This window comes from Bradysia coprophila, chromosome IV, assembly GCF_014529535.1.
Source record: "Bradysia coprophila strain Holo2 chromosome IV, BU_Bcop_v1, whole genome shotgun sequence".
NCBI classification, from domain to species: Eukaryota; Metazoa; Arthropoda; class Insecta; order Diptera; family Sciaridae; genus Bradysia; species Bradysia coprophila.
Genome location: NC_050738.1, coordinates 8,188,462 through 8,332,640, shown reverse-complemented (window position 1 = coordinate 8,332,640; position 144,179 = coordinate 8,188,462). Strand labels below are relative to the sequence as shown.

At 32.9% G+C, this 144,179-nt stretch overlaps 4 protein-coding genes and 2 long non-coding RNA genes across 21 annotated transcripts; 2 read left to right on the top strand and 4 right to left on the bottom strand.

The window, feature by feature from the left end:
• Nucleotides 1-7,346: 7,346 nt before the first annotated feature.
• On the bottom strand, nucleotides 7,347-8,465 carry LOC119066878. The gene is made up of 3 exons (XR_005085821.1): nucleotides 8,405-8,465; nucleotides 7,870-8,018; nucleotides 7,347-7,794 (listed from the first exon to the last, which is right to left on the bottom strand). It is a non-coding gene; the product is annotated as an uncharacterized LOC119066878 (long non-coding RNA).
• Nucleotides 8,466-30,857: 22,392 nt separating this feature from the next.
• On the bottom strand, nucleotides 30,858-52,533 carry LOC119066876 (long-chain-fatty-acid--CoA ligase 1). Of its 14 annotated transcripts, XR_005085820.1 has the most exons (13): nucleotides 52,104-52,533; nucleotides 49,176-49,245; nucleotides 46,529-46,680; nucleotides 38,356-38,529; nucleotides 37,758-38,295; nucleotides 37,613-37,682; nucleotides 37,258-37,541; nucleotides 37,146-37,192; nucleotides 36,929-37,084; nucleotides 36,557-36,868; nucleotides 36,304-36,477; nucleotides 31,794-33,955; nucleotides 30,858-31,566 (listed from the first exon to the last, which is right to left on the bottom strand). XR_005085820.1 is itself a non-coding variant. In XM_037169551.1 (12 exons), the coding sequence occupies exons 2-12, from the start codon at nucleotides 49,201-49,203 to the stop codon at nucleotides 33,818-33,820; spliced, it is 2,073 nt and encodes a 690-aa protein (XP_037025446.1). In that variant the 5' UTR covers nucleotides 49,204-49,245; nucleotides 51,808-52,533; the 3' UTR covers nucleotides 30,858-33,817. The 14 variants fall into 14 exon arrangements, 13 of the variants coding, with proteins under 13 accessions (XP_037025446.1, XP_037025445.1, XP_037025447.1 ...); XM_037169551.1 differs by having other exon boundaries at nucleotides 30,858-33,955; nucleotides 51,808-52,533; XM_037169550.1 differs by having other exon boundaries at nucleotides 30,858-33,955.
• A 3,971-nt stretch (nucleotides 52,534-56,504) lies between these two features.
• On the bottom strand, nucleotides 56,505-58,853 carry LOC119066875 (ninjurin-2-like). The gene is made up of 4 exons (XM_037169549.1): nucleotides 58,504-58,853; nucleotides 58,317-58,424; nucleotides 56,791-56,945; nucleotides 56,505-56,724 (listed from the first exon to the last, which is right to left on the bottom strand). The coding sequence occupies exons 1-4, from the start codon at nucleotides 58,616-58,618 to the stop codon at nucleotides 56,590-56,592; spliced, it is 513 nt and encodes a 170-aa protein (XP_037025444.1). The 5' UTR covers nucleotides 58,619-58,853; the 3' UTR covers nucleotides 56,505-56,589.
• A 5,088-nt stretch (nucleotides 58,854-63,941) lies between these two features.
• Nucleotides 63,942-65,495, top strand: LOC119066874 (C-type lectin BfL-2-like). The gene is made up of 5 exons (XM_037169548.1): nucleotides 63,942-64,052; nucleotides 64,735-64,840; nucleotides 64,892-64,962; nucleotides 65,014-65,122; nucleotides 65,188-65,495. Exons 2-5 carry the CDS (start codon nucleotides 64,741-64,743, stop codon nucleotides 65,415-65,417), a joined length of 510 nt encoding a protein of 169 aa, XP_037025443.1. The 5' UTR covers nucleotides 63,942-64,052; nucleotides 64,735-64,740; the 3' UTR covers nucleotides 65,418-65,495.
• Nucleotides 65,496-76,212: 10,717 nt separating this feature from the next.
• On the top strand, nucleotides 76,213-111,707 carry LOC119066871 (MOXD1 homolog 2-like). 3 transcript variants are annotated; one of them, XM_037169544.1, is made up of 10 exons: nucleotides 76,213-77,128; nucleotides 93,797-94,235; nucleotides 103,402-103,557; nucleotides 104,444-104,728; nucleotides 104,798-104,983; nucleotides 105,103-105,304; nucleotides 105,864-106,036; nucleotides 106,182-106,480; nucleotides 106,550-106,718; nucleotides 110,730-111,707. In XM_037169544.1, exons 2-10 carry the CDS (start codon nucleotides 93,984-93,986, stop codon nucleotides 111,006-111,008), a joined length of 2,001 nt encoding a protein of 666 aa, XP_037025439.1. In that variant the 5' UTR covers nucleotides 76,213-77,128; nucleotides 93,797-93,983; the 3' UTR covers nucleotides 111,009-111,707. The 3 variants fall into 3 exon arrangements, with proteins under 3 accessions (XP_037025439.1, XP_037025438.1, XP_037025440.1); XM_037169543.1 differs by having other exon boundaries at nucleotides 106,182-106,718; XM_037169545.1 differs by lacking the exon at nucleotides 93,797-94,235 and having other exon boundaries at nucleotides 106,182-106,718.
• LOC119066873 lies at nucleotides 98,852-112,162 on the bottom strand. The gene is made up of 3 exons (XR_005085819.1): nucleotides 112,111-112,162; nucleotides 104,314-104,318; nucleotides 98,852-98,862 (listed from the first exon to the last, which is right to left on the bottom strand). It is a non-coding gene; the product is annotated as an uncharacterized LOC119066873 (long non-coding RNA).
• Nucleotides 112,163-144,179: the final 32,017 nt, after the last annotated feature.

Here is a 144,179-nt window from a genome sequence, read left to right as displayed (position 1 = left end):
GTTCAAAGTGTTCCCGAAATTTTGATAGAAAGTGATCTAAAAATGTAAAACCACGTATTCCAATTATTACCCAATGAATAGGCAATATGTAGCAATATGTCTGCCGTTTCGGAAAGATTAAAAAATGAATTGAAATATTTTCTGTTTCCCTGCAGAAAAATCGTACAAAGAGTGTGAAATAGTAGATGACTAGCTGTAGTCGGTGAAAAGTAGTTGCAATGTCGAAAACGAGTCCATGTAAACTAAAAAGAATACGTCTGGGAACCCTAGATAGTATCCAGTGGATACAAATAGGACAACTACTACTGAGGACTCAGCTGAGAAATGATCTAATTTTTCACAACTTACAGTAAATCATTTCGCAATCAAGATATAAGTGTAGAACACTCGTAAATTCGTAAAAGGAGAACGTAAGTGAATGTTATGAACAAAATAGGAAACATACATCTATCTCCATCTCTATCCATATAGCAGACTACCAATTTCAGGATAAAATTGCTAAAGCCATAGATATAGATTATGTCTAGATTCTGTTTAAGATTCCTTGTTTTATGGAAAAAGTTTCAGGTAATGTTGTACGGGGTCTACGAAAACGGATATCCCTTACAATCGTCCCAGCTACACAATAAATCAAGCATGACACCAAAAATCCATATATATTTACGTGTGCAATAAAACATTGTAAAAAATCATGCACGCCTAATAAAAGTGTACAACCATTTGAACATTCTGGAACGGAGTAGACTCTTATTTAGGAAAATATTTCACAGACAGACGTCATCCTTATTAACTTTAAATACCTACTTTACGATAAGTTGCTTTAGTACCTGCAGTTGAGGTTTGTACCTGATCAAATTCAATTTTTTTTCTTCATTTTTTCACTTATCTCAGGACAACGTAGAAGATGATGAAACAGCAGCAGACGTTACATATTGCACGTAGCAGGTCAATACATGATGCAATACTTGTAGTAGTATTGAAGGATGACTAGTATGTGAGTTGTGAGTAGATATTTCGTGTATTATGTCTAGGCTTTCACAGCTTGTTGATAGAGCGAAAAATCTTTCTGTTTTTTTTTGTGTTCGTCGGTTTGGTCATAAATGATAACTTACCCGAAATTGTTGTTTTTTACAATTCAACGCATTCTACTACTAATTTCTTTTCATTTATAAATATTGCTTTCCAAATTTTACAATATTACTAAACAATTTATGGGCGCCGCTCGCCCGTGCCATGCTGTTAGCGTATACTTATCTGGAAAATGGTAGAAATTTTCGTTTTAAATTGCATCATTAATTGGTGACCTTAATTTCGGCGTGTTATTTGAATTATATATACGGAAGGGACTGGCGAAACGTGTATATGTTCGAAACCCAGAATAAGACGAACAAACAACAAGAGAAAAGTCGTTCAAGAAAAAAAAAACCATCTGCATTTCAATACCCATATTAGCATAAAACGATAAGTGGATTATAGGTAAACTAATAAATGGTATTACCACCTTTTCGTATAAATTATATCCAAAACATCATATCGGACAGGTGATATGACGAAACGATAAAACCGAATAATGTTTCAAATTGTGAGTCAATTTCGAATGGAAGATAAGCGACACGGTTAGTAACAACGTCATGGTTTTTTTTTTCGTGTGTAAACTATAAGCACATCATCTTATTTCTAAAAATAAAGAAAGAAAAGAATGATTAACATCACAGGAATATTTTACACGCGAAAGTGGGTAATTGTTTGCATGAAGTGATGCAATATATAAGAAATTGAATAATTCATTTCAAAATTGTGAGGAAATGCGAGGAAATGGTGCTAATATCATCGATTCTGTGATTGTGAATATTCATTAAGTTTATTCAATTTATAAACACAGTCGAGTCGAGAATATAATTACCGAGTCCATTAAATCGGAATAATAACAAGTAATCTACGTTGCTGAATCGACATAAGCCCTGTCTTACGAAATAAATTATGTCTATCATGCCATTTTCGACTCCAATGTCGATATGCTTTTTCTTCAAAAACAATGTCTGTTTCTCGTAAAGGTTTTTTTTTTTCTTTGTCGTGAAAAGCTGTGACCGGATTATATATTCAAAAAACGTTTTCATATATAAATTCCGTGTTGTGTCTCACGATATTTCTTTTCCATGTATTCGTTTGGAACGCGTCTCCTTACAACTGTTCGCCACGTTATCTAAATTCATGCAATTAGGTTTCCTAATTGAAAGAAATTTTTTCCGAAGAAAGGAAAAGAAAGGAATGAAAATCACTACTAGAAGAACCCCTCGTCTAAATTAAATAACGTGATAGGAATTTATATTAGAAATCTGATATCCCCTTTTTCTAATGTCAATAAATGGTTCAAGACACGCTCAAATACGGCACAGAAGAAGAAAAAAAAACACCATAAACACATTCATTCTCATCGCTAACACTTATTCAATATAATAAATACAAGTAATGAAAATAAAAGCACGCTAATTTCGGAGATTTTTTCTTAACATTTGAACCATTCTGGCCGGGGCACACATAATTGAATGAAGAACAATATATCATCATCTTTGAATTGAGCTATTGACATGTACGCCTTTCCACTTTATCATTGTGGTATCTTTTCGAGTATAACTAATGCCCCCAATTTTTTTTATTGTTCTCTGTGCATTGATAGAACGGTTAAATGAAGAAATGGACTTGAAAGTTTTATTCCTGATTGATCGGATTATAATGAAAGAATTGAATCGGGAATTACATTCGACTGATTTTAGTTCCTCGGTCGAGCACTATATGTTTCCAGATTCAATACTCGTTGAAATCTCACTAGTCAAATTTATGCAATTCAGTTGATAATCTTTCAGGTACAGGAACCATGATACTGGTATCATTATCGGATCTATTACTTCTTTTGTATAACGAATTTTCGATATATTAGTACGAAATCGTTTACTTCATTGGCTTTAACATATATTTTACTATAAAAGACTTCAACATCCTGAGCTCTTGTCTGTAACAGATGACATGTTTAAAATGTTATTTTAAATGGTGGCTGATTGAAAGCTTGACGCTTTTTATATTCAATGCTGTCGATAACAGATGATATAAAATGTTAAATCATCTTTTGATGCTTAATTTGTTTGTTTAGACAATCGAATGCAATATAGCACGATAACTAATCATTTACCGCTTCAAAATCTTAATTATATTCAATGAAATTGTGCTTTTTTTCGTCTGGGGAAGATAATGTCTGGAGTTGATAACGCCAGTATCTTTCGAACAGTAATAATTAATGCTAAATAATTTTATGTTAATGTGTAGCAGCACGTGTAACCGATCACAATTTGCGGATATTTACTATTAGTGAATGGAGATATCAAATACACACATGTTACACGAGACAATTTGATAAAAGAACTTTGTTACCTGTAAGAAGTGTGCAACGGTTTAAAGGTGAGTGAACAGGAATTTTACTTTTACTTTATCACGATCAGGAAAATATTATGTGCATATATAACGAGCACGTTTTTGCATGGAATAGTTTCTTCTAATTTCGAAAAGGGAACGAGTAGGAAACCAATGGAAAAGGTCGTATTGCTCTTTCCGAAAGCTATTATTTATTTTTTGTTGAATTTACAGTCAAAGGCTGTGAAATTTCAGCATAAATTTGCATCAGCTGATTTTCGACTGATCCACACCAAAACTCAAAAATTTTTATACTTTTTTTTATTCTGAATGTTGTATTGCTTCAGTGGTGTTCCGAACTTTATATGGTTGAAGCCACTACACGCAGCCTGTATAGACCGTTAAGACATGTTTAAACAGTTTTGATTGTTAGTTTGGATCAGCTGAAGATTCACTAACTCTAACTTTAAAAACTGTACGTCACACCTGACTAATATTACTCCCTAATTAGACTTTTGAAAATTGTCATAAGCGTCGGACTGGCTACCAAAAGCCCGATCGAGGAAAGACCACTGAAATCTACGAAAAGTCCATAAAATAAAATTTTTCATAAAACAGCAACAGGTCATTCGGGAAACGCCGAATTCCCAGTATGGCCACTCAGGCAGTCGCAGTCCGGCCACTGTATGTCGTGATCGGAAAAGGCATCGAAAAAGTAACGAATGCTCATCTCTTCAATAAATTCACGAAAGTCAACTACTCCGATTTAATCTGTCAAGAGTTCAGTGTTAAACAACCCAATTACTTATAAAAAAAATGAAAGATAAGAGCAATGGTCAGAGATCAAATTCTTTGCAATTATAGAATTTAAGCTTAACCTTAATCGCAATTAGCAATTTAAAAAAATTCCAAATCAAGAGACGCTAAATGTGGAAAAGTAGATTCGATTCCGCAATATTTAAATAATTTCCGGTGCACTCATCAACGAAAAAATATTTTCGCAAAATGTGTAAGGCTTTAACCTTGAACCAAATAGACACGTCTTATCATGTTTTTCACGATAAAATGATTCAAAAATTCTTTATCTGTACTTGTTTACAACGTTCACATACCTATATTTAAGATAGGGATTAAGCTTCGCAAAACAAAATTGTGAAAAAACGTTTATTGAATTAGCTGCAATAACAAAACAATCGAATTAAACATACAAAAAGCAGAAAAAATACAAAAAAAGTGAATTACTCATCGAATCGAACTGGTAGCGTATACATTATAACTAGTATTTATGCAGGTGTAGTGTAGATAATGACAACGTTTTTTAAACGACTAGATTAATCATTGGTTGAATGTTTTTTTCAACCCAACTCAAGTCATACAACTTTGAAGTCGACGAAATGTCTCGAAAAGATAATTAATTTTTCATGCGATTGTTTGAAGTATTTACAGGAACTGATCGGCGTATCTTATCTAATTATTTTGAGCATGGTGATATATTCAATTAGCGAGGAAAAAACGTTTGTAAATTGGTATAAGCTATCTCTAGGCGATTCTAGAAGGACGGCACATAATTACGTAGTGGATAATGTAATTAAATAGTCTCGCTTCAATATCGAATTTAGTAATCGAATTCATTCATAACTATAGTTTTAAGGAAGACTATAGTTTTAAGTTAAGGCGACAGTTTCTTTGACTTTTCAGTTTCATGCTTTGAATGAATACATGTATACAAATCTGTCTTGGTCCAAACAGATCTGACTTCATGAGTGCCTGAAAGGTGTGATTACACATAATCGGCCCGACGAGGCATGACAACAATTACTAACTGTAACACTGATACACTGATAAAAAAGATTTTGGCGGTGTACTTCGGATATGTATGATATACTTCTGTTATGCATAGTATGCGTCGGGTATGTAAGGCAAACCTGTCGTATGTAAGTTTACGTACGATATGTGTGCCATACATCTCACGCGTGTAGTCGACGTAGGACATGTGTAAAATTTTGGTATGTGTAACTTCATCGCAAAATTACCTCATACGCCCAACACGTTTGAGAAAAGCACACGTTTAGGATGTTTGTATACGCATGGTAAGTATGATGTCAAAAGATCGTACTTGTTGTGCGTTAACATTCGTACACTGTGCATTTTATATTAATAGCAACTATGTCAAGTCCTTTACGTACATGAGATGAATGTATCTGTATCAGGATTTTAGGATTCACTTAAAAACAGAAATATTAAATTCAGTCATTTAAATTTCAAAACGTTTTATTCCCTGAGTTTCAATCTCATACTGTTGAAATATCGAAATATTACGCAAAAAGAAGAAGAAGGAATTACGATTACGATTCTCGATATTAGGTCATTGTCATATACCATAGTTCTAATTAGAATTAAAAAAAATATTTTCAAAGTTTCATATGTGTGTCATGTAAGTAAATAAACGTATAGCATGTATAAGTACTTTGTGTGCAAACGTGCTCCACGTTTACCTACTTCTACCAACGCTTCACAATACAACTATCGATGTAGTATGTCTTAATTGCAACATTGGTTGAAGCGCCGCTTTGAGATCAAGAGGTCCCCAGTTCAAACCCAGCACCAAACATTTAGAAAATTTTTATCTAAGAAAAAGTTACGATATAAATGAATAAAAACACGAAAAATATAAAAATTAAAATTAAAAAGAACGAAATTTGACGAAATAATGTACATCAAAATTTCATTTTATTTCGGATACCAGAGCAAACGTACTGGACGTTTACTGACGCAGTGCACGTGTACTAAACGTTCCCGAAGTTCGATCCAAAAATAGCTGTCTGCCAGCCAATTTACACGTCCACTACGTACAGTACACGTCCAGCGCGTTAACTTTTCTATCAGTGTATTGTTGCTAGTAACAATAGATTCTTTTGGTTCTGACCCTTTTATATTGCAAAACGTATGTTAAATCAAATGAAATAAAAGAGTCGACTTCGTCTCGAACCATTTACCATTCCTCGAACGTAAAACACCCTTTACAGTGATTGTATTATAAATAACTATTACTATACAGGCTTGATCACATCCAGTTTGAAAACATTTAAATATAATAGATTGTGGATTTGAGCACTATTTCACAGTACTCTCAATGATTGACGCTGTCGGCAAGTCGGTCACTTATGTCACTTCATCGAACAATATTTTTATGGACAATGTGATCGAAAATTTGATTTCCTAATGATTTTGATTTTTGAATTTCGTATCTCAAAAGACCAACTCAAAGTCAGTGCCATCGCTGATTTTTGCGGTAGTGACGATAACAATTTCTAGAATCTATTTAATGAAGAAAATCGTCTTAAAGATCTAGTATCGTAACCATAGATAAATGCCTTCTCCATGGATATGCTGGATGTAACCTGACACGGCTGTTCATCTGTTATCGATAATGAGTACAAAAATAATGACAAACTCTGGGTAATATGGCCCATTATATAGTAAAATGCATGTTAAAAATTGAGGCACAAGATTTGAAATTTACCAATCAAAAATACTTTTATCGATGGAAGTAATAATACTGGTTAATACAGATTAAGTAGTCTGATCGGTGAAACGAAAATAAACTGTGTGGTTCGTCGTGTTGTTTGCGAAGTTTACACACATAAGTCAGTCCTGTAAACAAGCAACAATATGTTTGTTTGGTGGGATATAAAGTGCGAAAGAGAGGCGGTAGATTTAAAAAAAATCGTTTTGAATGAAACGATTTTATTTAAATGCCTGAAGTTTCCGATAAAATAAATTAGTACTAAGACAACCACTTTCGAGAGCTTTAAAGTGACATCAGGGATCCCTATTTATACAGACCAAAAAAGTGCATTTCACTTCGACTGTGTTACATAGTCAATATAACTACGTTTTCTGTTTATAGCTGATATGATAACAAAAAAAGACACATTTTTCATTTGTGGCCCTATTTTCATGTGTATTTCAGCTGCGTGAACATTTTTATCCTCGAAATATTGTACACAAAAGAACGAGGTTTGTACGGCATTATGCATTCAAAAAACGAAACGTCTATTGTATACAGTTCAATTTTGGGAGTTTTTTTTATCAAAATAAAAATTTTTCTCTGCCTCCACCTGAAAGCTATACAACTCTAGACACATAGCAATCATATTCCCTTTCTTTCCGTTGGTAAAAAAAACCGAGTACTTTTGATAATGGATTAGCCTTGCGGGCGTGTATTTATTGTAAACAGGTTGAGAATCATTGACACAATTGACACAATTGACACAATGAACCGATTTGGACAAGTCATCGAAATTTATGTTGTTATTTTCGTACTAATTTTCATTTTATTTTTCTAGAGATGTTGTACACAGATATTGTTTGTACACTGATTTAATGCTGAAAAATAAATATATTAAACTTTTACAACCGCTTTAAACTATTATAATGAAAGAGATTGAAAAAAAAACGTACAAAATCGTACACTTGTAAATTAACTGGCATTTGTTTTGCATTTGTACGTTATAATCTTATTGATTTTATTAATCCTCCGATAACAAGGCAGGAAAAAAAAAGATGATGAAAAACGTAACAGGTATAAACGGTATAAGCCTCAATATAAACTACAAAGTAAAAAAAAATCAGGGCGCTGCAGGTTATTATTTAAGAATGTATTTGTTCAACGAGAAATGGGGTGTTATAAGAGTAATACAATCGATCCTACATCAATTGTTCTGATTTAAAGTAATCATCTCATCCCACAATACCTTTGTAAAGATTAAAATTGAATAGAAACTGGGAAGATAATACGACTTTGTTGCGTATTATTACGTGATATATTATGTGACCCTTAAACATTATTATTAATTAAAAATGTGTAATGCCTCTAACCCAGTCGGATTACCTAGAAAATTAATTTCGTAGTACACGCATTTTACATGGTTATGAAGCATCCGAACTTATTACTCTTGGGTATTAAATAGTAGCTAATGGAAGCTTAATTTCTTACCTCAGTTACTTATCTTTTTATCACTTTTCAGCGTTTCTCTTTACATTGTGTTATATTCAGCTGTAATCTGGAATTATTTATAAGTCACGATTTTATTTCTACATTTCAATACAATGCCATACACCAAAGAGTATTTTACAAATACGTGCGGAGAAGAATATTTAATTTTATTTTTCTGTATGTTTGTATGGGACTCATACTATGAGTTACATTGGGTTATATATAAAATGCAATAAACCTACCGATTGCATTAAATTATGAAGTAGCAGCGAAACTAAAATGCGTTTGATCTTGTGTATGTGTTGCACAAAATGTTGTATTAGTAGGGTGTAGCGGATTTTAGGAAATTTTTCCTCTCGTGTCTAGCATTTCCTCGGCGATTTTTTTTTACAAGCCAATGTCAAGCATATCGGGATAAATTTGTTGAATCTTGAATCTATTTCTTCTTTTGTCCAAAACATCGCCTAGGGTATGTTAGAAAATCTTTTACTTCAATGGTCTTAACGAACTATTTACTAAAAAGGACACATTTGTGGAGACCTTCGCTTATTTTGGTCGTTGCAGTCCATAACAGATGATTGGCTCTTTCTGAAATTGAGATTGGCGTGGCGTAGAGAAAAATTTGAGGGTCATATTTTTCCAAATTTTAATTGCTATAATAGGGGTAAACCATTATGGTTCGTAAAGTTCGTAAGTATGGCAATTTCGTGAACTCTTGACCTTTATCCCATATTTTATGTCAAAAGTCTACGAAATACCCATGCTCACGAACTCTACGAACCATATGGTTTACCCCTAAATGTTTAACTTGCTAATAAGAATAATAAATCAATGCTGAAGAAATCATGATCAAATTAAATTTTTAGAAGAAAAAAATTCCGCTACACCCTATTGCATCAGTACCTACATTTAATTTGTCTTTCGCGTTCTGCCTGCGCTCGTTTCTAGTTTGAACCTAACATTACACTTATAATGCCAAGATGTTATGATAAACTTTAGCTTTATAATTATATTTGCATTCACTTTTCTTGCATTCATTTATTCGCCAATGAGCACACATATGCAAAAAAATAATTGTATTAGTAAACAAGTTTCTGTAAAGCTTTGTAAATATGAAATTGCTGAAGTTTAGTAGACTACGTGACGCTAATGATCAGAATATAGAAAAAGAACTTTGCCAAAAATTGTTTTATTTTGTTGACTTACGTAATTTTCATAACAAGTCAGGCATAATTGACAGCTGGCACTGTTACAATAAAGTATTTTAATTATGAGGAAAAAAACACAAATATGAAAATAATTTGGGAAAAAATGTCTAATTTAGAGGAAGTCAACAGCAGTTAAATTACCCATGAAGTAGAAAGAAATGCAAATGTATAAAATACCCGAATGAACGCCGACAATTTTCAAGTGTGCTGTATATAGAGGAGATATTCATAAATATGACTTCCACAAAAAATAAATCAAATCTCTTTTATTATCCTCTTTCGCCTCAGAAATCGTACTTGAATGCGGTGTGGTGTTCAAAACCTTTCAAAGCGTGTCCGTTGGCAGAGAGAAAACCCTTTACAAAGTTGTATGGTAGTTTCAAAATTACGTTATATCCGGTGAGTAAAACAAATGAAGTAAATCATTATCTAGCCCATTCATTAACCGTATCTCAGTTCAAAGTCAAAGTGATTAAAGCAAATAATGAGATTCTCAGAAACAAATTAAATTATTTAGATCGAAATTAGCAGTAATTTTAAGTGCTACATGAGTGCTTAACTCTGCGTTTCGTTACAATGAAAGTAGCAAAATTCGAACTTTACTTCCTTATTGAAGCAAACATAAGGAAAATAGTTATTTGTTAACCTTGAGAAGAAAATAGGAAATTTCAACAATATCGAAGTTTTGCTGTCAGAGCGAATCGCTCGAGTTGGAATTTCCTGGTTTCTCATCAAGGTTAACATAACCGTTTGTCCTTTTACTCCACGAAACGAACTCATCATTTTCACACCATTTTCGAAAACAAAAACAAAGCTGACAGTAAGGGAGAGAAAATTTCTAATCTCTACCCAAAATGTCATGAGACAAAACGTCAACAAAACGTAATTTTCTCATGGCCTTGAGAATGGAGAAAATAAGGTTTTTTATGTCTCAAGTATGACAAAAAAAATTTCAGCTAAAATCTTACACAGACTGCGAGCTTAACACTTATAGAATCTGTTACTTCTTTTCATTTTCGTATTTCAGCAAAATTGAAACTGAATCTGGTTCTTCAATAGTATAAACTTGCTTTGTGATATAAAAGAGTACATTTGCAAAGATCCATTGCTCAATTTTTGTTGTAACTGTCGTTAACAGACGAATTTCTCTACTTGGTTTTTATTGAGTGAGCGTGTTATTTGTTAAAATTTTACAAACGCTGATCGTAGTCATCAATAAATATATTTCTGTTGTTGCTTCAACTACTTCCTGGTTTTTGGTACAAAATCTTTTACTTCACTTATTTAAACATACATGTTTCTCACTGCTTATTTTTCTAGTCGTTGTCGACAACAGATGACTAGCAGTTTCTACGAGGTTAACTAATGCTACAATGACATCTTAGAAACTGCTAGTCATCTGTTGTCGACAACGACTAGAAAAATAAGCGGTGAGAAACATGTATGTTTAAATAAGTGAAGTAAAAGATTTTGTACCAAAAACCAGGAAGTATTTGAAGCAACCAAGTAGAGAAATTCGTCTGTTAACGACAGTTACAACAAAAATTGAGCAATGTATCTTTGCTCATTTTAACTGTTGTTTATACTCGCAGTGCACTGTGGACAGCAAGTTTGAATATAATCGACCCGAAATCGACATATATGATGTCTTCACATAGGTACACACTTGTATATTTATCATTTAACTCGCATATTAATACAATAGGGAAAGTACTATAAACAAATATACATACGTTACGTACCAACCAACATTCAATATCCGCATCTGTGTGGCTAACAAGAAGAAGAAGAGACAAAGAAAATTGTTTCCATGAGAAATTTAGAATCAAATAAATTGCATATCAAATGTATTATGTATTTTCCCGATAACGTATCCAACGAATAAGATCCAAGCAATAAACTCTACGAATATTAAAAAGAAGAAGGAACAATAATCTATGCATTGATGTAAGCAAGCTGAAACCATTACCAAACCTTTATTCTGTTAAATAACATCCATAGAACATTAAATGAACCATTCACTAAAAATTGGTTTTTTTCCTCCATTCGCACAACCACATCAAACAAAAAAGAAAATATATTTGATGAAGCCAGCACTTTACTCAATACATACAATGCGAACTCAACTCCCCTCTGATGTTAATGATAGTTAGGTTCGGAAAAATTTATTGTTGAATTGTTGCCACATTTATGCCACAGGAATCTATGCATGTTTGAGTGTGTAGATTGCGATTCCTTTTGTACCACAAAAAAACACACACTCCCTTTGTTTCCACGAAACTCTACTACGTAATTTAACCAATATACTGAATTGAGCCACCAACTTTGGTTCGATTTACTGAATGTCAATTGTGCTTCGGCATTATGACATCATAAAACCTTTAGACGAAAAACACATTGGTGTGATTTCGTACAAGGGGATGTGCAAAAAAATAAAACGTAGTTTTTGCGAAATGTAAGGATTCAGAACAGTGTAAACGAAATTTCAATTAACTTAACCCCAATATGTTACTTTTGCAAACTGTCGTTTCACATACAATAGTCTTAGATTTATCAGCTAAGTCAACAGTGTTGGACAAAAAAAAACGAACAAATGACTAAAGTTTTGTGTAACTTACTTTTCAAAAGTTACTTATGACCATGAACCGCACTTGGATCTTGTTATAAGCTGTACTATCAATATTCTCTCGGTTAAAATAGGATAGACCAGTTGCTTCTTTTCGTTATGTCTTATGTCATGAAAATGGAAATAAATATTTGCCATACTATCCATTAGTCATTTTCAGTACTTTCATGTTCTCTAAATACTTTTTTTTCCACTAAGATGACTTATGAAGTGAAATGTTTTTTTTTCTTAAAATTAAAAGTTCGCGTAATTTGCGAATTATTTTTAGGCAGTTTTTTAAGTATGAGTCAAGTAAAAATTGAGTTAGAATGATGGAAATTTTGGTGAAAAATCTTGTCACATACAGAGGTTTCACTATAGCATTCACTTGGAGTACATTAAGCTTAGAAGAGGTAATAACCATGAAATGATTTTCTTTTTCGAATTTTCCGAGCGCTCGATATGGAATTTCTTTTTCTTTTACGAGGTGTTATATACCGGTTTTCTTCTCGAAACAAAAAACATGAATTCTATTTCTGAAAAGAAAACAAAACTGACAGTTCAAGTGAGAAAAGTTCTATTTTCTTCCCACGGTAGAGAAGTCCTGTACTTCTCTCACTAGAAATGTCATCCGACCAATCGTCAACAAAACGCAATTTCATCGTGGCATATTGAGGAAAGAAAATAAGGTAAATAACACCGCATATACGAAATAGTTATTTGTTCAACGAGGGAAGAAAAGTTGCAAATTGCATTTTGAGGATAGCGATGGCAACAAGTCACTCGAGAAAATTCAATTTCCAACTTTTTCTATAGGTAAACACTTCGTTCTTCACAAGAGAGGCTTACGAAGATTCTGTGCAAAGGAGAAAATGACTATTTTCTCGCCGTTGTTGTGACACTATACACATTAAAAAACATCTATTCATCTGTTGTCGACAACGATGACTGACAAATACAATCGATTAGCTCCGGGCAGCTTTCTCTTATATAAATGAAAAAGTACAGTAAAACTAAAGAAGTAAAAGATTCGATATATAAAACACTAAGCTCAACTTGAAACAGAGTAAGAAACAGATTTAGTCACTGTATATGTTGGTGGATACGCTTTTGCTGTGTATGTTTAAATTTAATGTTACAGACAAATCTACCATCCAAACTCATAAGAGCTTCGGACGTGCAAAATATTATTTGAATAAGCGAAAACAATATTTTTTTCAGAACAACAAAATCTCCTACGGCAGTATTGGGGGCGTTTCCAATTTGAAAAAAATAAATAATTATTTTGAAATTTACCTCGTCATCTTCTCAATCATCTTTTTTATATGTACCTCATCATGTTGTTAATTTTGTTAATTTTCGTATCACAAATATTCTATACCCAGAAAACGTTGAATTAAAATTTTCAAATTTTAACTGAAATCTAATAAAGAAACTTTCCAAATTATGATTTTTCTGGCATTACTATCCCTTTTTCTAGTGACAATATTTTTTTTTCATTGCTCAGTATTTGTCAACTTTAATGTTAGCCTCTTTTAATATTAATCATGGACGAAAAATATAATAATAATTTACATTACAAATGGTGATATTTGCAAACCATTTCCTTTTTGATTGCTGTAAATCGTTTTATTATATTAGAATCGTAAATTTGCATAACTGACTCAATAAAACTCAGCCGTTCGTTTTTTGCATTTGAGTGTTACAATGTTGTAGAAGACAAATTAAATCTCTACATGTGGCGCTCTGTCCTCTGTATCAACTTCAAAATGAAAAATAAAATGAAGAAAGCAAATCTACACTTTAATATACATCGTCGTATAATCCAAGGGATACCAATTTTAAAATGCAAATTTTTATGCAGATTTGTACCGCTTGCAAGCCGAAATATTAAATTCTATGTCTACGGTGAACTGTTTGGCAAATATTTTACTATACGGTCATCTATGGAGCGAAAATAGACAAGAGAAAAATTCAACAGTTTAACAGCCAATCGCAAGTTACTTTTAGAAATGTAAAGAGGAGAAATTTTACACAATTCCTACACAATGGTGAAATCGACTTTCATATACATTTTGCAACCCTAGGGTCGTAAAGTATTTTTCGAAATGCGGGTGAGAAAATGGCCTTTTTCTTCACTCCTATCAAACTTCGGAAGCCCTCGTTGTGAAAAACATTGTGTTTATCTAGGGAAAATGGGGAAAAAGGTTGGAAATTGCATTTTAAAATTACCAAACTTACTATTTGATAATTTTATTGGGTAACAACACCTTCGAAATGCAGTTTCCAACTTTTCTTCCCTCTGTGAACAACTAACAATTTCATTAATGCGGTATAATTTACCTTAATTTATCCCGAATCATGTTGGTCGATTGGTCGAATGACATTTCTAGTGAGAAAAATGTAGCATTTTCTCTCTTGCGGGAAGAAAATACAACGTTTCTCACTTGAACTGTCAATATGTCAACGTTTTCGAAAATGGAACAGTAAATTAATGTTTTGCTTCGCAAATGGAACATATGAAAAACGTTGACTTCATCTCTGGCAGAAACCTTGCTCTTGTTTGTATTTCCTATTTTCTATCCTTCGGCAAACAAATAAATAAGGGCAGACGAGAAAATAGATATTTTCTCATTTCGGAATACAAAGTTCGGATAAAACGTCAGGTGTCTTTTTGAAAAGTGAGTTTTACAATATTTCGCCCCTAGTCACTATAGAATTACTAAGAACTATTACTTAAGGAAAAATCGATGATAATGTACTTAAACAAAGGCCTTGCATATCTTCCAATTGATTCCTAATTCAAATATCCATAGACATACCTCTCGTTACAAGTCTAATAATAAAACAGTATTTACAATAAATATATATATATATACGTAAGATGAGAGCGTTAACGAAATTGTTAACATCGAAAACGTGATTATTAATTTAATCCCAGATTAGTGTAAGGTAAACCATTTCGTGTTTATTGAAATAAAACAGCAACACATCCAATACACATTTGTACGAATAAAAAAATCACTGCTCGTTAAAATTAATGCAGGTCAGGTTATTGTTTATTTTTAGAATAAATAATAAATATTATATTATTATATGGGTGAGATATATACAGAGAGAAACTTTTTTTTTTAAGTTTCAACGACTCTGCTAGCAAACGACGAGCCAATAATATATATACTGTATGGGTCTTTCGTATAGCTCAGCTAGAAAAGCACATATGAATCGAATGTTCATTATGCAATTTTTCAATGTTTGCATATTCGATTTTAAAGTTGAATAAACTTTGCTATGTAAGAAAACGTGTTTATTTTGTGTCAGCAGTTTAATCTGTTTAATGAATGTATAATAATTCATTTTCTATATATACAAACGCATATACCCAGTCAAGTGTATGGGTGTCAGTTACACTCATGCAGTTAGTAGAAAATTAAATGAAGTTAAAATCGGTCTCGAAAAACAAAATAAAATAAAGAAAAATTTGTTGATAAATGTATATAAATAAACACTTTTAAGCGTTTCATATATATATATAGATATGAAGTAAAGAGACTCTAATTTAAATCTAATATTTACATTGAATTTGTTTCAAACGTTTTAACAGGTAAACGTGATAAAACTACATGTTCATTAAGTGATCCATCCAGAAAATGCATTCAGGGACAGTTGATTCTTTATTGAGATAATGGGTTTTAAAGCAGTCTAATGCAGAGTAATTAAACTATGAAATTAAATGGAACCCTTTAAGGGATTTATTTCAGTTTTTTATTACCCCAACTCCAGTTTGCAACGAAATGGACACCCTAAAAAAAACGAAATTTAATTGTTCCTGTTATTCATTTTGTGACACATAGCTGATCCACAATCCAAATTGATCACCAAAAGTTCAATGTGAATCAAAATGTATAACACAATTGTTTAATCTTTAACAGACGGCACGTTACCATAATTAACAAGTCTGCTACTTTTTTCGGTCAAAGCACTTTCCGGCAGGTTTGATACGTAACCTATGTATACTTCATACACGCGTTTCTTTAATAAAGGGCTACAAAGGCCATGTTTGTAAAAGGTCATTACCATCCGTGGGGAATGACTTTTCATCTTTTTGTGGTTTTTGGGGATTTCCTTATTTACCCTATCTGAACTTGTTAAAAAAACTTATAAAGAAAATAAGAACAACTTCATATTAGTCTCAAATAATGTGAAAAGTAATTATTCCCTTGTTCCAAGCAAATCAGAGTTGAGAGTGAGTTATTAAAAATTCAGAAGTTATGATACATTTGTGAGCCACCAGGAAACGCTTCATTCCAAAAGAATTTTTTCATGGAGATATTTCTTAGTTAATAAAGTGTTATTCTTCGTTGTCTTAAAAACAAAAATGAAATTTTAATGAGATCATACAAAATATTCATTTAATTTCTGACTATTGACTGTCGGCTAATGGGTTCACAGCAGTAAGAATTCCGTATATTGTCCGAATATAACTGGTGTAAATCTGAGTTTATGCTTAAAAACGTGTCGCTTTGGAGATGTCTTCAACATATTTGTTTCATATAAAATAATAAGCCACAAATATTAAAACCTTTCCGTAACGACTAATCATCTGTTATCCACAATAACGAAAGAAAGAATCGATGACCCACGATCAATGTTGTCTTATATCGTAAGATAATTTTTTTGAAATGAAGTACAAGATTTTACCTCATATACTAAGCGATCCTTTGAACAACAGAAGTAGAATATGTTAGATTTTACAGCAATACCTTTTCCATTTCACAACAACGAGGTGGCTCACCAAAGAGTTGCTGCTTATATTGTCTCTTAAGTTTCATTTGTTGTTTCATAGTTTAATGAGGAGAATTTGATTGATTGATCGTAAAGTATGGAAGGAAAACATTTATTAAAACAGGAAGTGAAAAGTATTGAAGAGGAAAAATCACGAAAAAGGAAGGTTATAGAAATTGGTTCACTGGATCAATAGCTGGAGTCCTTAGAACGAAAGTAACTTGTCCTCGCAGAATAATGTTGGTAAAGATAAATAAAAACTGAAAAGTAATCAATTAAATTAAAAGTAATTTTGTGGTTTTAGCTTTATCTCACAAAGTGTGATACGTATCGCACTTGTTTCACGTACGCAATAGGTATACGGGCTCGTACGGGGCTAACATTGAAGCGACGTTCGTAACTGGTTTTTTTTTTGTATTTCTCATCAGTCAATGCTGCCATGTATGTTTACTTCAATGATTAAAACAAGAAAAAAAAATGTCTACGAAAAGTCATCCATTAAGTCATATAGATATTGTACTATTAATAAGCAAGATAACTCTGTAGTTCACTTTACGATCGCCCAACCTTCATCATTACACACAAAGTTGGAGACAAAGTTATTAAATAAATATAAATATGTTGACATATAACAATTTGAAGGGTGTTAAAAAACCGAACAACGACAACAATGATATTTACCACTATTTATCGTTTCGAAATTTTTTCTGTCCAAAAACACCAATTTGTTCTTACATTGTGTGTATCTTCTGAATATTATATACATGGCATATACATTGAATGACAAAATATGCTTTTGCTTATACCCACATAATTAAAACAAATTAAAATGTGGTTTCAATAAAAAAAAACTCATTTTGATTACTATTTGTTAAACAAAATACATTATTCATAAAGTGCTTGTGCTAGTACAATCATACGTATATATATACGTACGAATATATACACATGAATTAGGTCTAAAAATGACGGTTATTTTACCGGTGGGTTTCATACGGTTCGTGTCTCATTTCATTATCATTGAGGAAAACATCGTCAATCAGAAGCTCATGTTTTCTTTTTTCGTGTATGAATATATTGTCCATAAATAATCTGCATAAATGCATAGTTTTCAGTTGCAGATGCATATACATACATATAGCAGAAGACCCTGTTAAATATTGTTATTATTGCAGTGCGGATAGAAATATAGCTTCTTTAAAAAAAAAGTGATAGCGCATATGCAGTTAAGAGGGCTACCAAATATATACATGAAAATGAGAAACATAAAAAAAATCGATTGCATATGCTTCGGTTTACAAAATACTGATAATATTCAAGAAAGTGTGCCTTGTAAAAGCTTATGAACGATAACGAATCCGATTTCAAATTATTGAAATTCAGAGAGAGAAAAAAAATTTGAACAGTCGGAAGTAGAACGGTTGTAAATTGAACCTTTCTTTAACACCTGTATTTTCAACGAACATATTGTATACATAATAGCTATTTTCGTAACTGGTTAGTAAATGTGGTTGTTTTGTGCAAAAAATGTGATGCGAGCGAAGCGAGTTCGGCGACACATCGTGTGCGTAAAACTCCCATTTATTAACGTGATAGCAGCAAGATTTCATCTACTGTTAGTTAAAATATTCATTTGTATGACTTTGTGTTGCTGGTCGCAAGAGTTTAACTTCTAGTTAAAATATTCATAATTTTCATGCAACCCGTAACTAGCACAGAATCCTACTAGGCTTATATTGGCTATATGCAGAGGACATATAACCAAAAATATCAATATTTGCGCACGGACAGCTTCGTATGTAAATCGACAACTTTTTCTAACTACATTGATGCTGAAGATTATGAATATTTTCAACTTACAGTAGATAAAATGTTTTCCAGTTATATATCGATAGACCCGGACGAATATTTTTTTTTTTGTGAAAAGTTTTCCGGTCTTTTTCATAGCAGGCAATTACGGCTTGTTTACTTTACGTATACATTGCTATTTTCTAAAATGTTCTAGAATGATGCTTAAACAGCATCAGGTATCATCGGACACCCTTCACGAAGAGCCAACGAATATACACACTGTGAACACATTCGTACTCATCTGTAAAAAGTACATTAGAGCAAAAAAGAAGGACGCTTTCAATAAGGCATCGTTTTAAAGGGCGAAAAAGGTCAACTGTTTGCGAGAAATATTAATCAAAAGTTTATGAACTGATGTGTCTCTGACAAATCTAAAAAGACAACTTTTTTTTTCTTCTCGGTTATTATTATAAAATTACGATCATCAATCATTCTGGTATAATGTAGTTGGGTAGTTGTTTGTGAATTATTAGCTGAATATTATTGAAAAACTATTTTTTAACTATCTGGGGTTAACTTTAATTGTGTGTGCCCTGCGACAATAACAAAAGCCTTTCACACCTTACCTGATTCAATAATATATTTGATTCTTAAACATTTTTTCGGATCTGTTTTTCGAATTTCATTTTTGTCAGGTAAGTTTTTTTTTGTTTATTGTAACAAAAGGTTTCAATATCAATTCGTATAAGCAGTTTTTTTTTATTGAAATTTAATATGAAACACTGCGAATGGACAAAATTTGTTACCGGTTAAAATATGACACTAAAGCACTAAAATGCTATCGAAAAGACCGCATATGAAATTAAATAATATGAGGCCCGTCTAACATTACAGATGATTTTCAAACATTAAAATCTCTGAATATTAAATATTAAACGCACCTAAAGCATACCCACAATGTATTCTCTTTTACGATTTTATTTCAGAATTGAATTAAATAGAATTTTCGCAATTTTCTTTATTCCTGGTATTCTACCGTATCTATATATACACAATTCATGAAAATAATTATTTTAATAACAATAATCAGAAACACAATCATATCTACAACGATCCCGGCATGGCAGCCAGGCAGGCATAGGCAAACGATTTAATATTTTATGTGTTATAAATTATATCACACAAAGAAAAAGTGTTTTTCACATCAGCTGATATTATTTTTATGCTCTTTATACCAAACAGCCGTATAATGCATGCAGCAGTGGAACAAAGAGGCATAGAGGGAAGCAACATGAGTATACCAATTTTCATCATGACAAATCCATATGTTGCATGGCAACAATAAAATGTTCACGATATTCAGTGCACGTATTCAAATTTATGGTGAAAAAGGTGAGATTACGTCAAGAACGAACACATATTTCCACACAAATGCTTCAAAATGATGAATTACATCCAAATTGTCGATTTTATTTTCTTTGTTTGCGGCGATTATAGCCATCTATCCGTAAAAAGGCTATAGTTCGTAAAAATTGGCCTTAGCAACAAACTCAGCTGGGGGCATTAAATGTACGGATGCATTTATGCTTGTTCACTGTTTGAATGTAAAATCCATATACATATCAGATGGATATAAGTATGGATATACATACAGAGTGATCTGTGTATATAGTTGGGTACATTTAGTACAAACAAGCGAAGAGCTATGAAACATATATATGTATATATATAATCACGGACGTACGGTCAATAAATTACATTCTGTTTTCTAAAAAAAAAATTTAAGTAATTTGTTTTGTATATTTTTTGAGATAAAACCGAATAAAATGGAAGAGAAAATATTGAGAAAATCTACATAATTCCCTCGTCAATATAATAGTATTTACTTTGAAGGTTTACTAATACCAGCATAACCAGCTGGTATTAAAAATAAAATCGATGTTGAACTTGTTATGCTGTTTTTTTCAACATAGACACACAAGCATACTTTTCGTTGGTGTGTGTGTACGCGTATTAGAGTGGTTCATTTCCAAAAAAATTTAAAAATTAGAATTGAATTTTATTCATGAAAAATACGTGAGCTGTCGTTCACATCTTATATTTCAAGAGTATAACTGACGTCAGTGAAATTTAGACGTAATGTTACATCAGCTGTTCTTCTGCATAGAAATAAAACTGCTTGAAACGTCTTTTATAGGGTTTTACTACTACCATACAGGATAAAACCATATAAAAGACGTATAAGATCCGTAGTTGCCCATGCTACATTTTCAAGTTTGCATCTTTTTCGATATATTTACATCAACCATAACGAATTGAGACAAAAAATGCTGTTTGTATAAGCAGTTTTGTTAGAGGTGAACCAGCTGAAAAACAACTGAAGCAAATTCATGTCTCAATTTCACTGACGTCAACTGTAATCGAAATAACTTAGAATGAAAATGCAATAAAGCATGAACATCCTCCGCAACGAATCGTTTGAATAAATCAAACTGAAAAGCTAAGTAATTCACTTAGACGTATCAGTTCACTCAGATATATCACATACTGATATATTGACTTTTCATTGAAGGCCAACCACACAATTAGCTTACATTTCGTATACAAAATCTCCATAAAAACTTAATTTTAGCTTTTATTGGTGTTTGTGTAATTAGCTGAGCAAACATTTTTCGCTATTCGCAAAAGCTTTGCTTCGCAACGTGGAAAATCTAGAAGGTCAATAAACATTAGGTTTCACAAAGTTTAATGAGATATTCCTGGACGAAGCTTTGGTTATGAATCAGTCAGTCGTGTTGTCGTTAGAGAATTTGAGGTTTTTCCATTGTGTCTTTTTTGACATTCTGTGGTCACTGGCCACAAAGGCCATAGATAGATATCTATACATATATGTCTACATAATATCATCTGTTACCGACAGTGACGACAAAAGTTAGCATTGAATTCTGGCAAATGCTGAATTATATAAAAAAAATCAATGCTAAAACAGATGAAGTAAAAGATCTATAAATCTGTTCAAAGTTCGTTTCTCAAAAGAAGTAATAGACCCCATAGGTCATCTGTAGGTTAAAGGAATATCCACACTTTCGTCATCACATAGCTATTTTCAAAACTGTCAATGTGTTCGTTCGTGACTCTTCTAACCAAAATCAAACAAAAAGAAAATCAAGGTATACAAACCACCCTAAGTTATATACACCGTTCAAACATATGTGCATACAAATGGGTACCTATATATACTGTGTTTTGTGTATGCTCAATCGTTGTTTATAAAATGGTAGTGCGAGGAGTACGCTATACGTGAAGTTACATCATCACCATCTAAACATTAAAGGAGTATATAAGTGCGTGCACATATGTACGACAAGATTCACGATTGGATTATAATTTGTACACTCAAAATCAAGCGTAAAACTATTGCGATTTATTTTTCCTTTCATGAACTGCGTTCTAACTGAAGAGGGTTTACTTTTTTTTAAGCATTTTGCTAGATCCACTATGACAGTAGCACCAGTGGTTCAATTCTCTCTTATAGATTTTTGTTGTTTGTCTTTTTCAATTATGGAACAAAGAAGAAAAAAAAACATGCTTCGGAGTTAAACCACTGGAAATCGGAATCATTTTTCGATAATCAAAATCTTTTCGTTTTTGTTGATAAAACGTGCGTAGACTATTAAAATTCACGAGTGGCCCGAAATGTTTGCCAGAGTCATAAAATGTCGATACGGTCGTGTGCTCGTGTATGGAGTAGGATGTCAAACATATTTTATAACTCATTTCATTGTCCTTTTAAAAAATAACACTAATTTTATGGCAGACCCGCTCCTATCCTACGCAATCCATCATTAAAAGATAACAAAGAGGAAAGAAATGAAGACAAAAAAAAACCAAACACGCGTGTCAGTTGTCTGATTTTTTTCTGGTTGTATAAATCAAATAGCAAAAATATCCATCAACTTGAAAGTGTTCAATATATTCTTGTTATATCATTTTGTGCACACGACCATCTGGAAGTAAAACGGTTTGCCAAAATTTAATTGTTGGGTTTTTACGAAAATACGTAACAATTTTGGCACAGCATTTCGTTCTTTTTTAATTACTGCATTAACATCAGAGGAAAATAAGAATTCCGGATAATGTTCCAACCACTTACACGTGTATTATCCTATAAACTTCTGTGTTTTATTATCTTTCCTCGTGTCTCTAAAATTACTGGATTATTTGTTATTCTTCTTCGACCGCTTTTCAATGTTATTATCGGTTCTAATTCAATAAATAAAAAAATACAAAGGACGCAAATACTAATCACTTGAAGCTCTAACTTTGTACTTTGTAAAAATTACCTTGGAAAATGTAATAAAAGAATTGTTCATTTTTAATTAACAATACCAGCAGACCATATAGCCCTAGGGATATCAACACTATTTTTAAGTTCAATGCAAGTTCAATGCTGAACAATTTATAGAACTTATGTGCCATAATTCTGATGTAATCATCAACTACGGATGCAACTTATTTCTTGGTAAATCTGGGATACACAAAGCGGAGAATGGAAATAGGAAAATCGTTAAAAAAATTTAATTGAATTGAACAAAGAGCAGAATTTTGCCTTGAAATAGTTTCCATAACTGTAGGGTCGGTTCGAAAAGTTGGATGAAAAGTAATGAAAACCCAATCGAACTTTCATCTGAAACTTTGAAATACTTTTCGTAAATATAAACTTTTACGCTTGGCTTACCTGACCGACCTTCTGAATCCTTTTGAACAAGTTAATGTTGTTTTCTGTTACGTAATTTCGAAAACTACAAACCTTTCATTCATTACGAATTAATTTCAATAGAAGTTCTTAAATCTATTATAACAAAAATTATAACTAATCAGTTCACAGGTTTGTTTGTTGCGTTCGTACATTTGATTAAAAAATCGAATACATACAAAGTAAAAATGTTATTAATGATATTGCTGAATATGCGTAACTGATTATTTTCGAATTTACAGCAAAATTAGTGCGGCAATTATTTTAATGTCTGAAAATTACAACAATTATAGTCATAATCGGCGCTACAATTTAGACAAAATGTTGCGTTGCTATTAAATTGTTCTAAACTAATAAATGTGTGGCTTTAAATAAATAAATTCCAATATATGAGGGTTTAGCATGTACATGTTAATAATAATACAACAGAGCCGAGAAGAATTACTAATCTTCATTTTACAACTTTGTAAATAGAGAAACAACTTTTGTATAAATAAAATTTAATATTTAGGTTGCGAGTTAGGCTAATCAGCCGCTCTCGGGAGTGTCAAATTCCATAAAACTTTTAAAACCAACAGATAAACGAAAGTCCCAATACATTTTCAGATTTTTTACAGACAAACGGCAAACAAGGAAGTTCTTTACTTTCAGTTGTAATTAATTAACTAATTAGTTGAACAAATACATTTTTAAGTGAACCTCTACTACTTACCTAGAAATATTTCATTTGGACACTTGAATTTTCAAAGCAAACACTTTTTTTTGCAATAAATATCCACTACATGAGTTCTCTTGATAATGTCTCAGACGAGGGAAAAAAATAGTAGAATTAGTAGATAATAGAAGTAAATATAATTTGCTATTGCTATCATTGAGCGGTCTTGCACAATGTTGACGTAGGTACCTGTAACAATGAGCAATTAGTGTTATTTGTTGTTACTAAATTTATCATCGTCTGATAATGCCGAGATCATGAACTTAAGCAGCTATTAAGTTGTATACACTTTCGTGGCAAAACAAAACAAAACCTTGTTAAAGGGGATTGCATATCGTTAATCATTTGTTGACAAAGTGAAATAAATTTATTTTTAGCAAGCAAAAACCACTATAACAGATAACGATCTGAACTGAATGTTGTCAACAGTAAATCGTGCCAGACCTGCTTAAAAGCTCAAGTTTTATTTTCATTTTTATCAAGTTTGAGCTTTCGTACAGATTGCTCGTACCGTTTAAAATAATCACCAGCTTTTATTGCTTGAAAAGCGATTTCATTAAGTTTTTGACTAAGTAAAATTATTCGTAAGAAGTGTTTATGAATTGGGATTGGATGAGAAATCACTGTTCCTGCAAACTATTAATGAACAAAAGATTTTTTCTGAAACCTTTTCTAATGAAAAACAGAAAACGCACAGAGAATTTAGTCTGTTTCAATTATGTAAATTGGTAATTGTCTTTGGAACATATTGAGGTAATAGCTCCATTGATCCATTCACGATTACTAATTCACTGTTTAATTACCAGTGCAGAACGTCGGAGTTTATGTTCGAATTTTCTTGAGTTATAAAAGCATTTTCTCTAAAAACAGTGAACAATTGAAATTAGTATGCAAAGAAATTAGGTAGAAAAGTAAGAAAGATACACATTAACTTTTTGGAAATGGCATATCATCTGTTATCGACAGTAGCGAGAAAAATGATCGATAGCCTCCGCACAATGTGGTCTTATATATCGAAATGAGAGTAGAACAAATGAAGTAAGAGATTTGGTATCGAAAGGTGATTGTTTTTTGAAAAGAAGTAGCAGACCTAAAGAATAATCGCAGATGCGTTTCAAGGTTCAGAAAGGTTGATAGATAAACGATATTAGCTCAACAGCTATGAAGTATCAAAGTACCAAACAGATAGTTTTGCTACAACCAAAGTATTCAAATATGAACTCAAAACCTGGATCACTACTTCCTCACACATATTTATTGACACTTTCCCAGTTGGTGATGATGGTGTGAACATTCGACGCAAAATAATGAAAAATTAGGAGATCGACGTAAATAATGAAATTAAATTTGAAATTTTCTCTCAAAATATCCACTTGAAATACAACTGCTGCAAGTTGATATAATGCTTCGACAACATGTTGATAGATTGGTTGATGAATGCTCATTGGGGAATGGATTTCATTTTTATCCTTCTTCTGTCAAATCAATTTCAGCGCTGTTGCATCCGAAATAATTGAAATTGCTGTAACAGCGAATCTATTTATGATATACAAAATGTAAACATCAACGTATTTAATGACGAACGTAAATTTTTTATTACTATAGTTGGGGGTCTTCTGTATTTGTTTTCAGTGGAATTTGTAAAGTATTTGAATTTTAATTTTATTAAGTCTGGATTTACGTGAAATTTAAATTTTTATTCTTGCCTTCTATTTTTAGTTTTTGGTGCAGTAGGATGAAGGTTTGTTAGAAAGGTTTTTTTTAATTGCTTTCAAATAACATCAAATTTGACCATATTTGTCACGACACCTGGACTTACACCATAATTTTCGGATGTTAACACTTGACATTGAACGGCTACAGTGAAGTTGAAGCATAGTCCCTCTGACTTCACTCGTGGCGTTTTTTCGGATTTTTGGAACATTGGAGGGCACAGTAATATACGTTCCAATGACATAGAAGTTCCTAACAGGATATTTTCACTTTTAACTCTCATTTTTCATTCTCTGAGCCTCTTTCGTGACAACGTTACACATCTACACTGAGTCTACTGCTTTGTTGATCGAAAAGATGGTTAGAGATTTACTACCTGAAGCTGTATTTCTTTTTGGAAAAGCATTTTCAATATATTCTTTACCAAGCATTTATTTGCCAGTTAAAAAGCTAAACAAATCAGAAATCGTAATGACGTTTTGCACTATAACCTCATATAGGAATTCTACAATAAAATACTGAGAACTGGGGATTTTGTCTCTGTGAATTCACTTTTATTCAACGATCGTACAATTGTAGCTGACCTTCCGCTGTGTTTCCTTCGATTCATTCTTCTCTCTGCCTTACTGATCGATCAAATTATTTTCGAAGTGACTATTCGCTTCGCCCGCGCGGGCGAATAGCATATTATAGACTAATCGCCCGCAAATTCCTTTTTTTATTTTAAAATAGGTATTTTACTAACGCATGCTTTAAGGCTTTCTTAGCTTAGACACGTGGAATCGAATTCGCAAAAAAAAGCCTAGAGAAAATTATCGGTGACAGTTGTTTTCGTAGTAAAAAAAACAACTTCTTTGTTTTCTTCCTTTTACAAAATATGATGCAAAGTGCTTACGATCTCTTTTACAAAATGTGACACATGGAGCTTCACGGAGAAAAAAGCCGAAACCGATTACTTTTGTGAAAAACGTTTTTGTTTTGTGAGAAACGTTTTTCTTTTGTGTAAAACGATTCTCGTTTACCTCAAAGAAATATCTTTTGTAGCAAAGGTAAATCTGTTCTCACAAAAATTTTCTCTTTTGGACTAGTTCTGTTGGCCATTTTCTTTTGTGATAACCGCGAATTAACGTTTTTCCCAAACGATTGCGTTTAAAAAAAATGTTGAAGGAATTTTTCTTGGGTTCAATACTTTCTTAAGCAAAAGTTGAAATCTCTTCTTCTTTCTCGCTTTATTTTTATGTGCGACTAATTGTGCAAACAATTTCGAGATATTTTACAGTGATCTGCATCTAAAATGACCGTCGTGCTATGATTTCATTGTTTCTCATATTTCTATCATATCTTCACACTTTCGTTATGGAGAAATTAGGGAAGTAAGAGAAACGATGAAATCAATAACACAACGGTTATTTTAGGTGTAGATCGCTGTAACTTTCGAGATGAGTTGAATTTCCAAGTTTCGAAAATTAATTTCGGATCGAATATCGAAAAGCTACCTGCTTTTTATTCTGAACTAAAGGCCGCATCCTAGTCAATCTTTACGAAAACAATTAGTTTCAGTTTGACGATTGTCACAAAAGATTAACGTTTGTAACAAAAGAAATACTTCTGTACCAATTGTTCGAAATAAGCTGTCACTATTTGTATGACTAAACAGCAACATTAGTAAGATCGTGGACTGAAGATCATGAGGTCGGGGGCTCAAAACCATTACAAGGTAAAACATTTTTAAATGAAAAAAAAATCTTTGAAATAAACCAAATATTCCACTGCATAGTCCGATAAATTGAAGAAGAAAAAATGTAGGAAGAAGTGCAGAAAAAATAATTATATTTTCTTTCGCTTCGTACATCGGCCGTTTCGTACAAAGGTAAATCGTTTTTCACAAAAGACTTTCTCTGTTAACCCTGAATTAAAGTCGAAGCATTATAATTTGATCGATTCTATTCATTTTTAAATAATTGTAGTTTTCGAAGAAATCATTTCGAAAACATTACAGTATAAAAGCTTACACATAAGCATTAGAGCTGTTTGCTCGCGGTCCTTCTAAGCTTTTATACTGTAATGTTTTCGAAATGATTTCTTCGAAAACTCCAATTATTTAAAAATGTATTAAATGAGTAGAATCGATCAAATTATAATGCTCCGGCTTTACCTTTGTGATAAACACAAGATTTCTCTACGTGTTATGCTCCTTTTACAAAATGCGACGCAAGGCGCTTATGCTCCCTTTTACATAATGTGACAGAAGGAGCTTATGCTCCCCTTTACATAATATGACACATGTTGCTTATGCCGTGGTTTACAAAATTACTCCCTTTTACATTAAGTAACTTACGAATAGAAGGATGTCTTTTAGAAATTGTAATACAATAAACTGAAAGTGTGAAGTAATGTGACAGGCGGAACCATTGGCCGAAAAGAAAGACTAAAGTTTTTGACTTTTAAAAGAGCCACAAAATTTGACAATACTATGCTAACCTTGGAGTTTAGAATCAAAAGTTTTTCAAACACCACTTTTTTTTTGATTCGTTCACATTTCATTTGTAACTCTTTCATCTGATCTGTATATTTCTACGCTATTTTCACACTTAATTAGCATCTTCACTAACTGTATATTATATGTTCATCGCGCAATAACTGTCATTTGCGGGCGAATAGTCTATAAGATGCCATTCGCCCGCGCGGGCTATTGATCTATAAAATGCTATTTGCCCGCGCGGGCGAATAGTCTATAAGATAAGAAGCAACGGCCAATTATTTTCCATAGATGCGTGACGATACAATTCGTAACATCATCTGTTGTCGACAGCAATGATAGAAAACAATTGGTATGAACCAACATGTCACATACGGTTATTCATCTGTTATTGATAACGACGACAAAAGTAATGACGAGCTCTTGGTAATATGGTCCTTTATATAGTAAAGAAACATGCCAAAAAATTGAAGTACCAGATTTGAAACCAACCGATTCAAAGCACTTTGATCGATGGAAGTAATAGACCCGATAATAATGCTGGTCATATACTGTCTGTATCTGTAACAGGTTAAAGATCTTCTTTCAAACACTAGGCGATAGTTTGAACAAAAGCAGTAGCAGATTCGATGATTATATGACGATACGTTTGTCGTTTCTAAAAGATTAGTCGGGTAGTCAGTCTTCTAACACTGACTTAGCTGTCATGTGTGTGGAATGAGATTTAGCTTAATTGGTAAAAATGAACCCCAAATTTGCCTTTAACAAAAAGAAAAACGAATAACAACTCAAAGATGTGAATGTCATGTCATCTTGGGCGGACTAGGTAAAAGGAGCGTAAACATGTTGTTTTCCTTACTATCATCAGATCAATCACTAGGGTCATCTTAGGTCTGCTTTAAAAGAATAAAATAATTTCTCCATTAATTTTTATTTCGTTCTCACATAATCATTTAATGTTTTTCAGGCTTTTCGTAAAAAGTATTTCTATAACAGTGCTTGTTGTTTTCATTTTTCTCTTAGTTATACTGTAAAAATATAAATTCAGCTAAATACATTAAAGATACAAAATCAAATCAAATTATTATGCGATTATTACCAATGACATACAAGTACTCAATTGAGTCATTGATTATTACAGATTTTTAAGTTTTTGTTTTTTTGCTTTTTTGTTTTGTTTTTGCGTGTAATGTAAAGTCAATATAGGTATACCAATCACTTCGGATTTTCATTGAAATGACAAATATTCGGAAAAAATATAAAGTTCCATGCATTTTATTTGAACACTTAGGTAGCATTGTGTATATTGGATGTTGTTTTTCCTCCTTAAAACGAGACTCTGATGTTGTTGCTTGACATGTAAAACTTTAACTTATTAAGGTGATAAAATTGAAATGTTCATTGTGATCGTTATTTATAATTTATTCATTATCAGCTAAGTTTTTGTTATTTTTCTCTTCTTTTATTTATTTCTTCAAGCAATTAAAGAGAAGAATTCATTTTAATGAAGAAAGATTCTTTTCTGTTAAACTTAAATGCTGTTTTTTTTTATGACTTAAACTTTTAGTTTTACGACGTTGATTGTTGAAAATTTAAATCATTTTATCATAATCGATTTAACTATAAAAATAACATCAAAGTTTTATAAGTAAATAAATCAAAACAGTAAACTACATGCCGGTTATTCGATCATGTTTTCAATTTTATGTCCATTCCGCATTTTCTATTTTTATTCGATAATTTGTTTTTTCCTTTGACTTTAAAAATACCTTCAAAGCAGAAACCGAAGAATTTTGCAAACTCTCATAATTAACTATAAAGTCAATTTTTACAAATCTGTTGAGACAATCTTTTAACGAAAATATTGGAAATGAGCCAAACCTTTATCGTTCAGTCGTTTTGATTTATGGACTTTAACATTACCGCATCGTTTGTGTTGCAGGTAAGAGCGATGTAGGATACGTATAATACTCGTGAAACTGTAGTGGTCTGATTTCCTTTCTATTTATCAATAATATTGAGTCCTTTTATCATTTCTGAAATGACTATTCAGAGTTTAAACAGCCATCCAATGATTCAAAACAGAATTCACGATAGAAATTTCTACGACAATCTAGTAAATTATTGTCATTTTGAAAGTAGAGAAATTCCAATGGTTAATGTCTCACTAACTACAGAAATGAAAATCGAACCCGAATAAATGTAATCCTAGCAAAATTAGCCCTGACCCAAAACTAATAAAGTAAATGATTTTGTATCAAACAATAGGCGATTCCTTTAACAAAAGGAGTAACAGATTACATCGCGATACGTGCAAACGATTAAGCGGTTTATAATTCATTCAAAACTTTACAGTGAGTTTGGCAGACAAATTTTGTTCTTTAAAGTCTGTAAATTGTTGTACTGAAACCGACGGTCAAAAACGTTTAGTTCCATAAATCGTAAATTATAAACTTCACCCTATATTATTAACGTTTTGCAGAATGAAAGCCTATCAGCAGAATAATAATCGAATCTATTCAGTCTGTCTACTGCAGTGTGTCAAATCGTGTCACTTATTTACTACCTACCCCATGCGAAAGTTGACCATTGCGAATTTGCCCCCTGCGAAAACGATCGTGTAATGTGGAATATTTTTGATTCATTTTCTTATGTGGAAATCAATTTTGCACAGAGCAAGTAGTAAACCAGACTACATTGGACGCTGCTACGAACTTCGGAAACAACTTTAAAATACTCGCAAACACACTCGTGTGTATGGTTGCATCTTGATTCGGCAACTGTTTTTCAACAAATGTAGTTGTATAACTCACAACTCACCTTCGGATATACCAACTGTATACTTGCCGAAAATACAGTTACCGAAGATTGATGCTCAAAAACACACTTATAAGTTTGTTTTTATCATAAACTTGCTACCTCATGCAATGAATTACTTTCGCGACATCCAATGTAACCTATGATTATTTACTCAGGAAATTGGATCGCTTGCTATACCACCTTCACCATAGCAGATAACCAAAATTTCCCACAGATGCGTAATGTATTGAACAATCTTTGACTTCATCAATTTTTAGCATTACGTTAGGACGATGTAAGAGTAAATATGTCTTACATGCTTTTGTTTTCCCTAGGGTTGAAAGTGGCTTACACACCTAGGGAAAACAAGAAAATTGGTTTAGGTTTCAAAAGCATGTAAAATCCATCACATGACTCGGTATAAAAGTATCGCTTTCGTGTGTTTATTGACCTCGGCTTCGCTTCGGATCCATAAAATTCACACGGAAACTTAACTCTTTTTTATCGTTCGTATTGTATATAACTAATAGTTATTAACTATTGTGTATTTTGTCGTCATCGATGTGTAGATGTAAACGATCTTAGTCTATTTGTATAAAAAAAACGTTGTTCCTGTTCAGTTAGAAAGGTGTATTATTGATAAACGCTTGATACATCGACCTCGTAAATATTTATTTAAAAAAAATAATAATCTGAACAGCAGATGCACCTAATAGAAGGATCAAATAGAATATTTTGTTAATTAAATAACCAATTAATTGATTTGAATATTTACCCTAATTACGTTTTTTTTGTTTATGAGATTGAATTATGTGATTTGTTTTACTTCTTTGTTTAAAGTTTTAGTTAATTTAACTTAAGCCCTCTCATTGACTAGGTTAAAATTTGCTATAACTAATCTACTGTCAACTGTTTTTCCTGCATATACGCCACATTGGGAATATAACAATTTTTTTTTCTCTTTTACAAAACAACGTTTCATGGTTTTTTTTTTATTATGATACAATGATATCCATTAATTTAATGCGCATTTAATTCGATTACATTTTCCTTTCCAAATAATACTCTCACTACGCCTTTCATTATGCCGGTTCTGTCCTCCTTTATTAAGAAAAGGATTTTCTTTTTCAATTATGTTACAACAATGTTTTCATTTTACTTTTTTACTTTTATTGTTTTGCTCTTTTACTCTCCTTTCCTTTTTTTGTCTACAAATTCCTCTTTCACTAAATTAACTGGGTTTTTGTATAAAATTGACATTCATTTTAATAAAAAACTACAAATTAAATGTTATCAAGTTTTGGTTATTGCTTTTTCTAACGTGTTTTTTTGATTTGACCAATGGACTAGATTCAATGTTTTTCACGCAAATTGTCTAAATAAATAATTTGGTCACTTTAGGATGTAGTATTCACAGTTCGGAATCTATGAACTGGTCGAAAATTCCATTATTTTATTCAGGGAGATGGTTAAACTAGACAACGAAAACTCTTTTTAAATCGTAGAAACCGATACGACAGCCGAAAAAAAATTAACGCCGGCGCCTCTCAAATTTCACCTCTAAAATGCTTGAACGAACAAGAAAACTTTTTCTTTTATTTTTCTAACTTTACTATTTCTATTAGGCCCCTCATTTGAGTAAGTTGGGTTCACTGATGGGTTTTTATTGAAATTGTTAAATTTTGATTGAATTTTTCAAACACAAAGAGCAAGAAATCGTTACAAGAAATAGTCTTTTTTGTTACAGTCTGAAACCATCACAAAACGCCAAATACCCAACGTAATTTTTACACTTGAATTTACTTTTCAAACGTTCCTGAACCATTGTCGAAAGATATTATGACAAAAGATCCTTACAAGTACAATTTCAAGGTATTTTCTTACAAAAATTCTGAGACTTTGGCAGATCTGCTAGAAAATTCCTTTTTTTGGAAATTTTTTTAAGGAAATCCCCCAATTTGCTAAAAATGTGTATTAAAATTGAACCCAAAAATGACTATGAAACCATTCGAAATTTAAGAAAACTCTTAAGACTCGATAAGCGTTGACATTCCAGGAAAATCCTCTAAAAGTTGTCTGAGAATTTTTCATTTTTAAAAAAACCCCTCGATTGAATTTGCATCGAGAATTTACTGTTATCTCGATTAGTGTCGATTTGATTGTTCAGTTAACAGATCTATAAGTAAACTGTGAATACTACGCCATTATAACATAAAAAAACGATTTCTTACAATCTCATTTAATTGAAAACATTTTTTTCTTCTAACTAAAGAAAACGAAATAAATTTTCTTAATCTACAAACAATTTTGAAAAAAAAAATTAACCGAAAAAAATCCCTAAAGACTAAACCAAAACGAGAGAAAGAAACAAAGATTCTATTTTATACCATCACACAATCACAACAAAAAAAATATGTAAATTTCAGTTAAGGGTTTTTTCTTCTTCTCCTTCTTTGCAATAAAATTTAATTTAATTTCTAAATCATCATATAAAATGAAACAACAAATTTGATTCCATATTCATAATAATAAATTATAAAAATTAATTTGCAATAGTACTTTTCAATCGAAATGCGAATACATATCCTCCAATTGTGGCTTAAAGTAGCTTTTCAATTGAGGCCTTCTGGATTTGAATGTTGGGGTAAGTAGACCATTCTGCACGGAAAATGGATCCGGATGAAGGTATATGTCCTTTACCTAAAATATTCAAAAAAAAGCACTGCATGAGAACGTCGTCGCAATATATATTAAAAAGAGACAATGACATCGTGTCTCCGTCCGATGTGATGATCCGAGCCAAAGGTGCAACATGTAAGGTATATGTGAGAGCCGAAGAAGACTTGGTTGATAATCTCAAGAGTATCAACATTGTTTTAAATGTTAAGTATAAGTTCCTTCCCGGGTGATACATTTTTTACGTAAATCACCTAAAGACTTTCATCCTGACATATGATGGATATTACACTAAGGGAATCATTTGATTTCCATCATTTGTCCCATTTGCAATGTAATACTCAAAGCAGTGTGTGAGCTCTGGAGGGATATCCTTTGAAAATGATAACAGAGTAAAAACTACATGTTTTAGAGAGTCAAGTCGCTTTCTGAGCCGGCTTCAAAACAAAAATCCCGGCTCTGTTATTCTGTTAACATTTACAAGGAATATTCCTCCTGACTAGAGCTGTGTTATTGATATTTGAGAAGGAAGAATTTGAATGAAGAATGTGAGTTCGATTAGAAAATAAACTCATCAGTTATATTGGCACCCGGGAGAAACTAGCTAATATTATCAACAACACGGCCCAGCACACTAATCGCAATTGTCGAGAAATTTATTTCTTCTAACGGTCGACATTGCTCCATTTTCCATTTTCGTAGAGTGAAAACATTAAAAACATGACACATGTTGTATCCCACCGACATTGTTATCGGCGTATTTTTTCATGAGTTTTAAAGACCAGGGGACCTACTTCAGCATTAAATTTTGTAGTTGATCTGACGCCCTTTCATTTTTGATAATGTAAAAAATTGCCATTTGGGCATCGAAAAAGACTTTAGAGCTTAAAAACATCGTGTTTTAGCTTGTTTGGTAGGGACTTTCACGAGCTATCAAAGGCATATAATATCTGGGAAAAATGTTGACTGTTTGCAGCCCTATATCTCTTTATCTTATTCGAGTTTAGCATTCTTATGGAAATGGTTTCAACTAAAAATCGGTTTTCGACAATAATGGCATAAAGCTTGTGACAACGACAATTATTGTCGAAACAGATTTTTCGTTGAAACCATTTTCATGAGAATTTCACACACAAAGTAGTATATATCATCTTCAAGATATGGTACTGTCACTCGTAACCTCACTTAAGTTTCGTTAAATGTTTCGTTCATTCATTCATTTGTTTGAGATTTTTTTTAACGTGGATGGCATTTCGAACGGCCTTGAAGATTATCTATAGTATAGTCTTGCTTGTAATTTTGTTGTTTTGGTTAAGTGTGAGCTTTGCTTTGGAACGAGCCGAGACGTGTGGAGTAATCACACAAGCCAAAACTAGCAAACTTTCAAGCAATTAAAGATATTTTCCATACTTGTGCACTTTACCGTTTATATAAGCATGCAAAAGTACACAACCCATCAACATTTTTCATAAACCGTTAATAACACTATGTTTTTAATTTCAGTTCAGGGGAACTAAGAGCATCCAAAAGGTAATTTTTGTGAAAAAAATCATAGCCAGCAATACTTTTGACTCTTTATCAGTAGTAAGGCCAACATTTCTGGAAATTCAAAGTACGCCAGATTGACACAGTCACTACAGACCATTACATAGCAATTTTCCTCCTACGAATATGATGAGCTATGAAAATAGATGAATGACGACGCCATTCAATCAAGGCATGATCTATCGGAAGATAAACTTTCCTTACAGTTTCTTGCTTTTCTCGGCTGTTAATCATTAGCCATTTCGAATCAATTCTCCAGATTTTTATTTTCCTTTTTCAGACTCAGAACCAAAATTCTGTTGTAAATTTTTTACGTTTGAAAATTTCCCAGTACAAAGGCTGGAGAAACATTTTTGAATTGAATTGGAAGCCTGGAGACATCGGATTAAGATACAGAACTTTAAACCTAGCGCCAGCACCAAACTGTAAAGTCATTGGTTTAGTGACTGGTGTTGCCAATCGTGAATCACTCAAACTATAAAATATCTAATGATTCAACAGAAATTCAGTTTTAAAAAATCGCTTCGAAAGAATGTTGTTGAAAAGCAAGGAAAATTTTACGCTCAAAAGTTCATTAATCAAAAATTGAATTCGTGTGAGTGTTGTTACTGTTCACGATTAAACTGAATGAGTCGTAGCGAAAACTAAGTCTGCCAACAATTTATTTTTCCACATTTTTCTCTGATTTATTTTTCGAAATCAAGACAAAAATTAATGTTTGTAGCGAAATGCGAGAAAATGTGCGCGATATCACAACAATTCGTATTTTCGTTTTGGTCCATGAAATTAATGGGTGTCAGCAGACACAAAGACTGATAATAACTTACTTGTTCAAACGATTTTAGTCCGACTTGCTTGCCCCATGTCAGCATATCATTTAGTATCAGATCTTTAACTTTGGTATTGTTACACAGAACCGACAATGTTCCTGGTATGTTATTTTCGACAGCCCAGCATTTAAGTACATCTACATCCGGTACAACAACAGCCACTATACAACTCTAAAAGGGGAAAGAAAAATTCCATGAAAGTTGAGTACAAAAGTGACCTCAAACACCAACATTCCACCCGACAGCTTACCTTCAAACTCTCGCCGTAGACAAACACTTGTTCGACGTATTGACTGCGAATATAAATGTTTTCAATTTTCTCGGGCACAATATACTCCCCTTGGCTGAGTTTGAAAATGTGTTTCCGCCGATCGATGATTTTCAACGTTCCATTCGGTAACCACATTCCAACGTCGCCGGTATGATGCCATCCACTCGGATCGATTGTTTCGGCAGTCCGTTCTGGGTCTTTATAGTATCCTTGAAAGACATTCGCCCCTTTGACGCATATTTCACCCTGATTCTCGGATGCGAAATATTCCATTTCAGGTACATCGACGAGCTGTTGAGATGAAATGTTTCCGTTAGAAGACCATTCTATGTCTTTGTGATGTAAATATACCTTTATACAACAGCAGGATACGGGCGGTCCCACATGTTCGGGTACACTATCACCCTGAACTGTGCATGTGATTGGAGCAGTACATTCAGTTTGACCATAGCCCTCAACAATTAAGCAACCCAGGGCACAACGAATGAATGTAAGAACATTGCCAGCCTGGAAGAGAAGGTTGCGTTTTGTACTTGGAAAATGAAAACTATAAAGATTGAAGACTTACCAACGGTGCTGATCCAACAACCATTAATCGAAGATTTCCTCCGAACGCTGCAAAACATTAATGAGAAATTTAACAATCCGCTTGAAAAGTGATTGCACCCATCGCTACTCACCCTCTTGGACTTTACGAAAAACGATTTTGTCCCAAATTGTGTTTTTCCTAATTATGCCGCGCTTCATTTCTGCTTCCTTTGATTTAATCGCCATGTTGAATAGCATCCGCTTAATGGCAGAATTTGAAACTTCGGTGTGTATTTTGTCATACACTCGATTCAACAGTCGTGGAACTGCTGGCATCACCGTCGGCCGCAAAGCCTTTAAATCGTTTGTCAATTCTTTGATATCACCAGAGTAGAATCCAACACAACCACCTGAATAATACATGCCATTCTCGCAGCTAGTTTAACAAAGCAAAGATTGGAGAATGTAAGTCGGGTTTAGGCAGACATCTTGGCAATGAAAAATTACCATCTTTCCAGCATGTGCGCCAAAGGCAAAAACGACATCATGACATCATTTACACGCGGCCTGTGGTCACCTAAACGATTGAAAGAGAGAATCAGATGAATTATTCGTTAGAAAGGGTTGTCCGTTAAAAGTCTAAAATATTTACCTAATTGCAACAGCACAGCACAAACACCAGCCACCACATTCCTATGCGTCAATGTCACGCCTTTTGGATTTCCAGTCGTCCCAGACGTATAGCAAATGGTGCATATATCATCTGGAGTCGGTGGCACTTCCGGATGATCACTTTGTGCCCCCAATTTTTCAATTTCATCGAATGTGTGAATGTCGACGCCACGATTTTTAGCCCGTTGTAGTGTTGCCGATCGTACCGACTTGATTGCAATTAATTTTTTAAGGCCACGTGGTGCTTTATCCAACAACAGATTAGCTTTCTTATCATCATCGACAATGACTGTTGACATATCCGTCTGTTTAATGATGAAAGCGCATGCATCCGGACCGAGTGTATCATATAGTGGAACTACAACCAGTGAGTAACAATATGCACCTTGCTCGAATAGTACCCATTCGGGACGGTTTTGTGAGTAAATTCCAACCAGCTGTCGCGGTTGAATACCAATGTCGATCAAACCGGAACCGAAATTTTTTGCTCGTAGCAAAGTCTCGTTAAAGTTTATCCACTGGAAATGGGAAGTGGCATTTCATTTTCCGGTCATAATATTATTACAACGTGCACTTACACTGTACGGTGATGTAAGGCTTTCTCTCCATCCGAGACAAGGACCGTTATTTGATTCATAGGCACCTTTACGAAAGGTTTCGTATAATGTTTGTGCATCCTCACTGATGTAATTGACAAACTTTCCATTTTTCGATTCTTTGTAAAACTTTGAAACGTGAATTTGTTCCGGACCCTAAAACAGATGAAATTGGTTGTCATTAGGCGTGTATAACATGTAAAGTAGGGATTGAATATAGTGTAACTACTGTTGTAGCCTAAAATAATACAAAGATCTTATAAGCTACAACAATAATAGAAATATCGTACAAATCTTGACACAATAACATTACACCCAAATCGCCATAAAATGTTGCTAGTTTGAAATATGTTATACACTGGCTACCTTACAATTTTCAAGTATTAGGTCGACTTATAAGCATACACATATTTGCAACATCATTTCAATATCCTAAACGAGGAAAGTTTATTAAGATTGGATAAACAAGTTATGACGATTGTAGTGCTAGACAGATAGACACCAGTTATACAGATAATACATCAGCATACATATCTGTATACAGCTGATCGATTAAATGTTATCATGAACGTAGCGATAGCGGAGTTCGTGACGCTAGTCTTCCTTCCCTAAAAAAACAACCAAACGGAGAATCAAGGAACCTAGGCGAACATTTAAACTAACCAATGAAACTACTCTTCAATACGAGTTCAACGAGCTATAACTTATCAAAGTCGGTTCATTACATCTGGAGGATCCATCTTGCGTGGGTTTGATGTACTGGCCGCACTGGTTCATCAGTGTTGCGATTCATCATATAAAATGTGCCCGAAGATTATTTGGACATTTGGTGTGTTGGTGATCAATTGGAAAATGTTTGGAATGTGTGTTTTGTTAGAATATCCAACAAAAGTGCGGACAGCCACCATCTTTGTGATTGCTTTAATTTTGATGGTTTTATAGTTTTTATCGTGTAAAAGAGCTATATGGCACATACAGTTGCCGTAAAATGGTAATCATATGTTGGCTGATATCTTTTTCGACATTTCAAGAAAATAGTGGTTGTCTTTCTATAGTTCCAAAAGTCACCACCGGCGTGGCGATCGACTGTTTATTTACGCTGGTAACATCGCTTCTTATGGATTTCCCCTATTCAGATCATTTTTATTTATGCTGAGAAAACCTCTCATTACACGGAGGACTAAAATAAACTCTGGATGTTAATCATCTGCAACTTTGTGCCCCAATTTTTTTTATTATTTTCGTTGAGAATGCGTTGATTTATATTGAATTCATTGGTCCATCCATCGATTCATCGAAAATTCAAATTTTGAACTGCGTGAATTTTCTTGGTCAAAATTGATTGCGTCGCCAAAGCTAATATCAAATGTTTTATAAGTTTAATTTAAAAGACTAGCGTCACCTCCTCTTCTTTTGAGGTTTTTGAGGGATCTTCTTTGTAGTTATTTTCAGTTGGTTTCATTTAATCGACGAAAACGTGATACGCTTATCACGTGAAGATAATGGATAAGAAAATGCAACTAAATCGGTAAAACCTTGAATTGCGAATAACTTTTTAAAAAGAATTTTTAAAGGAAATAAAATTAACTTAGCGTAGAAATAATGGACGCGACTAATATTAAAAAAGTGAAAAAGGATCTGAAAATAAAGTTCAGTCGTTAATTTAACGTTCTAACTTTTTCACTAGGAGAAGTTGTCGTTAGTTAAAAGAGTAGATAAAAATAAGAACAAAAAAACGAAATTTAAACGGAATTGTTATTACTGAAGTACCGTCTCGTTAGCGTGGATTTCAATGCGAATTTTGCTATTAAAATAAAGAAAAGGATTGTCACAACAATATAGGTATATTTTTTCGGAACAAAGGGAAAATTCTTTCTCCAAATTTATCAAAACGATATGACTACGAACAAAATTATTCGTTCAATTTTAAATGTTTTTATAAAGTTGGCATACGCGCCAATGGGTATAATTCATTGGAGAAGATAGATGAGTTATTAAATTACATTCTTTATGAAGTAGCATTACGTTAAGCTAAGTGATGAAACTATTATGTGAGTGGGTCCGATTTTTTTTACCTCCAGTGGAGTTATGGCTAAATGTCTTCCCGGAACGTTGTGGCCGTAATTTCGCATACAATAGTGTCAAAAAAGAGTGGAAAATCTCATCTGAATCGGGTAACTTTGTCTACAGTAGCCTTTGGTAACTTTGTCTCTTTGGCGGACGTGAATTTAGTCTCATCAAAGAGAAACCATGACGCTTAATAGATATGGTCTGAGCTTCTTAACAATGGAACCCGTCCTGGAAAAGGCCTCGTCCAAGTCCAAGTTCGTTATATGAAGTCTGAATCTGTAGTGGGTAACTTTGTCTCGAGGTAATATTCATTACCTGCTGTTGCAGCCATTGTACATTACCTGGAGACAAAGTTACCCTGACAGGTGAGATTTTCAACGCATTTATGTCAGTTGGAACGAGAATACAAGATTTTTTTAATCTGCTATTTTCGTCCGGTAGCATGTCGTATGCTTTCATGCTTGCAAGTTGAAAGCATGAAAGCAATCGTCTTAAAAAAAAAGTCTTAATAAATACGACGCGACGTATACTAAACGCCTCTGTTCAATTATTTAATTTTTTTATTTCTGGCTTAGAATTGCCTGCTCTAAAAAAAAAATCAAGAAAAAAAAATTGGTAAGGAAACCCAAAAAGGTTCATCTGAATGAAATAACAAACATTCATGTTCAAGGACAACACAATCCGAACTGTGCATTATATTTTCGGAACCAATTTACTAAAACACCGACATATTTTAAACGGTGTTTTGCCGCTCGTTACACGTACAAATCTATATTTGAACGATAAAATAAGTGTAACGAATAATTTATATGTCGGGTAATTTATTACATTGATGTATGATACATCCAATATGTTGCTGATTCCAATGGAATTTGATAAAATTAAAAACAAATCACCTGACGAAGACAATAGTTTTTTGAATAATAGAAAATGAGAGAAATAAGCATGGTATGGAACATACCTACATGCAAACTGAGTGATATTCGCGTCAACAATACAAAATACAAAAGTTTTATTCAAACTGAAAATACTAAGCACAATCAAAGTTCGTCTTAAATTAAATGCGATCACTTTAATAACAATAACATTTACATTGTGTTGAAGGCTGTACTGATGTTTCAAGCATTACTTTCGACGCCCTCAGTATGTAAAATCCATTACATAACTCGGGATAAAAATAAAGTCTCATTTTCGATGGTTTATTGATCTCGGCTGCGCCTCGGAACAACAAAAGTCACACGAAAGTTCTACTTTTCATCTTTTTATCATGTAAATGACTATTGCATTTATGGACAGCACATAATCGTTTTGTCAACTGATTCGATCCAACATAAAAGATAAATGATCATGAACATTAACCTTGTGTGTAGTCAATTTTAATATTGCGAACTGCTAAATATAAATTTAGAATTTAAAATTATTTTTGGAACAAAATCTACTGAACGAAAAATGTTCAAATTATGTGGCAGGATCAATGATCAATGAACGTAGTGTATAGCATGTTTACACAAATAAACAAACCGTTTAATGGGCCACTTTCAATTTAGTTTTAAAATATTTTGATGGGCAGTTTACAATTAATTTTCTGCACCTATCTATTTCGCATACACAATGCCGTGAGATATTTTTTTTGTCTGGTGGTTATCGACATGATGTAACCGAGTTATTTATAGTCCTGGATTTTACTCTGTAAAAACATTCCAGAGTTAAGAATTTCTAAAATACTTTTAGAGATGCGAAATAAACGCTTCTAATGTTATGATGTGAGACTGTATTAAGTTTGTTTTAAGTGGAGTGGCTTGTTGTTCACTTGTTTCATTTTAATTAACTTTTTACTTAAAAACACATTAAATACTTTGAGCAAAACATGAACTACAGCACAAGGTCAAGAGAAACACTTTTCGGGGTAATGTAATGAAAAAAATGCCAAAAAAATTTTTAATGCAAAATTTACTGCCAACTCATTTAATTTTAATACGTAAAATATCTTATTAAAAGACGTGTTGAAATATCCTTCAAAAATGTGAATTGAATACTGTCTATACGGTAGATGTATGAACGTTTTATTGTAGAAAATAATTATTTTTGAATGGTGTTAATCGGGCAATAAAACTTTTCTGAATGAAATTCTAATGTGAGAAACTAAGGCGTTTGGTTGCAGAAAAACATTTCTTCTCGGTGATCTATTCTGCTTTTAGTAGTACGTTTCACACGAACTGCAAGTCACTATTAACTACTCAATAACTTGATGTTATAATGAATATAATTTTCGCAAAATTACTCTGCTTCCAAGTGTGTCTTGAAATCGCTTACAGAAAATTTCTTGTTCAATCCGATTTTCGGGTAATGGAAAATATAAACTCGTTTTCATCAGCGCATTATTATGTATATTTAGAGGTGTTACAAGCTTAATGACAAATTTTTAAGATTATTTTAAATTAATGGATCCAAAAAACACTTTAGAATGCCAACGCACAAAATTTGAGATTTGACTCGACTGATTCATAGAATGTGTTCAGAGACAAGCGTAAAAACGATCTTCATTTTTCAAGAGATGTTTATCATACAAAATTATTGTTCTGAAGTGAACACAAGGCTGAGCCATGGAATCCATAACATTAACACGAATTAACATTGATTTGACTGACTTTGCAAAATACTAATTCTTATAGAATGTTGAAATTATTATTAGATATCCGTTTCGATGGAAGAATTTGATGAACAAACTTGTCAGAGTTCGAAACGGATATCACACTGACAAGTTTTGCGCGAAAGGAAGCTTTAGAATATGAGACCTACAAAATTGACATTATTTGTGCTAAGATGATGAGCTTAGGAAGATTAAAATAGAAATGACTTAGTTATTACGTCATAGCAAATTGGCATTACCAACGAAATGAATATATCTTCTCAAGAAAATACTTATTACAGGAGGTATACCCAATTAAGGGTATAGAACAGAATCTCTAATAGACAGAAGATCATCGAAAATAGTTATTTACGTAACTGTTGTGGACGGTATATTTTAGGTAATTTTGCAATTTGTAGCCCGAACGAAGTGAGGACGACAAGTGAAAGTGCCTAAAATAAACCGAACACAAGGATGCGTATAGAGCTTTTCATGCTGAGGGCCTAAAGTACGAGAAAAATTCCGAAATTTATGCCCAAGGCATGAAAAACGATAAAAATTAAAGAAGATCAAAGATTTGTAATACATTCATTTATTGACTGCCCCATTCGAAAGTTCAACATTAAATAGCAATTTGCCCCTGCGATAATGATCGATTCCATGTGGATTATTTTCGGTTCATTTTTCGTGAATTTTTGTGCGAAATTCAACTTTCGCATGTGATAAGACAGTAAAACAGAACATTCTCACGTAATTCATTCATTCGGAAACAATTTGGTCCCATTGGGTATTTTTGACCAACTTGTTTAGGTAACTGTTTTTCTACAAGTTTTCTCAGCGTCCATATTACTCTCTCAGCATTTTTCTCTGCCTTTACGTTTAGTATCGTCTGCTAATTTTACTTAACTAAAGGATGTAACTCAATCTTTGTGTCACAGAGCAGACAAAATGATATCACGTTTTTGTTTTGACATAAATCAATTGACTGATGCATTTAAAACAATACAGGAAGCTGTAACAAAATTGGAAAAATGCCTACAACCGCATGGTCGAGCATTTCGCCCAATATTATGAACTGGTGCACTTCCAAAAATAATATTCAAAAATCAATATTTACGTTAGATCAACTAAAACTGTCTGTTGACTCGTCTCAAAATCGAAATTAGTCTGATTAATATTTACCCGCATCACATCACTCTGTTTGGACATGTCGATCGGGAACCGAATTGGCTCCACGCTCCCACAGCACGGCATTTTTTATTTATTTTTTATTTTCTTGTATTTGTTACGTCCGAAAGTTTCAATATATGCAATTTACAAGTCAATAATGTAATTAATTGGCTAATTAATTTACAAGTCACTTTGTCACCAAGTCAAAAGAATGATACTAAATTTGCTTAACGAACACATGAATCTATTTCGCTTAATGTCTCCGCTCCGATTTCTTTTTTTAATTTTGCAGTGCTAAATTTAGAAATAAAAAATCGTCTTTGCACATATTTTTAATGAGACTTAGTAGTTATTTTGGTTTCATTTTCATCTTACATGATTTAACATTATGTTCTCTTCCTCACTTTTATGAACTCGTAGACATTAATCGTCATGTTTTATACGATTTTAAGTGGACGTATTGCTTATTTGTTGTTCAGTTTGATAAAGTTTGTCACCGAAGTGCTTCGAAATGATAATTCAAAGTACCACTAGGATTCGATTATGTAACTGAGATTTTTTTATCAAATTTTTGGAAGAGAACGCCTTCGATTTTTTTTTTTTCAAAAAGTAAATTATTTTTAAAGCGACAACAATTTCATACGATTCACATATGTGTTAGAATTAATGTTAAAAATAAACCCAGTTAATCACCCGCAATGTCAGATATAAAAATTATTTAAATTATTTATTAAATCACATTTTCCTCGGACCACATAACCAAATCGTCTTGAAAACATCATTATATAACGGTCAAAATAAAATTAATTCTGCTTTGACTCTTACAGTCCAAAACAAATAATCAATCAATTCGTTGACCTTTCATGCAGAACGAATTGTTTAAAAAAAATTTTGATTTTAATAACGATTCGAGTTGAAGCACGGTCCGATTTTCTCGACTTCTTCGAACAATCGTCTAGAACAAACTGTATGATTTTCGCGACATTCAACAGCTGGTTCGCACGTAGTTTGCGTGGCAAAGGAATTATATATTTATTTTCATTGGCCGAAAATTCGGGATGAACCGAAACTGAGTTTTATTTGACTTCGGTTTTTTAATATTGATGTAGGCCAGGAATTATTACATCGAACATCTGAACATCATTTATTTAATGTCACAAAAGTTTATTAGACTTAAACCAGAGACATTAATTGTGTGCGATTAAAAATTTATCAAACGGCAGATCGATGAAGTTATGATTAAATTGAATGTTATTTCAAAGAGAAATTTAAACATTTATCGATCAATGGGACATTTCAAAGTTATGTGACATTGTAACGAAAAGCTGCAGCGTAGTTTTCTTTATAACCTGAGGAAAGGTAAATTATTTAAAGCAGAATAAGGACATCTGGAATTGATTGGCAAACAAACTATAGATTCAACATTGCCATTGAAATGACATTTCTGTCAATTTTACCGGAATCGGTATATATTTTCACTCATTTTCCTTCTTACTACTATTTGTTACGTGAATAAGCAATTATATGCTTTAATAATTAACTATTTCGTGAAATTAAAGTTTGTTGTGTGACGTTAAAAATAGAAATAGGTTAGGCGTCGATCCTCTTCGTTGTATCATTTACTAAGTTGTTTATTAGAAATATTTCGATTTTTTTTTCTTTCTCGAATGTAACGTAATTAAGTCATGAGTGTTCGTTCACATGGTTTGTTACGTATCATTGTATAGATATGTACGAGCTGGGAGCACGTGGAATAAGTTTCTTTGTTGTGATCTATGTGGGTAAAATCGGACAAATAAAATATAAATAACTGAGAAACGACAAGAGAAACAAGGAGAATAGAATTTCATTTCGTTTTCTTTCTGCTACGGTAATACAGGCGTAATTATACCAATTAATTAAAAGGTCTCGTCTCATCGAAACACTTGAATCAATTTCAACTAAATTTTGTTGGTGAATTATTGAATTTAATCTTTTCAATTTTTAATGTTATAATCGTACACCGAATAAATGTTGTCGCCCGAATCCCGAACCGAAAACGTCGTATTTTCAAACGAAAATTAATATTCTATTTACACTTGGTATATGTGTTGACCTTTCTGACTGATACCGATTCGGTTTAAAGGGTAGGATTATAGATAAGCTTGGTTAATATGTTTATGTAATAGTTACACCACCCCGTCTGCAACATTTGGTTGGAAAAATGACTAATAATTCCATTGAGACATTTTCCAGAGCTTTTATTTTTGTCCAGTAAAATCAAAAGGATAATTTGTCAAAACTCACCTCTAAAATTGGTGATTGATTGTGTAGTGGTACCAGTGGTACTTCTGGCAACGGTCTAGTTGCATAATAATAGGCTGATGCAGCTGCTATTCCAGTCAATGCAGAAACTCCCATAAGGCCTCCAATATATTGTAAGTAATCCATGTCCTCCACTGCAAATTTGAATACAATGTTAAATTGGCACAGCGCAAATTTTGCTACGACGTGGCGGATTAAAATAACGAAATTTATATTCTAGTGACTATACGTTGATACATTCTATCAAAACAAACAAGAGCTAACTAATCAAAATAACAATAATTCGTTCACCGAGAACTTTCACGTTTAAATGATGATTTTCGTTGATTTTCACGTTCCCCGACCAAAAAGAAACCTTCAATTCGTACGCACAAACATGTCTTTGTGATTTGACAATACATTTTTATAACGAAAAAAAAAAAATTGAAATTGATAATTTGAAGAAAGCAAGTTATTGAATTAAAAACGCAATTTAATTATCTTACTCTGTACAATTATTTATAATTTTTTTGGTGTAATTTTATTTAATTCCGTTGTAAGCATAGAGTCCAATGTGCTTCAATCTCTGACCGAAACATACTGAATGAAAAAAAAGAGACATAATTGTGAAAACAAGTCGAGGGTTATTGTTATCAAAAAAACAAACCATTATTATAATATTTAATGGTCTATAGAGTTTATTTTTTCCGCATTTCGTGTGTATGTGAGCACATTTACGCGAGATAATAACTGATATTGAGTAACATTGCACATTTCTGTATTGATAACGAGTGAGGATAATATTTCGACCATCAAATACGAAAACATTTTGCATTTTACGAACGCCTATATCATCTGCTATCGACAGCGAATCAAAAATTAACTATGAGCTCGGGATTATTGTAGGCTTTTATGATAAAATGTATGTTAAAATTATTCAAGGATTTTTTTTTTCAATCTGTTGCGAAAAAAATTGGGAAAATACACAACAGTTCGATGATAATATTGGTGATATACGAGCCTACCATGAAAGGTTTAACTAGACAGAGTATAAATTTACACATCTGCAATCACTTATATTATGTATCTTTACTACATGTCCCATACAAAAGTTGACCATTCCATCGCAATTTTCACCCTGTTAAAATGATCCATTACATGTGGACTATTTTCGGTTCATTTTTCATTTTCCTATTTCTCATGGGACAGGTAGTAAACCAGAATACGTTGGATACTGCGAAGGTAACACTTATGTGATCCAATCAAACTCACTTTCGCCTTGTTGAGCAACAAGCTACTGTAGCCGTTTTTTTTTTTTGAGAAGTGTAGTTCTGTACTCGAATTCTACCAATTCTACTCTTATCAAAAAGTCTGTTTCCGAACCGTTTGTAACACATTTGTAATTTTACTTTTACCACAAAATTGTTTCCTCATGGAATGAATTACTTTCGCAGCGTCCATTTTACCCTACCATTACGGTCACGAAAATTGTATGGAAGCTGCTTTTCCATCTGAGCTTTGGACAACATTATCTTTTCCTATAAATTACGAATGGGGTATCCTGCAACAGGACTAATATTCTCGTATAAATTTTTGTCAATATTACGCGGCCGCAGATCTTAGTCTTATAAAATTTAGCAAAGGACTCAAATTTATTTCGTTGAACTTGTAGATCGATCGGGTTAATGGTTCTTTGCAAAAAGGTTGCATTTAATAAGAGAAACCAAACTGGTTTCACATTATTGTTGTGGATCTACATCAACACCTTATTTCCAACAATATGTAAACCATACGAAATAGAAAAGATATCGCAATAATAAACGAGCCCATCTGTTATCAACAGCGACGAAGAGAATAAGCGATGAAATTTGACTATTGATCCTTTTAATGAAGAAACATGTAGGTTAGAATTAATGAAGTAATAGATTTTGCATCCAAAAATCAGCTATACTTTAAACAAAATAAGCGATTGAACGATTATATCTATGGCGATGAGCTTGCCATTTATAAAATAAACAATCTATGAAATAACTGAATTTACTCGCAGCACCCCACGGAAACTCGTGATTGCATGCTAACGCTAATTTTGAAACTCGTTTCCGTGGCGAGTAAAACATTATACATGCTCGGCTTCGGCCTCGGGCTATAAACCTCCCACTCGTCAAAATAAAAATTTCCCAACTAGCATGTACGGTCATGATACGAATTTTCTTTTCTGTAAGTTTAAGTTTCTGTTTTTAGTTCGTTCTAATTTCAAAATCAATTTTACATCATGTGACATACCGACAATGCAACAACTTCAAACTAAGCCACAATACAAACACCACAGATACTATACTCTATGTATTTACTTCAAACTTTGTGTAGAATCCAAACCTTATCGAGTCTGACAAATCAACTTCAACCATTACTCCACAGAAAAACATATGAAAATTTTAAACAAATATAAAAAACCCAAAACCTAAAAGTTCACGTAAGGAACAATAATCTTTTTCGAGTCTCAAAATGATGAGTTTCGAGCTATCGTTCGAAAAGAATGTTCTGTTCACGTTATTGAATCAGTTCGACTTGATTCTCATACAAAAACCAAAACATAACGCGAAAAAAGGATGAATAGCAAGAAATTTAAATAACAGTTTGAACCAAATACCTTTATCTGTTGTCATGTTCATGCTCATGTTGGATTTGAGGCGAAGTTCTCTGCTGATTATCTGTGTTTACTAAAGAATTAACATAATTTTACAACTCAATTTTTTCAAAGCTTCAAAAGTACATTGTGCCACAAAAAAAATTTCGACAAAAAACATTTTCTGAATAGACTGATACCTGAGGGAGTATGGTAAATGTGACGGTGAACTATGTAAGCTAAATTCAGCCTACGAAACTAATGCAACCGAAGCAGTACTTGACAAGTTTTTTTTTTGTTACATCAAACAATATCACTGCTCCAATGTGTCTATCACAAAACATAATTCCATTCAACCGTAAAAGCCCTAGCTATATTTACATCATGAAAAGGCCTCACGATCCACAATCGGTTTGATTTTTTTTTGTGATCTATTTTCTTTCGTCGTTTTTATGTCATTTTTATGTTAACATCCAGCATTGAAGTACCACTTACTCGAAAGTGAGTAATGGCTGAACGATTAACAGAGATGATAGTCAGACAGTCTACCGCACCGTGTTTGTTTAACCATAAATTTTCAGTTGTAAAACGTAACATGTCCGAGACATTTTATCCGTTTTTTCCCCCGTCCGACTGTATATTTTAATGGATTTGATTCAAAATATTGTTAATGGCAACGTGTGTGATATGATCAATTAACTATTCATACTGTCATTGGTATATGAAATTCTTTTTATAATCGAATAATGTTGACCCTTTTTTTTGATTGGATACAATGTTTTTCTGTGACATATATACACCTAACTCACTGAATAAACCAAATTGTCGACAACTTGAAACGAAACAAAATTGTGATGTAGAAGCTATAGGATTGCACTTTCGGTATTAGATCGAAAACACAAAACTATTGATTTTTATCGACCGTATGTCTAACTGATCCAACAATCATTTTAATCAAGTGCGATTTAAACTAACTCCTACTTTCAAACGTAATCAAATATTTATTAGGAACGACGGTTACTTGAAATAATAGTTTTCACTCACGGCCGTCAATACAATAATTCCACATCCACACTGCCGCCGCACAAATCGATTGAATGTTTTTCACAGGAAAATTTAAGGATTGTGTGGTCTCTGTGCATATATGCTTCACTTGAACACTTTTTTTTGTCAATTACCGAAATTGGTCACAGAAACCATTTAAACATTCTTTTTAATTGAAACCGATAGAACTTTAGGTGAATTACCTATTTTCATTGAACAAATCTCATATCGCAGGACCTTTGGTATGCTTGTATATTCTGACAATCAGGCGATTATAACACGACAACATGAACAATGAGTAAAATGAAAAGGGAATAAAATATTGTCTGCATAGACGTTGTAGCAAAAAAATAGAGTTGGCACCATCAACTATTCAATCCACTTTGACTTAGTAAATATTTATGAAAGCAATCCAGTCCAATTGAAATACATTTTTTAAATTAATAAATTAATAAAATGAATTTGTTTCACTTAAATAACTTATTAAATTTATAAACAGAATTTTCTATAGTGTTGGAGGTCTTCTGGGCTTTCCTCGTTTCTATTGCGGCTATAACGTTACAAATGGTCGAACAATGTTACACTCTTATTGCTAAGGACACCTCTAAAGGATATGTTAAATTGGTTTGACATAAAATGCAGAAAAGGGACACATTGCTATGATACGCTTCGGCGCATTCGGTTATACTGTTATTCGGTGCGAAATAAAAGGTAAAAGGGACTTGATGAGGATATCGCAAAAATGGGCGCAAATATTTCGGGATTTTTTATTTTTGTATGACATTCTATGGTGTTATTATACCACATGGCCTGTAACTAACTTGGAAAACGGATCTTTATTTTCGATGAAAAAAGAGCGCAAAAAATTTGGGTTTTTCCTACCTATTTTTGTATTTATTTGTATCCAAACATAATACCGATACGAAAGGTATACTTTGCATGAAATAGTCACACAGCGAAGGAAGTAAACAAAATTATATTCACAAGACAAAATATTGGTGGTCATGAAATCGGTAAAAGTAAAATCGATCAATGAATAGTTCGCTAACTCCAATAAATTATTTATCAACCAAATTTAACTTAAAAATGTAAGAAAATTCAAAGATAAAGTATAGAATAGCATTATATGAATGAAGACACTATTCGCCCGTGCATGCGACGATTTAATTTCAAATGTGCACACGTAGCTGTTCGCACCTGTGTAAACAGGCATACGAGTTTCGATTATGAATGTAGTTAACACCTCATCGGACACACGAAATTTGTTTTCGAAAAATGTTTTTTTTTTCTAAAGAAACATAAAAACGTGACCCAATTCGAACCAGTTGCTGTTCGTCGTGAAATCTTAAAATTTTATTTGAAAAATTCTGTTGACGAATAGCAGATCCATAATAAGTTGAAACCACTCACAGAAGCTCAAAAGAATCGTCATAACATTTCTTATTTGCTATCAACGTGTAAGTTTAAGTTATCGAAGTACCGGCCGTTGCCGTCTTCAACTTTCAATGGTTTCAAGCATAGTTTTCTACGAATACATTGTACGGATGGATGAATAAATAGAAGCATATAATAATTGGTATAATGATTATCATCGCATAAAAACGTTACTTACACAGCCAATAGAACATTGCAATAAAAAATTCGTAATTTGTCTTTTCACACTCTTACAGAATTGTTAATTAGCCCGGAATCGAGCTATCTGTGTTGCCAATTAAATGTGTAATTTATGTTAAACTTAGAATAAATAAACTTCTTGAATTTTCATAATTCCATATTCAATGTGCTCTTTTTAACATACTCAGACATCGATTTTTTTGTATATTTTTTTGTACGGATTCTCGGGTCGATATATTTAAGTAAAATGCTAATAGTGTGCATTGTACAGACTAATTGCGACAAATAATTTACCTCATTAAGTGTTAAACGTTGGTTTTTATTGAACAACACGACAACGTCTATTCATTTGATTCGCAAAAATTATAAATAGGAACTTTCGGTGATACAAAATAGTTTCATCAACGGAGAGTAACTATCGCACTTAAACACTCATATCACACAAATTAAATACAGTCACTGATAGTTTCTTACACTCGTTCCAATGGCCACGTGAAGTAAAATGCCGGTATTTCACTTACTTTTCATCACATACATGTCTGAAAAACATTCCGTTTGATATGATTACGTTAGCAATTAACTGTGCTATTCAATTAAGATTGAAAACGATTCATTTCACGTTATCAAATAGTAATTTCACTTTACGCGGATGATACGGTCATCTTATTATAGTGGAATTTCTCTTCAATTACAGAAAAACTATATAAATTCGTAAATGTCAAGAATTTTTTCACTTCGAATCTAAATTTAGTATACACATGTCGTTGGAATGATTGGGATTTTGTGTTTTTCTGTACACGAGTGAAACGAGAAATTCTTTACAGATGGCTCTGATCATTTAGAACATGAATTTGAATTTTTGGCGGTTGTTTTTGAATATTACAGTAGCTTTGCTTTGCTAAATTATATATTACTATCATCATCTATTATCGACTTCGACGAAAAACATAGCTAACGCCGACCCGTACGAAACACCTATTCGTATCAAAAGCCTTTAATGTGAAACTCTTCATTTCTCTTACTTCATTTTCTTTTCTGCTGAAAAACTATTCTCCCTTTAAAATCACTTACATTATCCACTCTTTGCCTTGTTATCATATACAACTAAATTGCCGGAGGCAAATAAATTCCTATTTAAACAGCTATATACCGCTATATTTAACTATACTTCACTATAAATAAACATTTCACAGATAAATATATGCTATTATATAGCTCTACATGCCTGTATATAGCTCAATATAGCTGTATATAGGTATATTTAGATGTCCGTATATGGAATCCCTGAAACCCCACACACATAACAAATTATTTCCATGTTAACAGAAACTCTCTAAGTATCATTTTTCCCAAGATATTTCTATTTTACTAAAATCCAATATGGCCGCCGGCAGCCATTTTGTTAGAAGACCGGAAATAGTACCGACGCTTTACATTCGTTAATACCTTTTAAACAAAAAAAAATTCATGAAATTCGGTCAAAATTTACTCGAGATATTGTCAAAATACACCGCGTTCACTGTATTTCCGAGTAGCCAGATAAGAGCTCACTCCAAGAGACCTAGCTCACGCTCCGGAGAACATAATTTCATAATTTTTTCCCTGATTGGTACGGTCAATACCTATCTAATAAAGCTAAAACAGACGAAATGTGTTCAAATGTGGCCGACCTACAAGCAAAAACTGCTTGCCGCCCTGTGCCTGTTCCACACCAAGGGGTCTAACTCACGAGTCGGTCATCCGATTTCCATAAACTTTTTTTTTGTCGATCGGTATTGTAAATACCTTTTATTTGACGTATCACTTACAAGTTTAACGTTTAAATGTCCGGAGATATCTTCGAAAATCCGTAGAGCACTTATTGGGCCACAGCTCGGGAGGGGTCGATCCAAAATCACTCATCTTCGAACTTAGCCTGTCTTTTGACATTACCAAACGGAAAAAAAAAGAATTTTCAAAATCGGATGCGTTTTACTCAAGTTATCGTGCAGACGGACAGACGGACAGACGGATAGACGGACAGACGGACATTTTTTTTTCTCGCGGATTTGGCATCTCTAGACAACCACAATAGGTTTCCCCTTACTCAGGGAGTCCAATTCGACGTGTTACAAACGTATGCGTAAACCTATAAGACCCCAGTACTTCGTACGGGTCTAAAAAACAGTGAAGATTCTTTCAAAACAGTGAAGATTCTTTCTAATTTCATTTTAGATATAGTAAAGTATAATTGTTTATTTTAATCTCTTTAACCTGTTACAGACGGTAAATATATGACCAGTGCTATTATCGGGTGTAGTACTTCCATCGATCATATTGTTAATCGGTTGATTTCAAATCTTGTACTTCAATTTTTTTAACATGCATTTTACTGTATAAATGACCATATTACCCAGAGCTTGTCATTATTTTTGTCGTCGTTATCGATAACAGATTAATCAGATGTATGTGACAGATTAAAACTATGCCACACCTTTTCGGCGGGTCAGGTCCATTGACTCGCAATTAATTTTCTGAATATATTTTTAGACAATTTCATTTCATTTTCCGTTGTTAAACTTCCGAAGCATGACAAATCACAGATACAAAAACCTTCGCTTGAGTCTAACTTCCAGATCCTTAATCCTACATAGTCACACTTAACCTCAGTTAATTCTGCGTCGTTTAAAATCAATTTCATAGAAATTTGTTGCGGCTTGTTCAAGATAATTACGTTTTTCATAACATTTCATACAACTTTTGGGACAAACATTTTAGAGTATTTTCTGGCGAAAGACCCTGACTTTCAGTCAAGGGAGTTGTTAGGTTTTGCTCAATTTCCTCTGAAGCAAGGTTGGGCTGTAAGTTTGGAGGTCACAAAGATACAGAAACGCGATAAAATAGCGGATTTTCTCATCAAAAATTCACCACCCGTGATGATTGTCGTCGACGTGATGATGCGGTGAATATTGCGAAAACGAGACAACGACATAGACCTGAAGTGTAATCTTTGAATTATTCTTCTATTTAAGTAATTTTGACATCCGAACACCGCGCGTATGTGATAAATATATTTATTGCCTACCCCATGCGAAAATTGACTATTACACGGCTGTTTACCCCCTGCGAAAGTGACCCATTACACTAGGGATATTTGGGGTTTATTTCAAGTTGACAGTTCTTTCAAGTAAAATTTGACTTGCTTTCATTTTATCTTTTTTGTTGAATGAATCGATCGATCGAAAAAGAATGTAAGAAATGTTGCTAAAATAACATTTTTTTGATAAAAATATTGATCGATGAACACAGTTATTTCAGAAAAACTTGTTACGCAAGTAATCTGGTTACAACATACTTTTAGAAGAATTCGCAACACAGAATTGTCGGCCAAATTTAAATATTGTAACAATAATATTGATGTTCCGAAGTAACACTTTATGGCCACACATTTCGTTGTATTTTTCACTTGTAACACTAAATGCTTTTGCTTGCAACACTACACTTTGTTGCACATTTTTTTGAAAACATTAAAAAGGACTAACAAAATAATTGCACAAACAATGCGTCTTCATCGATACTAACTGCGAGAAACTATTCAATGTCAACATGTTATCAACGAAATTGTAACTACTGTTGCGACAATACTAATGTAACACGAGTGCTGTTTTCGGGATCATTTTCTTAGGAGACGTGTAGCGTGTGAGGCGATTTCGTCAGCACACTAGATTTGTTTGTAAACGTTTTATCGGAAGAACAGATTTATTTTTGTTTTGTTGGTGTTGGTTTATTGAGATACTGAATTTATGTAGAATTTCTGCAGAACAGCCGTGTAATAGTCAATTTTCGCATGAGCAGGCAATAAACCAGAATACGTTGTATGCTGCGACGTAATTCATTGCTCTCGGACACAATTTTGTAGAACTCGCAAACTCACTCGTGTTTTTGAGCAACAAGCTTCGGTTACTGTTTTCGAGGCAAGTGTAGAGTTTGCATATCCGAGCGGAAGGCGAGTGAGTTTGCTCGTATAACAAAATTGTGTCTTTTTGTAATGAATTACTTTCGTAGCATCCAACGTAATGTACTATTACAACTTGTTATACATTAATTCACCACAAACTCACCTCAAAATAAATTTCCATGTGCAGATAGCATTACGTTTAAGTAAAAATCATATACTAGTTCAATTCAACCTGTCATCTACGGCTATTCATCTGTTGTCGATAACGACAACGAAAATAATGACATCCTTTAAATAGTAAAATGCATGTTTATAAAATTGAAGTACAAAATTTGAAGTCAATCGATTAGAGATACAGGCTTTAACATTTCAAATGTCTCACTGTCATTTTTTTTAAAGAATGTCATTGTGAATTCGCAATGACACAATGAAATTTTTAGAAAAATTTGACAGTGAGACATTGGAAATGTCAAAGACTGTATTTTAACCTGTTACAGACGGCTGTCATCTGTTATCAACAACGACAGTAATAATAAACGACAAGCTCTGACTAAAGAGGTCTTATAGCAAAAATCTTGTTCAAAATAAATGAAGTAAAAGATTTCTGAAATTATTCCCTGAAAATCTTTGATCAAATGAGATATTAAAGCTGTTAATATGCCTGCCGTATGTGATAGGTTAATCGATGGAAGTAATAGAATAGTTAAATTTGCTGCTGTCTTGTGAACGAGTGTGATGGAAGTAACTGATAGATCTGCTATTTAATTCGGGTAGTTCATTTATTCTTACAATATACAAATTCAAAGTCTTATTTATTTCAATTTTTTAACCACTCAATACAAGTCATTCGCTAACTTTATCTGTTGTGGTAAACGCAGCTCCCAGTACGTTAATGACCGTTATCAGAAAGATAAGTGACACCAATATTTCTTTAATTTTGTTGGTTTCCGTTTTTCGTTTCTTCTTTTTGTTGTAGTTCTGAAAATTCAGCATAAACGGAAACATTTTGTGCCGATCATCCAAATTATTATCGAAAATGTTTACCTTATAAATAAGTCCGAAGCCGACGGTAATTTGCAATATTAACGATGCGATAATCAGTCCGAGACTCAAGTAGTACGTTTTCGATTCCATGTTATATGACATAATAAATCGGAGCTGATTTGAATTTGCAGTTAACAGGGCTATGTCCATCATTCCTAATCAAGCGAAATTGAATTTATAGGTACCATAGGGAATAAAGCTACAATTGAAAATCTATTAATAAGTAAGGGTTCGATCAGTCTGACTGGTAAACGGGTAAATGGATGATGTGTTATAGACTCATACACTTACAACCGATTAGCACCACTTGTTTGCAACTGAGTTATAAGCGGTAAATAAAAAAAAAAAAATAATACTAAAAAACTGCTTGGTAGGTAAAGGGAGTATAAATTTGAAGAGGTGTTTTACAGAGTGTACATACATAAATGAAGTTTTATATGCTCAACGACTTGAATATTTTATGTTTGCTGATTTAATGGTACAATTTTGGTATGCATATACCGTTCGAATTCGATCATGCTCTCACAATCCAATTTATCCCAAATGGGATGTTACTGCACATTATATAGGTACGGGCTGTAAAACATGTTGTCTTTACAGCCAGTAAGGAATAAATTGTAAAGACAAGGATGAGCCTGAGGTCAGCTTATCTGAACCTGATCTGACCCGAACCTTTTCATTGCAATTTAATCCCACATGAATTGATCTAAAACCCGTTAGAAATTCACGAAAGTTAAACTTGGTCAGGTTTCAGGATTACCTACAAAATAGAATAATTGGTCAGGTCATTAATTTCTAGCTGGAAAAGATTATTTGTCCAGAGTCATCAGTAATATTGTAGTTACTATTGATATAATGGAAAGTCCTTTGAGTGAAATCAATTCTACTTGTATTCTTACATGAATAAGAACCTTTCATTAACTTCAAAAAATCTTTTTCTTCGCCCCCTCCGCCACCCTGAGTGAATGTCACAAATGTTCACATAGACTGACAACACAGACCGAACGAATATCTGTGCAGCAACGTACATTCGAACCAACCGAAGTGAATGGTTTCTCGATATAATGTAAATATACAAATGCAATAATGTTAAGTGTTCAGTACAGCATTGATATTTTGCAAATTTATACAAGATAATTGCTGCCATTTGTCACGTAGCATTACATAAAAACAAAAACTACAAAAGGGATCTTCGTCATTTTCTGTTAAAAGGGCTTTTATGCTTTTACCAATTTCCATTTACACGAAACATTGCTAAGAGCAATACTCAAATTGCATCATGCATCTTTGAATTGGAATCTACATGCATAATTGAGATATTCGACTGCGAGTGTCGACTCTATCTTTTGTCTATAATATATGCATAATGCTGAAGGTGTTTTGTTTTTCGTTTGTATATTCTGGAAGTTTGTTGCTAAGTTTAAAATATTGAAATATTTTACAGAAATAGATTTAACATAATCGAGACTATATTAATCGAGTGACCAACAGACGTTAATGTTTAGCTGGAAATGTTTGCATATTACCTTCAGCAATTCCTTTGGTCATTGCAAATTCATTCGGTCGAGAAGAGTCTACTTCACTGGTCTCCTTTTGAGTACATATGCTTTGATCGGGAACAACATCAACACCATCTATTTTGATGAATAAATGAACATTTTATTATCTACAAAACAAAACAAAAATCGTTCCCATATAACACCACTTGTATACCATGTTCTGCGTTGATGGAATTATTTAATTCACTCAGCGGTAACTCCTGATGAACCTCATCGGCAACAAAAGTTTCAACTTCAATTTCTATATTTGTGGATTTATTTACAGCCATTAGACAATTCCCGTGTAACAAATTCCCATTGATGATAAATTATTAAATTTATAAACATCACATTTCCACTTCCCACCACAGATATATGTTATGGTCGAGCCGAAGACAATCCAAGTTATACCGAAAATAAAGTTCAACAACTAAATAATACTTGGACAAAATGCAATAATAATGATTGTTTTTCAATGAAATCGGTCAACTTCTCAAACTAAACTAAAACTTTAAGCCAACATTTTCAATAATAAATTAGAGCTGAAGGCAAAAATTTTCAGTTTGCTATTTGTGGTAATTTCTTGTGGCTTTCTGTTATCGCCTGTGGACTTCAAAATCAATGAAATTGTAATAGTGTGTTGTGAGCGCACATATATACTGTCTTATACAGAATGTTACTGTCTGTATAATTTCATCGACAATTGTTTTACATCGCTGTTATTTCAAATAAGATATTCGAAGACTACCTAGTGGATTAAGGAAATAGTAAGTTGTTGTTTGTATGACTTTGCAATTTCAATTGTAGCGAACCATGTAACAAACAGTTTTATTTTTCACAAATTTTCAAGTTTTTACATTCAATGAATAATGAATAGAAAAGACCTCATCTAGTTTATCACAGGAAGTAAATGTTCCCATTTCCGCGTTGGATAGCAATTCTGATATTTATCTTGGAAAATTCTTTTGACCTAATTTCTGTTGTGATGGAACTTAGCATATTACCGAGATGGTAACAGCTATTTTTGATTTTTCTATTTTTCTGATTTTCCTTGATATATTTGTTGGTTTTAATGCAATTTTTCACGATCTGTTTTGATTTGGACGTTACACACACGGAATTTTGAAAACCGACACATTTTCTGTTTCTGTGTTTTACTTGAGTTTCTCATTTGTCCATATAAAAATGCATGCAAAATTCACAAAAAACCACTAAACGGCGAAAAAGAAAATGTGTGGTTTGTCAAGATTCCGCGAGTGTAAAACAAAAATTGAACTCGAAAAATTTACAAAATTAGAAATAATCAAAAAATTACAGATATTACCCAATGCGTATTTTACCTAATTTATATGCTTTCCTACACCACAGTCCCAATGTTTCTAATGCAAATGCCACAAATCATTAAATAATGTGTCATTTAATAAATTTCTCTTATTTTTTGGCGATGGATGTGCTTCCATTTCGCTTCTAATTCTGCTGCACTTCCGTCCTTGATATTTGTGCTATTATAAGTCATGTAAAGGGTACACCGGTACACGTATCAATAACCGAAGTACGTGTTATTCGGAAGTTACATTCGAATCCAAACCACCATTCAAGGTTCAAAGTTTAAAGAAGAGGGATTTTTGGGGAAAATAGGGAAAATTTTGAGGATAAGAGTGAAAAAGTTCGCAAAAATAGTCTACAAAAAAAGTGTGCGTTCCTAAATTTTCAAAAAATTGTCACTATATTTTTTTGCGTGCGAGGGATCTAAAATTCATCATTTAGCGCGTGCGCCTACGATGTGAATGGCCCAATGCCTCGCCCATTACCTATGTTTCAATTGAATAGAATATTGAATCTACTACTTTGTTAGTTATTCCTGTGGATACACTTTAAGAAATTAAAGAATTATCACATTTTCGTTGTCAATAAATTCTACATAATTTCTAGACCAACAAATTTGACAGTCTTGATATTGAATGGTTTTTTGGATTTTGTCTCAGTAATCTGGTCGTTATATGGTGCGCCAAAGATTTCAACGGCGAAAAATTCTAAAATTTTAAAACAACAGAACAGCTGTCAGAATATGTGAAATATCAGATCTTATATAAAACAAAAATGTGTTAATTCCTTATTAAAAATAAATGTCGACAAATATTTGGTTCCCTGTTCGAAGAAGAAGATTTAAATCTAAACTCTGATATTATTTAATATGCAGTTCAAAGATACTATATTCACATCAGACCATGGCGACACTGGAAAAGAAACATCCAACCTATACGATGCATGTCATATCTTTTTGCATGTGAATGTTTAGCGAATCATAAATAAATGAAATATCTGATATTATTATTGCGCTCGAAATAAATATGATTGCACCAGATAATGCGCCATGTATTTTTTACGGACGCAACCGGACAAACCATTTGTTTTTTTAAATATTATTTTCAAAATAAATTTTAATTGTTACTATTTTTTGAATATCATTTTTCAGTTTATATACGTAGAAAGTTTCATACGTAATGAATCTCTGCAACCTAAAAATTACGAACTTCGGATAAAGCTCAAATTTACAGACAAAAATTTCATCTTTTTTAGTTCTGCACTAAAAAAACATTATTTGGAATTTTGAACTTTATCTCGAAACCTTTGACTATCCATGCATCCACACCGAAACATCATTTAGTTAAATTGCACAATTTCTGCTCAAAATCATGAATTATCAAAAACCATAACTTCAACAATTTGTTTTCCCAGTCTATTGTTATGTAAACCATTCAAAATAAAGGTTTTCTTACTCCACCATACATATAAAATGTATGGAGATTTTCAAAACAGCTCACACGAGATGTGGGTTTTCATCAAATGTTTTCCTCTTTACAATAGAAAGGTAATTCAAAAGCAATGTGGAAGATATTACACAACCTTCTAATATTATATGAACGGCAGCAGAGTTTCTTGTTACCTAATTTTTCTTTGAGAAATATTCAAAATGTTCACATGAATGCATCGACATACATTAATGACGATGAATAATACTCCTCTCGCATCTACAGCCAGAAGTTAAAGAGCTCTATTTAAGAGCTTGTTAAAATGTACTGAAAGTATGGAATAAAAGTGAAGTAACGAAGGGGTAACATTGTTTTTATGCATATTCCTCGTTCCTGTATATACATAGATAAGTTATATGTGATCAAAAGCAACAGAAATTCAAAGAGTTTTTCGTCGTTTGATGTCTTTGTCTCTTCAGAAACATTAATTTAACACTTCTTATTTTATGCAGCTTATACAATGCGTAATGGAATATTACCATCAGAAATTCTAAAGTTAAACTTGCGAGAAAGAAAGTTATGGTCTAATGAAAGCATATTTTTAAAGAAAGTCTACGTTTAGAAAATGGAAAACATTTTTCAGTCGTTTTCAATGTGACTTTAAGAGTCACAGTGCGACGAAAGTCTTGATGGTAAAATGTTCGTTTTTTTAAGTAGGACATTCAAAGGAGACTTATGTATTCAGATCAAAGAAAATAACAAAATTGATAAAATGATAAACCGCATCGTCGTTAGTAACTTGCACAAATTGCGGCACTAATGATTATGTTGATTATGTATGAAATCTAAATTTGTTAGGAACTTAAGTCAATAATGGTGGTGGAAGGTTCACTGGTCACAGACTCTAGCCGCGCAATAAAAAGAAAATGTGGTAAAAAACAATTTATATTGTCTTTATTAATTCCATCAATACCTTAGCGGTTACACATATATACACATTACCATTACGGCATGTAAATCATTTTTTAAATGCAAATAACAATGATAACAAACCAGACCAGAAAATACTTGTAATTGCAACGAATCATTGCCCCAGTATTTGACGATTCGAAATATAAAGTAAAACAAAATTAGCGATTAAAAATAATACCACAAAAAGGGAACAAACATTACATTGTACATGAAGTGTTTCGTTACCTTACAACAGTCTACCAGTTAAGAGGTTCCAAGCTTTCAGTTCAGACACACTGCCAAAAAATGAAGAATAAAGAGGGTCATTATTAGGTACATACATCTGGAAGACCAGAACATGAAAGTACAAACTCAAGTCGCGAATACTTAAGAGGGTACAAGGGTTTAGCTTTGGACAAGAACCAAAATTGAGCGAAAAATAGGGCATGTTTAGGAACATAATTCTCAGGATTCAAGAGATGGAATACAGCAAAAAGGGGATTAACGGTTTATTTGAACCATACTTAACAAAAATGTGTTTTCGCATTTATAAAATTATTTGATTTTCACAATTATTTATCACAATTAAAACACGTCTGCAAGGCAAAATTTTTTTCCATTTTAGGTACATTTTTTCGGCAGTACATCGAGAATAATCACATAAGTTGTTATATCAAAACAACAACAAACCACAAAACTATGTTTTCCATTTTTTGAAATAAGTTTTTATTTTTAAGAAATTAATCAAAAACAATTTTGTTTCTATCACGGCGGCCATTTTGTTTTCACAATATTTCTATGATGGGTGTCTTCGATGTTCGATTTTCTATTGTTAATGAAGACACAATACGAGTTTCATTTCAATTAAAAGAGATGAGGCTATAGTAGGGTGAGCGTACCAATCCTCGGACAAGAATGAGTCGTCGGACACCTATTGTTCTCTCATTCATAAAAAAAGTTTATGAATTAAAGAACAATAGGTGTCCGAGGACTCATTCTTGTCCGAGGATTGGTACGCTCACCCTATTAATTTGAACCTTACTTAGCAAAACTGTAGACTCAAATTTAGTAAATTACTTGATTTTGACAATTATGTTTCACATTTAATTTACGATTTCAGGATTTGAATTTTGTGTGAACGAATAAATTAAAAATGAGCCGAAAAGTAAATTTCAACGCTCCCTTATACAATGAATATGGGGCGATGCAACGCTGCGGAAGACACACCTTCGCACGTTCCATTTTGAATTTGTGGCGCATTTATGGCGTGAATTACACAGTAGGTTCATTTTCTGTTAATGCAACACTGAGACACAAACAGGTTAACTGTTTAAACCAATCTTTTTGTTATTTATAATGGTAATGTGGTCTCGTATCAGTTTTTATTTTAATAAAATTAATTAAAAAAAACAATTTTTCTATCACGAAGGACATTTGGTTTTCCGCGATGCGATGTTCAAACTTAGAACAGTTTTCAAAAATGGATGCTGCGGGTGCGTAGCTGTCAATCCATTGTTGATTTGTTTTATTTGAAAGATATTAAGAACAACCATAAGCGTTTCATTCGAATTAAAAACGAGATGGAGCCATAGTATTTGGTTTGTATCAAAACTGACGACTCTGAGCCTCTTAACCTTTTTTCCCTATCACTAATTAGTAATAGATACAAGGATTTATCAGCCAATTGTAGAGGTCAGAAAATTACGGTATAGCGATAAATTCTCATGTAAATTTGTTAATGATTAATCAAGTTGATTCAACATTACAATTAAAAAAATTGACATATTGGAAAATTTGAACACTACCAACTCCTTATCATTTCTTTATGTAATAGTGAATAAATGTGTGAAGTGACGGTTCAATAAATTGAAATTAAGTTCATGTGAGCTCCTCACTCGCTTAATTCGTCTTTGAATGGACGGACAGAGTGTTTAAAATATAATTTTTACTTTTTGTAATTGAATTTGGTGTTAACTGAACCACATTACCAATCTAGAGACAGATTTCCTTTCGTATCACGGTAATTTAAATAAACTTAAAAACAATGTGTAAACCAAACAGCTATTTGTCTATCTAGTGCTGAAATATCCTGTCTTCGTCGATCATTTCACATTTCACACTAATGTAAACGGCACTGTTCCTTACTTATGCTTAAAAGGAAAGACGTGAAAATTGTCAACCCAAGGCGAAGCCGAAGTTGACACATCATATGTGCAAAATTCGAGTTTAGGCATAAGTTAGGAACAAGATATTATGTTCGAAAAATTTTCACGATTCCATCAGTACATAAAAGTACATAAAATACACGACATATATTCTGCGACGTCTAAACATGTGGTGCCTGAGAAAGCATCATCAGTCGGGTGCATAAATAACTATTCTGTAACCTGAAGTATAAAAAACTGTTTTTAGTTTCGCCCTGAAAGTCGTACACATTAAAAATTACGTTAAGTTCTGTTCTACCGAATGGGACAAGTGGGCCAGTAGAGGCGCCACATTTTTTTCATAGTACTTCATTCTCTGCGGCTTATTTTCATGTGAACCAACTTCACATTTGTCATTACAGAACAAATGTCACCATATGAAGTTGGTTCACATGAAAATAAGCGCAGTGACAGCAGTAATTTTATGACAGAATGTACTAAAATATGGGAAAACTCTATTACATTTCTTCGTAGTTTCTAAATATCATTCTCCTATAGAAGAAAATGCTTTGGAAAACGTTTATGGTGGCGACAACGGTTTGTCTTTTTGAGTTAACTCAAAGCGCCGATAAATGCAGTTCATTCCAAATAGAAACTACTGTCGGTGAGTTTGCATTAAATTTTAAAAGAATTCTCCTTACATAATTCATTATAGAACCAATAAAATCAATGCCTAGAAGCAAACGTGTCAGTGGAAAAAAATTCGTTTTGGTTACCTTGAACAGAGTGAGTTCCTATTGAAAATGTAAACTTTATTTCTCAAGTTACGGTTATCAGACTAGCTGGTTTCAAGCAGAAAGCATTTGTCGATACAACAAAATGCAATTGGCAGTGATTAATTCTCCTATTGAGCAACGGATCGTTGCTCAACTGAAAAATCAATCGGGTGAGTGAATGTATCAACATTTAGTCAACATTTAGTCAACATCTTAATGGATTTTTTTGGTTCAGATTACAGTAACAGCGGCTTTTGGATATCGGGCAACGATCTAGCGTGTCGAAAAAATTGGTATTGGTCATCCAATGGACATCCGATCAAATATTTCAATTGGCAAAGTGGTGAACCGAATAATGCCAAGAAAAATGAACGATGCATCAAGATAAACCCAAAGACGAGTAAATGGAATGATGATCCTTGTGAATATCGTAACCACTATGTATGTGAGGAGTATTTGAAATAGTTAACAAAAGGAATTCGTTTTCTGATCAGCTTGTAACGCAAAACAGACAAAAAATCAATTTATTCACAACCTTGTCCTTTTAATGATTTGTTCTTTATAAGTAACACCGTCTAAATGACATAAAATGGGTCTGTTATGTGAATTCTGAATTTCTAATTAACATGAAATGCCAGGAACACAGTAGATAATCTACGGTGAGCTTGAAAAATTTTTATTTGACCTCTCGTGGACATGAAATGTTTTTAGTGGTTTTTGTAGAGGGCGGCAACACGAGTAAGAATAACATAACAAGAAAATATTTCGATGGGAAAATTTTTAATTATTCTTACTCGTTGTGCCTCCCTCTACCTACATAAATCACTAAAAACATTTCATGTCCACGAGAGGTCGAATAAAAAAAAATTCAAGCTCACCGTGAATCCTAAAGTTGTTTAGACAACGTGTTGGTTTAAAAAAACAGCCGATCAACATTTTTTCACATTGTGATTTAGCAATAGACTTAGCAAAACGGACCGTTAAAGTACATGTGAGAATCATATGTCTTCAAATGTTGATGTAGTGTGGCGCATTAAACCCAAAAGTGGGGTTGGACTTAGATTTTGTCATTCGAATCTGTAGAAGATGACGACGAAGCTAGCGACTGAGACGTTTTTCAGAAGTGTTCATTATTATTCAATTTAAGCGTATGCATATATTGTAGCTCATGTTTTCACTAATTATGCATGACGCGAACGAAGCGAGCGCGAAAATTTTTGAATCATCGTTGACAAATATCACGACAGAGTAAAGTTCACCTAGTTTACTTTACTCTGCCGTGCAAATATTGTACCGTCGACGTACTTACTCTTTCGTCAAAAACATTTACATTTTCTCAGTGCTTGTTTGGCTCTGTTTGGAAGTCGTATCTCATTTTTATCGCCTGTTCTAAGTACACAGTCCAATAGAAAAATTATGGAAAAGTGAGGAACAGCAGATAACTATTATCAGGGAAGTAATTTGATATCTCGTATCCAGATGAGTAAAAGTATCCGAGAGGTGCTTTTACTCATCGTGATACGAGATATCAAAATATTTCTCGTGGATGCCATTTTACTCGATTTTTATTTTGTTGATTTTTCGCTTTGTTGAGTGAAATAGCGAATGCACCTCTGCCCAAAATGTTTGTTTTGACGATTTGGATTATGTACCACGCCTTCGGCTCTGTACATAACTTCCAAATCGTCAAAACAAACATTTAATCGCATGTGTGTATTGTGCGCTATGTCGTGTACATAAAAACAAGCAAAATTATATCACTAGAGATGTTTGCTTACTGCGATAAAATACCTCACTGATATGAGGCTGCATATAAGAGACTCGTACTAATACTCGCGCAAGCTCTCGTATACGTACACGTCTCTTATATACAGCCTCATAGCAGTAATGTACTATTAAGCAAAGGTGCATAATCCACTATTACTGTAGAAGCGAGGAAAGGATACATTACATCCCTAGTATAGTAATATATACATTAAAAGTAAGGACTGTGATGGACGTTCAGGATTTTCTGGAAGGTAAAATATTTTTTGTAGAGCCACATGGAGTTTTTTTTCTCTATTTTGTGGAAAAGTTTCAATATTTTTTTAAAAGTTTTTTTTCCTGTATTTTTTGAAGAATTGAACGAGGATATTGATAAAATGAGCAAAATACGTTCAAACATCGATTTTCATTAGAGTATATATACATCTACGATAGAGCGCTATTACTATACTTATAGAATATAGAATAATCTATTTTCTTGACTATCGGCGTCCAATAACTTCCAACCTTATACTTTACCATTCGACGATAATGTTTTTTTCCCAGTGTTATACAACAGCTGCAGTCAACGTTTCATTCAACTCAGTTAATGTTAATGACGTATAAATATATAGATAAAACATTTTCTTTTTTTCCCCAGAGCTCGGAAAATGTAAACCATTTTGCATTCGAATTTGCATTTTAAAAATATTCCACAAATCTACTTTTATTCTTTTGTTTGGGAATATAATGTGAAGCAGAAAGGAATCTTTAATTTAAATCATAAAAATACCATTGTGTGCCATCATAGTTTTCGTTCGATAATGGTATTTATGTGCAATAACTAGTCTCGGAACCTTAAACTATATATAATCAATATTTGCAAAAGAAGAAAAAAATTGATTCGATAAAAAAAAACCTTTGTTCACATTTTATTGTGGAATTGAATTGACTTTTTTCTCTTCATCTGAAATGCAGAAAGAAAAAAAAATGGAAGGTTCATTACTCTGGCTGAGGGAGAACAACATTATTAATGGTTGGTATCTTAAATTAATTCTGGTTCATTAATTAATCTTGTTTACGAATTGTGCTAAGTGAAAACTAAAAGATTTGGTAACCCATTCGGAACACACAACAAAAAGCATAACAAAGACAATTTTTTTCAAGATGCTTCTTTCCGACTCCTTGTTTCTTCAATTGTTTTATTTTCTGGTGAAATAAATGACACAGGAGGACTGCTAAAAGTCTGCCACGGTATTCTCTTTCATTTTTGTCAAACACAATTGACATTGCAGTTCAATTGCAAACACTGTGAATTATTATAATTATGTGCAGAGCAGCATTATACGTACAACTCGGTTAAAATAATAACATGTGACACCTATACATATACATTGCATCTGTGATATTATTGTTGTAAAAGCACTCAAAAACATAATGCACATCATTATGGATTATATGTGCATGACACGTTATATATATATGTATACGCTATACCACACTGTAATGCCACAAGACCTTCCATATAACTCAAGAACAAAGCAATATCCCAACGTTATACAACATTAATGTGTCTTGTTTTGTTTTGTCTCGAGATGTCATTTTGTGTGCTTTGCCTTTCATTTTACAACCCAACTAAAGCACAGTACTGAACTTTCATGTATAGACTTCATTGTCGTTGTATTGTAATAACCCAGAAAAGGTAGATCATTATAATAATATTAAAATAAAATATGCAGCGGTAGCTACACCTGGGAAAACACAATCTCATTTACTCTATAGAAATTTTCTTCATGGAAAAGAAGGAAGACATCAATGACACGACAAGGATGTGATAGAAGCGTTGAAAGCGTGCCGTAGACGATGCTTTAAAGAAAATAATCTTGATAATTGAAATTTTCATCGCACACTAAAACAACAAAATGGAAAACTTGCTGCAATAGAACCGAGTCCGAATTTCCTGTTCTCTTCAACTTATTTTGTTGTCAGAGCTTGAGCTGTCGGTGGCAATTGTAAATTAAGCAATTTGATGCCTCTGGAGTAATCCATCATATTTCATCATATTGTGCATAAAGCACGAATGTCGTCTGAGAACATCGTAAAATTTTGAAAATTTTATGAGAGTTTTAAGCTTACGATGGTCTGACTTACCTGTAAAAGTATATATAATCCAGCGCCATGTGTAGACACTGGTTTAAGTGGGCGATGGCCGGGCTACCCAATACAAACAATTCTCAAAAATTGAGAAAATCTTGTCAAGTTTCTGCTTCTTGTTAAACGTTCCTTAAGAGTGATATCGCCAAATCTTCAGGTGATTTTTTAGTTTTGGGAACAAGAGGTCTCCGATTTTAATGAGTGATAGCTCGTTGTATTCGTCTTTCAATTCTAGGAAACACGTATGTTTCACTTTTTCTAAAAGAATTTTGTTTTCTGTGAAAAGCGTTCAAAAGTTAAGACATGTCAGAGGGTACCGAAAACAGTTTTTCGACAATAACTCAAGAAAATTATTTTAAATTGTTGTAATGTTGTACGAATGTCGGCCTTGGAAAGACCTACAGGTAGAGTATACGCACCGCTTGGTGCGAGTAGATCCACGGGAGTTATGACTAAAAATATAGTGAATGTTCGGACAGTCCGCCTTCTCTGCAGCATCGATGTTCCACGAAACTGAGTATGGGGTGTTGTAGCTGGCCTCACCCACTATCGTTCCACATATAAACGAACCCAGTACTTTTGTGCTGCAAGCCCACAGAAGTGTCGGAATAAAGTTGGTACCAAAATGCAGATTTTTTCCTTCTTTCCGGGGGCTCTACAGCTGGAACAGCATCAGGAACGGTACTATGGCAGTCATTTTTTATCGTCTACTATTCTTTTACGTTATCAATACAAAAACGCGTCGCTATGTCACGAATATATCAGATTCAGTGTTAGAAATTTCAAGAGAAAAATTATCAAATTTTTCTCGGAGGATTTGAGTCAAACAAAGTGTTAGCGTATAGCAAATGACCTCAGGACTCCGGAACAGTGATTAGTGTTTCAATCGAACCAATATTTGCTACGTGATAGGAGTTTGGAAAAACGATATGATCAAGTGGGAGCGAACGGTTTTCCAAACTCCTATCACGTAGCAAATATCGCTTCATCGAGGCTGATTAGCACAGTCTATACAGTAGTCTAGGCACTGTCCTGCTACAAATAAAAGTTATACGACATAAAATTCGACGAAAACATTTATATTTTTCAACTTAAATATTTGCCGATTAGGATTTGTCCGACAGTAGCGTGAGAAATATAAATTTTTGATTTTTTTTATGTAACCACCACGGTTTCAACTTTTTATCTGAACAATAAATGGCGCTTCAATTCTAACAGCATACATATAGTATATTTATCGGGGTACACTCACTGGTAAACATAAATACAGAATATAATGTAAGATAGAAGGGAAACGAACGTAAGAAATAAAACAATTCTTTTTCTCATAAGATATCTAAGTCTTATCGAGTAAAAAAGTTTTCCCTGAAAACTTTTACATAAAATGCATTTAAGCTTCTGTTTCGTCAGAAATGCATATAAATCTAAAATTTATTTCAGCTTGGCAATGCACTGAAAATAGGGGTAGCAAAAAGCATGCACGGAAAATTGGATTTCATATAATATGTTGGATTTTGGATGAACTCGAGAAGCGATTGCATTTTGTTTTCGTATCTACCTTAGTGAAAAGTAGAACGTTTTACTATTACAATGTTAAAGTTGCAATTGTGAAGTTAAATCTTTCTTTTTTTGGATACGAAAGTAATCAAGCAGTTACCATTTATATTATGCACACAATTATACCATCCATGGTGTACGTTATGTACGTACTCTTAAATGAAAATTATTTTAGAATTTTAAAAAAATGTTTCATCATTTATATGTTCTGCAATTTTTCAAGAACATTATCCTATTTATCATTAAATTATCATTTTATACATCTTCGTTTGATATAAAGCACTTCTAACAGGGTTACGTGTGCATAATAAATTTGAAAATATCAAGGGTTGGACCATACAAATCATTTTCATACATTTCCATGTCCTGCAGCATCAATCTGGACGGTTCTGTACCCACGTATTTAATGTACAGCATATTTTAGTTCAGAAAATACTTGTGACATAATATATGGTATGTTCGGAAGAACACGACTATGTTGAATAAAGAACATGGTTTAATTAAAGTAAAAGCTCGAGTAAAAGCCATTTTGCATACGGACATGTATAATTTTGACACAAAAAAATTACTCCAAAAATAGTGTGGTATGTTTTTGTAAGATACATATTCTCTATTGCAGTTCGTTCAGTTCAGTAGTCCTTTTTGAATAATTAGAATATCGCAAATGGATGTAATTATTTTACGTGAAAAGCATTTCTTTCATTTGTGTCAATGGACTTTAGTTATCCAATCTTGTTATTCATTTTAAACAAGAACATTCACATAGCAGAGATCTGACGAGTCAAAGATGTTATTTCGTTACGTAGGTACTACGAACGAGCCATTTGAGTTAAAGAAAAAAATCTGCTATAGACAAATCTGTTTCATATTCAATTTTGCAGAGCCTATTTTCTGCAATCTTGTAAAGTTTGCTACAATTAACAAAAAGTGATAGATTTCTGCAAATTTTTGCAAATTTTGGAAAGCTTTAAAACAAAAGATGTGAAAATTGTACAACCGGAGGCGATGCCAAGTTAATTACAGCTTACAGGACTGCCACTCCTCCTAAAATTCCTTAATATCTTACAACTCATTAAATTTCATAAAATACCATAACTCCTAAAAATTTCTTTCTCTACACTTTTCATATTGAAATTTCATTTTAAAGTCTTCTCTCAATCGCAAAATTTATTCAGAGTTCCATATTTTGAAACATTATTTAAACAAACAAGAATCTCCTAAAATCCTACTTCAAAAAATCAAAAAAACTCCTAAAATCCTCTTTAAATCAAGCCTTCCAAATGTTAGAGTAATTACACCTAGAGAGAAAATTTCGAACAAAATTACGTAAAATATGTGTTCCCAACATGAAATACGAAATGTTTATTGGTATGTGTGTTTGCCCTCTTAATTATACAAACTGATGTTGGCACCATATTTCATCGCACTAATTTCCTCTCTACACACAAGGAATTTTGAGAACCGACACATTTTCTGTTTCTCTGTTTTACTTGAGTTTCTCATTTGTCCATATAAAAATGCATGCAAAATTCACAAAAAACCACTAAACGACGAAAAAGAAAATGTGTCGGTTTTCAAACTTCCGGGAGTGTAGGTATAACTACTCTTAATTCCAAATTCCTTAAATAGGAGGCATCTTGACCCATAAAAGTCCTGAAGTTAGGAACCAGATTTTATGAACGACATTTCCATCCTCATTTTTACACCCAGCGTTATAATATTTCTTGAGAAAGGCTAGGTTCCGCCGCTAGTATTACTTCCGCGACGAATTCTTTTTAATTTTCAGGCTAGAAATACTAGAATCGAATTGGATTTGAAATAAAAAAAACTCTGATGTGCACGGGTGAGACACGAACTCACAACCTTCAACTTGGCGGTACAATATGTCACTCTTTTAGTTCCACTTTTGTTCGTAAACAATCAAATCATTTATTTCATTAATCTGTCTAAGATCGAATTAGTTGGAGATCATCGCTTATGTTTGTCGTCGATGTCGATAACAGTTTTTTCCTGTAAAACGTCGACCAACTAACAGAAACTCATATAGTACTAGTTTTTCCTTCTGGCACATTATTAATGTAGGAGTCGTAAACAATTCCATTCCAAACCCTTGAAAATTGTTCTTCTCGAATAACTCTTTATTCATATTTTATACCAAAGGTACTTATCCATTTTCATTCTTCCGGACAGTGTGAAAAACCTGTGACGTTACACAGATCTTCGAAGCATTCACATTTTCGTCCTTAAATCTAAATACGAAAAGTGTATCTGGTATATAACTCTCGATATAACAGCGAAATCATTAAAAATCGGGACATCACATCGAGTCCTTATAAAAATATATGTAAGAGCTCCGTCATTCACCCGCATTCACCTGAAAATTAGAATTCGTCACGCATATTTTTACATCTACGTATTTTTGAGATGTTTTCGAATCGCTGACGATGTGAATATTTTCCACAAATGTTTAAATAAATCATGGAATATAAGCAATCACGATTTTCCCATTTATATTGTCGTGCACCTTCAGAAAAATCTGTGTATGTTTGACACAACTCACTCCAATATCACCTTTTTTTACGAATTTTACACGCATAGATAACCGCGAACTGTTTGCCGCGAAATTTAGGTTATCTAATTCACGCGCACACTGATGACTAAATTAAATTTAATGCTGACAATTGCATTGATTATATCCGATTCGTTCGTATACGCGAATTTGTCAACGGAAATAGGGCAGATATACGTAGGTGTATTGAAAGCACTATATGTTCAATATGTGAATATGATTTTGCAGCGAATCAAAATTATTTGGTTTGGAAGAATTTGCTTTTTACCTTATTCAATTTTCGAGATTCTGTACTTTTCCACGAATTTATTATTATTTACTTTCGGTGAATTGTTCTACGTCATTGCTATTTTCTTGTTGTTTGAATTTTTGTTTCGAACTTCATATTTTTTGTACAAAACTTGATTGCTTTAACAAATGGTAAGCTTTGCGATTATATAATAGTAGATTATAACAGAGACCATGTAAATCGCTGACTACATTAAGCGCAAAGTCAAACCAAAATTTGTATGCAAAATGGTCAAAAAGTCACTTATTTTTCCGCAATTCTATGAGTAGTTATCCAGTTGAACTACGGAGGACATTTCGTCGATTTTTTTTGTTTGACGTTTGAAACATCACTTTGACGTATAGAACAGACTTTCGATCTTAACTGTCGCAATTATGCCATTTATATGGAGTCTTCTGTATTGTGATTTAACATGAAAGGTCAGTAAAAACAACAACATTAAATTTTCAATCACTCCCAAATTTTCCTTTCAAATGAACGAATTTTAAAAGACGACAGCCGTAATCATGAATGTATATAGAATATGTAGTATGTAATAGATCTGGATCAGTGCGTAAATTGACCTTAAAATTAACAGGTCCGTGCGTAAATCTAATATTTACGCACGGTTTCTATTGTTATTACAATAGGTGCTTAATGTGATTGTAGTATGTGCTAGTTATGACTGACAATGTGTTTTTGCGCGAAAATAATAAATCTACTTAAACTATTGAAGTGAAAGATTTCGTATAAATATCTTTCACTTCAATAGTTTAAACATACATTTGGCTTTATAAAATAACAGTAACTAGAACTAATGGGTCATAACCAGGTTTATTATTGGCGTTGTGGTCGATAACAGATGACTATTCGCATATTGTTAATTTTTTTTTCCAAAAACGTGAGGTAAAGTTAACTTTTCTGCACGGATCCAAAACTTTACCACAAGTTTTTGAATAAAATACCTTACTTGGCAATGTAAATGGTACTTCTTGTGTGTTTACCGACCTCGGCTACGCCTCGATCGGCAAATTTCACATAAGAAGTACTACTCCCATCATTTGCCCCATTGATAAGTAATGTACTATAACCCAGATGAAGCGAATACTTCTTACCTAACTTCACAAACGTAAACCTAACATTTGTAAGTTGAATGAGAATACTGAAAACACACAAACCATTATTTCCTCTATTTGTATTTGTAATTCATTCATCCAATTTCGAACGCTTATTTAGGTAAACATTAAAAATTTGTTTTTTTTTTTATTTCAGAGACGATTAACTTTAATATTTCAATTACATCAATTAAGCATTGTGTGTATATTACATGATTGTACGACAGGTAGGTCTCAGTCGTGTATTACATAGTCTAAAATCATTGACGTTTTACGCAGTCATGATTCTTAAAATTGATGAAATGTTTTATTTCAAATTTTTTCATGCGTGCCATAATAATCAATTTAAACGAGAATTAATTTGTACTCAAATACCTTAATTTTTGATGGCAATTAATGAAATGAAATTTGCTCTGCCATGATTTTTTTTTTGTTAACGTCCGGTAATGGTTTAAGGTATAGACATTTAATTCGATGTGTTTTATAAAAAAAATGTTTTAATAAAAATTGGGGAGCAAAATATACATTATATTTTAATCAAAATCGGTATGGACACTGAATTCCAATTAAAATCGTACTAATATGACCGGTAACATTTTATATAGCTATGGTTTTGTCAACTGCATAAATGTTTATAGAACTGTGAGAGCAGTACCAATTAAAATTTTCCGCTAATAAAAGTTGCTGAATTTATGGAAGATGGTAACAAGCGAAGTGAAAAGTTTAACCAAACCGAAAATCTACAATTTCAAGTCTTCTAAATGCAATTGGAAATTTATTGTTAAAGGCAATAGCTTTAACTCACTGTAGTCAAACAACAACTTCCATGGAAGGAAGTTTTAGTAAAGATGATCCTTCGAATCGAAAACCCACACTAAGTGTGAGATTTCAAAGTAAATTTTTGTTACAAAATGGAGTGATGTGATGATGCCTAACACAAAAATTGTACTTTTCGTATCGGAATTGCAAACACTCTATTTCAGCCCCCTCTCAGGTACTCTTTTCCGAGGGGGAAGCTACGCGAGAAATCTCTGCGCTACTTACTTCCATTGACGACTGTTGGGACACTATTTCCTTCCTTTGTCGCGCTTTCCTGTTATTGGTCACCAATAGCATATAGCACCTATCCCAGTATTTGTTCACGTAATTTCCCCCTCGCTCTTTCTTCAATCCTATCATAAAAATTTATGGAATAGCTTCTTTCATAAAATGCGTCGCTTTTCAGGGCGGAGGGGAGGACATTAAAGTAAAGGTACAAGTAAATGAGGTAAAGCAAAAATGTGGATATGGCTGTGACGAACTCTGACAATTAGAAATAAAAGCGGATGTCCTTGATGAACAGCATCGATGGCCCGTGAAGTATATCCCCTCTTATCAAAAAATATTGATGACAAGCGAGTCTCTATTCTATTTCCCTGTTTCGTCTTCAATTTCTCCCAATGACAGCATTTCAGATTTCCTAATCAGAACCATTACAAAATTTGATTGACACATACAGTATTTCCACCTGATTTGTGGTGTTGACAGTCAATAGTTTTCAGATTTTAACAATTTCAGGCGAGAAGGCACAATCTTGAAAATCGGTTTGAACTGTATAATACGAAACAAACGATAAATAAACACTCTCTTCATTCCTCATTTCTCTCCGGAGATAAATCACCATTCTTCTCTCACACATTCGTCAAGTTCATTTACCAATGGCTCTCTTCAAAAAACTTTCAAATTTTTTTCCCGCTCCTGTTCATTCTAATGTGAATTGAGTAAATGCAGATGTTCATTTCTCTTTCTTCACATTTCCTTCCATTGCTGTTGTATTGAAGTTCAATTTTGTTTATTTTGTTAGTTTCACCGCAGATGTTGCACGGGTTGGGTGTACTTTTTGGATACTATGCGGTACAAATTTTACGATCGACGTGTGTTATTCGAATCAATGAGTTGACTTTTATATAAACAAAAACGAGTAATAAAAATTGATAAAGAAATAAATAAACGCGAGCTAGCTTGAATGGGTTAATGAATACAACGGTGTTAAATAAACAAAACAAAAAAAAAATCAAAAGTCTGGAAAAATAATAATAATTCGGTTCGGACACATTGTCAAAATATGTTTTTCGTTTGTTTTTGACAATTTTAATCAATAAATATTTTCGGAATTGGACGTAAAAATTCAATTAATTTTTTATCACAAAGAAATTACAATAATGAAGACCGGATTCAATTGAATTGAAAAACTTAATTGTAAATGGAAAAATTGAAATTATGTGAAGTGACAAAAACAGAATTTTGAGACTTTTTTGTTGTACAGGAACAAAAAAAAAGTTAAGTTACAAGCGAATAGTGAATGACTTTTGAAAAGAAAACTAGTTATTGTAAGCAGTACAACCAATTTTTTTTTTATTTTTAAATTAAAACGAACTTAATATTAAACCGCCTCTGCATTTTATTTTCACGTGCTACATCATATTCCGTTGATGTTCAACAATTTTAATATCAAAATGTAAATCGGTCCTCCGATAAACATACGAACGTAGCTCGAAATTTTAATTGTTTCGATCTCTTAAATTGAATAAAGCAGCAGCGGAAAGAAAAATAAAATATTCAAATTTAAGCCAAGCATATAATTCAAAGTGAAAAATAAGAAATAAAAGTGTAGAACATGCAAATGACACATCAACAACCATTATTATAGTACTTTGAACTGCAGCAAGATAAGTGCTGTGTTTCTTCACGTGCTGGGAAAACAGACATCAAACCGACAACAAATAAACTGGTAAATATATTGTTTCTTATCAAAAATGTTTTTTATTTATTTATTGGGAAATTCAAATATAAACATGAGATTACACGTGTTCATCATCGTGAAGGAAATGTTCAGTTTATTCAATGCGGGCTCGGGTATTATGATGAAACAATATTTTATAACCGAGACTGAGCGAAACATTTTTGTTGTGAAGAATGTTATGAGCAAATCTATATTTTTGGTTGAACTAAACACTTTATGCTTCGTGTTGCACATTTTTCGTCTGTTTTGATTCCAACGTATACGATTCTTCAAAGTCAAGAAAATTGGTTTCGCTAGCATATTCACCTATCTACTCGATATACACGTGGAAAATCTTTATTGCATTAACAATAAAGCTTTTATGGATGCGAGAATTTCATTATTGTCATTTAAATTAAATGAAAATCATTTGCAAAGTTTAAGTAGAATGAAAAAGTGTTGTTCTCGCACAAGGTGTTCGTTAACACATCAACCTCTAATTGTGTTATGCGATGAGTACGTTTTTCAGATGGGTTCGTTTTTGAGAAAGGTAAATAATCTAATTTCGCTTCATTGATACAAATGAGCGAAAGATGTTGTACATATTGGCTCACAAAATATCTGGAACGTAAGACATTCAAGATAATAAAGTGAACAGCATATAGCGTACGGGTCTCGACCTAGCATATTATTTTGTAAGATCAAAGACGATAACTTATACTTACAAAAATATCTATAACAAAATTTCTAAATACAATTCTCCATGTCTGACTAGCTATGATCGAAGAAAACTGATTTCCAATCAACCTAACTACAGGAAGATGCGGGAAAAGGTAATAAGAACGCATAAGATTCTATTCAGTACAATTAGGCCGTGTGTCACCGCACATTCTTTAAAAGAATTAAAAAATTCTCAAATAAGTTGACATTTTTAGTCCGAACATTTCTGACAACAAACTTGATGTAAGCCTACACGCCAAATTTTCCAATTTTCAACAAACTAATCCTCGCCGAGTTAATACTGCAAAATACGAATGCGACACACAATTTGTGACTTTGGACTTTGCCAAACAAAAACAAATTGACAATATAATAGCATTTCAGTTGATCGCTAACAAAAATCGAATACACACAACATTGTCCTACAAGTTCACCACACTAATTTTAACTGAAAGCCAGACTTACACTTCCAAGGTCTTTAGGCAATATAAACCTTGCGCTTTGCGTATTTGTGGGGAACATGCAAAAGTTCATCACAGTAGGCTATTGAACCCACTAAAATCTAATTTTAAATCGCTAAAATAATTCCATAAATCTAAATGTGATACTAAGAAACCACGTGTTTCAGTAAGTCCTGGGAGCGATCCTGAAGACATGGACCTAATCTTTTTGGGCTGAACGGCGTACTTTCGTTCACTTTTCCAAGCCCTTTCAAGAAATATCACTAAATAACTAAAGAAATCCAACATTACATCTACATTACACATTACATTACACATTGCACATTACATTACATTACATTACATTACATTACATTGTAATGTAATGTAATGTAGCGTTACAAACTGCATCTTTGATTTCTGAAGCCAATCGGCGAGATAAAATTTTTTGGTTTGCGAACTTTTAAAGTACTCACAAAAGTTCACCAAAGTGCGCTGCTGAACCCAGAAAAAGTTAAGCCCGACTGTCTAGATTCGCTCCCTGAACCTTGCAATATTACGTAATATTACGTAATATTGCAAGGTTCAGTGAGCGAATCTAGCTACTAATACCCAACTTTTTCTGGGTTCAGCAGCGCACTTTGGTGAACTTTTGTGAGTACTTTAAAAGTTCGCAAACCAAAAAATTTTATCTCGCCGATTGGCTTCAGAAATCAAAGATGCAGTTTGTAACGCTACATTACATTACATTACAATGTAATGTAATGTAATGTAATGTGCAATGTGTAATGTAATGTGTAATGTAATGTGTAATGTAGATGTAATGTTGGATTTCTTTAGTTATTTAGTGATATTTCTTGAAAGGGCTTGGAAAAGTGAACGAAAGTACGCCGTTCAGCCCAAAAAGATTAGGTCCATGTCTTCAGGATCGCTCCCAGGACTTACTGAAACACGTGGTTTCTTAGTATCACATTTAGATTTATGGAATTATTCTAGCGATTTAAAATTAGATTTTAGTGGGTTCAATAGCCTACTGTGATGAACTTTTGCATGTTCCCCACAAATACGCAAAGCGCAAGGTTTATATTGCCTAAAGACCTTGGAAGTGGAAGTCTGGCTTTCAGTTAAAATTAGTGTGGTGAACTTGTAGGACAATGTTGTGTGTATTCGATTTTTGTTAGCGATCAACTGAAATGCTATTATATTGTCAATTTGTTTTTGTTTGGCAAAGTCCAAAGTCACAAATTGTGTGTCGCATTCGTATTTTGCAGTATTAACTCGGCGAGGATTAGTTTGTTGAAAATTGGAAAATTTGGCGTGTAGGCTTACATCAAGTTTGTTGTCAGAAATGTTCGGACTAAAAATATCAACTTATTTGAGAATTTTTTAATTCTTTTAAAGAATGTGCGGTGACACACGGCCTAATTGTACTGAATAGAATCTTATGCGTTCTTATTACCTTTTCCCGCATCTTCCAGGTAGTATTGATTGAGAGATTAGAGACCTAATAATTCCATGTTAGAACTGAAGAGTTTTTTGGTCGGAATGACTACTCGGTCAAACTTAATTGTTTTATTATAAATGATTGACTGACGTAAGACATTGCAACAGTCGCCAAAATCATTAAATCTGTTACTTCTTCTGAAAAGTAGCGCCTGGAAACTGATGCAAAATCTTTTACTTCATTTGTTTAAACATACATTTCACTATAAAAAGACTACATTAAACGGAGGTCATCGCTTACTTTTGTCGTAGTTATGGATAACAGATGAGAAGCGATTCATATAAGGATCAAATTTCACCGTTTTTCAAAAATCCGAAAATCCGAGTATAAGATAAAAAAGAAAGAATTTTGTTACACCTCACGTCACGGCACCATTTTTCAGTCAAATTTTTAAGCAGGTCATGTTTAGTGTCAATCGAAAGGTAATTTCAGTAGCTTTCAAACGAGACCCATCTTGTTACGCTTCGGCTTCCCTGTGTAATTGTATGGTCGTTCAAAGTCAGAAAATTATTCCTGAAGTCCAGTTGCAGTGAAAAATTTGGTCAAATTTGATGCACCTTTTATTTTTAACAAGCCTAATATCGTTATAGTCGTATTTACAGCCAACTACACGACCACTTTATAATTTTCAAATGTTAAATTCTTTACCAAATAAACAAAATTTGTTATATCTCCTGATGTAGACTTGAGATAATTGCGTCATTAGACTTATCAGAAAGGTAATTTTAGTAGTTTTCGAATGACATCAAATTAGACCATATTTGTCACTGCAAATGGACTACTTGCAGAATAATTTTCGGATGTTAAACCTCTGAATTTTAACGGAAATAAACACACCGAAGTCGAAGCGTCGCAAGATTAGACTAGATAGGGCTCGTTTGACACTAAACAAGAGCTGCTTAAAAGACTGACTGACAAATGGGGACGTTTTTCGTATTTTCGAAATATTTTTTGACTTTGGGCCAGTGACGTGAGTGGTATCGAAGTTCTTTGTACTCTATCTTATACTTCCATCTATTCCTTACACAACAAACAGAGAACCACGAACATCTGGCAATTTTTCCCTGAAATTCTTCTCACGCCGTTTTTTCGGATTTTTGAAACACTGTGGCGTCCGTTTTCATTTTATAATTTGCATATTTTCATCAATTAGGCAGAAATAAGTTGTAAAGTAATGAAATGTTCCAAATTGGGATAATTGACTTGAACAGTTTCTAGCGAATCACTCTGCTCAGATTACTTATTGAGAAAGATTGTTGCATTATAGAAACCTTTAGGAACATTTTATTTCGAAGAATTCGTTTATTGAAATAAGATAGAAGCAGCCAATTTCCGTTTTTTTTTATGAAATGTAAAATCGATACAATCTATTACACCTAACGAAGTAAAAGCAATTGGAAAAGCGAAACCTTATACTATTCCTGAAAACCAAATGAACAGATCTTAACAGAAGCAGAAAACTATAAATCGAATTTCGGTAACAAATTCGTATATTTAATTAACCCGCGAAAAGTTATCTGATATAATGAAATTTCGGGAACACATAAACGAATCCAATTAAGCTCATCAACAATTGTTTCATTTTCATGTGTATCAGCAACAATCTGTAACACTTTCGCTGCAAATTCGTTCTCTCAGTCACTCTACACAATTAGTGTCAGAAAGTGAAACTGTTACTTAGAACTAACGCTAATCGAAACGGTAATTAAGAAACAATTGGTTAAGAAATTATTTTGTATTAATTAATGGTGCTCGGTTTACTAAGTGTGTAACTCGAAACTTTATTCGCAACTTTGAGATGTTATATAAATAATGGGAAGACTTTTAGACCGGGGAGATAACATTTAAAAATATTTATTCAAAATAAACATTTTAAACGATGTCCCTGAACAACCTGATTGGAAAGTATGAATGCCATCACACATAGTCAGTAATGCGTTTTTTTTTATTGAAGCATAAATATTCGTATATTATAAATAGAGAAAAATATGATAAGATCGGTCAATTTCAATAAATATCCAAGTTTTACAATATTATATTCAAATCAGAATATCTACGTAATAATTTAAAACTATTTTGTCGATAAATCTTTTTCGTTTAACAAAAAATGACTATCCGTCGTAACCAACCGTTTTCATGAGAAAAGTTATTCGATTCTAATCTCAACTTTTTATTAATTTGCGTAAAAATATAAAAATCAAGGAAACGAATACGATGTGTTTTTTTGTGTGAGCTTGTCTCTTCGTAATTATTACAAAATCAACAACGCAAAGGAATATAATATGGAAAAGTATAAAATATTCATTAAGATCTTTATCAACGAAAAGTTATCCGTTTTCTGTATAGAAAATGTCGCATAAAATCCATGTCATCGTTATAATCTTACATCCGAGCTACTTAAATCGTAAAATATTCATCTCGTTTACCTCAAAAATTAAATTATGAAAATTAATTTCTTTCTTTTTTTGTGTGTCTCTTCAAAATAACTTCGAATGTCAACGGGATAAGATGAACGATTTGTGATAGGTTAAACAAATAATTTCTCAGTAAAATTTTTCGGGTGGGACGATTCTTTCAAAACATCTACTCTGTTGATGTCTTCATTTAGCAAGTATTTAAGATTTACATTTTCTATAATTTTCTTGGCAACATTACTAATTTGTTGTTAATACTGTGACTGCACACCGAAAATAAGCGACAATTTGTCGAAATATAAAATTAAGGTCAACACGATAGTAAAACGCGTCGAATAATTTGTAGAAAAGCCTGCAGTTTGATTCGCTTCCAACAATTTGGTGTAAACGAAATGGGAGAGGACAAATTCACACATATAAGCGTATACATACCTGATGAGTCATTCTTAGACATTTTTATGGAAAGATTTCCGTATTCTATCTATCCCCGAGGTTTGTCCCCTACATTATAACTAATTAAATGACTCGTCGAGAATCCCGTTACATATACGCTTTCTGTATCAACTGAAATTTATGCTTTGATGGATGGGTTTGTTTGTGTAGTCACTTGCAATTAACTCAACGTTTCCTCGTCTTTAACGGTGGTATCTAAATGTATTCCGACGGTGGTGCACTTTGAAAACAACAAACTTCTTTTACTCTATTCCGCACAATAAGCAAATCATTTTCAAGTTTTTTATTTGCCTAACGGATAGCTTATGGTCAGAATGATGACTGATTCATAGTTCGAATATTAGCAAATCATTAGAATGGGGGAGATAGGATCTGATCAGAAGGGCGATGGTAAAGTATTTAATTATTGTGTTATTCAGTCCCGTTCAGTGGATTGGTTATTGGGTTCATCGTGCAGTGTGTAGTAAATTTGCGAATCCCAGAGGAATGGGAAAACTTTTGCTTGCGTAGATTATTCATGATGGAAGATTATAAGTCAGACTAGTCTAAGCAACAGTTTTAAAGTTCGATGAATTGAAAACTTTAACGTGTCTGTCTGTTATCAAATATAGTTATTTATTCCCTAAGGTGAAAAAAGTGGAAAGTTTCATTTTAAGGACTTTGTTTGTGGCCAGATTGTGGCGAGGTCAACACAACGTTTTTCACAACAAATGCTCCCGAAGTTTCAGAGGTGAGAAATAGCGATAAAAAGATCAAAAGTAGAGTTTACGTGTCCATTTTGGTGATCCGAGGCGTAGCCGAGGTAAACAAACACAGGAAAACGAGACTTTTCATTATTATTCCGAGTTGTGTATTGGATTTTACGTGCTGAATGCGTCGAAAGTGGAGCTTGAAACATGACAAGTACGGTTTTCGACGCATGTTGCATGTAAATGACTATTTTCATGCCTGCCTGCGTTGTGAAAATTCGACGGATTTCCACACGCATTCTACGATCGAAAAGTTCAATTTTTCTGTACTTCTCTGAACGGCCAAGAAAGTACTTTCTCGGACGCTCTCTCCGGTCGAAAATGGATTTTCATATACATTTTTCCGGCCGCGATCATGTGCATGCTTTGTTGTTGAAATGGCTGCAGAGTGATTTCTATGTCAATGGTGCTGTGGTTTCGTCTCATTTCAGTTTTCAAGCACAAAAATCGTCATTTGTGACTCGTGATGAAAGCTGAATTTTTCGGCTCCACTTCGTTAGGACAAGCTTACGACTAGTACCGAAAAATTCAACTTTTCATCACTCGTAACGAAATGTACTATTTTGTTGCGTTAGAATGGATTTAGTGCGAGTCTCCCTATTGATAGTTAGCCAACAAAAATTTCTTGTGGGGTTTTCGTAGTCGGTGTTTCGTTCGTTTCTTTTTCTTCGTTGTGAACGGTTTTGTTTAATCAGAATAGGCAATCATGTAACACTATGCTTTTTCTTAAACTATTTGAGGAATTAATTGGACAAAAAAAAAACTTTTATTGACACTGGTTGTCTCAACTTTCCATGACAAAACGTAAGTACGATTATTTTATTCAACAGACACACGAAAAACTACCATTCAAGACGAGGCAAACTGGCATAATTGCTGAAGTTGGTGATCACAATATTCGTTTTTTTTTTCGTGTAAAAATGTGACATTATGAGTGATTCCAGTTAAGATAAACCAATAGTAATCATACGGTTGAATGTTGAATTTAAAATAATAATTCTTTTCATACTTATATACCAAGATTATATGTAATTATAATAAAAAAAAAACATTTTTTGTTGTTACTAAATATTGAAATGTCGTGTTTCAAATTTGTTTTCATTTTTTTTCTGTGTTATTTTCTTGTTTTATTTTTCACATTTTTTTGTAAGTTCATTGTAATTTTCTACTGTGTATTTATTTTGACTCGCACGATGATTGAGATATGATCGTTTCAACACTTTAATGACACAAAAATTGATATCCCTCCGTTTCAGTAATAAAGTTTTGCAATTTGAACTTTGAACAATTCGTACGACACGAAAGAAATTACTGTAACCTTACCATTTCATACTCTGCAGAACGAAAAAACATATTTTGCGAATAATTTGAGTCAGTCAACATTCAATTATGAGTCAAATATTATGCTTTCCGAAGTGCATAAAATTAAAACCACTCGATTGACGTAATACGGCAGCGATCCCCCCGTTAAATAACAGCGTGATAATGGATGAATGACATATTGTTATGGAATCAACTCAGCTTATACATTACATACAAAGTTAAAGGAAAAATTGAATTTTCATCGGATGCACAAAAAGTTGTTATTATTAGTGTTCCATTGGTTCAACAAAAATTCCCAGCCCGTAATAAGAACGAAAAATCGAAGTCATTTTCATGTGATTAATCATTCTTCAATTATTTTCAATGTATGTACCGTACATCTAACGTACGAATAAACATATAAAAATTCATTTATTCACTTTATCGATCCGACGGCAAATGTGCTATTGGGATGTATATTGCGTAAGCAACCATGAGATTAGTTTGATTAGTATAGCAAGCTGCTTGTTATACATTCTAAATGGAAGGAGATTTTACAAAAATCTATCAGAATATGGATGGATGGAAGAATAATGTTTCTGATTTTTGAGATGATTCTTTTTTTCCTCGCCATGGTTTTTCTTCATTTTTTTTATATATTTTGCAAGTAATGCATTGGGCATCTCCCATATTATAGCAAACGATTTAATCGGATACATGATAGATGATTCGAGTCAATTGGAAAGATTTGAAAAAAAAAGTATCTTCTGTATACATTGGCATGGTTATTGACACGTGTGAAGAAGATGACTTGATGTAAATGGGATTTGATTATGTTGAAGAAGAAAAAAAGTTTTATTTTATTTTAATATTTTTTTTCTCTCCTCTCTCGAATATAATCTTTTTTCTATAACATGCATGTAAGTAACGCAAATATGGAATAATTATTTACTGTATGACAAGGCACTTTTCAAACATGAAATGAATTTTAAACTAGGTTTCAATTTTTATTCTAACCCCGTTTTTATCAAAGGGCATCGTACTCTGGTTTTCGATATTACCTTCATTTGTAACGCTTGTCAGGAGTTAATTTTTTTTTTAAATTTAGAAAATCAAAATACAAGCGGGTCGTCTCTCGTTTGATTTATTGATATTCTGTAATTGGAATGCTATTGACTTATGATGGATTCAACCCTCAACCCTCAATTTAAAATATTTTTTGAAGTATTTCATTCCGAATAATAAATAAAATTCCGAATTAATTCGGACTCAAAATTATTAATTCCTACGCAGAGTACCTAGTGTTGAAGCGATTTGTTTAAATTCTGCACTGATGATAGGTGGTAGCTCTACATTAACGATGAAACGATTTCAAGTCACGCGAATATTGCCACATAATGTATGCGTCTTGTAATACCGGTAAGACGAAAAAAAACTTTTCCTTTGTTTTTGTTTGCAAATACAATGCCTTCCACCGAAACACAACACGAAATTTATTACGTAATTTTGAAAATTGACTACTGTTCAACACGATGTCATACTTAACCGGTAATAGGGTATTTCGTATAATAGTATTTTTCGTTACGAGTGATGAAAAGTTGAATTTTTCAGGACTAGTCGTAAGCTTGTCATAACGAGGCGAAGCCGAGAGAACATCAGTGAAAGTTACTTTTATGGCCGCGAATCTAAGAAGTACAGAAAAATTGAATTTTTCGATCGTAGAGTGACGAAAAATGTCGAATTATGATCATAAGCCACAAAAAGAAATATTTTACCACTTCTTACAACTTTTTCAATACCACATTTCACACTTCATTTTTTTTATCTTTTGAAATGAGTGTAAGTAATATGGAAGAAATAATTTCATTGAAATATGATATTGCCCGAAGGAAAATCATCTCGCTACACATAGCACGGTTTTTCTCATTTTTTTATTATTATATATAGCTGAGCTGGTAACTATATGTGTACACAATTCTTTTATCTTCCCCAGAATTATATTTAATGTTTATAAAAGGATTGCTGAAAAGAGGTACAAAGCGTACAATATAGAGATATAAGTTATAGAACATTTTTCGTTGAATTCATACCTATGTAGAATAGACTGCAAAAAAAAAGAAAGAAAGAATAACCGACAAAAAAATAGAGAAGGGAAATGTATGTACAAAAATAAAATGTAAAACGGATTTTTTTCCGGCGTAAAGCAGTGGAATGACTTCAAACATTTTTAAGTTTTTAATTATTTTTAATTTTGTGGATGACTTTCGTTTTGTGCATTGTGTGGATTAGGGAAAACTTGCAAGTTCAATTGAAAGAATGTTACCATTCCGTTTGCTAAGAGAGAAATCAAATTAAAATATATTTTGAAATTTAGCATCATATTTGCATCTCCATAAATTTTGTTGTTGTCGTTATTGAATCAATAGCAAACGAACCTTTTCTCAGGTAATAAAAACATATTTTACAATCGTGAGTCAAAAGAGCAAAATAATAAAAAAAATCACGACGATTCATTTAATATTGTTTGGTTCCTGCAGAGTAGAGATGTGTGTATTTTGACACCTTTTCAAAACACACACAATGGGACGACGAAAAAACAAACTTTATTCAATTTGAAAATGCGCAGGTATCAAGCGCATAATATATTTTTGCAGCCAAATAAAGGTAAACCGCATCGCATCTGACATGCAAACACTTTTTTTTCCCTTCCAGTTTGATTTAGACCAAATTTATTTAAGAAAAAAAAAAATTCTGTAACGACGTGTTATACTTAGTCGTTTAGTTTAAGTAAATGTCTCTGTAAATGTATGAAGAAGACGGTTTGTTTGGTTTGAAAGATTACACGTTATTCATGCTGTATGCACCGTATGTGTGTATAGAATTTCTGCTAGCCTTTTTTTGATTATAGGTAGGGGAAAAAAACCGTTCAAACAAAATGACAGGTATTGTCACATGGTATTTACGTACATGTATAACCAATCCTACGAAATATCACACTAAATTTCTATTTTGACAGATATTTCAATGGAAATGTTATTATTATTTTTTCTATTGCAAGACCCGAATATAATGGATCTTTATTTGTTTTTATATTTTGAATTTATTCGGATGAATTTCTTTGTCAGTTTCCACTGCTGTACATTTTTATGAATGAATGGTATTGTATCTGCAAATAATAATAAATATAAAAAAATCATAACAATATCGATATTGTTTGTCGAAATGTATAAAAATATGAGAATGAGCAAACAAAATCTCCGAAAAAAAACCTGCTAACTGAAACGTACGTGGATTGAAAAATATTCGAAAATTAAAATGTCCTAATGTATTAGGTAGAGAGCCGGCGAGTATATCGCCAGGCGAAAAAGTCCACCACGCTTTGAAAGCGTTGCCGTATCGTACTACTTCTCCCATTTGTGAATTTTGGAATAGAGGTCTTTCGGCATCGAAAAATAGGACAAGAAGAGTAGGTCAAGCGATCATACAATTTACAAATAATCGATACTATATCAATCGAATGTTTTATCGATAATTGATAAATATCGACAGATAATCCAATTATCAGTCAATATTTATCGAAATGTCAGTCGATATTCATCGATTTATCGATAAAACATTCGATTGATATTGATTTTTTGAAAATATCGATAATCGATTCTGATGAAATAATCGATATTTTATCAATCGAATGACTTATCGAACATGCCTAAAGCAGAGGACTCCTTCACTTACAAAAAGGGGACGAAGAGTAGATTTCCAACGATTGTACATGCATTTGGCTCAACTTTAGTTGCACCACGTCCACAATTCATCCATAAAGACAAAAATTCAAACATCAGTGTATAGACACTGATATCGTGAGATTCTTTGTCTGTGACAGCCACCGAATATTACTGGAATACGGGTTTCCGAATTCTCTATCAAATTATTTATCAAAATATTTTTAATTTTCTTCAGTGCGAACAGTTGAAGTTGATTTTTTTTTCTTTGTTTCTTGATAATGATTAAGATGAACAACGAGAGCGAAGCGAGTGTTTTTTTTTGTGACAATGAATTTAATGAGCTTATGGGACCATTGTGTTAGTAAAAGCGGCACAGCGAAATTTTCACTATGTGGGAATGAGCTGCGTAAAATTATTTTAAAAAAGACCAAAAAAGAGGACATGTCTTCAGAAAAGAGTACTACTTCAGTTCTACTACCTGAATGACGAAGAATGTTTGTTCCAACACCTTAGAAACGCTAATCTCTGTTAATTTTCACTGTAGTGAATTCGAATTGCTGACAAATGAGTGTCAAATGAGGAATGTGATTTAGATTTAAAAAAAAGTTTAATTGGGAACCTGTCATTGTCGACTAGTCAAATTTAAAAGTATATCACATACTAGAGATTTTTCCACAACAAATATTTAATTTCACACCGAATTTGTTACTTTACTACCCTCGCTAGGTCCCACCAAGAATTGAAAAACAAAAATCTAAGATCAAACAAATTTTGGATACAAGTATTGTTAGAATTTGATGGACTCCCGGTCTATGTAGTTAGGTAGCTATATTGTCGGTTAAAGACTGTGGCTTATGTCGACTGTATGAATCATAAATTGTTTAAATTTTATTTATTTTAACTTAAAATATTGTTTTGTTGATAATTAAATTTCAATTTTAATCATTTGGTATGACATACAATTAAGCTCACTGAATGAGTAACGACTGCCAAAGGAAATCGTTCGGCTTATTTAAATACGATTTTTTCAATCAAATCCACAAAACCAATCTAATGACAAACACAAACAAAAGAAAAATATTCAAAATTTACCTTTCAATAGAACATCCACTTTGTTTGACAAATTTTTATAGGAAATAGTTGGAATTTTATTTCTTCTGATAACATAAAGTCGTTAAGCCGACATTTATATGCGCTACTAACTCTCCGTTATCTTTTCGTTCTTTCCATTCAACTTGTCCGCATCAATGAAAAATCCGAAAAGAGTTTGCCGCCTCTTTTCTCGAACAGATAAATAATAAATACATGAAACCAATTAACATTCATCCCCTTATCTATGGAAGCCCAACTATTCATTATGTTGTTTTACGTGACTAGTTCTCATGACTCTAAAGGCAGTTGACACATTAAAAATATTATATTTTTGTTTACTTTAAAGTTATGAGTCATGTGTAAAATTTGTCGTTCATCCGTTCAATTTACCCTTATTAAAACTCTGAAAAGCGTGTGTATGTGTGTGCATGCATACATAATATAAATTACAATAGAGGTAGCAAAAAGTAGCATGAAAAGAAAATTGCAGCACCCCTTTGTGCATAATGAACCGTAAGAAGCGTAGACGTGTTATAATACTAATTTTTGTTGAATAAAGACATCCCATTCGGTTGACCTTTCCTATACCGTGTAGGCCACAATTTTAATAACTTCGTAGAAACTTTTCCTTAATTAAAACGAATATTAATTTCGATTTACGTTGAACGTTGCGTTAATTGAACCGTCTGGGATATTTAACCCCATGATAAATAATTTTATGTAGATAATCCATTAAGATTCGCTTGGCAATATGTAAAATGGCATATAGCGTCCAATTTCGTCTTGGGAGGGTTTTTCCAACACCTTTAAAACGTGAAAGTGAAATAACAAATGTCACATAGCTTACGCCGAGGATCAACCAAACCCAAACAACAAAACATCATCATTTCAAAAGCAGAATCGTAGACATATTAACCCTGTTTTTTTTCATGTTTTTATTTTCATATGTAGGTTTTAATTGTCACGACGTAGTAAGAGTTATATTTCTTTATTACATTGTCTCGCAGAGAAACTAGATGTTTATAAAGCGTTCCATATATTATACGGAGAGCAGGTTAATATAAATTTTCTTACGTTCACGATATAATATAACGCAACGTTCGGTTTCAGTGTTATACATAGACATTAACAAAATGCATTTTATGTTTAGATAGGAATCTCGTCACGTTTTGTAATTTACACTGTGGCATAACCATTGTTTATACATTTAATATGGGATACAATATGATGCATTGAATGTAAATGCTTCTATGTGGATGTTTATTTGTTATTGGCTTTCAAGCATTTATTAATATTTAACGCTCACGAAATATACGAAACGTTTCGCAGGATATTGCATTTTGGAGTATCGGTTCGGTCTCTAAACTGTACTCGGACGGTTTTCATGCATGATTGTTTATTTGGAAAGAGAAAAAAGGTTATATAACAAAACAATAAAAACTATTCCCATAGTCACAAGCCTTTGAACATTTCTTAATAGCCCAATAAAACAACTGAATCACGAACTATACGAAAGTATAAATTGGCAATATCTCGAAATTTACACAGATAAAATAATTGAAAACTTTGTTGACAGACACAGAAATTTTTGTTCAATTTTTATTTGAAAAATGTTGCACTCCTACACAGAGCTTTGTCGATTTAACAAAAACTAATTCAGTTCAGATACAATCTACACCTCTGGTCTTTCGGAATTTTAATTAATATCAACTGACCATTTAACCTAATCCGATTGAAAAAAAAACTTTTCACCAAACTTTTCCAATAAACTGAATTAAATTAGAAATTTATCAGTTCAGTCACCGATTGATAAGGGTCTCTGTACGTTTCTAATCAATAGTTTGTTTCATCCACCGAAGCTATTTCCACAGCTTCGATCACGTTTCGACTTCATTTTTCAACGTTTTATTGCATCTTAACAAATATTTATCAAACGCCATTCATCAAAATATCAATAAAATGTCTGTGTCCAACACATACACGACATATTCGTTTCAGCAAAACACATTATACCCACAACCGGATATCTCTAATTTCTTTACTCTTTTGCTTCATTTTGTTCACTTAAAATGTTTTCAGTTTTTTTTTTCGTTTTACTTTATTTGTCGATGTAAGGTTTAGTCTTTCTACGTAAGGACATTATATACAATGATATATGTACGTATAGGCAGGCCGATGGATGCTGCAAAATGCATACAAATTATAACATTTTAACAGAACCATAATCTGAATTCTTCGTCTATACGTTACAGCGAAAATGTAGCTCTAGACAGTAGTTAGATATCAATAAAGAAATTTGTTTTTGTTTATTTTTATGGTAACCGATATGTTTTACAAGAGTGAATGTATGTGGGTAGCATCATGCAAGATAGCGTGCAAGGAAAATTTAATGCCTTTTATGCATGTGAGTTAATATACGACTCACTTCATGTATCCGAGCGTATATGCATTTTGGAATTGCGCAAAAATAAAAACAATTAAAAACATACAGAGCTGAGTACACATAGGGCAACAGACGGTTTCTCGATATATTTATGTTATCTTCAAATTACCATTTTATTTTTGCCTCTTGTTCGACTTCTTTCGGGTGGAAAAATAAATGTGCGAGAAATTTATTTACAAAGAAATAAAAATCGTTTTGTCATTCTTCCTGATCCGGTAGAGCTATTTGTAATTTTCAAACAGTAAAATAGCATCAAACCATTTGTGTAAAATATCAACAACAACAAAATACGGGATCACACAACGAGAAAAAAAAGGTGCCGTTTAAGCCGATCGCCAAATAAAATTGGTTCTGTTGCTCTTATTTTTATTAAAAACATATCAATGAAGATTAACGAACCACAAAAATAACAACAAAATAAATCTCGCATACGATGCGATTATAAGGTGTACCTAATATATCTTTAAATAGTTTTTTTTTATTAGAAATTGTGAGCTTAAATGCCGTGTATAAATAATCTTTATGTTATAACGCATATGGCCAAGATTAAGGAGGAGAAAAAAACTGTTTATATAATACATTTTTCACACTTTTCGTTCTATTCTTGAAATATTTTCGAATCCATAAACATTTGAAATGTATCATAAAGAAAAGTATTTTCATAATGACATGAATTCATGCGAGAATAATATTTTTCAGATTTACTCAGTAAATTCCATTCAATGTAATAAAAAATAAAAATTGTTAAACGAAATACAAGTTCTCACTAGGGGAAGAAAGAGGTTTGAATCACTTGAACTGATGTTAAAAATGTATCTTGTGACGGAATTCCGTATTAACTTCCATTCGTTTATTCATTTGTGAATAAATAAATTGCAGAACTGGTCATAAAAACCGATGATATTAATCATGTTGGATTATATATCAGGGCCTATTTTTAGGAATTTATTGATGAAATTTTTCAATTTTAGAATTTGTACAGCTAGAAGCAGTGAAGTTTCAGCGTGAATTTCATTCAGTTGTTTTTCAGTTGATCCACACAAACAATCAAAACTGTTTAGACGTCTTTATAAGGTTTTACCACTATCACTTGCGTGCGTGTAGCAGCTTCAACCGTATAAACAGTTTTGATGGAATATGTGAATCAGCTCATGCTGAAATTTCACTGCCTCTGACTGTAAGAATGTTTGAGGATTCAATTCGCAAAAATAGTCCCTGGATTATATCAAAGAATCCAAATTCAAAGAAAATTCAATTTTGTCACTGACAAGGTAACAAGACAGTTTTACACATTAATAACTTACTGCTTAACTGTTTATGCGGTAGCTGCAAACACTCTCGGTTTGATCCCAAAATAGAGCGAGTATACATATAATCTTGTTGAAACTGTGTGACCATGAATCGGAGCCCTCACGATTATCTGAAATGAATGTTTACCAAAAAAAATAAATTAATTTCTATGAAAACTTTGCGAAATACAGTCGGAGACATTGAAATCAGTGACGTAAATTCGTTTCAGCTGATCCATTTAAACGGTTTTACCCATAGAGGTAGACTACCATTACTACTCGAGCCTTAGCACATTTGTTTGTGTGAGTAGATCAGCTGATCAGCTAAAACAAAATGCATCACTTACTTGAAAGTCGCCGACTGTAACAAAAATCTTTGAATTATTTGCATTAATATTGGGAGTATTCTATTCATTCAATTCATGTGATTTAGTGACCATGAGAAGTGAACTGACAATAAAAAAAATTAAATTTCTTTGAGTATACTGTTAAAAACGTCCTATTCCATTATAAATCACATTTAACCTTTTGATTTTATTCGCCTTTCAGGTTTTAACGTGGACCAAATTCCAATCGTATCATCCTATTGAATAGACGAAAGTTACAGTGAAATTCTTTGATTGTAGTATATCTGTGATAAATCCTATTGAATAATAATAATAATCTCTCTCACGTAATCAAATAGTCCGCTAAATATAGTTTTAATTAGTGAAAGAAATAGGTTCGACAAAATAAAATGGAAATGAAGTCTGTGTTAATGTGTTTTGTGCATATTTTCGTTAGTGCTGTGACGGGGATTCATTGGGATCATTCTGTATTTTTAAATGACGATTATCGCTTACTGTGGAGTACAAAGCATCAGGACATAACATTCGAAATACAAGTTCGAACACTAGGCTACGTTGGATTCGGTTTTTCACGGAATGGCCATAAGCTTGGTGCTGATGTTGCCATTGGTTGGATAGATAAAGGCCAGACGTACTTTCAGGTGAGTGAAGACTATACGAATTAATCTATTTTTAATGAATTAAAAATTAATATTTGATTTCGGAAAAAAATATCTAATTTCAAAGATTGAGTTATGAGTTTGAAGAAGAAGAAGAATTATAATCCGGTAATGGATTAGAGAACCACACGCATTTTGAACATGTCAAAATCAATTTAAGATTTTCCCTCTTTGTTTTTTTCGTTGTTTTGGCAGCGTTATCCCATAAAGTAAATTCTAATTTTCAATTAAATATAATTGTTTGAAACTTTTTCTTCTTCTACGAATAACTTTTGCTACAGTCAAATTACGTGAAATGTATAATTTTCTTGTCAAAATTATTCGATCCATCATATACGTTCTTAGTTTCCCAATTTTTTGTTTCTTCTCTCGTTTCGTTCAAAACATTCACGAGGGGAAAAGATAATATAATTATTCCCACATTTCCATCTCCATCAAGTCTGTGTAATGGGAGATCAAATTTATAACTGGTAATGCCTAGAGAATCAATTTTGGTTCCACTAATATTAAATCAATCAAAACATTCATCCCTCTTTAATTAAATAAAATAAAAGTATTTCGAGGTTGGTGTGCGGCACAGCATATGAAATGTCTATAACTCTCTATAAATGGGTGTTTTGATTCCCAAACACATAAATTTTAATGTGCCAAAACGATATATCCTATGTGCTGTGCCACTATACTTGTAATATGCATTCATTCGACATGCTGAAAGCATACGCACACATTAATGGAAAATAATACCTTATTGGTTGATATCGACCCTTTTGCATTAAGAGTTGTCGAGACTGGTGAGACTTCCTATTGTGCAAATCGAAAAGTGTGAAAAAAAACTACAATTTTTTACTCTCTATCCGCAGCTCAGCTTGAATTTATTCACCGCACATCGTGGGTATATTCATACCATTCCAAAAACAAAATTGTTATTTTAATAACTTACTTCTTCTACCCTACTTGAAATTCGCCCTTCGAATATTCAATAGATAACAAGCTTCGCTATTTTTTTTTGATAGATACACCGCATAGAAGAATATGTGTTGTACTTTTCCGTGTGTATACGTATCGATCGAGCCATATGAACCAGCGGTGCATTTTCTGTATCCCTTTTTAAATCATTTTCATGCGATTGTATTTTGGATATTGTTCCTTCTTGTAACACTACCATATTCGAGACCATATATTTACGATAAAACGTTGAGGTACACTCGGGTATATATACTTACACAATTTTTTTTTATAGTTAAGTCTCTATTAGGTACTCATGACTTTTATTTGATAAAAATAAAAATGTACAATAAAGTAGCAAAATTGCGCTACTTTTTTATGGTAATGCATTCGAAACGAAAATAGTATCTGTGAAAATAGTTTCACTCTGTTATAAAACAACTAGTTTCATGAGTGTTCTTTGAACGGGCCAAACAATACAATATCTTCTTGATAGTGATGCGCAGCTGCAATAAAACGTAATTTATTACAGAGTTTTCCACTGAAGTGGACTTTGGGATTTATTTTAATGTAAAAAAAGAGAGAATGCAACTGAACTCAACCCAGCAGGTATTGTATTATTTAAGGGGAGACGATGGTTTTTTCGTTTTTATCTGATGTAAGAGCAGATTTCTTTTTTCTGTGTTTTGTTATATTGTTGTATCATTTTGCCTCTAAGGATTGTTGGATTAAGAGGTTTTGGTGTATAATTAAATGCGTTTTTGTAGATTATCTTTTCAAAAAAATATTTCATTGAAAAGGTGTTAATGTTTTACATGGCTCAGTGTGAGGTTCTTGTGTATTCCTACAGACATTATAATTATAGATTATTGATAAATTGAATTTCATTTGTCAAAATGTTGACTGAAATTTTGATATTCACTAAATGTTTTTACATTAACACATTGTCTGCTTATACCGCCATTTATTATTGAAAGTACTTAGCACAGTATGATTAGTAATTTGGATTAGTATGACGATTTTGACGCCGGTGACAGTTGTGATATACGAATGATTGAAAGTTGTAATGTTGTAATTTTCATGTTTTTAAACATTACACAGTTTCATAGCAGTGCTCTGGTAAATCATTGTCAATTGAATTATTGGCTTTTCTGTGCACTTACATAAATTGAATTTCTAGTCCAGATTTCCGTCGAAAAATTATTTTATCTGTTATTTGTCCATTTCAAAGCAAATCGAAAGAAACATTCAGCTACATAATCACATTAAATTACATCGAATGTCTTACTAGCTTAATCTTATTTACCACAACAATATTGTTTACACTGACTGCAGTAACAAATAATTGAAGTTTTATTGACGCCTCTGTATAGTTCATTTCTCCGCCAAGTAGAAATGTATTTTTACCAAGTTTGAAGAGCAAATATTTGAACAATCTTCTCACAAATAATAGTACAGGAAAGGGAAAAATGCAACTAAAATCAGTGGATGTATAAATTGGTTGGAGTTTGAATTGAGTTCTACACAATAAAAATCTGATGATAATTTTTGACGACATTTTATGATATTATCCCCAGACATATTTAACATCAGATTGCAATAAATAATGCAACGTCATGCATTTTAAAAGGAATGGGTCGAAACAAAACAAAAATTCGAATAACAAGAAATATAAAATAGCTTTAGAGGTGCAGGCAGGTATCAAAATCACAAATTTATTTTAAAGATCCTTATCGACATCTCGACTAATAAATAAATTTTATGACCTTTCTTTGTTTCAGTATCGAATTTCTTCTATACAATTTTGTTAAAGTACGTGATAGAGAGACTTAACTATCTTTCCCCTTTTCAAAAAATATACAAAAAAATATCAAAAATATTTTTTCGTTGATGTTTATCGTTGATTCGTTGATACGCACGTATTAATATGAATGAAGAAATTTATGCATTTTAATCCAAAAGCATCATATTTCATTAGTTGTGCATGAGATGTCACAATAGGTTCATTTCACTTTTTTTTATAACTCATCAAAGTAACTAATAAGACAAATAAAAAAAAATGAAAAATGCCACCCATTTCGTATTTCGTATGTTTAATTTCACACAATGTGTTTACAATAATAAAATTATTTAAATATTTAATGTTTATTTACATTTAAAAACATTGTATTTAATTGACAACTAAGAATTTCATTCGGTTGTTTTTTTTTTCTTTAAATATCATAAATATTCATATTCATGCATTTATAACTCGTTTTCTTCTTACTTTTTTTTCTATATTCATATATCATTTTACAATAAACATATTGGATATGGTCAAGTTAGATATTTATACCAGTGTATATGAGATCATTGTGTGTATACATTCGTACAAAATACACCCGAAGATGGGACCAACGAAACGTGTCAGGAAAAAATTTTTGTGGCACAATAGGACTTTAATTAACATGTAGTCGAGTTAAACCACACGGCAAAAGATCAATATCAAAGAAGATAAATGATGGTGTTTTGTGTATATGGCACATAACTTTGGTCTTGTAAAGTCATACACCAATCCGAAATAATGTTTATGATTAATGTTAGACTATAAATTTTGTGACCCATAGTTTAATTATGTGACAGAAGAAGGATGAATTGAACGTTTAAGCGTTGAAGACGAGTGTAGAAAAAAAAAGAAGAATCCAATGAATTGAGCGAATTTATTTCGATACAATCAATGAACATCTACAATGATCGTTCAAAATCAATGTTTTGTTTTGTTGATTGGAGTAGGTTGTTAGAGTATTTTTTTCGGTGTAACAGGAATTTTTAGAACAATTTCTTGTAAATGATCCCCTTTGTTTACTTGGCTGAAACGAAGTCTGAACATCTGAATGAATTTTACCGATGCTACGAATGGACCTGCTTCACTTACAGTATTTGCACTACTGTCGTAGAGATGTGAAGTTTTTAAGTAGATACTTTTTGGAAACGGTTGGTGTGTGTGTTTGTCTTTTAGTGCACGATTGTCATGACAACTGTATCCACAGCAACAGTTCCAAACACAAGAATTTGGTTGAGTGTCTAATACTTGCCGAGAGTTATCGCTACCTGAAACTTTTATGATTCCTAGACCATAGGAAAAGGATGGCTCAACGGTTGCGTACTAGCTTTCCCCTAAAATTCCCGTGTCAGACAATTCCACATGGAATTTTTCTAGCCATTATATCGCATTGTTAGGGTCCTAAAAATCACTCAAGTATCATAATTTGAGTAGTTGCAGTGTGATTGGCTGCAACGATGTACCTACTCAATGACGTAACCCAAATACGAATAATTTGTGTGCTTATGTCTAGCCTACATTTAGGCGAGCAACTAACTGACCTGAGAGAGTATTTGCATACTTCGAGGCGTGGGTTGAAAGTTCGGAAGCCATAAGAGGCTGTTTGTGAGGTCTCTAAAAAAAAAGAACTAGTAATTCGTCTAATGTGTGGTAACGCTAGCACCTTGACACTTTTAAATACTCAAGAGTAACAAAAGTTTCAGGGCTGATTACAATGAAATAGGAACTGTACTGGGTAAATTTCACTGAAGAGCAGAATTTGCAATAGCTGGTCTTTTATCAGGTGATGCTCATGATATTGTTTATGTCAATAGTGAAGTGAATAAACCGGCTAACACAACACTGATATAACAAACAGCCTGAGTTGAGCATCAGCTGGTACAAGACCGGCTGTAGCAAATTCTGCACTCCAGTGAAATTTACCCAGTGTTTTTGTATGGCTTACTTCGGCTATTAACGTTCATCAGAAATATACGAATAAGGAAATTTTGAAATTTTTATCGTTTGTGACATGATGACGATCATAAATTCATAGGAACGATCTGATTGCTTAATAGAAACAACTCAGACAAATGGTCATTAAACTGCAAACATTAAATTGAGTAAATTCTCGAACGATTCACCTATATTTTGCACTTAACATTGTTACGACATTCAACCTATTCAACGAAGCATAGCTTATATTAGTTCAAATGTGATGGTTGGTCGACATTAGCATGTCACCATCTGGATTTTATGGAACAGTATGGTGTTTCAGAAATAGTACGCATTTAGGTACACAAAAATTTCTAATTTATAATTGTATAATTGCCGGCTTTTGTAAATGAAAAATTTCTAAAACTGAATAATTATCGTAACATTTATAATATGTTGGGAATTAGTTTCATCTCATATCTTCATACGGTACAAAATGTTAAAATACCATACACATGACCGTATGCAATGTAATTAATTGTATTATAAATAAATAACACGGTAACGGTAAATCAAAGAACATAGAAAATAGAAACAAAAATTATAAAAGTAATACTTACTTAATCATTGTAACATCACCAGCCCAGCGCAAGAACTGGAAATTACTATTATATTATATATATAAGCTAAAAACAAGAATTTCGTAAAATTGGCACATCAGATATAATAACATATAAGCACAATGATTGGCTTTATGTATGACTTTGAAAATTAATTTTTCCCTACACACTCACATTCGGCCGATAGATATAATAGTTGGATACATATAATACAAATTGCCGGCTATAAAATATCAATTTTTTATTCAAACTTGTTATATCGTGTTGCTTATGTTATTTTAAGTGCCAATGTGGATAGGTTTTCCATTGTAAATCCATTCAACAGAGATGACACATGGCGATTTGTGACAGCATTTTATAGATCTTCGTGTCAGAATTCGAATAATTAATTGTTGGCAACAATAGGTTTTAACATTTAAATGGATGGTTCGCTGTAACGGGCTATATTTGACAAAATAGAAAAATATGAAAGCCATCATGTTCCTAGAGTATTGCTCTGCCTTAAGTAGGTTGAATTTCACATAAATAAATATACATACCAAGCATTGTGCACATCAATGAAAGAGTAAATATTAATGTAAAAAGTCACACTTTCTTTGGTAGATACATGCGAGCATAGGTCATGAATTAAAGGTTGATTTATTTTGCTTAGCCATCCGTGTCGAGTGTCATTTATTTACTTTTTTTCAGGTTTTCAGTACAGTCTATGCTTTATAAATAATGAAATCCATTTGATCAGTGTCACAGTTTTAGTCCAGGTGCTTGTGTCAGAAAAAAGGGCTCCGCTTGCGTTTCGGTTTTCGATTTTTTTTGATATCGCATGTTGTTTGTGGTGAAAAAGTATAGAACTAAATTTTTTTCTGGGAAATGGAAAATCGATTTTCCGGCCGGAAAAGCCATTTGTATGAAAAACTGAAAAGTGGAATATCTCGCGATCCAGATGACTTTTTTGAGATTTTATTTTTGCGTTTGTTAGAGTGATTCAATGCTAAAATATTATAGAAGAAAGTTTTTTTTTGAAAAACAAAATGGCGACGGTATTCATGTTCCAAGAAAAAGTGTCCCGGAAAATTCCTCAACTTTGCGGACTGATAACTTGGCCAAATGTTAGTCCTTTTTGACTAATAAAACTTATTTGGAAAGGTAAAAGTAAACTCTTTCGAAATCTGCCCGGCGGAGCTTGAACCGAATTGTGGTTCCCAAGATATGAGCCAGGATTCCCACCTACCTCCAAATTTAAGTTTTCGTTAAATTTTGAAAATTTTTCCTCTGTATTATTGTGGTAATTTAAATTTAAAAAACTTGAAATTAATAAAGGGCAATTACGTGGGTATCATTTCTCATATCGATAATTGATAAGTATCTCTTCCCGGTTCTAGAACTCCCAGATTTAACGAGTTTTACCAGACTTTTTTTTGTTTTTTTCTCACTAAATGCAATTATTGAGATCTTCAAAGGTCAGTTCCTATGTGTAGGGTACTCTTCACCTCAGAAATTGATACCTACGTCTTCCAAGTTCTAGAACCTAGGAATTCAATGAACTTCCATCCGACATTTTTCTTTTTAACTTGAAAAATCGTCATAATTGAGATTGCCAGAGGTCAGTTCCTATGTGTAGGGTACACTTCACCTCAGAAATTGATATCTACGTCTTCCAAGTTCTAGAACCTAGGAATTCAATGAACTTCCATCCGACTTTTTGCTGTTTAACTTGAAAAATCGTCATAATTGAGATTGCCGGAGGTCAGTTCCTATGTGTAGGGTACTCTTCACCTCAGAAATTGATACCTACGTCTTCCAAGTTCTAGAACCTAGGAATTCAATGAACTTCCATCCGACTTTTTGCTGTTTAACTTGAAAAATCGTCATAATTGAGATTGCCAGAGGTCAGTTCCTATGTGTAGGGTACTCTTCACCTCAGAAATTGATACCTACGTCTTCCAAGTTCTAGAACCTAGGAATTCAATGAACTTCCATCCGACTTTTTGCTGTTTAACTTCAAAAATCGTCATAATTGAGATTGCCGGAGGTCATTTCCTATGTGTAGGGTACTCTTCACCTCAGAAATTGATACCTACGTCTTCCAAGTTCTAGAACCTAGGAATTCAATGAACTTCCATCCGACTTTTTGCTGTTTAACTTGAAAAATCGTCATAATTGAGATTGCCGGAGGTCATTTCCTATGTGTAGGGTACTCTTCACCTCAGAAATTGATTGAAACGATTTGTAGTTCCTAGGATATACAGTCAGAAGCTGATGGGCTATCGTGTTGGGATTTCTTCAATTTTCTCTAAACCTGTGTTGCTGTAATCAATACAATTAATCTTATATTTCACTGATCTTTGACGATGTCAATTATGACGATTTTTTTAATTAAAATCTCTAGGTTCTAACACTTGGAAGACGTAGATATCAATTTCTGAGGTTAAGAGTACCCTACACATAGGAACTGACCACTGGCAATGTCAATAATGACGATTTTTCAAGTTAAAAAGCAAAAAGTCGGATGTAAGTTCATTGAATTCCTAGGTTCTAGAACTTGGAAGACGTAGGTATCAATTTCTGAGGTGAAGAGTACCCTACACATAGGAACTGACCTCTGGCAATCTCAATTATGACGATTTTTCAAGTTAAAAAGAAAAAAGTCGGATGGAAGTTCATTGAATTCCTAGGTTCTAGAACTTGGAAGACGTAGGTATCAATTTCTGAGGTGAAGCGTACCCTACACATAGGAACTGACCTTTGAAGATCTCAATAATTGCATTTAGTGAGAAAAAAACAAAAAAAAGTCTGGTAAAACTCGTTAAATCTGGGAGTTCTAGAACCGGGAAGAGATACTTATCAATTATCGATATGAGAAATGATACCCACGTAATTGCCCTTTATTAATTTCAAGTTTTTTAAATTTAAATTACCACAATAATACAGAGGAAAAATTTTCAAAATTTAACGAAAACTTAAATTTGGAGGTAGGTGGGAATCCTGGCTCATATCTTGGGAACCACAAATCGGTTCAAGCTCCGCCGGGCAGATTTCGAAAGAGTTTACTTTTACCTTTCCAAATCAGTTTTATTCGTCAAAAAGGACTAACATTTGGCCAAGTTATCAGTCCGCAAAGTTGAGGAATTTTCCGGGACACTTTTTCTTGGAACATGAATACCGTCGCCATTTTGTTTTTCAAAAAAAAACTTTCTTCTATAATATTTTAGCATTGAATCACTCTAACAAACGCAAAAATAAAATCTCAAAAAAGTCATCTGGATCGCGAGATATTCCACTTTTCAGTTTTTCATACAAATGGCTTTTCCGGCCGGAAAATCGATTTTCCATTTCCCAGAAAAAAATTTAGTTCTATACTTTTTCACCACAAACAACATGCGATATCAAAAAAAATCGAAAACCGAAACGCAAGCGGAATTACACAAGCACCCGGACTATTTATTCATAACGACTTTTCTAAAAACCTCGTTGAAAAGCTTTTCAATTTTTTTGTTTTTTCGAAATAATGTTTGCATTACCTGCAACACAAATAGTGCGGTAACCCCCTATACAATTGAGAAACTACTTTACTTGTTATTAAAATACATTATACATTCAACACTCAACATTGATCAGTGAACAGCTTAATTTAAAGTAAAATTGAAACATGCAGAGTGCTTATACATAGAGCACACCAAACTATGACTGCAAGTGTATTATATATCCTTGTGCTCGTTTGCCTATTTGTTAAATAAAAACATTTTCTTTTTAATTAATACATTAATCCATAAATTCAACGAGTAGTAAACACAAACCGAACATGCAAACATCAAAAAATTGAAATTGAAAAAAAAAATATATTTTCCAGGATCGACACATAAACCGAAATGGGGATGGCGAACCGTTTGTTGATCCCTCTCAGGACTATACATTGTTGTTGGGATATGAGAATGCAACTCACACAGTAATGCGATTTAAGCGGAAATTGGACACATGCGATACTTCCCATGATATTAGAGTGACGGTGAGCTATATTTTATTTTTAGTGTTATGAGACTTTTTGTTATGTTTACATGAAGTTGCTGGTGTTTGGTGAATAGAGTGAACCTATAAAATGAATGTTATTGTATCAATTGAATGCATTTCGGTTTACATCCAGTGTGTGTCTACTGGTGGATGGGATACGGAATGTATGTGCGACTATAAATAAAAGTACTTTTTCGCATTGAGATGGAGTTGAGTCGGTAAAATCAGAGCGATTTATTGCGAAATGATGTTAAGCTTTTTCGATTGAATGGATGCAATCAGGCGATTTATGGTTCTACTAACATCGGACAAAGTTTTAAATTTCAATTTCAAATTAAAATCCATTCATTTCAATCAGGGAACTTTTTTTTTATAAATTGATGTTGTGTAGGTAACGGATTAATCGTTTCATAAACTCTTCAAAAGAACATTTCGGGAATAATTGCTCGCATTGTGGAAGGTACTCACTATAAGACGTTCTACAGATAAAATCCTCAGTTGAAATGCAATTGGTCGTACACGCATTAAAATGTAAAGAGAAACTGCTGCACTCTACAACAAATATTTTCTGATGATTGTTGTGTACCAAAATATGCTCGTACTTTTCTTGTTCTCAATTGCGAATTGCTCCAATTGTTTTGTCACTGACCAGCCAACCGAATAATGATTATTCTTTGTTGGGCCAATGTCTATTGTCTAGCGGAAAGTAAATGTGAAGACAAAAAACACAATTTATTGGATACATTCAAGCAACTATATCTCCGTTTTATTTACAATGCATGTCCTTTTACAGTAGACCGTATAACATAAACCCCTTACCCATTATTTAAATCAGAAGCGAATACTAACTTCATGAAATTTCTGTTTCCCCATTAATTATATAGAATGATACCATGCGAGTAGTTTACATGTATCATCAAGATGATCCACTTTCGGGTTCAGTGATTCCAGGAAGTTTACCAAATCCCCAATTAGCATTTAAGGGATACATTCCGTTGTCACTATTACAAAGAGCACATGACGAACAAAAGAGCTTTGAAATGGCGAACAAAGTGCACAGTATAGAGTTACGCAATGAGGATGTCACATTGCCAGAATTCGACGAGACGTTACACTGGTGCAACGTGTTTGATTTGAATGATATCAGACAGAAACAACATATAATCAAGGTTTGTAACATACACCTTTGTTGCATAGTAATTCCGGCAAATGGTTGAATTCGTTGTTTTGTTTAACAGTTCGAGCCAGTATTTGAATCGCCAAGTAGTAAACAGTATTTGCAACAAATTATCCTGTACGAATGTCAGGGAAAATCTTCCACACTTGAAGCCATGTCACGAGAACGAGGTCACCATTGTAACAATCGAAATAATCCGAATATTCCCTGTAACGCTGTGGTTGCAGTATGGACCAAGGGATCAGACGTAAGTCACTTTTCACTCGTTTTAATCTGCTTATCCTCTCCTAATTTTAAAATCTTTTTTTGAATTATTTTTTGAATTAAACTAATTTGTTCCTCCCTCCTTCTTATTCAAATCGACAGGGTTTTACATTTCCACCAGAAGTTGGCTACCCGCTAGACTCGTCGAAGGAACGTTTCTATCTTATGGAAACTCACTATTATAATCCAAATATCCCAAAGGACCTGGAAATGTTACACATGGGGCCCATTGCAGATAACTCTGGAATCAAATTATATTACACGCAAACATTACGAAAACATGATGCTGGCGTATTGTCTATTGGTAAGTAATGACATTTCGACGAAAATACAGTTTTCTACACTTCTTATAACATGGTTGAGGTAAAGGAGAAAACCATGCTGAATATTCTGTGTACTATAAAGCAAAGTTGTTGTATGGGTTGAGTGTGCGATTGATTGAGAAAAGAACCAATGAAAATATGAATCGATTTCAATGTAACAAATCAAAAGCGACGACAACAGATATTAACAACCTGACAACCTCAGGCAATTCGAATTCCCATTATGTTGATCAGACAGACAATCCCATGACTTGCCGGGATAATATCTTCCATACAGCGTATAAGAAAAACTGTGAAAATTCAATGAAATTTTGAAAATTGATTTTCGATGTGGGTGGGTGATGTTGATTGAGTTTATTTTAAGCTTTTTATTGTATGTCTCTTCAGATATAGGTGATGGTATCAGCACAAAAAAAAACTTGGTCGTATTTTATTTCATCGATTCAGTTTTCATGAAATCTTTTTGTTTTTTCTTCCTTTTATTTCGTTTCGTTTCTAATGTATTTTATTGTCGAAATTCAATTTCCTATCTCTCCAAAGGTATGGATCCCAATTGGCGGCATATTATCCCTCCCGGCCATGAAAAAGTAATTTCGGAGGGACACTGTGTTGACGATTGTACAAGGAAAAGCTTTCCACCACAGGGCTTGTCAATATTTGCTGTGATAATGCAAACACACAACAGCATCGGAAAAGAAGTTAAACTTCGTCAGGTATGGTAAACTTGTCAATATTTGCCGGTGCTTAAAGCATCAACATTTTTTTTCCTCTCTATCTCTCTATGCTGCGGTTGTCGTTGTAGATGAATAGACATTTTATGAGGGTTTCATTTTTTTTTTTGTTGTATACTTTGTACAGATACGTAAACATGAAGAGCTATTACCGATTGCTTTTGATGGGAATCTTCATGCGGGCTATGCAGAATATCGAAAAATATCACCGCCAGCTAAAATCTATCCCGGTGATAGAATTGTGATGGAGTGCCAGTACGATAGCTCGGATAGAGAATCGATTACACTTGGCGGACTGACACCGCGTGAAGAGGGCTGTAACGCTTTTGTGGTCTACTATCCTCGGCAGAAAAAGCTTACAACTTGCCATTCTCTACCCAGCTTGCCAACGGTTCTTCATTCGTTGGGCATCGAAGAAATAGCAATGTATGTTCGATGCAGAATCAGTCATTTGGCTTTTGTTGTGCTAAATCGCTCTTGTTTTTTGATATATAGGGACTCTAATCCAGTGCTGATCGCGTCTCCAACGGAACTCGCTGGCATGACTCTGGAATCGAGACTAATCAGCTACGATTGGGAAAATCAATTCGACAAATTTCAGAAAGTGACCAGGAGTGGCTCATTTCGACCGATATGTTTGGACGCACGGAATAATGTGTTAACGGTAAGCTTAATTTACATACTTGGATACCTCGGGCACGTTAAAATAACTTGGAAAACTTTGAGCTATGTTAGTTCAGAAAGAAATGTACTCGTGCAACTATCGGAAGGGGTCGTTGAATATAATGTCGAAAGGGATTATTTCGAGTGGGTAATTTGACTTTGTGTACACACCTTCTTTGAAACTTCGTTCCGCATCGCATTTACAAAATCAGTGAAATTATATCGTTATCAGAACATCAAATCGCAAGTTTAATTACGAGTGTGTACAGCTATCCATTCACACGCCATAATTTTTTATTTAATAAACAGAAAACGTTCAAATCACAGCTGACTGCGGAAACATATTTTCCATAATAACAGCAGAGGACGACAGTGGAAAACGGTTATTATTAAGTCATTTCATCAACAGAATAAAAAGAAAAGTAGAAAAAAAAAATCGCAGAACAAACTAAATTTTTCATCGATTTGTCTGCACAGCGATTTCCCACTGTGCAAGTAAAGCTTTCCATTCAAGACGTTGCGATCGGATGTGCATTATATTGTGTTCATGTACTTATTATCGTTTTTTATTTTCCATCTAAATACCAGACCATAGAACCGATAATGAGCTAGACTTCAGACTCATTAAATTATTAAATGGCTATGTAATATGCATCTATCTATATAGCCAGCCAATACTTTTTCCATTTATCATTGAACGTTACACAAGATCCGATATATATACCTCTACATCCATGTTATTATGAAGTAACTATGAGCATTCACCTGTCCTAATATTATGCATTTACATTTTTCTTTTTTTCAAACGATAACAAAACCGACCGAATGATAAATACAATAGTGCGATGGAATACAGACGTTAAGGCTATCTTGCAGTTGTATATTTAAATACGTGTATTGAGTCGGTATCGTTGATACATATATAATGCAAACGGGCACGTATTATGTAAGCGGTTCTACATAATTGTATTTTTTTGTGTACACACCGAGATTGACGATCATCGAGAAATAAAAGAAAAATCAATAACTGTGAACGGAAAATCGTATTTATCTATATAGACACAGTCAAACACACACGTACACACACTCAAGTCGGTTTATTAAATGCGCTATTAAGGGAGTAGCGGGAGACGATATGGCGAAACAATTTACACCGCAAGAACATTGATAAAAATAAAAATAAAATCTAATTTATATAATGTTAGAATGGGTGGCATTAATTGTGTGGGAAAGGAAATGATTGAATTAAATTGATTTGATGCTCTTTGCATGCTATTAATTTACATGGAAAAAAGAGAAACCATTAAATGACGGTCAAACGTTTGATTTTAAGTGGTTGTGATTAATATGAATTTTTTATTGCTTTGCTGTTGAGGAAGTGAGCAATCCTTAAATAAATTATGAACTTTTATCGTTTGGAAAGCTTATGAATATACATTGACACAGTCACATTTCCTCTAAGTTTTCTTTTTGGTTTTCAAAGCTACGGATAGCCTTAAATTGTTGCGTCTAAACTTTTAGTCGGAGTCATATGCTATCGACAACGACGACAAGAATGAGCAATGAACTCAGGATATTTCTTTCTTATTTAGCAGAAAATAATTTTAAAAAAATATTGAAGCTTTTATGACCCTGTTCTCCTTTCACATTATGGAAAATGTTAATGTATCATCACAGCATTATCACTGAAACTGTATTCAATCTGCTACTTCTTTTGTTTAAAGACAGAATCTTTCAATTCGTTAGTTTCAGCACACATTTCGTTTTTAAAGGGGATACTAGAAACATAGCAGATGAGAAACCGTATATAAACGCCCTAACAAGTGCTATTGCACCTTAAGGATAAGTCTAAATTTATATCAAAATGAAGGCAAAAGCGATGGGTCTCGATGTCAGTTTTAATAAAGTTCGATAGTAATATTGAGGGGAAATCATCGCGCGCAGGCAATACAAGTTTTTACAATAGTGTGTTCACCTTAAGAGCGCACACCCACTGGCAATTTTCTAGCCTACAATTGTGCGCAAAAATATTCGTTTTTTGATGATTTCTCTAAACTAAAATCTAAAAGTGAAACCATTAAAGCATGCAAAAATGTGTTACTTTTAAGAGAAAAATTGGTTGAAAAATGATAACTTATTGCACTTGGAGAAACCTTTGCAAATGTGTAAATTTATGTTTTGCAAAGGTTTCTCCAAGTGGGTTAATTTTATCGACCACAAACCAATTTTTTCTTTAAAGTAACACATTTTCGCATGCTTTAATGAATTTACTTTCTCAAAAAAGGCTAGAAAATTGCCAAGGGGTGAGGGCTCTTAAGAAAACTCAATTTTAGATTTATCAGAGGTTTAAAAGTCATGTTCCCACTCAATTACAGCTGAATTTTTTTATAAAAATATTTCTGACAGTCAGGCTTGTATGAAAATCCCACATAACGACGAGAAAACGGTTGGATTTTCGTATAAAACTGACTGTCAGAAATGTCTCTAAAAAAATTCAGCTGTAAGTGATTCCCAGTTTATGATATTTTAGCGCAAAATTTGAATTCGCTAAGGCGCTTTCAAATTTTCCGCCAAAATATCACAAACTGAAGCACTTAATTGACTGGTAACATCGATGAATTTTAAAAATCAAAAGAACTCTCTAATATGCTCAGAACTAAAAAACTAATTGCAGAAGCATTGATCGCAAGGAAAGGAGGAATTAATTGCTGAAAAACAGGAAAAACTCTTTCTTTCTTAATGATTTTGTAAAAGGAAAATACTTTTCTCTTTCAGGATAGCAGGAACTGCTCGTCAGGCTTTAATCATTTTGTACAAGAAAAATGTTTCCTTTTTTCTGCAATCAATTCCTCTTTTTCCTTCTATCAGTTTAAATACTTCTCAAAAATTTGCTCGTCAGACACGACACACCTTTCAATGAAAACTTCATTTTTAAATTCCATTCCATGGAGAAGTGTAATAAAATGGCATAGACATCATTAGATTATATTGTGATTTTCACTTAGCTATAAGTTGTAATCTCATACTTTGCTTTGCATCCGCACTGCACGTTCTACGTCAACTTATAATTATAAGTGAAAATCGCAATCTCCTTATTATGATACAGCGACATACACAAACGTCACACAGGTTCTCTGTCTACAAGCTGACACTAATATTTTAGTTGAGTTTTAAATAATGAAATTCAATTGAAAATGTCGGTGATACACCTTCACATGCTTACATCTCTTCTAATAACAAGTTAAAAATCTCAGTATTCGATCATTCAATTTTCGCAGTCTACACGCATTATAATTCGTTAAACCTGCCTTACATTGTAAACCTGTAACACGTGTAGACGAATATCCGTCGGGCTCAAACTACCTCAAAAACTTTCCACCTAACACCCATTTATCTCGAAAACGTATTTTCAAATTTGGCCATGAACAGAACTAATAACCGAGTCCTTCGGTAAGTTTAAATGAAAGCTTTTTCGTAACAATCACAAAAAAAACTCTCTCTCTCTCTCTCACACAGAAAAACTTTTCAATAAAAATTAATAAAGTTTCTATTTGCTGGAAATAAAATGATTAATTGTTATGAACGCTGTGTTCGGTGTATATCTTCAAAATTAAAATAAAACAAAAAAAAATCCGAAATAATAATAATAAATCTAAAACAATTTACATGGCGTAACACCAAAGTCTCCCCATCCACGCTCTATGTTCATTTAATATTGATAAACATTGACATTGATTTATGGTCATGTGAAAATTTCATGGTCTGTAAAGTTTTTAACCCCGTAGATGGAAAAATCTCATATCTGTGGAAAAAAGTAACCTCGTTCAGAGTGAAAAAAAATGGAAATACATGACCTAACTCAATAAAAAGTTTCCGTTTTAACCATTATGTGCTTTTATTTAGATTTGTTGTTGTTGTTGATGCTAGTACACATATTCCTATATTGTAAGTCAACGTTTAAGCTTTTCCGAATATAAATTTGTATTTTGTTTTTTGTTTGTTTTCGGTACAGGGCACAGATAACATTGAACGATTCAGCTCCAGTCCGACGAAATTCTGGCGAGCACCCGCTGCTACCATATGCAGTACACGAATTTCATCAACATCATCTCACACAACAACAGCACATGATAGCAAAAACATTTACGTTACTGAAATGGTTACAAGGAAAAAAGGTGTCGATGACATTGAAGTGGAATCTATGAGTCTCAGCAATTCGACCAGTCGAACTCAAACGCTATTTGTTTTGTTGTTATTGCAAGTGATTTCCTTTGGATTTGTTGTAACATAAAAGGGAAAAAACTCATTACCGATGGTCAAACAACTGTAAAAGGGATATCATTGGCTGTTATGTAACAACTTGTTATCGGCGATAATAATGCGCACGGCTATGGGTATGACGTGTCGAACACAAGCATTTTTTCTCTTTCTTTATTTTGATATGAAACACAGAGTGTGCGATGACACATTTTTTCCTTACGTTTTCATATTGAGATATAGATATGTTTTAGCTTGAAAATGCTGAATTCGCTCAATGTTTCGCATACAAAAAAAAATGTGAAGACGAGAAGAAAATAAAATATTTCCATAAAAAAATGAATTGTCTCATTATCGGTTTGATACGGTTGTTGAGACAGTTCCGGAAAAGTGCCTTTCAAATTAATAGTCATTAGTCCATAAAATGTGTGTAATTTTACTATGGCAAATATGCTCTAACTGGAAACTACTTTTAAATTAAATTGATAGCGATGACAATGTTAGAGATCGATCAAACGTAAAGAACAGATTTAAAAACAAAAAAAAACTAAAAAAAAATAATTGTAAAATTTTAGATGAAATTTTTATGGAATTGTATTCAATGTAATGTTGGAACGGATGAAAAAGCTTTATAAAAGTAAGCCAAAGAAAATGTGAATAAGATAAGCAATATATTAGGTAATGTAATAGGGTATATTAAAGCAACAGAAAATGTAAATTTAAAGAAAAAAAATCTTTTTTTCGTTTTATTTCGTTTCCACACGGAGATAACTTCATCTTGATCATCAATACAATTGCTAGAGTGATGAAGGTGAGTGGTAATCCAAACTGAGGCAAATCTCTAACATAGGCGTCCATTGCCCATGTAACACTTCTTTCTAAGAACCAGAAAACTTACATGAATGACTATTTAACACCTTTTTCTGTAAACGTCACGCTTACATAAAGATTCCATTTTTTACTTCTTCTATATCGACTTCGACACCAAATCTTGTACTTCTTTAGTTTTACATTAAGATAGATCGGGGCAACTCTCTGACATAGGTGCCACTTGCCCATGCCCATGGAACGCGACTTTAAAGGTAAAGGACAATCACACAAGGAGCTGTTCCTCGATGGCCTTCAGTCCGATATACGATCAAGTTATACATTCAAAAGATCTCCGGATATTCAACATTTTTGGTTTAAAATTCCTTATCCGATCTCCTGATAGATTCACCTAATATTTGGGAAATTTATAACTGTGTGGTTGGTACCCGTCAATAATATAAGTCGTATTCCTTTGCTGATAGTTTTTCAGAAAATGGGTTCTGGGAATTCGGTATTTCCTCTTCCAGAGGTCGGAATTTTCAAAATTTGCAGCGGTGTACCTGGTTTCAGGGCCTTTTTTTTTGAAAATCAATGTGACATGACGAGTAGTTTTCCACTATTTTTTTTGGGGCTGGATAAAACCAGGGAAATTATAGAAAAATTCGGTTTTGGACGTTCCCAGTTTTTGGCAATTTTTTGGAAATTTTGGAAAAAATTTCCTAACAAATTTCCGAAAATAGGCCCTGCCTGGTTTTATTCAGCACTAAAAAAATAGTGGAAAACTACTCGTCCTGTCACATTGATTAGTCATCAATTAAGTAGTTACAGAATTACAGAGTTTGTAATGTTACCCTCGAAGATGGAACTACCATATAATTACAACAATGCTCCCCCATGACTTGCTTAACCTCTTTTTATGTAAACTTCAAGCATATCGCCACATAAAGATACAATCTGTTACTTCTTGTGTATAGTCTTTGACACCAAATCTTGCACTTCTTTAGTTTTACTATACATTCTGATATATTACAGAATCCTATCTAGAGATCATCATTAATTGATGGCGTCCGTGTCAATAACAGATGAGGGCATTGTATGATTTTTTTAAAATCTCTTGTTCATAATTCATACAAAAACAAAAAATCCCTTCGGGCATCGTTCAACTTCCCATGTGGCCATTGATATTAATTAGTAAATGTTAATACGGTCCGTTTGGATTTATACGAATATTCGAGTTTATCTATGGTCTTTTTGTGGTCGTAGCCACACTTTCATCGGTAGTTCAATAATATAAAAGTTGAATGGTAAGAAACTCGAAAATATTGGTGATATTTTCATAAAGACTGAATATGTACGTCCAGCATTGTTTACGCTTTCATCCGTTTTCGTAACGAAACGTATAAAATCGCAAAGCATCAACTATAAAATACTGCTATGCAAATAAGTGCATTTTAATATGAACATTTTTCGGAAAACTGTGGAAAATTGGACCTCAGGGAGGAGTGTGTGTTTAATATGGTTGAGTTATGAAATGTTATACATGCTGTTAATATGACAGCCAGCGGTAGATCTTTGAAAATTTGACGAGGAAGTGAATTAACACTGCTAATATGGTCTCAAGTTAATTCTGAATTCTGGAAAATGTAGTTTTAATTCCGGAATATTTAATGATCTCCAGTTGATTTTAATTCGTGGAAATGTAATTTTACTTCAGAGACACACTGATTCCGTGACGGAATTTGAATTATGGAAATGTTTCTTGCTTGCATGAATATATATCTCAGTGTCTGTGTCGCTGCAATTGCATTATTCCATTCATTTCTTTTCCCTTATTTCTGCTTTGAGATTGATGGAAAATGACACGTGACATGCATCCGGGGGCACATCGAACAAATACAATTGAAACGAAATTCCAATGTTTTAACGGTCGCAAAGACCTTCTTCGTTCATTCGTGTTCGTTAGTGGCACAAGTTCTGCATTACATTGGAAAGGTAAATATCCTTACTCAAGACTTGTTATTCCCCAGATTATTTGTGTAAAGGAAAAATAGATACGAAAAGAAAATAAAGGGAACATTTACAACAATGATTGATTTCGCCAGCAAAGAAAAATATCTCAATTTCCAAATTCCCAACATCCCTGAAATCTGCATCCTTTAGTCGTTTCTAAATATAAATGCGATAAATGTGGTGCATGCACTTGCCATTGTGTTTCATTGTTATTTTTGCATTGCATAAAAGTTGTTCTATAATAGATATTCACCTGGGACAATCTAATTCAAATTCTGTGAACAGTTTTAGTAAAATTCAAAAGTTTTTAGCATTTTTCACAAACACAAAAAAAGAAACCGTAAGACATAAAACAGTTGTATGATGTATGTTTGATGCTGGATACGCTGAGATGCAACGTGTAGTGTACGAGAAGGAATTTTTCTTATTTATTTTTACTTTCTTTTCTGTTTCGTGTGCATGTAACATTATGTACGATACATATTTTCCAGAAGATTTTGAATAAATTTTGTTGTGATATTATGGAAAAAATTCTTTTTGGCTTAAAAGTTTATTGTTTTTTATTTGCTCGGTTGTTAGGTGGATGTGATGGAGTGTAGACAACGTAAAACGAAAAAGGAGAACAGAAAAAAAAAACTTCCAATCTAGTTAGTTTGCGGATTATATCTCAGTCGAACGATATAAAAGTATAGAAGTTTTGAGTTTACTTTTTGATGGATGCTTGTAGTTCATTTACTTCATGCAAGTTTTGTTGAGTGAAGAATTTTCTTCTGTGAATATCATACTCTTAGGAGAAGGAATAGGATTTTTTTCATCTTTATATTATTCAACTAAACAGGCACGTCTGATGCAATAAAAAGTTGACTAATTTATTGCAATATGTGATGGTGTAGAATAGAGAAAGAAAATTACTATTTACCATAGCCACCACACTCGGAGAAGCACCACCAGCCACTACACTCGGCGAAGTTTTGAGTTACTATCATTTTTTTATCAGAATAAATATGAACAAAATTAATCTTGTGTAATAGCGAAAAGTTAACCAAACGATTTTGAGTCCACCTATTAGTAAGAACTTAGGAAACTTCAAACTTAGTGGTTATAAAACTTTGAAAAGTTTTACATAAATCTTCTTTACTTTGGGTAGACTTACTCAGGAGATTGCACTTTCTAAAATAATTCATTGATTGATTTATTTCTGTAATTTGTTGGATTCAAAGTACTTTTGCCAAGTATTCTCTCCATTCTTTTTGTAATAATTTCTACGAATTGTTCAAAGTTTGCGGTTACTTAATGCACATTTCTTGTATTGTGTAAATAATGTGAACCCATTAATTGGAGATTTCCACTCTTAATTGCTACACCTGAGTTTCTAAATCTCTTAAGATGACGTGCAAACAATGATAAGACATTTTCTTAAGACCAGATTGTTCTCCTACACAATATACGTGCACAGCACATAACACACACGATATATATATATAATTCCAATGTATGTAATGCCACACCGTATTTTTTTTTCTTCGTTCCTCTCTTACCCGGTATAATATGTTACTACAAAGTATGAAAAAAGCTCGTAAATTAAATTTTAAGTTGACGTAATAAGAAAATAAATCATCATGAGTATGACAGGTTTATACTGATAGATATAATGTTGGGATTTACAAAGGATTCTTTTGAAGGAAGAACGCAAAAAAACATTACACAAGCCGTCAAAATATATGTTCAAACTCTTATTTTATTTGTAAAGATAAGTAAACCGTATGTTTCCTATTAGTAACTCGAAAACGGTTCCTTTGAAAAAGAATAAAAAAAAAACATTTCATTAAAAAAAATAAAAATTAGACAGAATCGGAAATCGGAAGTGAACGTGAATGTCAAGAGCGAGTCACTCCCACGACATGTTTCAAAGGTTCATTTCAACAACATCTCCCAGAAGTTTCACCAGTTCATAGCTGTGTACCTAAATCCAAACGTTTATTCAACTGAAAATGTTTTGTTTTGATATGTTGAGTATTGACGTCTCAGCCAATTATTTTGTGTTTCTTTGCTACGAAATCGAACATGAAGTGAATTTAACCGAGTCCGAGGGGTCGTCGACTACTCAAAGTGGTGTGACATCATTCGCCCATTTGCTTGAAGCTTTTACTGGCTATTTATAGACACTTCCTTTTTTGTATGACATGTTCTCGTGAAAACGAGGGAACTTACATAAAAGAAAGTATTTCATACAAACGGCACCGCATTAAATTTGTCGAATTTCAATTGATATTGATCCACAAAGAACTCTTGATAATGCCATTTTTATCAGAAATTGTGGCACCACCGTGCAATTCAACAGCAAATGCACATTTTTTATCTGAAAATTTTCAATGAAGCCATACCCTTCTAATATATATGTTCACTGCTACAACAGGGAAGTGCGGGAAATTATTAAAAAAAGCTTATTTTCTAATAGGTTTGTTCCAAGTAACTGTAAACACGAACTTTGACAACCCGAACAACGACAATTTCATCCACAGCAACGTCGCTTACGTGATATTTCATACAAATCGAGCAACGTCGCCTACGCGATTTACACAGAGATATTATTGAGGTTATGGTTATATGGATGAAATTTGACAATTCATATGGCCTTGGAACAAACCTATATTTTCGTAAAATTATTGTAATTTACACGATTAACTATAATGCAGAGTGACATGAATTTTCATAGCTTTCTATTTAGAGTTAGGCTGAAATTGTTTAAACAAACGCTACGAAGAGCAGGTCACCGTATATGGACTTTAGGATGTTTTCGTCCTATCAACGATAATTATTGATTAATTCCGTAGAATTTATAATTTTATCAAAGTTCTTCAGATTGTTAGTTCTTGACAAGATATTTCTAGTGAGCATTCATGATGTGAGCTATATCAAATAAAACTGTTAGATTTTCTTCCACATTTGTTTTCAGTTTGACGGATTTTGACGTTACCTTTCCATAGTGCCCATAGGAAGTTCATGAAATTGAAATCCTAGATTATATGTTACTTAATTTTGTGTATTTTCCACCAACTTTAATGATTTTCCAGATTTTTTACTTTTGTTGTTTTCCGATCTCCTTAAGTTTTAATATTGTATATCGCGCGACTTTGTTAATGGGATGATGAGGCCTTCATTACAATATACGGTTTGATTGGACTTGGACCAGGCCTTTCGAATGCCCCCCTATATGTAGAGATTCGACTGCTTTTCGATGAAATTTGAGGAAAATTGGGTAAAATTTAGTGGTTTTATCGCTTTTTAGATTTTTATTATTATTTACAAATTCTTTAAACTTCATCCTATGTCCTACATCTCGTCGAGATCTTTCAAGCCCCTATTTAAGAAATTGGACCACTCTTAGATGAAAAGTGAGGAAATTTATATCAATTTTAGCGTTTTTAGCGCTTTTTGACAGATATTTCTTTTTACTTGATTTCTAATTTCCTTATTTCATCCTATTTCCTAGATCTCGTCAAGACTTTTCCAACGAACCATCTTTTGTTAAAGTCGGACAACATTTAGATGAAGTTTGAGGAGATTTTTGATCAATTTTATCAATTTTTGTAGCACTTACTGTAGCGCTATAGCGCAACAAAACTAGTCAAATTTTATCCTATTTCCTAGTACTCGATTAGAACTAGGAAATAGGATGAAATTTGACATTGGTAGGTTTCGTGATGGTTTCGCAAATTTCCTCCAAACTATCCATTTTCCAGACAAATCCTAATGAAAGATAATGGCTGAAAATGATTGTCCCATAGTCTACGAATCTTAGAGCTTTACTTAATAATAAAATGTCGTCGAATTGCCAAACAAATAGGTATGACAAATAAACCACTTGTTAATAAATACAATATGTGAACACCGACCGGCCATGTCACCTTAAAGTATAGCTACATTTATGATACAAGTAATGAAGTTAAGATCTAGATCACCTTACTGAAAATGCTTTAAACGAATGGAAGAATGGACTTGGTTAGCATTCTTGTCTCTGAATAATGAAAATTTATTAATAAGCTGAATTCTCGCTTAGAGAATGACATTTACGATAGGTCCCCAGATTCGAAGTTGTTAGTGAAAGTACTTTATATCGAAACAATCATAGTAACTAATTAAGTCACTCACTAGACTAAAAAACACTGTGAATTTGACACAAAATTAATGTAAACCAGTTGTATGAACACTAACCGACACGTTTGGCAAATTACATTGTGTAATGATAATTTATCAAGCGAAACAGAAAAAAATGAAAATATAAAAAACTTCTGTGTGAAACATATTGCTTAAATTTTGAGATTGCGGTTTAAAAGCTTAAACTTTTTTCTTGATGGTGTTGGAGTATTTTGAACGCGTGGTTTTTATATTTTGTTTTCCTCGTTCAATGTGCTTTATTTTTTATTTTTTATTATCTTTGCTCTTACATTAGGTACACGTTCGTTATGCTCAAATGGTCCTTGATATTTCTATGGCATTAAATAGGAAACATTAATTTACGTGCCACCATAAGCATGAAAGTATGTGGCTTATTATTATAAGTTAATGATTATTAAAAACATAAAAAAAACAGAACCATCAATTATCAAGTATATGATGCTAACATAATAATATGCAAAATACGAACGGAACTTATGCTGGAGACAAACACGACAAAGCGATTCCAAAAATCGTTAAACTTTGTTATAGGTACCGACTTTAGATTTTATTGGGTAGTTAGTTCTTTCCCATATAATAAGCCAGAAACACTCTAGTGTAACAGATAATGCATGTATTATTAAGGGTGTGCGATGGTTCGGGGATCGGGACGGAAGTGGTCTACAAAAAATCCTTACCATCCACGAGTTAGAGAGCAGAGTTAAAGTAACCCAGGCGGTTTATTTTACTCTGCCGTGATCCCCAGATGTCAAAAAATGATTTTATTTTTTTTTATTCATTAACAACTTGCGCAAATTCACTGAAGCCAAATTTGCGCGTACTGGTAAATTCTTATATTTCAACCTCTACAAAAATATGCGCTGCGAAATATTTTTTCTTTCCTAATTAGCGTTTTTCTACTAATTAGAGTCCAATTAAACAGACAAGGTTTAAATTGGAAAAATTTTGCCGAACATTATGTTGATGTGTTGTCAAAGTTCGCCGACACGCCGACTATAAAAAATTGAGCAAATTTTAAACTTGAAAATTCTATAATTGACATAGAAAATTACTCGACTAATACTCACACGGGCTTATACAAAAAAGAAAAGTTTTTGAAAAACGTCTGTGAAATGTGTGTGGTGTGACTGTTTGTTTGTCCCAAAATTGAGGCAAAATTCCTCAACGGAGAAAATCATTTCTATTTTGGAAACGTGTGTATTTTATCGAATGAATTATTTATCGAACATTACTACATCTCCTATAGGAATCATGCTGTGATTATACGAAATGTATGTTAAATTTAATGAAGTAGAAGATTTTGTATTAATCGCTTGCAAATACTTTAAGCGAAGAAGTAGCAGATTCGTTGAATAATTAGCGTGATATGTTCTTTTGTTGTGAAAGGTCAAAATGGCACGATTATCTTTTATTTCTAAAAAACAGTACAACCTAATTAGCCAGAGCCAATCTAAATTTACCGATTCAATTGAATTTATGAAAGTAGCTGTCAGCTAGTCAGACGTCAGCAGGTAATAAAATTCACGTATCAACGTATGCTATGCTTGCATATAGTACTTTAATTTTGAAAATAGACTGAGAACAATAATTTTAATTTCGCTTATTGACTTTCTGAAATTGTATAAATTCTAGCTTCGTATTATCCCATTTGAAAATGTCGACTCGAACATACATTTTTCAGCAAAAGACTGTTTTAAATTGCGTTGTGCAGCAAATCAAACATGATAGAAAAGTAACCTGAGGAAGAAGTAAAATTTATCTTTTCATTTCGAAAACTAAATATTGAATTAAAACGAGTAAATAAAATGTTTTTGCGGTCTGATTTCGTCGAATTCAAATGCAATTTGTATTGGAAAAGTTGAGGGTTTTTAACTGACAAACATACATTTTTCCATTTCATTTCACAATACTAGCGATGAGTAATCTGAAATTTAGTAATTTGTTTCTTCGGTTTGTTTATTTTACTTTCAAACGATTTATAGTCTAATATTTATTTAGATTGAAGAGTAGTTGGATTTTACGAAACGACGGTACATGCAAGTCAAATTTAGATGTGTGCAAGTATACGTCTATATTCAATTCGATTGTAAAATTCGTTTTCTAACAGTCGGAAATTTTCTAAGTGATTCGTCATCAACTGCAAACTGGACATTTTTGAAATATAAAATAGTTGTAATGGGGTGCTTTAGATTTAAAATAGTTTGAATGTAGTTTTGCGATAGTTTACGTATATTCTGAAATAGTTTTTGGTCCGGTTAGCTTGTTGGTTGGTGAGGATTAGAACAAATACCGTCGTTCAGAGATTAAACATTCCCATATTTTAATCTCACTCGTACACACAACGTACATAAAGAAAATGTATATCTGCAGATTATAACTTTAAATGAATTGTAATGCCAGAAGATCCATTTGCGCTGTACCGAAGATGTTTTCGGTGAATGAGTTTAATATATAGGGTGTTTGTTTGCACGAATACAAATTCAGGATTAGCCAGAGGGTCAATTTCGAATGATTTTCCGTAAGCTGTGCGGTGAGCAGTTTCCAAATAATATTCTTGATTTAGGCTTCAGAAATTAGACTTGAGTAAATTAAATATTTACACCATCAATATTGTTATACTGTTCATCACTTGCTCGAAGTGGATGTTGTTGAGCCGTTCTACTAAAATGGTTCTTCAATTGAGTGTCCATTTTTTTTAAATACTACATTTTATGGTAGCATCACATTTTATTATATTAAGCTCAAAATAACGCTCTTTAATCCGATAATATATTGACGCATTTAACAACGATGAAGCGTTTAAAAATCATCGAAAATAAATAATTCGTCGACTAACGAAAATAATCTGCTATAGCTCAAAACCATATTTGATAAGCCATCGAACGGCAGATTCATTATTTTGGAGAAAAATGCTTGCGATAAAACGAAAATTCCTTTGTAAAATTACATTAGGAATGGTAACGTAAGTTATTTGAATCGCTCATCAACCCAATTTAACCACCAAAAAAATAACTGACAAGCGTAATAATTTAACATGACTTTCTACTTAGAAATTTATTCCGCCCGAAATTTAATGGATAAATTAAGAGATTTCTGACATTTCTTATTATTGATTAGAATTTAAATGAAAAGTATAAAATAGCTGATGAGCAGATAGACGAATTTCGGAGATACTTTCATTAATATGGGCATTTATATTCTGTATAACTATAACAAAGGACACAATTTATAATTTCTCGAATTGGATGGATTTAATTTTAGAACATTTTTTCGATTGTTATAGCTAACATTATACGGTGATGATTTTTGGATTTATTGTAATAGGTATATATTTAGAAAATTGTTTGTGCTTCGGGTTTGAAACAATGACAAAATTTCAGGTAACTAAAATGTCATTTCTGATTTAATGGGACATCAACTTTCATATAAATCATTAAAAATACGTAAACATTTATCCGTAGACCCGTGAAGAAAGTACGCACAGTATTAGAAGTAAAAAATTCGTCTTTCGGGATACAAAAAAAAATAAATGTTCGTATACGTGTTAAAGATATAAAGATAAAGATAAAAGAAGGTTTTTGGTTTCATCACTCCTCACGTAATTATATTTTTGAATTTAATTAATTTAAAAAATATCTTTTCTTCAGATTCTTCGATAAGCCACACCTTATGTAGCCGAACAACAAATAGTGACATTATTTCTTACTAAATTAAGCTACTAATTGTGGATTGAAGTTTCGACAAATTCGACGTAAAACATTGTTCTAAGCAAAAAATTGTTCTTCGGTATGTATGTAAGAAGGCAAAGATTTTAAAAAATAGCAATTTTCCTAACAAGTGCTTTAATGGAAATTTTGAGCAAAAATGTGTGAAAATTGGTACCCGAGCCGCAGGCGAGTGCTCATCGAGTGCGCAAAATTCCAGTTAAGTTACTGTGATGAATATAAGTATACAAAAGGTGATCTGTAGCAACAACTATATGTTTAGCTACGTTTTCGATCAACACAATATCTGAGAACTTTGTAAAATCAAAAATATTGGTCTGCCAATTCGTAATTTTCTTAACTGTACGTTTTTAGACGAGCTTTATAAAAACATTGGTGTATTTTGGAGGCATGCCGTCGAACAATTTGTTGCTAAAAATAATGTTTTACGTCGATTAAAAACAACTTGTCAAAACTTCAATCTCCCATTCCAATAAGTTTGTTTTGCATCCGATATCACTGAACAAAGTGGTCTTTAGATATAATAGGGCTATTCCCTTCATTTTATTTATGCTGGATATACGAGCGTGTCAAGTATATTTGAATATATCTCGTATATCCAGTATAATCGTATTAGCTTGACAAGTGCCACCTGGAAGAAAATGATATTTTTTACGCGACGAATTTTGATCAAAAAAAATGCCAGCGTGTAGCGCGAGATCTCAGGAGTCCGGCAAGGTAATTAGTTTTTTAATCAGATCAATATCTGCTGAGCGATAAGACTTTGGAAATACTTTGTGTTAAATGTGCAAAAAAGATTTTTTCCAAAGTCTTATCGCCCAGCAGATATTGGTCTGATTAAAAAACTAATTACCTTGCCGGACTCCTAAGATCTCGCGCTACACGCTGGCATTTTGTTTGATCAAAATACGTCGCGTAAAAAATATAATTCTCTTCCAGGTGGCAGTTGTCAAATTAATACGATTATACTCGATATACGAGATATATTCAAATGTACGCTCGTATGACCAGTATAAATAAAATGAAGGGAATAGCCCTAATGCATTTTCTACTCATTTAGTGAAGATTAGTGATCTTAATATTCAGGTTGTTCGTCACAATGAACTTTATTAAAAATACATCCAACAAATAGACGAACAATTTCTTTTGAATAATTGAGAGGTAAAGATGGCAACTGCATCTTTTATCTCATTTTTTTCTTCGTATTGTTGTCCACAGCTGTTGTCTGAACGCCTGGAGTGTATTCACAGGTGCAGGTGGTAGATTTTTTTTTGTTTAGTGTTACAAGCGTCTTTATAGCACACGGTATAGAAGGGAAGATCTAATAGTCGAAAATAGAAAATATTTCATCTTAACGAGATTATGGTGATTTACGTAGGTAAGTAAAAAACTAAAAACATAAAGGATGTTGCGAACGTCTCAAGCAACAATTATTTATTTATTCCAGTCGTACAAAGGACGATCAATTTATGCTTCGAATCAACGCACTTCAAGCAAAAGTGGTACTCTAAATAGGGTACTGAAACTTGACAGTGCTCCATACAAAATTTTACACTGTAAAAAGAGTGGTGATAAAATTTCATACAAAATAGTACTCTAGTTGGCAGCTGGCATTAATAGCACTTTTGCTTGAAGTGCGTTGTTCGAATTCATGTTAGCTACCACGGTTCATAAAATAAAACTGAAGTGTAAGGAGTGTTTGGAGGTGGTGAACAGAATTTTTCTTTAATTTGTTGATCTGTTTCAATTTATTTTTTCATTTGATATTCGTATTGAAAAACTCATAATGATATCATGTCGACTGTAATTAAAGTCAAGAACGTTCAGCGCTAAATTCATGAATTTGCGCAAATTTATTTCACGCCTTGTGAACAAACAATCAAAGCAGAAACGACACGCTAACACTGTGTATTTGGTGCATTGACACATGTTACATTGCTACATAGCTGATGTCAACGTTGCGAAGACACCACTTCAAGCTTGTAATATTTTATGGAGTGTCTATAGACCAACTGCTAAAAATGAACAGTATAAGAAAACCCCAGTAAAAGGATTTACTCTACGAAACTACAATAATACTAAACAAATTAAGAACTCAACACTTACACCCCAATACCAATGTGGAGCACAACCCCTAGATATTATATAAAAAATTCACTCAAAAAAAAGGTTTTAAGAAAACAAATCTCATGAGAAAATATAAAACTTCACTAATGGATGGTTATGGTGTTTCACATATTTCTATCCATGATTACATTGTACGTACATAGAAGTCATATGTGCAGAATAAAAACAAACAAAGTTTTCTGGAAAATTCGAGTCAGAAAAATCATAACAAAACCAAAGTTTGAAGAATAGAGAATAAGTTTGTAGAATAGGGGAACGGATGTTAAATTTGGACTGCGGCAAATAGTATACACATGAAGCATATTTACCTATTATTCATGCTGTAGAACCGAATAGCAAATTGATTTGTTTTACAAAAAAAGATGAGTGCACAATTGCGAAGTATTACGGGTGTGGGCTTAATGAATAAAGCTCGAACACAAACAGAGCTTTTAAAACAGTTTTTAAGTTTGTGAAAACAAACAACACGAAAACGGTGAATGGAAAATGTTGATGAGGAGGAATTAATGAATTCATTGTTACGAAGTTGGTGAAAGAGTTTAGCGCTCTGTTATGTTTATAAGCGTGCAACTATGATGCAGTTATTTTGAGGTCTTTTTAAAAATCAACAATGGCTTTATTATAACTTAATTGGTGCAATTTAATGTAACCACAATCATCAACATCATTCCGGTTTTTTTTTTAAATAAACTAATTGGATTTTATTAAAAGTCCCTCTGCAACATCATTTCCACAATCCCAAATAGCCAAACTGTTAAAAACCAATTTACCGTCGTGACCACAAACAACAAAGCACCCAACTGAATTAAAAGACGAAAAAAAAAATCAAACAAAACTCCACAATTTTACAACGACCAACTCTTGTTGCTGCTGCTACTTTTGGCCGAGGTAGCTAAAACCAACATTTTGTCAGCAATAAAGTTTTGCTTTGTCCGCATTTTACAAATTACAAAAAGATATTCACAAATTCACAAAAAGCGACATTGAAAAATTGAGTTTTCCTTTTGGTGTATGTTGTTGTATAGAGTCAATCGTATAATTCACTTCACCGAAAACATTGTATATTATAGTACACATCCATAATTGGAAGAGGGAAGAAATTCAAGCACGTCGACCATACCAGGCAATTGCTTTTCCATCGATCAACAGAACGTTTTAAACGAACAGACGTAGAATCGTCCGACAGCAAACGAATTACTATTGCGGTCTTTCGTTATATATTATACATTCAAGTGTGACTTATACACACCGCTAGGAGAATTAATTCAATTCCAAAAGAAAACATTGAAGACACAATTTAACCCCTTTCTGCTTGCAACAGTTTATACAGCACTGGGAGAAAATAGCTTTGCTTCAGTCCTTTACCGAATAGTCGCCCACATCAAGTGTTGCTTAACATTAATTTAACTCCGCACACACAACTTAATCCGAAATGAAAACTCTTAAAACATATGTGGCGATTTCTCTAAATCTAACGAGCTCTGCGGCTATAAAAGATCGCACCCCCTTTATTTTAATAAGGCATAATGTAAGTTCAACATTAAAGCGTATACAATATTTCTATGTAACAGCACCATTTATGCATACATACAGTATAATATACACAGCCTTTTTGGGACCCTTCTCTTTGCCTTGCCTGCTCCGGTTTGTTGCATAGATGAGTTAAATAGATTCAACTGAAAATCCATAAAAAAGGATAAACATAACAACAGCTTACATAATGTATAAAATGGAAATCTGCAGGATTTTCTTTTATCCCCATAGTTCCTCAAATGTTTTGCATATCCTCGATGTAATGTCGGCTTCGTAAATGTTTGGTTTTAAATATAGACTGAATTGTAAATAGAAACCGATTCTTTGGGGATAACAATATATTGCAATGGTTATATGGTAATATAATGAAGTTTCGACTGTTGTAACAGGACAAAATATTTTACATCAAAGCGAAACATATCCTTTATTCATTAACAGTAAAAATTGTTTTCGTCGTCTTGATGAGATTTATGTAGCGAATTGAACAGATGAATGGAAAATATTTCATATTCCTTCCTTAACAGAAAATCTAATTTCGGTTTTAGCTCGTACTCGTACTCATTCCCTAATGAACTGAAAGAGACATTTCAAGGAATGAAGTGTCTTATCTAGTCTAGATCATACTCTCAAGTGAAAATTTATAAACTTTTTCTCTGTCTTGCTTGTATCAACTGTGATAAAATCTTAAATATCGACTGCATGTATGTACTCATTTGATAAAAGAATTTTAATAAAAATCTAAAAATGTTCATGCATGCACTTAACTCACATAGACTGTGTAAGATTTCAGTGTTGCGACGTTTAAGAAAGTACGTGAATAAATTTATTTTTTTTTGTTTACATCGTCGGTTAACGCAAACGAGTGACTGTAAAGTCTGCGGATTAGAATTTTTAAAATGCTAAGCTAATTTTCTACATTTTCTTGACGTTTCTGTGAAAATATCGGTCGGATGCAGAAATAATACAATGATATCGTTAAGAAAATGTTCAGTGAACACGTGCCTGATACAATAAAAAAAAATTGATTAAATGTAATTGAATATCGAAAGTAGTGAAGACGCACGTGATATCCAAGCTTTCTCATGGATGTAATTAAATCAGAATAAACGGATAAAATTCTGAACATGTTCCATAAGTGTTCAATAGCTGGAGACAGAAAAATAAAAATTTGAGAAGAATAAGTACGATTCCGGTAAATGAAGCAAATGAACACCAGATCTGTGTTTCAAGATCGGAATCGCTCGTTCATCCAACGATGGAGTTTATTGTAGCAAACCAATGTTGACTACATTTTTATCTGTTATCGACGACAGCAACAAACTCGGGGCTAGTGTTTCCATTTATAGCAAAGCGTAGGTTAATGAAATAATGAAGTAATAGATTTTGCATCGTTAGGTAAAATGTAAAACAAAGTAATAGAATTAAAAATTAGATTTGCACAAGCTGCTTATAAGAGAACTTCAACAAGTGATACAAAATACACGTTGAACGAAAGAACCCTGTCACGTCTAATGAATATTATGTCAAATGTAAAAATTATAAATATTAAATACCAGCCACCCTTCTCTCATGAACTACACCTGGCACTCATTGTTAGCAAACCAATGTAATACGTCTACCGCAGTAAGTACTTACTTAATTAGTACTTTTCATCTGCGCATGGGTAAATTTTCTAGTATCCACTTGAGCGGCATGACTTTGACTAAATTATGCACAGTTTAGGTGTCTGAAACATATGTTGGCAAAAGGTAATATGTTCTCTGATGTTCAAGTTGGCGTTCAACGCATTTTTGAAGATTTTAAAATCTTTCAACATCACACAACTTGGAAAACTTGGAAAACTTTTTTTTTCCTTTTGACAAAACTAGCAAGAAGCTTGACACTCTTTCCACATCAAATGCATTAAATGGATCACAGTCTCGAGATTTGTGTACATCAAAATTAACAACGACAGAGCTTAGATTTTGATGACAACCGAAATTGAATTTTCAAGAATTCAATAACGCAACAAATTTTGGAAGAGATTATAACTAAAGTTTACAGTATCTGCATTTATAATAAACGAAATGAATTTGGTAGGATATAATATATACTTAGTGACGCATAGCGTATACGTGATTATAGAAATTTTCAATTAGACATATTTACCCAATAACCAAAATTACTACAGCAAAATGTAATTGAAATTTCGGAATCATACATTTTCAACTTACCTGTTTGTACTAGCAAACAGCTTCCATATATGGAATTATTTTACGTTGAGTGTTTTGTTGGATGTGCATTATATTCAGCATGAAATTCATAGAGACGAAATGGCGAGAAAATAGTAGGAGGTAAATATAATGTATGATGCGGGAACGGGGGAACGGGTACAGTTGCAGAACTTTGAGCGTAGTCCCATTGGGTCTTGAATTATATTCGGGAATAGAAAACGTGCGAATGTGTATTTAGTTAAATCTACTTTGCACATTGAACATACAAAGGAACAATTAGTGTGCTGTTTTATGTGCTTCGCTCACATGAAATACTGCAGTTTTGGAATATATTGACGCATTCGTGCATAAATTTTAGCTGAACAAACTTTTTTTTTATATAAATAATATTTACCTCACTTCAAATTCCGCAATAACTCATCCGTTGCTGTCGCTGAAACGATTTTCCATTATGCAACTGGCTCATGATTACAATTTGCTTATGTTTAAGGGGTTGCATTATTTTGTTAGACGTACAACATCTTCGTTTTTAGTGCCAACATTAAATGCACTTTCTCAGGTAACCTGAGTTATGTTGTTAAAATTGTACATTATCATTTCGGTGATTAAGGATTATGGGGGTCAAATTTCTGCCAGGGTCATAAATATTTCGATAAAGTTTTCAATATGAAAAAAAATTGCCTAATTTGTTCAGCGATGTTTCAGTTTCACGAGCTTTTATAGAAAAATACCAGCCCATGTATTCTTTGGGTGACGATTAGGATCAGCGCCACCATGCTCTTAACTCTAAGGTTAAACTGCTACAAAATTTCCAACAGTTAACAGAAACAGATAACGAAACTAAAGCAAGGCTACCTCTGAAAATACTGCACGGAAAATTCGTGGATTTCGATAAAGGCTGTGGAACTTATAATATAGCTGCAAGACTTATAAAAATATAGCTACTGAACGCATATTCTATTAATGTTGGTAATTTACGTGCAATATGAGTTATACAACTATATTATGGATCACACAGCTACATTATGCACCGACAACACATGTTATAGCTAGGATTTGCATATTGTGGCTGTGTACTCTATATCATAGCTGTGTAACGCATATTTGACGTATGAAAAATATAGCTATGGGCTGCATATCAGAAAATGTATGGGACCATGCATTCAAGTCATCCGTGCTGAATGCTGATGTTCAATGTTAATAGATAAAGAAAAATCGCACCAAAAAACTGTTCTAAAATAGCTTAGCTGATTATAATGAGGTTTCATCATCAGGTTAATGGTACCGCCTTCAATAGTTAGAATCCGTAGAAACACAGATGAATGAAAATATCAGAAATTTCACTACATTAGAAACGAATTAAGTAATTAGACAAGTATTGCTCCTAAAAATCAAAATCGTCATTTCACAGAAAATAATTGAATTGGCGATTCTTCACGCAGTTTCAATTCACTTTCTTTCAGAACCTAAAACCATTCTCCAAGTGACAACTGACAAAATGCTAAATATAAAAACTGCACACTTGAATTAGGTTGTGTGCCGCATAATATAGCTGCAGAATTTATATTGTGGTAGCAACGCTTCGAAATAAGAACGTGTTAAAGCACAAGCAAAGTTAGCACAACAGCAGCATAGGTGACGGTCGGATTCTCGGGTTAAGCATCAATCGGCGCGGTTAGTACTTAGATGGGTGACCGCAAAATTCATCAAAGTTTTGAAAAAAAAAAATTATTTTTCGTGATAGATTTGAAATGCGGCTCACAGCTATAATATAAGTTACACAGCTATTTTAACTACAGTCTTCGCAATATGCATTCCACAGCTATATGCCAAAAAATGGGGGTGCTAAGTCCACTTATAGATCTCACACGTATATTGGGATTTTCCGTGTGTAACATGAAGAGGATCCGCATCGTCTACGCATTGTTCAAAATTATCTTGTCATCTGTTACCGTCAGCATCGACAAAAATAATCTAAAATTTCTGGCTTATAAAATCTTATATGAAAATGTGTGGTAAAACAAACCCAAAACCACTTACAATGGAGGTGTGACGCAAGTCCTGTTATCCACTTACAAAAGAATTGGTGTAGGTGACGCTTACAGATTCGATACGCAAAAAGATATGCATAACAAATGGCAGCTGATGAGGAAAGCACGCGAAAGTTTGATCAACAAAAATCTAACCCGAAAAATTTTAGAAAGAAAATTATAACAAAAAATTTGCGTCAACAAGTGACGAAAATAAAAAATTTAACGAAATTCGATGATTTGACGAAATTTAAAAATTTAACGAAAATTCAAAATTTGACGAAAATCGAAAATTTGACGAAAATCGAAAATTTGACGAAAATAGAAAATTTGTCGAAAATCAAAAATTTATCGCCCTTAAAACGCTCATAGCTCCAAGATAAGTGACTTTTAAGGGAAAACATGAATACATGAAAACATTAATACGAGGTTTCTATCTGCCATATTTTCCGAATTATGGCTGACATAGCTCGAACTTAAGACGCTCATAGCTCCCAAATAAGTGACTTTTTAGGAAAATCATGAAACACGTGTCGACTAGAATGTGAAACTCTATAAATTTGTCTTGTAAACGAACTTTCTATCTGCCACATTTTCTGAGTTGGGTCCTATAGTGCAATAGTTTAAAACGCTCATAGCTCCGAAATTATAAGCTTTTATGAAAATTCCTTCAAATTAGTTTCTTAGAATTGCGTCCTTGACATACCATGAAAATTTCAGCCAAATCCATCGGTAAATTCAAAAGTTTCGTTGTAAGAAAGTGACAAAGGTTGGTAAAATTCATCAATTTCAAAATGTATGGAAATCAATTTCTTCATACAAATTTTCAAGTTTTGAAATTTAATATATCGGCCAAATCTTAACCTTATGAGGCGTTTAACTCGTATGGACGCCTAGATTACGAATAAAATAAGTAGGGGTAGTAGGAGCGGAGGGGGAAAAGTCAAAAAAGTTGTGTATATATCAGTCCTATGGAAAAAAATAGTTCGTCATATTTTTCAGTGTGAACGGACTTGCGTCACGGCCCTTCACTAACGTAGGGCCATGATGAAGTAAAAGACTTTGTTCTACTGAAAATATACCGAGTAAAAGAATTGATAATTGTACAGATGGTATGCTTACCGTCTGTGATAGGTAATACAAGCGACAATACCGGTATTCATATTTGAAAGTGTCATTCGGTATTCGAGTATTTGATATTGCGGTATTTCAAACGATTTCTTATGCTTTGCTACGGATTTTTACTGGCGAAATGTATTATTCGTTTACAGCTTTTTTGCTGGGAAAATTTTATAAAATGTAGCAAAAAGACGACTAGAATTAATTGCTTTTAGGAACGAGCAAAACTGTTTGTAGAAAAGCTACCACACTTTTCCTCTAAAGCACAAACAGTAAATCTTATTCTTAGTTCGTTTTCAGTCAGTATTAGGGCAGGTATAGATATGTGTAAGCTGAAGCGTATAAGCAGCTTTTATTTTAATTGTTTGCGTCTATCATTTAAGTGGATGGTATTTAAGGTTTAGTTAACAAACACAAATAATTAATACTCCTTCTCTGTGTGGTAGATGGTATATAATAATAAATAGTTCATTGTTTGTTCAAACCATTAGCAATCAAACTCGGAATTTGTCGAAACCTTATAAATACACTTTAAATCCACAAAACATCCAGAATCATTGTTTATATTAATAGATGCAGTGTTCGATAATACCACACAGATAACCCCTTGCAAAATATACAACTCTATACTAATGCTAAAATCGGTGAGTTCTGTACGTAGTACATACAATGTACACTACATATAGCACATATGATTTACTATTTGTTTAGATTATTATGTGCAGAAGGCGGAACACAATGCATATGATATGATAAAATATGGTTTACATCATATTTTATTGTATGTGTATGCAAATGCATATAAATATATGCATACATGTGTGTGTGTTAGAGGGGCTTATAATTTTATTATTGCAATCATCTGTGCTTTCAAGCTGTACATTTCAATCGGATTGAATACATAACGATAATTAAGCAGCTTATACGTATACATGTTGCTTCGACATAATACAGAGATTATTCTGGAGAAACTATGATATGCTAAAATAGCACCTGAAAATGGATATTGATGGGATTATGTCAATGTGGATTGAGGCTAAAGGACGAGATAGTACGAGATATAGATGTCTTATAAAGTGCTCCATTCACAACGTCTCATCACGGAGACAGTGCTATTTGCTTTTATCCGTATATAATTATTCTATAAATAGAACGTCTAAGAAATTACAACATCAGGTTTGTTCGAGTAACCTGTTCGTTAGTCAGGCGTGTTTCACAAACTTTTCCTAATCCAAACAATAATTTGATACACGATGAAACATATCAGTTTTTGCCACAAAATTCTGTCTGCTAGCTGAATAACGTTGTTCAGGCTGCTATGCATTAGAAGCCAAATTAGGGAATATAATGATACAACTCAGCAGAACATTTCCCTCTCATATATCCACAGTACATTCGTTTTGTTATGATATCACTCGTCTTGTTTTAATTAAATACCTTGCATAGTTTGTTAGTTTGTTTCGAAAATAGTTGGTGAAAAAAAAACGTTGCATAGAAGAAATTATAAAACAGCGAAGCTTTGCCATGCTGACGAGTATTTACAACAGAAATATGCAGCGATAGAAAATTTCATTTCACTCTTTATGCTTGTCGACACCAAAATTTCGCTTTTTTAATCGTTTTAATACCAGGACATCGGACGTTGATGAGTTTTTATTATTTTGTTTTTAATTGAAAGTGCATACAGTAACGCCTTGACAAAGTTTAAATTTGTTCTATTATTTTTTGTCACGACAGCAACCACGGGGGGGTTTTATATGGATGTTAAACATTGTCGATTGACTTTTGAGGCTCTTCGAGTGGTAGAATTTGAAAAATATGAAAGTAGAAGTGGAAGAAGGAACGGGGACTCAGAGGAATTTATTAAAGTATGTCATTACTTCTGGGAGAGTTCACTTCCGTTTTCCAATCAATGAGTTGAATGTGTGTGGTGAGGGTGTGCAAGGGATGATCGCGCTAGTATCAGAGGCAAGAGAGTCACTGTCGCCGGTCAAGATATCGTCAGATTTAGTTCTCAGAATTAGAGACCCTACCAAGAGACAATGAAGCCACGCTTGATTGGGTGCCGGGACATTATGGAACGATTGTGGAATTGTGGAACGAAAAAGCCAACGCACTGTGCAGAGATTGGAGCAATATGAAATTAATTGGAGCCGTGTCAGCTGTAGGAATATACGTGGAGATTGAAGCTCTGATGAAGAGGAAAACGGAAAGTATACACGAAAACAGGTGTGTAGCTCTGACTAGCTGCAGGCAATGGAAGGAATTTTTAGTCGGCCGGAACTTGATTACTTTTCAATTTAACTTTACGTTTTTGCAAACTTTAGATGCCTCTGTTACATAAATCTCGACTTTATAAATCTAGATGCATAATGCACATCGTGAACCTAATAATGGTCATAATTACAACTAGAGTCTAATAAACTATTTTGCACTCGATGCCACCAGTAACCAATTCGCTCAGTGTGCGAATAGCTGCATTATTATCAAGTGTCTATTCGCACAATACCATTTACGAAAAAATTAATTTGCAACAATTGCAAATTTCTCGCAAAATGTTTTGAAATCAGTAAAGGTAAGCGTTTCATTCATCAATTTAATTTCAAAGAAAAAATGCAAAAATTTAAACCAAAATAATGTGTAATGTGTGTAATGGAAAGTGGAACGTCAGCAGCTAATTAAAATTCAAACAAAATTCATTAAGCAAACTACACTTATCACTTTCAAAAAGTTCGACTGTATTTTCAAATGCGCGTTTCGGTTTGAGCTGGAATTTATCACATTTTACCATGATATATGTATTTTTTAATATATTCCAACAAGTTTTAATCTAAATAGTTTATTGCAAGTCGAAACATATGTCTAGTACGGTTAGTGGTTCATAGTTAGCAAAGTTTGCCGAACTTCATCGTCTATTGCTTCGTTTAAAAGTGTACCCGTATAGACTGTAGAAGAGTGATATGTGCATGCGATTTACATAAATTTCGAAAAATTATTAAATACTTTTTAGTTTTAGTCTTATATTTATAATGTTGGTTGCATATTAAATTATATAATTGGATTAAGATACTTAGTCCCATTTCGGCATCGAGAACTCTTTTAATTTTGCTTTTGTGCTTGCATAACAAATTTCCGAAAAGGAGTTTCTGTAATACTTTTACAGTTAAATAGCACGGTGTACGTGTGAAAATTAAGGTAACAGAAGTTGCTTGCTCGCTTGTAAGCCTCTTGTTATGAGTTCACTTTAATTGCTTCATTGTGTTCACAAATACTAGAGGAATTTCAATGATTAAAATAAAATATTAAAAAATTCATTTCCTACTTAACAGGCTTTTAAATAGTACTGTTTTAAAATTTCTACTTACACGCGAACCGCTAAATTTTACTTTGGCTTAATAAAATGCCACACAGTTGTGAAAATATTATTTAGTAATTTTCTTCAAGCGCCGTGAAATTCTATTAGTTGAATGTTATTTTACATTATGAGGTGACAACAAGAATGTTCACATAAATGTGTTTTTAATTAAAATTCTTAATTGTTCCATCCCTATTTACATTTCACTTGACGTAGACTGTTTTGAAACCGTAACGACGTAATAACATTTTCATCTAAAACCATGCATAACTGCTAAGGTATATCCCTAAATTACGTGCAAGACTCTTCACTTCCCTCTTATCGTAGAAAAGATGAAATGTACAAAATAATGTAACCATTTGGAACCAGCACGTGTGTATCGCTATGTAATCACTCAATCTGTTACTTCTTTTGTTTAGAGTACTTCTCACTCGATGATACTAAGTGTTTAATATCCAAATCAAACCTTACACATGAATAGTCACATATTGGGGGTACGTGCTTTTCTATTCTCCAGTGACCGATTTTTTAATGTTTCAACGGTCTTAAGGAAATAAGAAGTCTAAGGGTCGATTTTAGTGAATTTAAGAATTCGTAAATTGACAGGCGAAAGCTGCGCTAGTTTGGAATCCACAGGGAAACAGGAAGAGGGGTCGTCCAATGATTACTTGGAAAAGGACAATCATCGAAGAAGCCAAGATCCAAAAAAAAAAACTTGAAGCAATGTGAAAGCCTTGGCTTTGAATCGTGTGCGACGTAGGCAATTTGTTGGTGCCTTATGCTCCTCCGCGGAGTAGAACCAGATGATGATGATGAAATTGACAGTTGTCACTTGCATGCTAAGAGTGATCAGTGGTCCATACGATTCGTCAAGTTACGAATTCTAAAATTCACGAGAATCGGCGCTTTGAGGTACAGTGGAAATTCACATCGTAAATGCGACTAAAACTTTTAACTTTGGCTCAATGAGTAGATGAAAAATGGAATTTCGCGAGCAAAGAGCGATAAAAGGTCAAGTGATTCCATAGAGTATTTAGAGACTTAGTTTCGTCTCACAAATCTCAAAATTCACAGAGTTTTTATAATTTTTATGAATTAGGTGTTCCACAGCAATATGGGAACTTGTCAGGGAAGACTTTTTATAAACTCAACAAAAACTCAGCTATATAATCTAAACTCATGCCAGATTTTGACCAGATCGAATAGTTGTTTCTCTCCATCATTTTCTGTCGAAAAAATTAGCATCGGTCGGTAGATTAAAAGTCGCTCGCAATGAATTAACAAAAAAATAAATAAAATTTTCCAAACCAATTTCTAAAATTGCTTACAATAGTCAAATAAATTAAAAGGACTGAAACGATTTTGTTTTTAAATCTAGACTAAAATATTTAAATAAAAGTTTATACCAAATAGAGATAAGCCGGAAACGTATAATTTTCCCATTAATGTTGATGTAATATATGTAATGCTATGCTAATTACAATTTTTTCGTTCTTTTTCTTAAGTCCACGAAAGCCAAATTAATGGAACATCAATTAGAGCAGCAATTTAAGATATATTTGGCTTCTTCATTCTACTTATTGCGCTGATAGTAATCATCGACAACTATTATGCTAAGTGTTATCTATGCATAAAACAATGATACAATGGTACACATTTTTAAATGTTTATTTATTTTATTTTATTTGTATAAGCATTTCTAACCCGGGGCTAAGGCAAATTAATTCGTTAAACATTTTATTTAATATTATATCTAGCGTATGATGGTCGATTACGTTAATTATTCGAGTATTAAAAACCATTTCCATTTCATTTACTATTTTATGTGAAATTCTTTCCGAAATGGAAAATATATTTTTTTATTGTATGCGCTTAGCCTCACGCTTCGAATAGCTGGAATGGTAAAAGTTTCGGAATTTATTGAGAACATTATTATAAATCCATCGAAAACTATAAAGGAAGTCCGTAATTCAAAAATTGAAAAGTAAAACATTCCTTGATGGATTTACACACCATTCACACGATAATTATTCCATTAATTTTTTTTCCATTATTTTTCGAATTTCGACAATAATGCAGCATTAAATATACATTTAAGATTATGGATACAGTTTTGAATTTTTATATACTCGGTGGTATTCAACACTTACACCACTCAATTTATTGTGTATGATTGGAAAGAGTAGAAAGGATAGTGGAAAAAGTACCTACTAATTATAAAAGAATTAAATTGATTGAGCTGTTCGTTGATACATTTAACATTCCACGACGTGTACCGCGTTGATCCACTGAGAATCATTTGTCCATTTTTTCTTTTAATACCGCATCAATTGCGACAGTTAAATAACGAAGATACGTACATTCGTCGTCAATGAAATTTAGTTATGAATTTGTTTCGGCTGTTTCGTCAGCTTCAGTGCCGGACTGGCCACACTGAGAAGTACCCGAAGGGTTTTTGCATTTTCATATGATAAATGTGCCTTTTTCGAAAATTTTACGGGCCTTTTCCTAATTTCTGTGAAGCGATTTTTGGCAGCCAGTCCGGCTGTGTGGTCCATTAATAGACCAAAGAAAACTGTTCTCATGTCCTTATACGGTTTTCACCCGAATAAAGACGTATAAGCGTTTCTATTTGTATGAGTCAACCAGCTGAAAAACAGCTGAATCAAATTGTTGTCTAAATTTTTCCGACGTCAACTGGAAGGAAGATAATTGAACGAATTTCTAACCCATGCAAATAACCAAGAAAAATCGTTAAATGCTTGAATGAAAAATGCATATATTTTTCGTCTGAAGGAACTGAGCCAGACAAGGCAAATAATGATGCCACAATGGAACAATATTAAAAAGCTACGACCAGAACCAGAGTGTTCAGAACCAGAATTTTTCACTTTCGTTAATGGAATATCAAATAAATTATATGTTGAATAATGCACACATTACACACATATTCTCATATACATGTCTGTCAAGTACATAACACTCTCCTCTTTTGACAACTTTACAGGCATGATGAAGATAAATGATAATATCGGAGATGTTGGTTGCCGGTTACACCATTCTAAGATGGAAAACGGTGTCATCGAATGTGTAATTTTACCGATTTACTTATTTCGTATGCCTGGCGGATAAAAAAAGGTTTGACGATATTGAAAAAGAGACATTTTGAAAGGAATTGATCAAAGTCAGGTGTGATTTTGCAATAAATTGCTTGTTAATGTTTTCTTACGATGGTGTGTGTTTCGTTAGAATAACAATCAAGAAGCACATAGAAGGATGTCTGGTAAAATACGTCAGTGATAAATGTAAGTTCTTGCGCAAATAAAAGTTTTGCTGATTTGACTATGATCTCGTATTAATATATGAATGGATATGGATGGCTCATTGCCGAAAAAATTCGAAACAACTAGATAGGTCCCTAAAAAAATTCGAAACAACTAGATAGGTCCAAAGTATTGTGATCTGTTATCGACAACAATGATATAACTAAGTGAGGAGCTATGGATGTTGGCCTCTTATATACCAAATTAATGAAACTAATAAAATTACAGATTAATATTAACATGAGAAGTACTAGATGGAATGGAATTTTTATTTAAAGGGAAATTTATTTAGAATATTTTTTTCCATCAAATCGCTATATGTACAAATGTATATTATAGGTCTCAATCTTCAATTTTGATGGTAGAAATTCTCAAATTTTCTCAAGTCGATTTCTACATAAATAATTTTTCGCTGGAATTCATAAATCCAATGGAAGTTAGTTAAGCTATCAAAAATAAAGACAACGTTTCCATGATTTAATGTTTTCAATTACATTATTGTCGCTTTTATTTATGTACTAGAAAAACCGCTACAAATACATTCTAATATGGCGTGAACAGAGTTTTTTTTTGAAGAATAAAAGCTTAATTAAAGGTGAATTTCAGGAATCAGTAGAGTACGTTTTCACAGAATGAATATAAAAAGAGGGATAAAAACGAACATTAATAAGAAAATTTTATTTTCAGTTTTTAAAATCAGCATAAAGTTTGGGCGGAGAAATAAACACATAAGTTTAATAGGATAAACGTATTTTGAGGGAATTGTGTTTTTTAATTTAATGTGGTGTGTGTGTTCGTTTTTCCACGTTTTTACGGATTTTATGGCTTTTTCCTTAATCCACAGAAATAATAATTTTAAAAATTTGGTTTTACATTCGTTTGAAAGATTTTGGCGGGTACCTAATTCAATTATTTTGAATTCATGTTTCTGTAATAACATATTCTTACAGTTACAAGTTAAGTCTGGACCATCGGCTAAGCGTTACGTCCAAACTAAAAAGGTTGTCCCACAAAAAATACCTTTGCGAAAAAACCAAAAATTTCAAAAGTTGAAACAATCACCAGAAATTGTAATTAGTACATTGTACTACTTTCATGGACAGGTCAAGTCAGGTCATCACTTAATATGACTAAACTAAATACCAGGTATCGCAAACGATCGTAGCACCATCGTTTCCGTCCCTCAGGTACTTTCTTGAAGCTCAATGCTGTATAATCGACGTTATTCAGCCTCTTTTCCAATTTGTATGAATCTTGTCTTTTCAAAAGCTTACAAAAAAAAAGAAAAATAAAAAGTTTGAAAGTTTTGATCGAGTTTTTGATTTAAAAGTTATAAGGAACATGTGAAATTTTGCAATAGAATTTTTATATCGTTCCAAAGATTGACATTGCATATGAAAAAAAAAACTTTCTTATTTAAAAGTGACTAACTATACGATTTTGTTATGTAGCGTATGGTAAATTCTATTGAAAGAATGGAGTGTCTAATGGCTCACCTGGGCGAATAGCCTTTTTTATACTGACTGTCTGAATAGAGGCTGCAAATGTTTTTAATTTTTAAGTGTTTTTCATTTAACTGAAAATTTAGTGTGAACCATTGGCTTAAAGTTACCTCCGAAGTATGCAAAAGCTCTCTGAGAAAATTGAGGCGCCTAATTGAAATCTCGCCTAAACGTAGGTTAGGTGTGAATACAATTGACAGACCTGACAGCTGGTCCAACTTACATTATTGTACCCTCTCTTACTGTAGACATATAGCAACGCGAAAGAGACATAAATCTAATTTTTCTTTTGTTTTAATGTCAAACTTCACAGGAGAGCAAAAGAAAAAATTGAGTTAGATCTCTTCCGATTCGCTGTGTGTACCTAGAGCTTTGCAACCAACTTGTGCAAAAGTCCAGCAAAATCAACTTCATTGTCTTAGAAAGGAGAGTATCAGTCGATGTCGGCCTAAGGCTCATACATCGTTACCACACATATAGAAAGGAAAAAGTGTTATCCTCCACGAATAAATACTGTAGTAAAAGCAAGGCTTATTGGGAATTTTAATTTTGAAAAACTCCAAATAATTCTGAAAAAATTAAAAAATTAAAATTCACAAATAAAATTTCCAATAATAAGCCCTGCAAGAAAGAAATTTTCCTTTTGGCCGATTATTACAAGCTATTCGCCCGCGCGGGCAATTTGTATCGGTCGTCATAGAAATGTCTTATAAATAGGGATACTAGGAAAATCCACGAAAAATATTACAGAAAAATAAAATAAAACTTTCCGACTTCAATTTGTTTCAATAAACAACAGCAAGTAAATTTTCCTATGTAACATCTTATGTTTGTATTTTCTGCAAGTTCGACTTACTATATTATTTCTTCTTCCTTTTTGTTGTTTGCACAAATCAAAAATGTTTATATTGTTAAGTAAATGGAAATCATAAATTAAGTATTGAATCTTCCCTAATCAAAATACACGAAACGGGAAATGTTTGTATTATAACTCTATACAACGGTAAAGTTCGTATATACATAGTACAACAGTTTTTGAAAGTAAAAAGATTTTAGAACGCTTATACGATAATCTTTATATATATCGAAAATTTAGTACATATTTCTGTACATATATACTGATATTCAACGGTGCGGATATCGTACGCTTTTAATATCAATGTTGCAGCTAAGGTTAGAGAAATCTATAATTTATTGCAATCATGATATTAAATGGGAAAGCAGTGGAAATGGTGAATCTATTGTGGTTGGATCATATACCACATATGTAGACCTGAATTTAAACTCTCGTATATACCTACTTTGACGTGTAAAACTTTATGTAAAAGTTATATATTATATTGAATGTAGGTTATAAAATGAAGTTATCTCCAAATCCGATTTCCTTTGCCTTACAAAAGATATTGAGGTTTCAGTGAAACTTAAACTGGATGCACCAAACCATATTCAATTTCTTGGGACTAGCATCATTCAAAAACCTGAACCGATTTCAATAATTTTTTGAGCTATTTACAAGATGCGTAGTTTGACACCAATATGATGTCATTGGCATAACGTCTCGGGAAGATATAACCAAAAAGTGTTTGTTTGTGTTCGACTTCCCGTAGACTTGTTTCAAAATTACATTTTTTCATATAAAAACTGAAGATCGGTATCATTAGAAAACTACAGCATATGACTTCACGAGAAAAATACTTTTGGATCGATCAGGTTAGTTGGGTGAGTGAAGTAGGTGAAATCAGCTTTCCAGTGGTGATAAGTGTCATACTCGAATTTTAACTTGTCGAGGTTATCTCGAAAAATTTTGTAACCCTTTTTTTAAACGGTTTTGAGCCAAAGCAACATTTTCAGTGATTTTCAGTGGGGCAACAACCAAAAATTTCTGAAAAATAAATATTTCTGGCTATTAATGACCACCGAAAAATATCACTTTTATAGACATATCTCCCACAAAGTTTGGGCTACCAACCTCATATCAGGCTTAAACTGCGCGTCTTGACCGTAGCTTTCAGGGGAAAAAATTACCGAAATCAGTTTACATTTGGTGAAAATATTTCGAAAAGTCACAAACGTGTAACGCAACTAACCGCCGACTTCTTCGATCACTCAAGTCACACTTCGCAGGCCAAAAATTCCAATTCTTGTTGGCGTGAAAGCACTGGGTCTCATGAGTATTAGAAATTTTATAGATTGATTTGTTACCGCAAAACATAGCCAACACAGCTCATTTTATGCCTCAGAAATGACGAAATTTGTAACGCAACTAACCCTGGAGTTACCCTTATACGATTTAACAATCCGTATAAAGGTGTATAAGCATTGTTTGTGTGAGTGGACCAGCTGGAGGAGATAAGATTCTTGTCTTAATTTCACTGACATCGACTGTATTATATTGGTTTGAAAAAAGAAGCGGATCGGTTATTATATATCATAAGATTAATGAGGTCGCAAGTGACCACCGAGCTCCTTAAAAATTGATTTTTTTAATACCCACCCTACACGTCTATGATATTTCGTGGTGACTGTGCCGCTTTAACATTACATCATTAAATATTTACCCCTAGAGTGAATCCAATATATTTGGTGATTATATTTTGCAAATTTTGACGTTTTTATTTGAACAGATTTATTACCAATTTGGATAGCAATAATAATTGCAATTCAACGAAATTAATAAAAAAAATCAGAGACCAGCATTCAAAATCTATTAGAGGACATATATAGTGTCCTAGCTACCGCTACCAACGGTAATTAGTTTACCTATTCAAATGCAATTCTAAATCCACATATTGTATTATTATGTTGATGAATCAATTTGATAAAATTGAATTAAAATTATGGAATTCAATGTAATATTAATCTAAATAATGGATTCGTATTAATAATTTGATTGAATCAAAAGCACCACAACTAGAACCTTCACAATAAATTATATTCATCTAATATGGATATAGTTATAGCATCCTAAGTGTATACAAGGACTGAACTGGAAGCAATTTATTGGTCGCAATTTGAAAATATATATTTAATTCAATTGATCGGTACGACAAAGGCCGAATGCTATTCATCGAAAGATGGAAGAAATTTTATTTCATCAAAGAAATGGCAAAGCTTTTATGTCGAAAAGGAGTTTTTTTCTTTAATGACGCGCCACCGTTTAGTTCGTAATAATGTCAAGTGCTCGATTGAGGAAAGAAGTCAAATCTGAATGGTGGCATAGTGCAAACTGTGCGAAAACTACATTTCGATTTGAAAAGAGTTGAATTCAAAACAACTTTCATTAAGCAAATCGTAGAATATACTTTCAGACGTTCAAACATGATTCTAATCGAAACGTTAGGGAGCTGATAAAAGTTTTCTTCGACGTTTTTTTTTTCTTCTTCTGTGCGCAAACATTTTTAATTTTGTTGCATCTGAACACAATGGAAACAAGTTTTTGAATCTACAAAGTCTACTCAACTTTTGTCCTCTTTCAACAAACTTGACTATTCACAACACTTAATTCCATCTAGAGGCGAATGTATACAGTCTATTCTACATCATCCTATATATAGCGAAATCCATTTTAAAATCATCTCGCACACATAAAATGGTTACAATATAATTCTGGCAAACATTTTCAAAGTCAATTTTTCAGACTTTTTTCTATCGTCGAGACATTTTTTTTTCGAGTAGGTAACATACACACGATAAAGGTATGTGTATAAAAAAAACGTTGGAAAAATTACTATCATTAAGCAAATTATTATTATAGTCCCCAACATTTTCGTTAAATATGCATCATTTAAATGTAAAATAACATAAGATTCATTTTGTATATTTTAGTCGAGAGATGTGATTTTTTTGTGTGTTACAAATTATGAATCACAGCAGTTTTTTTCTTGGCTTTCTTAAAAACGATGTTGTATTTTATAATCTAAAGCGATAAAAATAATAGCTATAATAAACAATAGCAAATTTTATAATATTTTGATGAGTTTAATTCAAAGAAGCAATTTTAAACCGCAATTTTGTTTCGCTCGAACTATTGAAATGAACAGAACGGCCAGAATTGAAATGATTTCACAGAAAGACTTGCAAAAATTATATTACACGAAAAAAAGCATGGGGGCACATTATAAAGACAGTGTTTATGGCGTGTCACACAATATCGAAATAAACATTCATAATTGCGTCAGCATTAAAGGGCAAGTATGATCACGAAATGGCCAATTAGTCGTCATTAAAAGTTTTAAGGCTTTGAAATAGACTTTTCGAATTAAATCTAAGTATAAACAAATGTTGGGGCGCATGTGTAGAGTCTGACGGCCAGATAGGTCTCAGATGTCAAACGATAGAAAGAATCTGAAGTAATAAATTCGAAACTAAACGTCTTAAGTGTGTCGTTCATAACTCAACCATTAGAATTTCGCTTAGTGTCCGATACCGAATCTTGTACTTCTTTTGTTTAGTACTATATACGTTTTACAATATAAGAAAACCCTAGCCTGAGCTCATTTGTGACCTAGAGAGTGATTACGGCATCAATTCCCTTTTCTCCATTTTATCATAAAATTGTTATGTAAAATATACCGATAGAGTACGATTCACTATTTCCCTGAAGAATGTCGCTGCAACAAATCCAAAGTCAACAGAAAAATAATTGTTTTTTTCCCGAATTATTTTATCAGAGCAGTAAGCAAAATAGAAAGCACCGATAGAAAATAATAATTTACCGATTAAAAATACCGAAATACGATAAAATATAATAAATTACCGATAAATAATAATAAACTACCGATAGAAAATAATGAACTACCGATTAATAATAATGAATGATCGATAGAAAATAATAAGTTACCGACAAAAAATTAAAAATGATCGATAAAATGAACAATCTATCGGTATTTCAGGACTTTTTATCGGTAAAAACTTATCGGTAGTTTGAAATATTTTTATCGGTACTCGGGAATTTCGCTATCGGTACTTTATTATTTTTTATCGGTACCGTGTTTATCGGTCATTTATTATTTTTTATCGGTAGTTTTGAATTAATTTATCGGTTGAATATAATATCCCTTTCAAAACTAATTACTGTTACAGAGTCCTGAGGTCATGTGCTATACGATGACATTTTATTTGACTAAAATCCGTCGAGTAAAAGATTAATTATTTTTTGTTCACCCCGGATTTGTTGCAGCGACTTCTTTCGAAAAATGACGAACCGTACTCTATCGGGTTGAATTGAGAAAAGAGAACTGATGCCGTAAACCTTCTCCTACATTAAGGTCAATAATTTT

What these genes read in the sequence shown, in the direction of transcription:
- LOC119066876 (XM_037169551.1), bottom strand. Translation starts at nt 49,203, where the DNA reads ATGAGCATGAACATGACAACAGATAAAG. An exon ending in ATCAATCACCAATTTTAGAG is followed by an intron (nt 38,530 to 46,528) that starts GTGAGTTTTGAC and finishes CATCTGTTTTAG; the next exon opens with GGTCCGGAACAAATTCACGT. An exon ending in TGCTGTGCTGTTGCAATTAG is followed by an intron (nt 37,683 to 37,757) that starts GTAAATATTTTA and finishes TCAATCGTTTAG; the next exon opens with GTGACCACAGGCCGCGTGTA.
- LOC119066875 (XM_037169549.1), bottom strand. Translation starts at nt 58,618, where the DNA reads ATGGCTGTAAATAAATCCACAAATATAGAAATTGAAGTTGAAACTTTT. An exon ending in GACCAAAGGAATTGCTGAAG is followed by an intron (nt 56,946 to 58,316) that starts GTAATATGCAAA and finishes TCGCTTGATTAG; the next exon opens with GAATGATGGACATAGCCCTG. An exon ending in GCTTCGGACTTATTTATAAG is followed by an intron (nt 56,725 to 56,790) that starts GTAAACATTTTC and finishes CTGAATTTTCAG; the next exon opens with AACTACAACAAAAAGAAGAA.
- LOC119066874 (XM_037169548.1), top strand. Translation starts at nt 64,741, where the DNA reads ATGCTTTGGAAAACGTTTATGGTGGCGACAACGGTTTGTCTTTTTGAG. An exon ending in CCAAATAGAAACTACTGTCG is followed by an intron (nt 64,841 to 64,891) that starts GTGAGTTTGCAT and finishes AATTCATTATAG; the next exon opens with AACCAATAAAATCAATGCCT. An exon ending in TTTTGGTTACCTTGAACAGA is followed by an intron (nt 64,963 to 65,013) that starts GTGAGTTCCTAT and finishes TACGGTTATCAG; the next exon opens with ACTAGCTGGTTTCAAGCAGA.
- LOC119066871 (XM_037169543.1), top strand. Translation starts at nt 93,984, where the DNA reads ATGGAAATGAAGTCTGTGTTAATGTGTTTTGTGCATATTTTCGTTAGT. An exon ending in AAGGCCAGACGTACTTTCAG is followed by an intron (nt 94,236 to 103,401) that starts GTGAGTGAAGAC and finishes TATATTTTCCAG; the next exon opens with GATCGACACATAAACCGAAA. An exon ending in CCCATGATATTAGAGTGACG is followed by an intron (nt 103,558 to 104,443) that starts GTGAGCTATATT and finishes TTAATTATATAG; the next exon opens with AATGATACCATGCGAGTAGT.